The sequence below is a fragment of the Salvelinus fontinalis genome, chromosome 18 (genome assembly GCF_029448725.1).
Source record: "Salvelinus fontinalis isolate EN_2023a chromosome 18, ASM2944872v1, whole genome shotgun sequence".
Lineage (NCBI taxonomy): Eukaryota > Metazoa > Chordata > Actinopteri > Salmoniformes > Salmonidae > Salvelinus > Salvelinus fontinalis.
Window position 1 is genome coordinate 42842617 of NC_074682.1, and position 144179 is coordinate 42986795.

The following is a 144179-nucleotide window of genomic DNA, read 5'->3' on the forward strand; positions in this document are numbered from 1 at the left end:
TCAGTCCGGAGCTGCCCCTCAGTCCGGAGCTGCCCCTCCGTCCAGTGGCGCCCTCTGGGATGGTATTCAGTCCGGGACTCGCCGTTCCAGAGGCGCCACCAAAGCGGTTAGTGACTATGGTGGAGGGGGGTCCACGTCCCGCACCCGAGCCGCCACCATAGGAAGGCCCACCCGGACCCTCCCCTTCTGTGTCAGGTTTTGCAGCCGGAGTCCGCACCTTTGGGGGGGGGGGTGTACTGTCACACCCTGGCCTTAGTATTCTTTGTTTCTGTAATATTTTGGTTAGGTGAGGGTGTGACAGGGGGGATGTTTTGTATGTATTTGTCTGGTCTTGGGTGGTTGTATTGTATAGGGGGTTTTGTTGAGTGTATGGGGTTGGGTTTAGTATAGTTGTCTAGGCAAGTCTATGGTTGCCTGAATGGTTCTCAATCAGAGACAGCTGTCATTCATTGTCTCTGATTGGGAGCCATATTTAAGGCAGCCATAGACAGTAGGCTTTCGTGGGTAATTGTCTATGTTGAACGTTAGTAGCTTGTGTGTGCACTTTCATTTATAGCTTCACGGTCGTTTATTGTTTTGTTAGTTTTGTAAGAGTGTTTCGTTTCGTGTTACGTCTTCGTCTAATAAAAGGAAGATGTATTTCTCTCACGCTGCACCTTGGTCCACTCATTATCCTCAAGACAATCGTGACACACGAGGCTAGTAGTAAGCATCTCTCTCCATCGAACGCAGGTGGTTGACGTCAACAACTCACATCAAATATTTGAAAATGTATTACAATAATTAGAGTTAGCCTATCCACCAATCCAAAGAGAGAAATAGGTAGGAGCTTGACAGCCCACCGTGCTGCTTTGTGGACAACGGCTCCCATTGTTAGGGCGGAGAGACAAGTATCTTGTCAGTATACCCATGATCTTTGAGGGGGTGTGGCAAATTTTAAAACTCTTCCCCGAAAGACCAGTTAACTGTGGAGGAGGATGAAACCAAGATTTGGAGGTGGCGGAGGACGGACTTTTGTCTAAATTGAGAAAATGCCCTAGTTCCCGGCGTATTGCTCTCACCTATCCAGTCTTTTCAGATCTGTGAAGGGAAGTGAACAAGAGTCATTCCAGTTACAAAAAACCCGTACATCTTTAAAGGCCCAGTGCAGTCAAAAACGTGATTTCCTATAGTTTATATATATTTCCACTATGAGGTTGGTATAATAGTGTGAAATTGTGAAAATGATGATAATGGAGCATCTATTAGCAACATGGTGACATTCAACCATACATGTCTCAACCAGAATATAGCGAAGAGGATTCAAAACAAAGTGATTTAGCTAACATTAGAAGCTCATCTACAGCTGATGTCAGCACCAAGAGGGCAGATGACAAATATGTCATGACTGGCGTTGGGTAGTTAGTTAGCCTGGCACCTGCTAACTTGTTCGCAAACATGTGTAACATCAGCAACTGTAACAAATTTGACTAGCTAGCTATTCAACATAATTGACGAGGGTTGACATTGATAATGACCGTGGATGAATTTCAATCTCACAGAATTATAGGCATGACGCAAGATAGGATTCCCAACAGATGTAAATAACAAGTATGGCATACCTTTTTTTTGCCGTAAAGTAATCCAACAATATGTGCACCGCCATCGTGTCTATTTCAAGTCTTCTCACTCATTGATTGAGACAGGTCTCTGTCATCATGACATGCAACACTTTGGGGTGGACACCCACCTGTCTCGATCAATGAGAGAAGACTTGAAATAGACAAGATGTCAGCAAAAATCTTTGGGTAAATCAAATGATCTGGTGTAACAATCAGTAGCTACAGTTCTCTGCACTTGTGTGTCTCTACACCTGAGACACAATCGAACACACTGAACTACACTTTTCATATTACACTAAACAAAAATATAAACTAAACATGTAAAGTGTTGGTTCCATGTTTCATGAGCTGAAATTAAAGAACTCAGAAATATTCAAAAAGCTAATTTCTCTCAAATTATGTGCACAAGTTGGTTTACATTACTGTTAGTGAACATTAGTGAACAACACGAGATCCTGAGACCCATTGTGAGGCCCATTTTGTAAAGATATCTGTGACCAACAGATACGTATCTGTATACTCGGTCATGTGTCACGCTCTTAACCTTAGATATCTCTGTTTTTCTATATATTTTGGTTAGGTCAGGGTGTGACTAGGGTGGGTATGCTAGTCTTGTATGTCTAGGGTTTTTGTATGTCTAGGGTTTTTGTATGTCTATGTTGGCCTGATATGGTTCCCAATCAGAGACAGCTGTTTATCGTTGTCTCTGATTGGGGATCATATTTAGGTAGCCATTTTCCTTGTTTGTGTTGTGGGATCTTGTCTACATTGAGTTACGCACACCTGTAGCTTCATGTTTCGTTTGGTTGTTTTGTTAGGTGAGTTTCAGTTGATAAAAATTATGTGGAACTCTACTCACCTTGGTCTCATCTTTATGACAATCGTGACAGAAAATCCCACCAAAAATGGACCAAGCAGCGTGTACAGGAGGAGTGGACTTGGGAGGAGATCCTGGAGGGAAAAGGACCCTGGACGCAGGCCGGGGAGTATCGCCAACCTAAGGAGGAGATAGAAGCAGCGAAAGCGGAACGGCGACGATAGGAGGAGATTGCTCAACGGAGCAAGCACGAGAGGCAACCCCAAGAAAAAAAATTGGGGGGGGCACATGGAGCAGTCGGAGGAGCGAGCCAGTCAGGGAGTCGGATGAGGAGCTCGACGCAAGATTCCCGGAGAGAGGTGCTACCATTGAGAGCGCTGCAGAGCGGGCGTGCTGAGGTGCGTGTCATCAGCCCGGTGCCACCTGTACCGGTCCCACACATCAGGTCTCCAGTGCGCCTCCACAGTCCAGTACGTCCTGGGCCTCCTCTCCGCACTCGCCCTGACGTGCGTGTCATCAGCCCGGTGTCACCTGTACCGGTCCCACGCATCAGGTCTCCAGTACGTCCTGTGCCTCTTCCCCGCACTCGCCCTGAGGTGAGTGTTATCAGCCCGGTGCCACCGGTACCGGTTCCACGCATCAGGCCTCCAGTGCGCCTCCACAGTCTGGAGCCTCTGGCGACGGTCCCCAGTCCGGAGCCTCCGGTGACGGTCCCCAGTCCGGTGCCTCCAGCGACAAAGCCTCCAGCGACGGTCGGCAGACTAGAGCCTCCAGCAACGGTCGGCGGTCCAGAGCCTTCAGCAGGGGTACCCAGTCCGGAGCCTCCGGCGATGACCCGCGGTCTGGGGCTTCCGGAGACAACCTGCGGTCCGGAGCTTCCGGCGAAGATCCGCGGTCCGGGGCCTCAAGAGATGACCCACGGTCCGGAGCTTCCAGAGCTGCGTCCAGAACCAGAGCTGCCACCAAGGGTAGATGCCCACCCGGACCCTCCGCACCTTTGGGGGGGGGGGGGGGGGGGTGCTGTCACGCTCTGACCTTAGATATCTCTGTTTTTCTATATATTTGGTTAGGTCAGGGTGTGACTAGGGTGGGTAAGCTAGTTTTGAATGTCTAGGGTTTTTGTATGTCTAGGGGTTTTGCATGTCTAGGGGTTTTGTATGTCTATTTTGTCCTGATATGGTTTCCAATCAGAGACAGCTGTTTATCTTTGTCTCTGATTGGGGATCATATTTAGGTAGCCATTTTCCTCGTTTGTGTTATGGGATCTTGTCTACATTGAGTTGCCTGTAGCGTCGCGGTTGAGTGCACACCTGTAGCGTCGCGGTTCGTTTGGTTGTTTTGTTAGGTGAGTTTCAGTTGATTAAAATTATGTGGAACTCTACTCACGCTGCGCCTTGGTCTCATCTTTACGACGATCGTGACATCATGTGAAATCCATAGATTAGGGCCTAATTGACTGACGTCCTCATATGAACTGCAACTCAGTAAAATCTTTAAAATTGTTGCATGTTGCATTTATATTTTTGTTCAGTATACCTTTTTTGCATCTTACTTTTACCATATAACATTCATGTTGAATAGCCAGTTCTCTTGAGTTAGCATTAAATAATGTACACTTCCCTGTATTTTAGAATTTGATAAACAAACATTCCTTGGATATCAGAATGTCTAGCATCTGTTTGATGCTACAGAACCCTGTACAGCTAATATAAATATATTCTGTGAATAGTGCAGACACATTTTTAAGATTGACATAAGAGATCCATATTTATTTTATGGTGGTTCTAAATCATGTCTCTCCAATCCTGTTCCTGGAGAGCTATAGTCCTGTAGGTTTTCACTCCAACCCTAAGGTAGCACACCAGATTCTAATAATTAGCAAGTTAGTTACAACTGTCATTGGAGTGAAAACCCACAAGAGGGTAGCTCTCCGGGAACAGGATTGGAGAGCCCTGTTCTACAACAGGAGGTTGGTGTCACCTTAATTGGGGAGGACGGGCTCATGGTAATGGCTGGAGTGGAATTGTATCAAATACATCAAAAACATTGTTTCCATGTGTTTGATTCCATTCCATTCGCTCCAGACCTTATTATGAGCCGTTCTCCAGTTAGCAGCCTCTGTGTGTTCTACATGGTCTTATACTAAGCCATACTGGCTGCGTTTACACAGGCAGCCCAATTCTGATATTTTTTCTACTAATTGGTCTTAATAGTCAAATCAAATTTTCTTAGTCACATGCGCCGAATACAACAGGTGTAGTAGACCTTACAGTGAAATGCTTACTTACGAGCCTCTAACCAATTGCAGTTTCAAAAAATATGGATAAGAATAAGAGGTAACAAGAAACAGTAATTAAAGAGCAGCAGTAAAAAATAATATATACAGGGGGCTGCCGGTACAGAGTCAATGTGCGGGGGCACCGGTTAGTTGAGGTAGTAGGTCGACTTAGTAAAGTGACTATGCATAGATGACAACAGCGTGGCAGTGGTGTGGAGAGGAGGGGGGGGGGGGGATGCAAATAGTCTGGGTAGCCATTTGACTAGATGTTCAAGAGTCTTATGGCTTGGGGGTAGAAGCTGTTTAGAAGCATCTTGGATCTAGACTTGGTGCTCCGGTACAGCTTGCCGTGCGGTAGCAGAGAGAACAGTCTAAGACTAGGGTGGCTGGAGTCTTTGACACTTTTTAGGGCCTTCCTCTGACACCGCCTGGTATAGAGGTCCTGGATGGCAGGAAGCTTGGCTACCGTGATGTACTGGGCCGTATGCACTACCCTCTGTAGTGCCTTGCGGTCGGAGGCCGAGCAGTTGCCATACCAGGCAGTGATGCAACCAGTCAGGATGCTCTCGATGGTGCAGCTGTAAAACCTTTTGAGGATCTGAGGACCCATGCCAAATATTTTCAGTCTCCTGAGGGGGGGATAGCTTTTGTCGTGCACGCTTCACTACTGTCTTGGTGTGCTTGGACCATGTTAGTTTGTTGGTGATGTGGACACCAAGGAATCTGAAGCTCTCAACCTGCTCCACTGCAGCCCCGTTGATGAGAATGGAGGCGTGCTCGGGCCTCTTTTTCCTTTAGTCCACAATCATCTCCTTTGTCTTGATCACGTTGAGGGAGAGGTTGTTGTCCTGGCACCACACGGCCAGGTCTCTGACCTCCTCCCTATAGGCTGTCTCGTTGTTGTCGGTGATTAGGCCTACCATTGTTGTGTCAACGGCAAATTGAATGTTGGTGCTGGAGTCGTGTCTGGCTGTGTAGTCATGAGTGAGCAGGGAGTACAGGAGGCGGCTGAGCACGCACCCCTGAGGGGCCCATGTTGAAGATCAGCGTGGCGGATGTTTTGTTACCTACCCTTACCACCTGGGGGTGCCACGTCAGGAAGTCCCGGATCCAGTTGCAGATGGAGGTGTTTAGTCCCAGGGTCCTTAGCTTATTGATGAGCTTTGAGGGCACTATGGTGTTGAACGCTGAGCTCTAGTCAATTAATAGCATTCTCACATTGGTTTTTCCTTTTGTCCAGGTGGGAAATGGCAGTATGGAGTGCAATAGAGACTGCATCATCTATGGATCTGTTGGGACGGTATGCAACTTGGAGTGGGTCTAGGGTTTCTGGGATGATGGTGTTGATGTGAGCCATGACCAGCCTTTCAAGCACTTCATGGCTACAGACGTGAGTGCTATGGGTCGGTAGTCATTTAGGCAGGTTACCTTAGTGTTCTTGGGCACAGGCACTATGGTGGTCTGCTTAAAACATGTTGGTATTACAGACTCGGACAGGGAGAGGTTGAAAATGTCAGTGAAGTCATTTGCTAGATGATCAGCACATGCTCGCAGTACACGTCCTGGTAATCCGCCTGGTCCTGCGGCCTTGTGAATGTTGACCTGTCTAAAGGTCTTACTCACATCGGCTACGGAGAGCGTGATCACACAGTCTTCCAGTACAGCTGGTGCTCTCATGCATGTTTCAGTGTTATTTGCCTCGGAGCGAGCATAGAAGTAGTTTAGCTTGTCTGGTAGGCTCGTGTCACTGGGCAGCTCTCGGCTGTGCTTCCCTTTGTAGTCTGTAATGGTTTGCAAGCCCTGCCACATCCGACGAGCGTCGAGGACATTTACAGTATTAAGCAATCAGTATTATTATTAGGCAATACTGCCTTCTCCCCTTGTGCACCAGAGGCATGGAATAGTCTCCAATCTATGCTCCATCTAGATATTTTAATACCCACTGAATGAATTAAACATTTTGATGGGAGTCTGTTACAGAGGAGTGTAAATGTTTTTTTTTTATGTTGTTGTATTGTATTTGTTGTGTATTGATATTCTAGTTTTGTCCCTTTAGCGCACCTGTAATCCCCCCCCCCCCCTTGCTTACCTACGTTTAAATGCTTGGAATGTTCTTCCTGTGAAACGCATTAAACAATGCCCACGTTCATTTCTACTCCCATCTCATGTCCTGCCCTTATATTAGTTGTATAAGTAATACAGTGTGCTATACAACAGTATTGTATGCTTTAATTCTGATCACTTCCAAACAGTCTTAGCTAAATTCTTGCTTGAGAAAAGGCTCTCTCCTAAGAAGCTATTTGTTTCGTTTTTACCATCTGAATTAATAATATTCACAGTTTGGTACCTCCATAATTCTTACCCAGAAATGATTTGATATTGAGATAAAAATGGCTGCATGGACCTTTAAGTGAAGCATACCACCCTGCGTCCCACAGCTAGCTTGCCTCTGAATCTAAGTATGTTTGGTCCTGGATGGGAGACCAGATGCTGCTGGAAGTGGTGTTGGAGGGCCCTCTCTGTCTAAAAAAAATTGTCCCAATTCCCCCACCCTACCCATTGCCCTGGGTAGGGTGCCATCTTTCGGATGGTGCGTTAAAACTTCTTTGGGATAGGGGGCAGCATTTTCACTTTTGGATGAGTTGGTGCCCATAGTGAACTCCATCCTACTCTGTCCCAGATGATAATATATGCATATTATTATTACTATTGGATAGAAAACCCTCTGAAGTTTCTAAAACTGTTTGAATTATGTCTGTGAGTATAACAGAACTCATATGGCAGGCAAACTTCCAAATAGGAAGTGAGAATTCTGAAAAGGGTCGATGTGAATCGCCTACTCAATTCCCTGTAATATATGGATCTGTTTGCACTTCCTACACCTTCCACTAGATGTCAACAATCAGTAGAACGTGGAATGAAGCCTCTAGTGTGATGTGGGGCCGGATGGGAGGTGTTTCAGTCACTGGTCTGGCAGATTGCCAGTTCCTGGTCATGCGCGCTAGTCATGGAATGGCAATGTGTGCCATTACTTATACAGACATGAAGGAATGCTCTGGTTGGAACGTTATTGGATATATATGATAACAACATCCTGAAGATTGATTCTCTACTAAGTTTGACCAGTTTATTCGACTTGTATTATAACTTTTTGAAGTTTTCGTCCGACGTTTGCCTGCATCTGCGCCAGTGTTTGGACACGTGTACTAAACATGCTAGCTAAAGTTGCTAATTTGACATAAGTAATGGACATTATCGAACAAAAAAAATGATTTATTGTGGAAATCGGATTCCTGGCATTGCATTCTGATGAAGATAATCAAAGGTAAGGGAATATTTATGATGTAATTTCCTATTTCTGGTGACTCCAACATGGCGGAGAAATGTTGTTAAATCTGAGCGCCGTCTCAGATTATTGCATGGTGTGCTTTTTACTAAAGTTTTTTAAAAATCTGACACAGCGGTTGCATTAAGAACCAGTGTATCTTTAATTATATGTAAAACATGTATCTTTCATCAAAATTTATGATGAGTATTTCTGTTATTTGACGTGGCTCTCTGTAATTACTCCGGATATTTTGGAGGCATTTCTGAACATGGCGCCAATGTAAACCGAGATTTGTGGATATAAATATGCACATTATCGAACAAAACATAAATGTATTGTGTAACATGATGTCCTATGAGTGTCATCTGATGAAGATTATCAAAGGTTAGTGATTAATTTTATCTCTATTTCTGCTTTTGTGTGACTATCTTTGGCTGGGAAAAATGGCTGTGTGTTTTTTGGATTTGGTGGTGATCTAACATAAATATATGTTGTGTTTTCGCTGTAAAACATTTCAAAAATCAGACACGATGGGTAGATTAACAAGATGTTTATCTTTCATTTGCTGTATTGGACTTGTTAATGTGTGAAACTTAAATATTTCTAAAAAATATTATTGAATTTCGCGCGCTGCCTTTTCAGCGGAATGTCGGGGAGGGTTCCGCTAGCGGAACGTGTGTCCTAGAAAGGTTAAATGGGTACTCTGATTCTCTGTGGTCACTAAAGAGCCCATGGCACTTATCATAAGAGTTTGGGTGTCCTGGCTAAATTCCCAATCTGGCCTTCATAACATTATGGACACTTAATAATCCTCAGCTTCCAATGGATCATTCCTCTCCCCTGTAACTATTCCCCAGGTCGTTGCAGTAAATGTGTTCTCAGTCAATTTACCTGGTAAAATAAATAAAGAATAAATAATAAGATATTTTAAAATGTTCTGTTCCTGATGAGGAAGGGTAATGAAAGTTCACAGAATTAACAAGTAAAGGTAGACCTAGCGATCAGTTACAGTGTTTTCACTGATATCAATTTGGTTCATGGATTATTAAGTGATTCAAACTTGTAATGCTGTTTCCAAATCTAATCTACACTATACAGTATATACAAAAGTATGTGGACACGTCTTCAAATTAGTGGATTCAGTTATTTCAGCCACGCCCGTTGCTGACAGGTGTATAAAATCGAGCACACGGCCATGCAATCTCCATAGACAAACATTTGCTGTAAAATGGCCTTACTGAAGAGCTCTGTGACTTTCAACGTGGCACCATCATAGGATTCCACCTTTCCAACAAGTTTGTTTGTCAAATTTCTGCCCTGCTAGAGCTGTCCCGGTCAACTGTAACTGCTGTTATTGTAAAGTGGAAACGTCTAGGAGCAACAACGGCTCAGCTGTGAAGTGGTAGGCCACACAAGCTCACCGAACAGGACCTCCGAGTGCTGAAGTGCGTGTCCTCGGTTGCAACACTCACTACCGAGTTCCAAACTGCCTCTGGAAGCAATGTCAGCACAATCACTGTTCGTCAGGAGCTTCATGAAATGGTTTTCAATGGCTGAAGAGCCGCACACAAGCATAAGATCACCATGCACAATGCCAAGCCTCGACTGGAGTGGTGTGAAGCTCGCCGCCATTGGACTCTGGAGCAGTGGAAACGCATTCCCTGTAGTGATGAATCATGCTTCACGGTCTGGCAGTTCGCCGGCCGAATCTGGGTTTGGCGGATGCCAGGGAACGCCACCTGCCACAATGCATACTGCCAACTGTAAAGTTTGGTGGAGGGTGAATAATGGTCTGGGACTGTTTTTCATGGTTCGGGCTAGGCCCCTTAGTTCCAGTGAAGGGAAATCTTAACGCTAAAGCATACAATGACGTTCTAGACGATTATGTGCTTCCAACATTGTGGCAACAGTTTAGGGAAAGCTCTTTCCTGTTTCAGCATGATAATGCCCCCATGCACAAAGCGAGGTCCATACAGAAATGGTTTGGGATTAATTGGAACCGACTACTAGCAAGGCCTAATCACCCAACATCAGTGCCCAACCTCACTAATGCTCTTGTGGCTGAATGGAAGCAAGTCCCAGCCGCAATGTTTCAACATCTAGTGGATAGACTTCCCAGAAGAGTGGGGGCTGTTATAGCAGCAAAGGGGGGACCAACTCCATATTATTGGTCAGGTTCAGACTGGCCTTGATTTGGCCCTAACATAGATGTCCGGAACCAAATCTGAACCAATCATAGACATCTATGTTTCACAAGTTTGGACAGCACAGTACAGTAGAGGATAGTTAATTCAGAGCAAATCTATAACCAACCTTTTGGAAAACGTCACATGGTTGGATAAAAAACTAAGGGAGATTTTACTGTAATTCTGATACCAAACTTTGCATCTGCACAGTTACCGGTATTCAAGTATATGCGTTTTTGTTAAAATAATATATATTTGAAATTGTTGTAAGCATAATTCCTTTCCATGGAATTGCCCTGTAGTTCTAGAATAAAGATTCACAATTATTGGACCTGTGGCTGTAGGTCAGGGTGTTGCACACATTCCATTGAGAGTCATAGATGACATCGGAACAACTAGAAGTGGCTTACTCTCCTTGTCTCTTCTTTTTCTGCATACGATAGATTAAAAGCAACATGGTGGACTCTGATTGGTTAGGGACGATCCAATCGCTGATTACTTTGTTTTGTACAACACCCCTCATTTTGACATTCCCTCAAACGACTTCAAAAGATGGCAGTCTCAGAGTGAAGTATGTAATGATTGATACAGTGGCTTGAGAAAGTATTCACCCCCTTGGCATTTTTCCTACTTTGTTGCCTTACAACCTGGAATTAAAATGTATTTTTTGGTGGTTTGTATCATTTGATTTACATAACATGCCTACCACTTTGAAGATGCAAAATATTTTTTATTGTGAAACAAATAAGACAAAAAAACAGAAAACTTGAGCGTGCATAGCTATTCACCGCCTCAATGTCAATACTTTGTAGAACCACCTTTTGCAGCAATTACAGCTGCAAGTCTCTTGAGGAAATGTCTCTATAAGCTTGGCACATCTAGCCACTGGAATTTTTGCCCATTCTTCAATGCAAAACTGCTCCAGCTCCTTCAAGTGGGATTGGTTCCGCTGGTGTAAAGCAATCTTTAAGTCATACCACAGATTTTCGATTGGATTGCGGCCTGGGCTTTGACTAGGCCATTCCAAGACATTTAAATGTTTCCCCTTAAACCACTCAAGTGTTGCTTTAGCAGTATGCTTAGGGCCATTGTCCTGCTGGAAGGTGAACCTCCATCCCAGTCCCAAATCTCTGGAAAACAAACAGGTTTCCCTCAAGAATTTCCCTGTATTTAGCACCATCCATCATTCCTTCAAGTCTGACCAGTTTCCCAGTCCCTACTGATGAAAAACATCCCCACAACATGATGCTGCCGCCACCATGCTTCACTGTGAGGATGGTGTTCTCTGGGTGATGAGGTGTTGGGTTTGTGCCAGACATAGCGCTTTCCTTGATAGACAAAAAGCTCAATTTTAGTCTCATCTGACCAGAGTACCTTCTTCCATATGTTTGGGGAGTCTCCCACATGCCTTTTTGTCGACACCAAACGTGTTTGCTTATTTCTTTCTTTAAGCAATGGCTTTTTTCTTGCCACTCTTCCCGTAAAGCCCAGCTCTGTGGAGTGTATGGCTTAGGGTGGTCCTATGGACAGATACTCCAATCTCCACTGTGGAGCTTTGCAACTCCTTCAGGGTTATCTTTGGTCTCTTTGTTGCTTCTCTGATTAATGCCCTCCTTGCCTGGTCAGATACTCCAATCTCCACTGATACTGATACAGATACTCCAATCTCCACTGTGGAGCTTTGCAACTCCTTCAGGGTTATCTTTGGTCTCTTTGTTGCTTCTCTGATTAATGCCCTCCTTGCCTGGTCCGTGAGTTTTGGTGGGCAGCCCTGTCTTGGCAGGTTTGTTGTGGTGCCATATTTCCATTTTTTAATAATGGATTTAATGGTGCTCCGTGGGATGTTCAAAGTTTCAGATAATGTTTTATAACCCAACACTTCTCCACAACTTTGTCCCTGACCTGTTTGGAGAGCTCCTTGGTCTTCATAGTGCCGCTTGCTTAGTGGTGCCACTTGCTTAGTGGTGTTGCAGACTCTGGGGCCTTTCAGAGCAGGTGTATATATACTGAGATCATGTGACAGATCATGTTGCACTTAGATTGCACACAGGTGGACTTTATTTATCTAATTATGTGACTTCTGAAGGTAATTATTATTTAAGGGCTTCATAGCAAAGGGGTTGAATACAAATGCACACACCACTTTTACATTAAAAAAAATATATATATTATTATTTGAAACAAGCAATTTTTTTAATTTCACTTCACCAATTTGGACTATTTTGTGTATGTCCATTACATGAAATCCAAATAAAAATCAATTTAAATGACAGGTTGTAATGCAACAAAATAGGAAAAACTCCAAGGGGGATGAATACTTTTGCAAGGCACTGTAGAGCAGCGGGCAAAATAATTCAGTTTAAGTCATCAGGCAAGCTGAATGAATGTAGTTTATGGTATCTTTTCATTTATGTTGTGGTGGTGTTCTTCAGATTGTCCTGAATTTCACATGAAGTTTGCAATGGAGAAGGGTTACTACCAGATGCTGGTCTATGAATGGTAAAATACAGTATATGTATATACAAAATATCAGGTTAGTGTTTCCCCTTGTAATGGTTGAGGTTTAGATTGGGGAGGGAGGGTAGCCCAACTGATCCTAGATCTGTGCTTAACAGCTATTTCTACTCTGTGTGAGTTCTAGATCCATCTTAGTAAAAATATACAGTCCATCTATAGCTCTCCACAACCCTCTCAGAATTTGAAAAGTTGAATAATTTGTCCACAAATTTGATATACTCCAGTGATTCAATGTTTTGACCAATCTTAGCATTTGTTCACTCTAGTCTGTGTGTTTTCTGTCCAGTGCCTGAACCAGTGTCATGTGTGTAGCCTGCATTTTATCTTTCATTGAAAACCTCTCTACTCTCCTAGTGCCCTCAATATGGTGACCTGTACTGGTAAAACACACTCACAGACATACACTAACCATAACATGACTACAGTATCACATTACTTACACAGGTTGGTATTACATTACTACTAGCCTGTGTGTCTCATACAAGTTTCCTTTATTTACATTATGCTTGGTGTGAGCTGACGATATACTTTGTTTGGGGCTTAGATCATTGTAATCATGAAAAATATCCACTGTATGGAAATAGCTGAATTTCAGTTCACCACTGCCACTGAAGCATCTGGTCAATAGAGGTATGACACTCCAATACCACACACCAGATGCCTCCACTGTACAGAAAAGGCTGTTCTTTCACAAGGATAAGGAGATCCATAGGTTTCTGAGCATGATCTATAGAGGCAACCTACAATCCATCTCGACAGTAGACACTGGTTACTCTGTCTCTGGACCTGCTTTGCCCTTTGAAAACCCTATCAAACAAATGTAAATGTTGTGCAAGGCTGCTACAGAGTGGTCAGATGGGGTATTTGTTGAGCAGGTTGGCCCGATTTTATTTTGACCCATCTCTGCTCTGAACAGTAGTGTCAAAAGCAGAATGTGACATAACGCATATTTACACCTGGGAAAAAAACATATTGGCAGACAACACATTCTAGAAGCACTAAATATGTTTCCAGTTGTTTTAGAATAGCCGTCAGCGGTGGGTGGTTGCCGCAACATTTCTCACTCCACGTCTCCTACGCACCAATGCTTCATGCGAGACGAGATTCAGAAGCATGACAATAGCGAGTTGCTTATTTCTTAGCAAACCTGCCTTTTAAATTGTAACTTGCGAAATTACATTACAGGCCTACACAATATGATTGTGGGTCGACAGCGAACTTATTTTAGCTTGCAGCATTGTTTAATATATATAATTTTTGTCAAGACAGGAAGACAAATGTAACTAGCTGAAAGTAAAATTGGTTGGCGCGACGACACTTCAAACCACAGTAGCAGTCGGCGGTGACAAAAAACAATTCGTTTATGGAACGCAAACAAAAAAAGGAAGTGATCACAGCATGGTTTTAATTTCCTGTTCTTAAATATTTGCACTGTATTTTTATCGCCATAAACGTATACGGCAATTTATAGTTTTTACTGAAATGACGTAGTTACCCATTTACTGCTCGGCTTGCTGAACATAGCAAGCTCATTTTCTGTCATGTTTTGGGACTTTTATCGACACTTCTGGACGGCTCATATTTTAAGCGAGTTATACTAGCAAGGTAAGCTACCAACGTACCGTAACTAACGCTTGCGTAGTTCGCTAGTTACAATACTGTAAACCAGCTAGCTTGGTGACAAAGGGTATGACAATAAATGCTAGCTAGCTAATTGCAAAATGGGTAAATGCATTGTTACATCCAATCTCAGCGTTAGGCTAACTGACAAGTGGTGGTTTTCGTGCAGCTAGCTAAATTAGCGTTGGTTAACTACTAACGTTAGCGAAATGGCCATGTTGTAGCCAACAGCTAGCTGTCTGAATTTCAAGATAGTTAATTTAGTAACTAACAAAAGCAATGTCAACTATCACATTAACACCGTATTTTAGTGATTTGTTATACGGTATTATATTGTTTTGGTGGACAAACTAAAACACCACTAACATATTGCAAGTGACATCTCACTCTTCTCTGTGGGTCCTAGCTGTGTTGTGAGTGCTGTGTCGTTACATAGTCGGATAAACTCTAATCATATATATATTTATATATAAATAATCTTGTCTCTTGGCGGCCTCACTGAGAGCCAGTTGGTCCCGTTTTGACCCCTTTTACACGGTCAGATTGTGAGTAGGGGATGTGTCCCAGCTGGCCTGGATGAGTCAAGGCAGATTTACTTATCTAAGCCTCTTAGACGCACAAGCATTAGGTAGGCAGTGTTCAGTACACAACCCTATCAGGCCTTCTTGCCCCATAAACCTATGCAGAGAGCAAGCAGTCAGATGTACCACATCAAACCGAGGTACAATTCGTTTTCTATTAGATACTCGGTAGATATTCCGATTTCTAATCATCAATAACTTATGCAAAGAATGCCATTATGATAATGATAGTGCATTCGGAAAGTATTCAGACCCCATGACTTATTCCACATTGTTACGTTATCCTTATTCTAAAATTGATTCCACTCAATCTACACACAATAGCCCATAATGACAAAGCAAACACAGGTTGACATTTTTGCAAAACTATTTAAAATAAACTGAAATCACATTTATATAAGTATTCAGAACCTTTACTCAGTACTTTATTGAAGCACCTTTGGCAGTGATTACAGCCTTGAGTATGATGCTACAAGCTTGGCACACCTGTCTTTGGGGAGTTTTTGCCCATTCTTCTCTCCAGCTCCTCAAGCTCTGTCAAGTTGGATGGGGAGTGTCAGTGCACAGCTATTTTCAGGTCTCTCCAGAGATGTTCTATCCAGCCTCTAGCTGGGCCACTGAAGGACTTTGAGACTCGTCCTGCATTGTGTTGGCTATATGCTTAGGGTTGTCATCTTGTTGGAAGGTGAACCTTCGACCCAGTCTGAGGTCCTGAGCGCTCTGGAGCAGGTTTTCATCAGTACTCTGTTAATCTTTCACTTGATCCTGACTAGTCTCCCAGTCACTGCTGCTGAAAAACATCCCAATAGCATGTTGCTGCCACCACGCTTCACCGTAGGGATGGTGTCATATTTCCTCCAGACTTGACGCTTGGCATTCAGGCCAAATAGTTCAATCCTGGTTTCATCAGACCAGAGAACCATGTTTCTCATGCTCAGAGTCCTTTAAGTGCCTTTTGGTAAATTCGAAGCTGGCTGTCGTGCCTTTTACTGAGGAGTGGCTTCCATCTGGCCACTACCATAATTGGTGGAGTGTGGCAGAGGTTGTTGTCCTTCTGGAAGGTTCTCCCATCGCCACAGAGTAACTCTGTCAGAGTGACCATCGGGTTATTGGTCCCCTTCCTTCTTCCCTGAATGCTCAGTTTGGTTGAGCGGGCAGCTCTAGGAAGTCTTGGTGGTTCCAAAATTCATCAATTTAAGAACGATGGGGGCATTGTGTTCTTGGGGGACCTTCAATGCTGCAGACATTTTTGGGGTACCCTTCCCCAGATCTGTCTCGACACAATCCTGTCTCAGAGCTCTATGGACAATTCCTTCGACCTCATGGCTTGTTTTTTTCTTTGACAGATACTGTCAACTGTGGGACCTTATATAGACAGGTGTGTGTGCCTTTCCAAAGCATGTCCAATCAATAGAATTTAACACAGGTGGACTCCAAGTTGTAGAAACATGTTAAAGATGATCAATGGAAACAGGATGCACCTGAGCTCAATTTCAAGTCTCATAGCAAAGGGTCTGAATAGTTATGTAAATAAGGTATTTTTGTTCTTTTTATTTTTATTTTTAATACATTTGCAAACATTTCTAGAAACCTTTTTTCACCTTGTCGTTAGGGGGTATTGTTTGTAGATTGATGGAAACATGTATATATTTAATACATTTTAGAATAAGGCTGTAACGTAACAAAATGTGGGAAAAGGGATGGGGTCCAAATGCACTGTATATTCTGAATCGGGGAAGGATGGACAAAAATACACAGCTTTTTGTATTTTATTAGAATTGTATTAGTATGTTTTCAGCTTTCAATCTTCAATAGCTCTTATACATTGTGGAATGACTATGAACATTTTCTGACTCGGGGAAGGATGGTCAAATATGCACAGTTATTTTTTTTTTTGGATTAATTTTCTTTTAGGATTTGTTTGAAAGCCCCCAATCTTCAGTAACTCTTAGACAAAGCGTGCCATGACCATTAAAGTTCTCAATCGAGGAGGATGGACAAATATAATTATTTTTGTGTTTGTTTATTTTTAGGATTTGGGTGCTTTCAATCTTCAATAGCTTTTTTTAAATTTATTTTTTTTCTCCCCTTTTCTCCCCAATTTTCGTGGTATCCAATCGCTAGTAAATACTATCTTGTCTCATCGCTACAACTCCCGTACGGGCTCGGGAGAGACGAAGGTCGAAAGCCATGCGTCCTCCGAAGCACAACCCAACCAAGCCGCACTGCTTCTTAACACAGCGCGCCTCCAACCCGGAAGCCAGCCGCACCAATGTGTCGGAGGAAACACCGTGCACCTGGCCCCCTTGGTTAGCGCGCACTGCGCCCGGCCCGCCACAGGAGTCGCTGGAGCGCGATGAGACAAGGATATCCCTACCGGCCAAACCCTCCCTAACCCGGACGACGCTAGCCCAATTGTGCGTAGCCCCACGGACCTCCCGGTCGCGGCCGGCTGCGACAGAGCCTGGGCGCGAACCCAGAGACTCTGGTGGCGCAGTTAGCACTGCGATGCAGTGCCCTAGACCACTGCGCCACCCGGGAGGCCTTTCTTCAATAGCTTTTACACAAAGCGTGCCATGACTACAGAATGAGCCCCAAAACATGCTTTATTTATTGATTTTGATTATATAACTGACATTTTTATAATACATTTGTCATGCCTACTAAATTGAATTCAAGCAATTGAACCTACGTCGGTCAATTAGTTGTTTAATAATCGAGGGCTAAAAAAAAAACTTCTGTGTAATCGCTCAGCTCTAACAGCAGCTCATCTCTGTAATGCACCACCCATATTACACTCTCCTTTCATGCAAAATTTCAGCAGGTGTAGTTCACTCCACCCAAAAATGATCTATAACAATAAACCATAAAGGCTACTTTCATGTTAAGGTAAGAAATTATCTTACCCAAGGTTGTCCTCATAGGCCAGTTGTGACACCTCCCATTGTCAGCTTGGAGAGATGCGTGTGCAGGTTGTTTTACGGACGTGACGTCACGCATTGATACTGACCCAAATATATTTGATTTCAGTATGGAGTGTGTTTTAGATATCCATTTAGAATGAATTACGTTTTTAAAAATGGTGTTATTTAAATTATATAAACTATTGAAGATTAAGAGCCACAAAAAAACTAGTGGATTTTGTCCATCCTCGCCTGATTCAGAATATATAATTTTCATAGTCATGGCATGCTTTGTATAAGAGCTATTGAAGATTGAATGCCAGAAAATACAAAAATCTAAGGCAGGCAAACATATTTCAATTGAGATTTTAAAATGGTGTCCGGCTGTCACGATCGTCTTCGTGAGAGAGAGAGGACCAAGGCGCAGCGTGTGCAAAATACATCTCTTTATTTTGGAAGAGAGAAAAACACGAAAACTAACACTATACACAAACTAACAAAACAACAAACGACCGTGAAGCTAAATAACGTAAGTGCACAGACAAGCAACAAACGTTCAACATAGACAACACCCCACAAAAGCCTACTGCCTATGACTGCCTTAAATATGGCTCCCAATCAGAGACAATGAATGACAGCTGTCTCTGATTGAGAACCAATCTAGGCAGCCATAGACATAACTAGACAACACTACTCTAACTCTGCCCCATACACATACAACACTCCTAGACATACAAAACACATACCTTCCCCATGTCACACCCTGACCTAACTAAAAAACATAAAGAAAACAAAGAATACTAAGGCCAGGGCGTGACACAGGCCCAATCTCAGTATAATATTGTTTAGGGGAAGGAGCACATATGTAGTGCTTAATAGCTTTGATGTGTATGTTGTTTATGATACATTTAGTGTAACTGTCTTGTTTAGCATTCATAATCAACCAACCAAGATCAGTTTTTAGCTTTACTAGCCTATTCACTTTTTTGTATTTTTAAAAACGAATGCTGTTCCTCAGTTTGAAAACAACCCAAGTCCTGTTTATGGTCCTATCCTTGTTGTATTTAAATATCTGAAGGGACAGGATAGGTGTGGGCTCCACCTAGCCATTTAATGGGCCTGGACTGGGGAGTAGAATCCGCCTTATTTCCTCCATACGCCAGGCTCATACAGTAGAGCTCTCCTCTGAGCCCCTCTGTGTGTGTTCTCTCACTGCCGAGTTCACAGCTGAGTTATACAGCACGAAGCTCCCTGCTCCTTTGTTGTTGTCCATGAAGTGGTGCGTGATGGAGTTATTCAGAGTTGTATGAAAGGCTGCTTTCCCGCTGCACCCCCTCTAGTTCCCCTTTAGAGAAGTCCAAACAACACCGATGTCCCCTGCAGCTTTACAATTCAGAAATATAATGTTTCTGTCTCAAAGCCTTATGAATGAATGTACAGCATTTCTAGAGAACAGGTGAAAAGGTGTTTAAAACATGTTTTCTTCATGACTGATTCAATTTAAAAACACTGTTTTTAAGGACATTCAAGATGATATGCCTGACCAAGGAGCTGGGCTGTGCAGAATCACTGATCATCAAATCACCTTGAATTCCAAACAGTAACTCGTTATTAGGTGATCAAGATTAGCAAATGCTGCAAATGACATTAACATCTGATAGCCTTGGTGCCAGACTTTTTGTTGTTGTTGCTTTTGCGTTGTTGAGTGCAGAAAAGGGCAGATACTCTAGGCTTGTTGACTGAGGCTGTAGATTCTGAATGAGGGACTATACAAGGCCATGAGTAGGAGCAGTTAACCAGTTTGATAAGGGTGATTCAAGTGTTATGGACATAACAATTGCATGCAAAATCACAACTTTAATGTCTCACAGAATGAACAAACAAAATATAGGCAAATATAGGATGTTTCATGACATAAACACACTTTTTGGGGAGATTGAACATATAAGTAAAAGTCTGAGGTGTACAGTGCATTCGGAAAATATTCAGACCCCTAGACTTTTTTCACATTTTACATTTTGTCTTCTAAAATGTATTAAATCGTGTCCCCCCCTCATCAATCTACACACAATACCCTATAATGACAAAGCAAACACTGTTTTTTAGAAATGTTGTAAATATTACATTTACAGAAATATTCAGACCCTTTACAAAGTACCTTGTGAAGCACCTTTGGCAGCGATTACAGCCTTGATTCTTCTTGGGTATGACGCTACAAGCTTTTGGAAAAACCAAATTAATATCAATTTTAGAATAAGGCTGTAACGTAACAAAATGTGGAAAAAGGGAAGGGGTCTAAATACTTTCCAAATGCACTGTATTAGAGGTCGACCGATTTAGATTTTTCAACGCCGATACCGATTAATCGGCCGTTATTTTTATTTTTTTATAAATGTATTTGTAATAATGACAATTACAACTACTGAATGAACACTTATTTTAACTTAATACATCAATAAAATCAATTTAAATAATGCAAAAACAAAGTGTTGGAGAAGAAAGTAAAAGTGCAATATGTGCCATGTAAGAAAGCTAACGTTTAAGTTCCTTGCTCAGAACATGAGAACATATGAAAGCTGGTGGTTCCTTTTAAAATTAGTCTTCAATATTCCCAGGTAAGAAATTTTAGGTTGTAGTTATTATAGGACTATTTCTGTCTATACTATTTGTATTTCATATACCTTTGACTATTGGATGTTCTTATAGGCACTTTAGTATTGCCAGTGTAACAGTATAGCTTCCATCCCTCTCCTCGCCGCTACCTGGGCTCGAGCCAGGGACAACAGCCACCCTCGAAGCAGCGTTACCCATGCAGAGCAAGGGGAACAACTACTCCAACTCTCAGAGCGAGTGACATTTGAAACGCTATTAGCGCGCACCCCGCTAACTAGCTAGCCATTTCACATCGGTTACACCAGCCTAATCTCGGGAGTTGATAGGCTTGAATTCATAAACAGCAGAGCTGTTGGCAAAACGCACGAAAGTGCTCTTTGAATGAATGCTTACGAGCCTGCTGGTGCCCACCATCGCTCGGTCAGACTGCTCTATCAAATCATAGACTTAATTATAACATAATAACACACAGAAATACGAGCCTTAGGTCATTAATATGGTCGAATACGGAAACTATCATCTCAAAAACAAAACATTTATTCTTTCAGTGAAATATGGAACCGTTTCGTATTTTATCTAACGGGTGGCATCCATCAGTCTAAATATTCCTGTTACATTGCACAACCTTCAATGTTATGTCATAATTACGTAAAATTCTGGCAAATTAGTTTGCAATGAGCCAGGCGGCCAAAACTGTTGCATATACCCTGACTGCGTGCAATGAACGCAAGAGAAGTGACATTTCACCTGGTTAATATTGCCTGCTAACCTGGATTTCTTTTAGCTAAATATGCAGGTTTAAAAATATATACTTCTGTGTATTGATTTTAAGAAAGGCATTGATGTTTATGGTTAGGTACACGTTGGCGCAACGACAGTCCTTTTTCGCGAATGCGCACTGCATCGATTATATGCAACGCAGGACACGCTACATAAACTAGTATTATCATCAACCATGTGTAGTTATAACTAGTGATTATGATTGATTGGTTGTTTTTTATAAGATACGTTTAATGCTAGCTAGCAACTTACCTTGGCTTCTTACTGCATTTGCGTAACAGGCGGGCTCCTCGTGAGGCAGGTGGTTAGAGCGTTGGACTAGTAACCGAAAAGTTGCTAGATTGAATCCCCGAGCTGACAAGGTAAAAATGGGTCGTTCTGGCCCTGAACAAGGCAGCTAACCCACTGTTCCTAGGCCGTCATTGTAAATAAGAATTTGTTCTTAACTGACTTGCCTAGTTAAATAAAGGTTACATAAAAAAGTGTATACAAGACCAGGTACCACACCCTAAAATGTATTTTTCTCCCTCACTATTCATAAATATCAGCCCCTACCAGTTGAATGTAGACACAAAAATATCATATTTTGGGGTAATTACAATTTTTCTGAAACATTGTAACAAAATATGCAAGTGAGACCATATGCATGTGCCTATGCTGCCAATCTACTTTTCTGGACACTGGATGAAGTCAGTATATTTTGGAGGGCTTTCATTTGAAACTATTCACATATTATCTAAAAACCAGTACTGCCATATATGAGAAATGCATTTCAGCATATATTTTCCAAGATATTCTTAGCTTGAACCCAATTTTCAAGATATCAACAATTGCTTCAGTAAAAGTCTACGGGATACATCTCGGAACAAGCATATAAAATCTGGTGAATGTACAAGTCTGTGAAGCTACGATTTGATAAATCAATATCCATCACATTCACAACTTATCAATGTTATGGATTTCATCATGCTGAAAAAGGGTATTGACAATGAAAAGAAAGGACCCATTTGTTGACCATATAAAATCTTAATGAAAGTTAGCTTTACAGAGAAAGTTTAAATAATCTGATGTAAGGTGTATGTTTTACAAAACTGTCCCAGTCACTCCCCCTATATTTACAAGACTGTAGAACATGCAAACAAAACTCTAGACACTCAATTTGCTCTGTATTGCTTCATTAACATCTCATCTTCCTCATTAACACTGGGGGACAGGTGTGAGTGGAAAAACAAGCTCTGTGAGCCCTTTCTAATTGCAATGAAATATGAATGACTAAAAGCCTTATTTGAGAGTTGACCTCCTACACTGTAATATAAAGAAATCATGCAATTCCTGCTTTAATTGGTCAAATAAAGCCTGAACTCCAACATATAAACATGAATGATAATTTGGAATGTGGTTTCATTTGGAAATGTAACTTTATTTTTACATGCTCAGGTTGACTTTACCATGGAATCACCAATAACTGCCTTTTGGTGACACTGCATGTCTGGTCTGTCATCTTCATCCCCTTTCTCTCTCTCTGTAGCGGGTAGCATGGACAGCTCCGTGACCCTGTGGCAGTTCCTTCTCCAGCTCCTATTGGACCCCACCAATGATCAGCTGATCTGCTGGACCAATGAGGAGGGCGAGTTCAAGCTGCTGCAGGCAGAGGAGGTGGCCAAGCTGTGGGGCACCCGGAAGAACAAACCCAGTATGAACTACGACAAGCTCAGCAGAGCCCTAAGATACTACTACGACAAGGTACACACACACACGCACGCATGCATAGACCCCTATAAGATCTATACTTTTTTTTTTCTAATTCCATTTAGTTTTTTCACAAATTCTGTTTTCTCCTTTTTTGTTTTTCAAGGTTTCTGATTTGTCCAACATGTTTTCAGGTTTTTGCTCTCAAGATCACAGTTTTTAGTAGAAACATTTCAATTGGATGTTCTAAGTCCACAACAATGCTTTAACCACATCAGCAGACCACTTTTGAGGTCTGGGAAAAATCTAAGATTCAAGTGCACACCAGCAAGTGCACACAGTGTCCTTGGCTCACTTGGTAGAGCATGGTGCTTGCAACGCCAGGGTTGTGAGTTTGATTCCCATGGAGGACCAGTATGAAAATGTATGAACCCACTACTGTAAGTTGCTCTGGATAAGTGTCTGCTAAATGACAAAAAATGTAAGAGCCTTGTTTGGTTAGCACTGTTTTATGTAGTGCAAATTTATGTGATTGCATTGCATTTGCTAAACAAATACCCTCTGGAATGATGAAAATAATCCTGATATCATTCTACCAGGTAGGCATAGGCTACTTTGTAGTTAACATTTAATTGCGAAGGTTTTTTGAAAAGTCTTCCCATCTACCAGAATACACAAACGAGCACACAGATGGGATTCACACATTGTTGCCTCTTCAGAAAGTTGAAGGAAAATAAGAATCACTGATGCATTTTGTTCATGTCCTATGATAATCTTGGGCAAGTTAATACATTTTCAAATAAGTACATTTTTTATCTTGTTGAATCCTGTTTTAATGTCTAGATTACGTGATCTCGTCCGCGTTCTCCACATCACAGATTTTAGAGGGCCCCCCCCCCCCACACACACAGACACACAGCATGAATTACAACAAACTCAGCAGAATACTGAGATACTATGACAAGGTACATACACTCGAACTTACACTCCCACACAATGCATTAACTTTGACAAGGGGCCCTTTGATGAGACCTGTTGAAAATGAGTGCAGGGTTTAGTTTAATGCTGGGCTGGGTAGAGCTATGGGCAGGGAAGTTTCTGTTTTGCCATCCTGTGATGTCACCACACCACCCAGAGTACTGCTGGGTTCATATGTCGCTGTGTGTCTCGTCCACTCTGCCTTGTGTTTGGCCTAAAGACAGCCTGCCTGTCAGTGGGTGGGGTGGTGAGCTGTATTTAGCTTGGTACAGACAGGAAGAATGGAACAGTCCCACACAGTGGTTACTCTGTCGGTTGTTTTTGGAAGAGAGAGAGGGGGAGGGGAGGAAAGGGAGTGTAGAGTGTCTGTCTTCTGTGCCTATTTTTCCACATAGCGTAACATTTCTCGCTCTCCCCTACTCTCTCTTCTAGAACATCATTAAGAAGGTGAACGGGCAGAAGTTTGTGTACCGTTTCGTCTCCTACCCAGACATCCTAAAAGGGGATGCCTCTGCTAGGCCGGAAGGGGAGGGGGGTGCAGGGGGTAGCCTGCCCCTGTCCGAGAGGGGCGACAACAACTCCCGAGATGGTGAAGGTGGGGACAGGGGTGGAGGAATGACAGCGACACAGGGGTCCAGTACTAAGCCATCCAACCGTAATGACTACATCCACTCTGGCCTGTACACCTCCTTCACCCTCACCTCGCTGCAAAATGGACGCCAGCTCTTCAAGTCCATTAAGATGGAGAACCCTGCAGACAAGATGGCCGACAGGAAGTCCAATACCCAGGCTCAAGACCCGCCCTCTCAGAAGCCAATGCTGTCGCCGTCAGTTATCAAGTTCGGGACCACCCCTCCCAAGAGAAGCCCTCCGATTACAATAGAAACACCTAATCCGCCATTGTGCCCTCCCGTGGGCGATGTCGTGATGACACACTCTGTCCTCCTGCCTCAGGCTGTGTGTGCTATTGAGCAAGCCAAGCCCATGGAATCCTCGAGTCTTCGAATCCTGAATAGTTTCAGCCTATCAGAGTTTCCCATTCGGAGCCCCTCCCCCATCACGGTGCCTGACTCCACCCAGGAGCTGGTGATTGACAGCGACATCGAGTCCATCTCCTCCCAGCCCACAGAGACGCAGATACAGGGGGTAAGGAAAACACACATGCACACAAAACCTACTGCGACATGGAGACCATCTCCGTCCAGTCCACAGAGTCGCAGATTACTAAACATGAAGATGGATTTAGCATTCATGTTTTTGCTTTCTGTGATTCAACTGCTTCCCCCCCGCCCCCATCTCTCAGGTGCAGAGTTTTGGCCAAGTGTCAGGTGGTGAGGTGTGTGTAGAGAACAGGGACAAGGGGGGGAATAGGGAGATGAGTATATCTCCGTTGTGTGTGAGTGGCCATATCACAGGGGGCAAGGCCCGCAAGCCTCCTAAAGTCCTGGAGCTGTCCACTCCTACACTGGTGGTCACCACCTCTGACCTCTCACCTATGAACCTCTACAGCCCCTCCCTTCCCACCGCCTCTCTCACACCTGCATTGCTACAGGTGAGACACACGCACACACATTCATTTTTACGCAATCTTATACACTCCACACTCACTCAGAATTATTGTTTGAGATGTGTTCTTGATTAGGAGAAGACATATTACAATTAGGGACAAGGCTAAGTGAAATGTCAACACATTTCATTGCTAGTTTTCCCCCAGCAGATGGCAGCAATTTTGTAGTTTTATCTTCTACCAGTCTGAACAGAGGTACCATGACAATGAGATGTTGACCGTTTGACCACATGACAATGTGTTCCTGTTGTGATCATAAGATTAGATCAGCAGGACCTGACAATGGTCTCATTATTCTCTCAGATTCTACCTCTATGGTTTAACGTATATGTTAATGTGGTCATGAGACAGCGCTGTTTGAACCAGCCCCAGGCCAGCTTCTCCTCTGGGTTGACTTTTCCTTGGGCTGCTGGGAAACCCTCAAAGCCTCCATTATGATACAGAAGAGCACATCTTTTCTCTTCTGGTCTTTATCAAGTCTGCACGACTACTTGCACTTAAAGCTGGAATTCTAGTTTTGAGAACAATTTTGTGCCATCATTTGAGATATTCCCAAATGACTACTTATGTGTCCAAATCTATTGCTGACTAGCACCTTGTGTGTTTTGTGTGTGTGTATTTACAGACACCCACTCTGTTGCTGACCCCCAGTCCCCTTTTGTCTAACATCCACTTCTGGAGCACGCTCAGCCCGGTGGCTCCCCTCAGCCCTGCCACCCGGCGCCAGCAGGGCGCACACACCCTGTTCCAGGTCAGAACACACCCCCACTCTCATTACTCTATCCTCACTCATCCCTCTCTCAGGGAACCCTCCAATCTCCACTGTACTTCAGTCTTTCTCTTATCCCTCTTTCTGTCCTTGTCCTCTCTGTCAGTTCGATATGCATACTAGTGTGCTTTGAGCATGGAACGGTAATCAGAGTCCAAATCAAAGTATATTAAATGGAACATGGATGGTTGTTCGCAGATGCATACTTCGTTTGTACAAATTTCTCAGTATTAATCGATTCAAGCTTCAATTGAAATATTCCCAGGATTGTTGGTGTAATATGACGAGCCAAGTAAAAAAACGACTCAATATTTCTTGAAAACAATGGCTGCTGGTTTTGAGCTGAAGTGAGAAAATTACCTCAGACTGGAATGAAAAGTTGCCCAATCACATCTCGTGTTGCCTTGATATGTTAAAAATAAATACGTACTGTGTTAATTATGAAATGTTTAACTGCCTAGAATAGCCACTGTAGTGTGCGTAGACCGCAGGCTAACTGATAAAGAATTGGTAGCTAACGTTGGCCATCTACATTACATTAGTTTTAGGTTGTTTTTTTACATGTAAAACTAGCTGACTGGCTAGATTTAATACTTTCCACATATAGGTGGCTGATAATTATGAAGTTACATGCTTGCATTTACTTTGTAGTTGCTTTGTCTGTATTGGTCAAAGGTAATGCAGTAGCAGGGGAGGGCTTCTCAAAATGTAATTTTTTATGCATTCTCCACACTCTAGCGTCCTCGGAGAACGAACTCTGAGCATGAGTGTGGAGCACGGTAGTATGCATATTGAGAAACACCCTGTGTTTCTACTTCTTACTGTGTCGTCTGTTTCTGTCCTCTATTCTATGGACCCAAATTCTGCTCTTTATGACCGATTTGAAGCAGTTCTGTGTTCTCATGTGTTCTCTTATGTGTTCTCTTCCAGTTCCCCTCGGTGCTCACCCCTCATTTCCATATCCCCACACACAGCCTGGATGGGACCAACACCCCTGGACCCCTCACCCCAGACCCTCATAAGACATAAGAGACCTTATCCTTGGAACCTGTGGAGCACCCAGACACTGAGGCCCTACTTCAGCTCCCCCACACACCCCAAACAGACACAAGACACGGTGGTTCACAACTCCCCTAAAGAGGGCTTAGCCAGACTTTTTAGGAATTGCCATAGTAACAGGTGCTGCAAAGTTCACGGATTGGATGCTGAGCAGTCACAAATGTGCATCTGTACCTGGAACAGGCAATTGTGTCTCCGTTCTTGAGACCAATGGTATTACAGAATTTTTTTTTTTTATGTGAACCTTATTCTGTTTGATACTGTGTTGTCAATTCCAACTTAGTTTTTAGATGTTTTCATGGGTAATGTTCCTGCTATTTGTTGTATGTTTTAAACCAGGGGTCTCCAACAGGTCAATCACGAGATACCAGTAACTCTCAGACCACCTATGAGTAGCTCGCCAAACAATTCTGAAAGTACATGCAATTTTCACGTGTTTCACTGCAAACTGTCATCAACAAATCTCACAAGTATTGGACACTGCAAGCTCCCAGCTACTATCTAACCAACGCAACATTGACATTATCCCACCCCTGGTTGGCCACTATTGGCTTAAAAAGCCAAACCTAACACAATATCTGCCAATGAATTTCCAGCAATATTGCCCCTTTCTGTCTGTGTAGTGCGGGCGTTTGTCTTGCTCTGTGTGTAGCCACTAGTGACGGGTCATTCGCGCACCCATCACTTCATTTGGCTCCCTGATTTGGATACTTTTACTATTGCTTTTGAGTTCCAGACATCGATTATCTGAAGATAAATTATAAAAACATTCTATGAAGATGGTAATTCCTCAGTGCAGGAACAATATAAGTGCGGAGAGAGCGTCATTAAGGCCATCTAATAATTTTGTCACAATCTGACATAATGATAGGCAACGTTTTAGGATTTAAATTAGAGATTGACTTTTCTTTCATGGTTTTAAGTCAATTTCTAAGCATTACAGAGCAAAGAGCCGTTTGGGAGCCAAATTAACGGCTATTTCAGGGGAACGGCGCCAAATGATCTGGCTCACAGAAAAGACTCGGAATGACTAGTAGGCAGTTCATGTGATAACCGTCTTGTGGGTTGACAGAAATACTTTCCCCAAAACCTTCTCAATTAAATGCTAACTGCAAAATGGGCTTACCTGGCAGGAGTATATCATAAATAAGTAAGTAATTTGTATCGATTATTTATTATTTGCAAACTGCGTGAAACGAGCAGCAGCACTACAGAACCATCGCTAGACCGGTACATTAGACGGCACACTAGATGCGCAATTAAATATAAAAAAATAGGAATTTCACTCAAATCTAAATGTTTGTTCTTTTTAAGCATTGACATTGATTCAGAACATCCAGTTTGGTTGTTTCTCTGTGAACAATAGTAATTTTTGAGAGTGACAAATTAAAAAATCTAAAACCAGGAAAAATAAAACGGAGAAAACAGAATTTGGGAAAATATTAAACCAATTAATTTTTTTATTTTTATAGGGCCCTCCTTAGTTTTTATTAACCATTATTTTACCAGGTATATTGACAGAAAACAGTGCACTACTTTCTCTTGTACACTAAGGATCTGTAGAGGAGAGAAGAATAATGTATATATTTGAAAGCTAGAAAATAATTTGTAGCTCGTGACATGTTTCATTTGTTAAACGTTGGAGACCACCTCAGATGGGAAATGCTTCAACTGGCTTCTCTGCTTGCCAACACCAACTCTACCCTGACCATAACCCTCATCTGAAACTTTACCCTCACATCAATCCCAAACCTCAATCCCCTCTTCTACATGCTATTATATATGAAGCAGTGTGAGGTCTGTCAGAAACATGCCCCTGCTCTCGGAAGTGTGTAACTGTTGCCATAACAGATGAAGTCCTTACTGTAACGCCCTCACTTAGACTAGTAGGGAGGCCACATCAGAACAAAACCAAAACACCTCGCACCCACCATTTATACCAGAGACAAATGGGCATATGTGTTGGTAATGCTTGAATTTGTGTGAAAAAGCCCCTATACCTCGGTACATTTATGAGAAGCCATAACCATTACCTTTGTCCCAACCTTAAACCTAGCCTTAACCATATTCCTAACCTACAAAGGAAATCTAAACCAACCTGTGGCCTCAGGTAGTACAATGGACCATTATTATCACTTCCTTTGACAAATAGCCACTAACCTTGTGGAGATTGAGCAAATAATGATCCTCACCCTAAACTAACCCTAAGGCTATGCACTTCTGTTAATATAAAGCCATAAGAAAAACATTAAATGTGTGAAGCAAAATCACATCTTGATTCCGAATATAGAATTGATAAGTGAGGAGTACTTTCGCTGGCGCTAGTGTTGGATGGCATATTGTCACTCTAACCTGCAGCATTGCTCCATAAGACTTAGCCATTCTAATGTGGTGCCTTAACCCCCAAGCCCAAGCCAGACATGAAGAGGAGGAACAACCATCCCTCCTCTCCACCCTATCCTACTCCCTCTGCCCTGGTCTTCGGTGCCTATACGCTCTCCCTGGGAGCAAACCTCAGCTTCTACAGAGCACTAACAGTATTTGGTTTATAACGTGAATTGATAAAGTAATAGACTACATAATGTAAGTATTATAGATTTCTACCGGTCCTTTACTCGTCTGTAAAGTCGGCTCTCCTATGTGTTTCCTCTCCCAGGTGTGGGTAAAATGACCCTTGTGTGTAAAACGACCCTTGCCATGACATGGCCAGTGAATAGCCTGGGTGGTGCCAGTCTGTTTCTGTGTTGCGAACATGTCACCCTGTCAAGACTGTTTAGAAAGGGCAATTATGTGGCACGGATGAAGGCAGAAGCAGTCTACTGTCAGACACGGGGTGTTCACAAAGCCTGTCACAATAGCGTTTTTTTTTCACGTATTCTCATGATGTTGTAATGTGACATAACATTTACATTTTGGTTTGTATGATCCATGTTTTAGAACAGGTTTGCATAGGTATTATGATTTGAATGACAGTCATTTTAAGTATGGAATATCGTCACCCACATTTGCAAGTCCTGTGAATGAGGAACATGAGCTTTTAATGTACCACAAATCATTTCTAGGGAGATTCTGCTAAACTCGATTTTGCACGAGTTAAAACATGTACAGTACACATGTATATGATTTATCAGTACACCTTCAAACCTGTCTTAATCCCTCTCTTCTTTCCCTCTCTTTGTGTCTGTTATCTGCTTATGAGGTGTCAGATACAATCATATGACAGAGAAAATAGTGATGTGAACTTCAGCTGACATGTATTTTCAATGAATTCCGTTTACCCCTCCCCTATCACCCTAACAATCTGAATTGTAATCTGTGGTTTTGTTACATGACCAGATGCGAGGCTCCATGCTGTTCTATAGTCTGTTTTTTAATGGTGATGTCTTTGGTTTTTACACGGTTTTCTATACTCATTGTTGGACTAATGGCATTGACTATTTGAGCATCGAAGCCTTAAGGAGTGAAACTTAAATCCATGTCTTTGTTAAGTATTTTGATATTGTTAATATTGTCTGTGTAGGTGTGTGTCTTAATGTTGGCATTTAGAACAATGGGGTGCCTGTATGAGATTTTACAGCATCGCTTTTCTGTTTCAAATTAGACTTTTTCCCCAGTGTTCTTTCAAAAAGCTATATTGATCTAATTATAGCTCTAAATGAATATTGTGTACATTTCTATTTCCCAATCAACAGCACAACTATGCACAAAGTACTTTATAATGCAAATCTAAGGATTAAATCTTAAATGTTTATATTCTAAGGAAGTGTGTCTAAGAGGCATGACTTTAAATGAAGCAGAGTCCCTATGTTTAGTTTGGCCTTATAACAGATGTGTATTTCCTCTAAACTAAAGAGTTAGATTTATTAACTTGATACAGTAGTCAGAAACAGAGTTCTATATACATAACTATAGTTCTGATAAAGACAACCTCTGAATACGTAGCCATATTAAGGATTTTGATTCATGTTTCATTCATTAGACCCTGTTGCACAAAACATTACACCTAGTGCATATTTCAGAAAAAGTAGTATTTTACATTAAACCCCCTAGAGTCGTTTGATGCACCTGTTCATCAATCTAAGTTACATGACAAAAAAATCCCCATCAAAATCTGTCAAGCTAGAGAGAGATGTTTTTTGTTGTTGCATTGGACACGTCTCAATCCACCGCATCCGCCAGTGTGACACATCCACATCTGAGGTGAAAGGTGGCAGAGCTAGACTGGTTTTTGTCAGACGATGAGACATCCTGAAAATCGGTCTTCTCACATAAACGTCTAGTGTCTGAAGGGTTTGACCTACACTGTGGAAAGGGAAGATTCTCACGAACATGATGGTGTTCTCCGTTTTGCTCTAGGACCCCCACAAGTGTCACGGGACTCGTCTGAAGGTAACCCGTACCTGTAAAAAAATAAATAATGTATGAAGGTAGTTTTGTGCCTACCCCAAAAAAGGGGGTAAAAAAGAAAACATTTATTTCCTGAGTAATAAAAATATTTCCTAGATTTAAGACGGGACACTTCAAAGCCTTGTTTCTTATAATGTATTTTTTCACTGTCCCTTTTACCATTTATGAATGTGTTATTCAATGCGTTTCTATGGGCTTTTGTAGTAATGGCCGAAATCAATATTTTATCATAATTTTAAAAATATTTTTTTGATACCTTAAGGTGTCCTGAAATTAAAAATCTAATAGGAAAATGATCCATAGTATGACCATTTTAAAACAATGCCATATGTCAGCTTAGCACCCCCCTCCAACGCCTTTGACTCTAAGAATTAAACCAAGTTTTAACTTGAATCACAATTCAATTATAAAACCGGTGCTTTTGCAGTTTAAAATCATTGTCTATTGGCTCACCCATAACATATTTTAAAAAATCCTCATCAAAATCTGTCAGTTTAAGCTAAAGATATATTTTTTTGTTGCATGGGCTGCGTCTCAATCCACCTCCTCCGCCTATGTCGGGCTCCCACATCTGCGGTGGAAGGTGTTTGTCAGACGAAAACGTATGTTGTGTCTGAACAGTTTGGCCTACACACTGTTGACAACTCTATGGAAAGGGGAGACTCACGAATACGATTGTGTTCTGCTCTAGGACCCCCAAGAGTGTCATGAGAATCTAGAATCTGAAGGCAACCCATACAAACAAATGGAAGTATGGAGGTATTGTGCCAACAAAGTAAGGGGTTAAATGTGTGTAAAAATATATATATTTCCTGACCTTTCTTATATCTCCTAGATTTAGGACAGACACGTCAAAACCTTATGACTTATGATCCCAAAAAATGTTTAGTCTTTTTTTGTCATTGCGTATGGGAAATGAAAAAAATTAGAGGGAGAGAAAAAGTAGTAGAGAAATATGTTCTAACCAATACTGCGCTCATTACGTATGCACACACACACAGCATCCTCCCCGATCCTAAAGGAGAAGCACCTGCAGGGATACAGACAGGAAACAGTATTATTGTCCCCCATGATGAAATCGGGGAAGGGACTGTGGATTGGTCTCCGTCTGTCCATCCGTACCGCCTTGGGGGGTGACATGTTTAATGTTGCCTTGTCAAATACAAAAATTAGGCTATCAACCAAATGTACCATTTTCTTGTGCTTGTGGGTTGACTGAATTAAAATGCATAACTGTACAGGAAGAATCATCAAGGGGTGAAAAAACCCTAACCTACATATTACATAACTCCCACACTGCTGCCCACAAACAGGTTGGGGAGGTTTACTTAAGTTGGGTTTTACACTGAATCGTTTGAGTCAAAAAGACCAGTGGTTATACTTCCCAGACAGGTTTAATGGCCTCTGCAACAAAAACTATTAAAACCAGTTAGTCTAATTCTTTTGGTGGGAGGTAACAGAGCTAGCTATGGGAGCCCTGCCCCAGAAACAATAGTGATTGGGGCAGGGAGGGCAACTACCCAGCAGCAGGACCGCTACCTCCGCCTTTGTGCAAGGAGGAGCACTGCCAGAGCCCTGCAAAATGACCTCCAGCAGGCCACAAATGTGCATGTGTCTGCTCAAACGGTCAGAAACAGACTCCATGAGGGTGGTATGAGGGCCCGACGTCCACAGGTGGGGGTTGTGCTTACAGCCCAACACCGTGCAGGACGTTTGGCATTTGCCAGAGAACACCAAGATTGGCAAATCACTGGCGCCCTGTGCTCTTCACAGATGAAAGCAGGTTCACACTGAGCACATGTGACAGACGTGACAGAGTCTGGAGACGCCATGGAGAACGTTCTGCTGCTTGCAACATCCTCCAGCATGACCGGTTTGGCGGTGGGTCAGTCGTGGGGTGGGGTGGCATTTCTTTGTGGGGCCGCACAGCCCTCCATATGTTCGCCAGAGGTAGCCTGACTGACATTAGGTACCGAGATGAGATCCTCAGAGCCCTTGTGAGACCATATGCTGACACATGCACATTTGTGGAATGCTGGAGGTCATTTTGGAGGGCTCTGGCAGTGCTCCTCCTTGCACAAAGGCGGAGGTAGCGGTCCTGCTGCTGGGTTGTTACCCTCCTACGGCCTCCTCCACGTCTCCTGATGTACTGGCCTGTCTCCTGGTAGCGCCTCTATGCTCTGGACACTACGCTGACAGACACAGCAAACCTTGCCACAGCTCGCATTGATGTGCCATCCAGGATGAGCTGCACTACCTGAGCCACTTGTGTGGGTTGTAGACTCCGTCTCATGCTACCACTAGAGTGAGAGCACCGCTAGCATTCAAAAGTGACCAAAACATCAGCCAGGAAGCATAGGAACTGAGAAGTGGTCTGTGGTCACCACCTGCGGAATCACTCCTTTATTGGGGGTGTCTTGCTAATTGCCTATAATTTCCACCTTTTGTCTATTCCATTTGCACATCAGCATGTGAAATTTATTGTCAATCAGTGTTGCTTCCTAAGTGGACAGTTTGATTTCACAGAAGTGTGATTGACTTGGAGTTACATTGTGTTGTTTAAGTGTTCCCTTTATTTTTTTGAGCAGTGTATATACTGAACAAAAATATAAACTCAACATGCAACAATTTCAACGATTTTACTGAGTTACAGTTCATATAAAGAAATCAGTCAATTTAATCAAATTAATTAGTCCCTAATCTAAGGATTTCACGTGACTGGGCAGGGGCGCAGCCATGGGTGGGCCTTGGAAGGGCATAGGCCACAACAGAGCTTTAATACAGACAGAAATACTCCTCAGGTACATTGGCTGTCCATGTGGCTGGTCTCAGACAGGCAGGCGCGAGGTCAAGGGCAGGCAGAGTGGTCAGGCAGGCGGACTCAGTCAGGACAGGCAAGAGTCAAAACCAGAAGGATGAGAAAAAGACTGGGAAAAACAGGAGCTGAGAGAACTGCTGGTTGACTTGGCAACATGATGCAGCCACCACAATGCTTGAAAATAGGAAGAGTGGTACTCAGTAATGTGTTGTATTGGATTTGCCCTTTGCATTCAAGACAAAGTGAAATGCTTTGGCACGTTTTTTGCAGTATTACTTTAGTGTCTTGTAGCAAACAGGATGCATGTTTTGGAATATTTTTATTCTGCACAGGCTTCCTTCTTTTCACTCCGTCAAATAGGCTAGTATTGTGGAGTAACTACAATGTTGTTGATCCTTCCTCAGTTTTCTCCTATCACAGCCATTAAACTCGGTGACTGGTTTAAAGTCACCATTGGCCCCATGGTGAAATCCCTTAGCTGTTTCCTTTCTCTCCGGCAACTGAGTTAGTATTTTATTTTTTATTTAACCTTTATTTAACTAGGCAAGTCAGTTAAGAACAAATTCTTATTTACAATGATGGTCTACCGGGGAACAGGGGGTTAACTGCCTTGTTCAAGGGCAGAACGACAAATTTTTACCTTGTCAGCCCAACGCTCTAACCCCAAGGCTACCTGCCGCCCCATAGGCTACCTGCCGCACCCTAGTAAGGACACCTGTATCTTTGTAGTGACTGGGTGTATTGATACACCATCCAAGGTATAATTTATAACTTCACCATGCTCAAAGGGTTATTCAATGTCTGCATTTTTTCCCATCTACCAATAGGTGCCCTTCTTTGCGAAGCACTGGAAAACCCCCCTGGTCTTTGTGGTTGAATCTGTGTTTGAAATTCACTGCTTGACTGAGGGACCTTACAGATAATTGTAAGTGTGAGGTAAAGAGATGAGGTAGTCATTCAAAAGTCATGTTAAACACTATTATTGCACACAGAGTGAGTCCATGCAACTTATAGAGTATCACAGTATGAGTCATAACCATAACCTAGTGGTCAAACAGGAAAATGGTTCCAATCGTTTTTCCTTAGCTGTTTCCTTTCTCTCCGGCAACTGAGTTAGTATTTTATTTTTTATTTAACCTTTATTTAACTAGGCAAGTCAGTTAAGAACAAATTCTTATTTACAATGATGGTCTACCGGGGAACAGGGGGTTAACTGCCTTGTTCAAGGGCAGAACGACAAATTTTTACCTTGTCAGCCCAACGCTCTAACCCCAAGGCTACCTGCCGCCCCATAGGCTACCTGCCGCCCCCTAGTAAGGACACCTGTATCTTTGTAGTGACTGGGTGTATTGATACACCATCCAAGGTATAATTTATAACTTCACCATGCTCAAAGGGTTATTCAATGTCTGCATTTTTTCCCATCTACCAATAGGTGCCCTTCTTTGCGAAGCACTGGAAAACCCCCCTGGTCTTTGTGGTTGAATCTGTGTTGGAAATTCACTGCTTGACTGAGGGACCTTACAGATAATTGTAAGTGTGAGGTAAAGGGATGAGGTAGTCATTCAAAAGTCATGTTAAACACTATTATTGCACACAGAGTGAGTCCATGCAACTTATAGAGTATCACAGTATGAGTCGTAACCATAACCTAGCGGTCAAACAGGAAAATGGTTCCAATCGTTTTTCCACCTTAAATTTTTCTCATAGGGCATTTTAGAAACACTTAAAGGGCTGTGTTTCATGTTTCGTGGCGTGACATTTGGACTACCATGTAAATCTCTCTAGGACAAGGTGGCTTTTATTAATATATTTGCCTGTATTTACACCCCCCCCCCCCAAAAAAAATGAAATGCTAATTAGCTGCTAATGTGGCTATCATAAAGAACTAAATGCCATGATGATCTGGATGAGACTGCCGAATCGGGGAAAAGGTAAGAATCTCTGGATCTAATCTATCTAATGTTAGTTAAATGTAGTAATTAATACATTGCATACATTTCTTTAAATGAACAATTCTGTGAACTGTCTTGTGCAAGTTTTAAATTGACACAATACCTGTTAGCAAAGATGTCAACTAGAGATGACATGTAGGAGCTTGCAGGGACATACAGCCTTATTCTAAAATTGATTGAATTGTTGTTTTTAGTCATCTACAAACAATACCCAACAACGACAAAGTAAAAACAGGTTTTAAGAAATGTTTGCAAGTTTATTAAAATAAAAACAGAAATGTCACATTTACATAACTATTCACACCCTTTACTCAGTCCTTAGTTGAAGCACCTTTGGCAGCAATTACATCCTGGAGTCGTCTTGCGTATGACGCTACAAGCTTGGCACACCTGTATCCTGTATTTGGGGAGTTTCTCACATTATTCTCTGCAGATCCTCTCAAGCTTTGTCAGGTTGGATGGGGAGCGTTGCTGCACAGCTATATTCAGGTTTCTCCAAAGCTGTTAGATAGGGTTCAAGTCTGGGCTCTGGCTGGGCCACTCAAGAACATTCAGCCACTCCTGCTTTGTCTTGGCTGTGTGCTGTGTGCTTAGGTTTGTTGTCCTGTTGGAAAGTGAACCGTCGCCCCAATCAGAGGTCCTGAGCACTCTGGAGCAGGTTTTCATCAAGGATCTCTTTGCTCTGTTCATCTTTGCCTCGATCCTGACTAGTCTCCCAGTCCCTGCCTCAGCATGATGCTGCCATCACCATAGTTTACCGTAGGGATGGTGCCAGGTTTCCTCCAGACATGACACTTGGCATTCAGGCCAAAGAGTTCAATCTTGGTTTCATCAGACAAGAGAATCTTGTTTCACACGGTCTGAGAATCTTTAGGTGCCTTTTGGCTAAATCCAAGCTAGTTGTCATGTGCCTTTTACTGACGAATATCTACCGTCTGGCCACTCTACCATAAAGGCCTGATTGGTGGAGTGCTACAGAGATGCTTGTCCTTCTGAAAAGTTCTCCCATCTCTACAGAGGAAATCTAGAGCTCTGTCAGAGTGACCATTGGGTTCTTGGTCACCTCCCTGACCAAGGCCCTTCTCCCCCGATTGCTCAGTTTGGCCGGGCGGCCAGCTCTAGGAAGAGTTTTGGTAGTTCCAAACTTCTTCCATTTAAGAATGATGGAGGCCACTGTGTTCTTGGGGACCTTCAATGCTGCAGACATTTTTTGGTACCCTCACCCAGATCTGTGCCTCGACACAATCCTGTCTCGGAGCTCTACAGACAATTCCTTCGACCTCATGGCTTGGTTTTTACTCTGACATGCACTGTCAACTGTAGGACCTTATATAGACAGGTGTGTGCCTTTCCAAATCATGTCCAATCAATTGAATTTACCACAGGTGGACTCCAATCAAGTTGTAGAAGCATCTCAAGGATGAGCAATGGAAACAGGATGCACCTGACTTATGTAAATAAGGTATTTCTGTTCTTTATTTTTTATAAATTTGCAAACATTTCAAATTTTTTTTCTCGCTTTTTCATTATGGGGTATTGTGTGTAAATTGCAGAGTTTTTAAAATTGTATTTAATCCATTTTAAAATAAGGCTGTATTGTAACAAAATGTGGAAAAGGTCATTGGGTCTGAATACTTTCCAAAGGCACTTTATATGGATATCAAAACGTCATGCCAGAGTAAGCCTATGTAGCAGTGTGATGTTGTTCCCCTAGATTACGCACCAAATTGCACACAAGGACCAATTCAAATAGGCCAGGTCAAGAGGGGATGTTAATAATTTGATAATAATAATTCTGTGTATTTTTTTAAATTTAATTACAACTGCATAGCTAATGTTTTTATTTGGTATACAAACACATTTTCATATCAATATTGTACATACATGTGATTGTAAAAGTTTTGTAAATTTTGGTTTGGCCCATCGCGGGTTATCTGTATTTCTGTACCCCCTTATTGTTCTCTTTTGCCTGACCTTCGGCTAGCAAGGTATGTTGTCCCTGGCTCCGAAATTGTTTAATATAAAACCGTCATAATGTTACACAATGTACTGTTATGCAACCATAAGTTTGTTACAATGTGGATAATAAAAAGATTTATGTTAACAAGTTTCACAAAGCTCGCTAACTAGGGTATCTATTGTAACTTGTGAGTACTTGGGACAGTGTTTGAGTGAGTGTCCATGTGCTCGCGCAGGTGCCTGAGAGCTAGGACTGCACCAAGGGTTAACATAATGTGTGTTGTCTCTTCGTGTGCAGGTATGTCTTTTATTTTGTCCGAATTATGTTCTGTATAATTTTACTGGTATTGTATGGTGTGTTGTTGTGCATCGAATGTGTGCACGCAACACCTGTTATTTCCTTTTGGTTCTCTTTTGCCTGACCTTCGGCTAGCAAGGTGCCTGAGAGCTGTGACTGCGCCAAGGGTTAACATAATGTGTGTTGTCTCTAAGTGTGCAGGGCAAATAAAAATAATTCAACTAGCAGACCGTCAGTTGTGGCAGCGTCCTAATTAAAAGTACACAAAGCAGAACGAACCACGCTACACCTACATGAAACACAGTCTGTGTTTCTAAAATCCCCTATGGGAAAAAATATGTTTGAAAAACGGTTGGAACCATTTCCCTGTTTGACCGCTAGGTTTTATGGCTATTATGACACCTCTACTGTGTGGCTCTATTATGTGACTTGTTAAGCAAATCTTTACTCATGAACTTATTGCCATAACAAGGGGGTTGAATACTTATTTCAGCTTTTCAGTTTTAATTCATTTGTAAATAGTTTGAAAAACTGTGTGTAGGCCAGTGACAATAAATCTCAATTTAATCACTTTTAAATCAAATCAAATCAAATCAAATCAAATTTTATTAGTCACATACACATGGTTAGCAGATGTTAATGCGAGTGTAGCGAAATGCTTGTGCTTCTAGTTCCGACAATGCAGTAATAACCAACAAGTAATCTAACCTAACAATTCCACAACTACTACCTTATACACACACAAGTGTAAAGGGATAAAGAATATGTACATAAAGATATGTGAATGAGTGGTGGTACAGAACGGCATAGGCAAGATGCAGTAGATGGTATAGAGTACGGTATATACATATGAGATGAGTACTGTAGGGTATGCAAACATAAAGTGGCATAGTTTAAAGTGGCTAGTGGTACATGTATTACATAAAGATGGCAAGATGCAGTAGATGATATAGAGTACAGTATATACATATGAGATGGGTAATGTAGGGTATGTAAACATTATATTAAGTGGCATTGTTTAAAGTGGCTAGTGGTACATTTTTACATAATTTCCATCAATTCCCATTTTTTTAAGTGGCTGGAGTTGAGTCAGTATGTTGGCAGCGGCCGCTAAATGTTAGTGGTGGCTGTTTAACAGTCTGATGGCCTTGAGATAGAAGCTGTTTTTCAGTCTCTCGGTCCCTGCTTGATGCACCTGTACTGACCTCGCCTTCTGGATGGTAGCGGGGTGAACAGGTAGTGGCTTGGGTGGTTGTTGTCCTTGATGATCTTTATGGCTTTCCTGTGACATCGGATGGTGTAGGTGTCCTGTATGGCAGGTAGTTTGCCCCCGGTGATGCGTTCTGCAGACCTCACTACCCTCTGGAGAGCCTTACGGTTGTGGGCGGAGCAGTTGCCGTACCAGGCGGTGATACAGCCCGACAGGATGCTCTCGATTGTGCATCTGTAGAAGTTTGTGAGTGCTTTTGGTGACAAGCCGAATTTCTTCAGCCTCCTGAGGTTGAAGAGGCGCTGCTGCGCCTTCTTCACGACGCTGTCTGTGTGGGTGGACCAATTCAGTTTGTCCGTGATGTGTACACCGAGGAACTTAAAACTTTCCACCTTCTCCACTACTGACCCGTCGATGTGGATAGGGGGGTGCTCCCTCTGCTGTTTCCTGAAGTCCACAATCATCTCCTTTGTTTTGTTGACGTTGAGTGTGAGGTTATTTTCCTGACACCACACTCCGAGGGCCCTCACCTCCTCCTTGTAGGCCGTCTCGTCGTTGTTGGTAATCAAGCCTACCACTGTAGTGTCATCCGCAAACTTGATGATTGAGTTGGAGGCGTGCATGGCCACGCAGTCGTGGGTGAACAGGGAGTACAGGAGAGGGCTCAGAACGCACCCTTGTGGGGCCCCAGTGTTGAGGATCAGCGGGGTGGAGATGTTGTTACCTACCCTCACCACCTGGGGGCGGCCCGTCAGGAAGTCCAGGACCCAGTTGCACAGGGCAGGGTCGAGACCCAGGGTCTCGAGCTTGATGACGAGTTTGGAGGGTACTATGGTGTTAAATGCTGAGCTGTAATCGATGAACAGCATTCTCACATGGGTATTCCTCTTGTCCAGATGGGTTAGGGCAGTGTGCAGTGTGGTTGCGATTGCGTCGCCTGTGGACCTATTGGGTCGGTAAGCAAATTGGAGTGGGTCTAGGGTGTCCGGTAGGGTGGAGGTGATATGGTCCTTGACTAGTCTCTCAAAGCACTTCATGATGACGGAAGTGAGTGCTACGGGGCGGTAGTCGTTTAGCTCAGTTACCTTAGCTTTCTTGGGAACAGGAACAATGGTGGCCCTCTTGAAGCATGTGGGAACAGCAGACTGGGATAAGGATTGATTGAATATGTCCGTAAACACACCAGCCAGCTGGTCTGCGCATGCTCTGAGGACGCGGCTGGGAATGCCGTCTGGGCCTGCAGCCTTGCGAGGGTTAACACGTTTAAATGTTTTACTCACCTCGGCTGCAGTGAAGGAGAGCCCGCAGGTTTTGGTAGGGGGCCGTGTCAGTGGCACTGTATTGTCCTCAAAGCGGGCAAAAAAGTTGTTTAGCCTGTCTGGGAGCCAGACATCCTGGTCCGCGACGGGGCTGGTTTTCTTTTTGTAATCCGTGATTGACTGTAGACCCTACCACATACCTCTTGTGTCTGAGCTGTTGAATTGCGACTCGATTTTGTCTCTGTACTGGGACTTAGCCTGTTTGATTGCCTTGCGGAGAGAATAGCTACACTGTTTGTATACGGTCATGCTTCCGGTCACCTTGCCCTGGTTAAAAGCAGTGGTTCGCGCTTTCAGTTTCACGCGAATGCTGCCGTCAATCCACGGTTTCTGGTTTGGGAATGTTTTAATCGTTGCTGTGGGTACGACATCGTCAATGCACTTCCTAATGAACTCGCTCACCGAATCAGCATATTCGTCAATATTGTTGTTGGACGCAATGCGGAACATATTCCAATCCGCGTGATCGAAGCAGTCTTGAAGCGTGGAATCAGATTGGTCGGACCAGCGTTGAACAGACCTGAGCGCGGGAGCTTGTTGTTTTAGTTTCTGTTTGTAGGCTGGAATCAACAAAATGGAGTCGCGGTCAGCTTTTCCGAAAGGGGGGCGGGGGAGGGCCTTATATGCGTCGCGGAAATTAGTATAACAATGATCTAGGGTATTTCCAGCCCTGGTAGCACAATCGATGTGCTGATAGAATTTAGGGAGTTTTGTTTTTAGATTAGCCTTGTTAAAATCCCCAGCTACGATGAATGCAGCCTCAGGGTGTGTGGTTTCCAGTTTACAAAGAGTCAGATAAAGTTCGTTCAGGGCCATCGATGTGTCTGCTTGGGGGGGAATATATACGGCTGTGATTATGATCGAAGAGAATTCCCTTGGTAGATAATGCGGTCGACATTTGATTGTGAGGAGTTCTAGATCAGGTGAACAGAATGACTTGAGTTCCTGTGTGTTGTTATGATGATCACACCACGTCTCGTTAATCATAAGGCATACCCTCCCGCCCCTCTTCTTACCAGAAAGATGTTTGTTCCTGTCGGCGCGATGCATGAAGAAACCAGCTGGCTGCACCGACTCCGTTAGCGTCTCTTGAGTTAGCCATGTTTCCGTGAAGCAGAGCACGTTGCAATCCCTGATGTCTCTCTGGAATGCTACCCGTGCTCGGATTTCATCAACCTTATTGTCAAGAGACTGGACATTGGCGAGTAGTATGCTAGGGAGTGGAGCGCGATGTGCCCGTCTCCGAAGCCTGACCAAGAGACCGCTACGTTTGCCCCTTTTACGGCGTCGCATAGGGTCCCCGGCTGGGATCAGATCCATTGTATTGGGTGGAAGGCAAAACACTGGATCCGTTTCGGGAAAGTCATATTCCTGGTTATAACGATGGTGAGTTGACGTTAATCGTATATTCAGTAGTTCCTCCCGACTGTATGTAATGAAACCTAAGATTACCTGGGGTACCGATGTAAGAAATAACACATAAAAAAACAAAATACTGCATATTTTCCAAGGAACGCGAAGCGAGGCGGCCATCTCGGTCGGCGCCATCTTGATCTCAGGCTGTAACACAACATAATGTGGGAGAAGGGTGACATGTCTAAGCTGGGTTATCACTAGACCAGGGGCTCTGCATGACTTGCATTAATTATTATTAAGGGTATGTTTTGGAACTAGCTGGCCGACTGGCCGGACCTATTTTGCCGGCCGGACCTACCTGGACAGTCAGTTAGTAGGTCAGGCTGGCAAGATAGGTCCAGCCAGTTGGCCAGCTAGTTCCGGCCAGGTAGGTCTGCCAGATAAGTCCGGCCAGGTAGGTCCAGCTGGCCACCCAGCGAGCTAGGTAGGTTAGATAGGTTGGTCGGCCAGGTAGGTCTGGCTGGCTAGATAGGAAGGTCATGCCGGCCGGGCGGCCAGGTAGGTAGGTTCCAAGTGGTTGGGCCTATGCCCACCCATGGCTGCACCAAGCCACGTGAAATCCATAGAATAGGTCCTAATGAATTAATTTCAATTGACTGATTTCCTTCTATGAACTGTAACTCAGTAAAATCTTTGCAATTGTTGCATGTTGCATTTATATTTTTGTTCACTATCTAAGAATATATACTTTAACAATTATCCGGCCATGTAAAGTCCTAATTCAGCCTACACTGATATTGCACATTTAACTAAAAAACAGACATGCTTGAGAGTAGCACAATCACCAGATGGTGTCGCAAAGTATTGGAAAAGTAGTATGGGTTGCACCTCCATCACTCGGCCAAGTCATTGCCATTGTTATCAACACAGCCACATTGATGTCCAAAAGTAGAAAGGGAGCTGATAACTGTTTCGCTCAGTAATGTAGTCGAGTCACTAAACCTTGAGTCCGAAATCGAGTTCCAAGTCCCCTGTGTCCAGTCCAAGTAAGAGTCAACAATTATTGAGTCACATGTCCCTATGGCTGAAGTCCCCGTGCAAGTACCCGTGCAAGAAGTCCTGGTCCAAGTACTGAAGTCTGAGTCATTGGGTCCACATTAACTCAAAATACAGATATAGGGTAGTGGCAAGAGGGATTTAGTTTATAAATTGTTTGATATCCTTTCTTTCTGTGCCACAAAATATTTGCATAATATAAGCTACTGGCAATGTTACCAGAGCCACATTCAGATGCAAAACGTTCTTGAATGTTGCCGATAGAAATTCATGAATAGAGCCAACTTTATTCCTTATTCAACATGTCTATGTTCCACATAGAATATTTCAATCTGAACGTTCCAAAACATTGTGTCCTGCTGAATGCACCCCAGGTTGTTAGCTGTAGCTAGCTAATGAGGTAACATGACTGAACAAGGTGGTTAACGGTGCTGTCTGCAAGTAGCCTGGTTATGCTTTGTGAATGTAAAATGCGACCCACCAATGCACGATAGAAAGAAAAAAAATAGCGCCGGTATTATGGGTCATATCTTTTGATCGGTAATGGCTAAAATCACACCGTTTCCTCAGAGGAAAAGAGGGAGACTTGACTAGTTCGTTGGTTACAGAACCTGGCTATGACAAGCAGTGGGGAAAGTGCAAGGGTTGATAGAGACTACACATTTTTTTACGTTTCTACACTCAAGGGACAGAAATATAGCTAGACTGTTGTTTTACTCTTAAACTTAATGCTGCTATTGTTTTACATTTCGTAAAACAGCTTGCGTTTCTTAACCAGGCTGCTGGTGACTGGTTAGCTACAGGTGAAGCAAGAGAGTCGCCTAAGTGATGTGTATAATAGGAGGCGGAGCCTGTCTGCTCACACTCATCGCTTGCTCCCCAAGCCCAATTATTTTGAACAGCACAGATGCGCAACACAGTTCCGTTCAGCAGTGTGAAGGACGCGCCACACCCGACATACAGCCTAGCCTATATCAGCTTGTGAATTGATGCTTGTGAATCCATCAATTCACAAGCTGAATCCATCAATTCACAAGCTGATATAGGCTAGGCTGTATGTCGGGTGTGGCGCGTCCTTCACACTGCTAAACGGAACTGTGTTGCGCATCTGTGCTGTACAAAATAATTGTGCTTATCACTGGAAAGCTCTCAATCTCTCCAAAAACTATTGTCCTGTCCACTCAATAGTCAGATTTTAGTCACAGATAATTTAGTCTCCTCCTGTTTAAGTCAAATTAATGGTTTTTCTAGGTTTATTTAGTCAGTTATAGTCTCCTCAATTGCTGCTGAAAAATAGGTGTTTGACAAATATTTTGTCACTATTATGTTTACAAAATGAATACTGCCCATAGACCTGGGCATAGTCATATGACACGCCATCATCCTAGGCATGGGGCTGCCACACATCACTGTGAGAAAGAAGGGGGAAAAAACATTTGTTACAAACAAAGGTACATAACGCATTTATGGATTAACACTGGACATTTTACATGTGCAGCACAGCTGGAAAACTGCAGCTCGCAGTTACCGCTTATTTTGCTCTGGGATAGACACAAGAGGTGGGGGAGAGGTAGAGGGTAGGAGAAATGAGAGAGAGAGGTTGAAGGTGGAGTGGGAGCGAGTAGGGTGTGGGAGAGGAGAAAGACGGGACGAACTTGGAGTAAGGGAGCAGTAGAGGGTAGGATGGGGAGAGAGTGGTTTAGACGGTGGAGTGGTGATGGGATTGGACGTACCTACTAAATGTATCAACTCATACTACATAGCTGAAATGCAAGAGAGAGAGACTAACGGACAGACAGAGAGAGATATGGATACTGAGGGAGAGAAAGAGAAAATACAAGGTTTTGAGTGAAACACATGGACCATGACTAAAGAATATCAATCAAATTTATTTATAAAGCCCTTTTTACATCAGCCGATGTCACAAAGTGCTATACAGAAACCCAGCCTAAAACACCAAACAGCAATCAATGCATATGTAAAAGCACGGTGGCTGTGAAAAACTCCCTAGAAAGGCAGGAACCTAGGAAGAAACCTAGAGAGGAACCAGGCTCTAAGGGGTGGCCAGTCCTTTTCTGTCTGTGCCATGTGGAAATTATAACAGTACATGGCCAAGATGTTCAAATGTTCATAGATGACCAGCAGGGTCAAATAATAATAATCACAGTGGTTGTAGAGGGTGCAAAAGGTCAGCACCTCAGGAGTAAATGTCAGTTGGCTTTTCATAGCCGATCATTCAGAGTTAGAGACAGCAGGTGCGGTAGAGAGTCAGGGTCAGGGTTCCATAGTCGCAGGCAGAACAGTTGAAACTGGAGAGCAGCACGACCAGGTGGACTGGGGACAGCAAGGAGTCATCAGGCCAGGTAGTCCTGAGGCATGGTCCTAGGGCTAAGATCCTCCGAGATAAGGGAAAGAGAGAGAAAGAGAGAATTAGAGGGAGCATACTTAAATTCACACAGGACACCGGATAAGACAGGAGAAATACTCCAGATATAACAGACTGACCCTAGCCCCCGACACATAAACTATTGCAGCATAATTACTGGAGGCTGAGACAGGAGGGGTCGGGAGACACTGGCACTGTCCGACTATAACCCCGGACAGGGCCAACCAGGCAGGATATAACCCCACCCACTTTGCCAAAGCACAGCCCTCACACCACTAGAGGGATATCTTCAACCACCAACTTACTACCCTGAGACAAGGCCGAGTATAGCCCAATGAGTTCTCCCCCACAGCACGAACCCGAGGGGGGGGGGGGGCATCCGGACAGGAAGATCACTTCAGAGAATCAACCCACTCAAATGACGCACCCTTCCTCGGGATGGAATGGAAGAGCAACAGTAAGCCAGTGATTCAGCCCCCGTAATAGGGTTAGAGGCAGAGAATCCCAGTGGAGAGGTGAACCAGCCAGGCAGAGACAGCAAGGGTGGTTCGTCGCTCCAGTGCCTTTCTGTTCACCTTCAACCCCTAGACTACACACCCCTAGACTAAAGACTACACTCAATCATAGGACCTACTGAAGATATGAGTCTTCAATAAAGACTTAAAAAGGTCGAGACAGAGTCTGCATCTTTCACATGGATAGGCAAACCATTCCATAAAAATGGAGCTCTATAGGAGAAAGCCCTGCCTCCAGCTGTTTGCTTAGAAATTCTAGGGACAATAAGGAAGCCTGCGTCTTGTGACCGTAGCGTATGTGTAGGTATGTACGGCAGGACCAAATTGGAAAGATAGATAGGGGCAAGCCCATGTAATGTTTTGTAGGTTAGCAGTAAAACCTTGAAATCAACCCTAGCCTTAACAGGAAGCTAGCACTGGAGAAATATGATCACATTTTTTGGTTCTAGTCAAGATTCTAGCAGCCATGTTTAGCACTAACTGAAGTTTATTTTGGGCTTTATCCGGGTAGTCAGAATGTAGAGCATTACAGTAGTCTAATCTAGAAGTGACAAAAGCATGGATACATTTTTCTGCATCATTGTTAGACAGAAAGTTACAGATTTTTGCAATGTTACGTAGATGAAAAAAAGCTGTCCTTGAAACAGTCTTGACATGTTCGTCAAAAGAGAGATCAGGGTCCAGAGTAACGCCAAGGTCCTTTACAGTTTTATTTGAGTCGACTGTACAACCATCAAGATTAATTGTCAGATCCAGATCCAACCGGTGGTTGTCTTGCAAATAGGTTAGGCCTTAACAGTGTACTTTGGGGCACTCTTTTTAGAACATTGACATGCTGTATGTTTAACAATATTAACACTGGATGGCGCTGGAGGGGATAGCTGTCATTTTACAGGCTCCTGACTAAGTGTGGTATTTTGTATGTTTCTGCCATTGTTGCTAATGACCAAAAATATCTTCTAGACATCAGAACAGCAAGTACTCACCTCGATCTGGACAAGGATTTTTTCTTCAATGAGTCGGATGCGAAGGACATACTGCTCTACCCAGACCAGGCCCAAATCCCCATCATTAGTAAGATGAGGCCGGTGAGCAGGTTACCTGACGAGTGGATAATCTGCCTTTCTCTAATATTAGGGAAGTCTCAAGGTTTTGCTCACCTGAGCTAGAGTACCTCATTAAAGGCAGTAGACAACACTATTTCCCAAGAGAGTTTATCTATATTTTTCATAACTGTCTATTTACCAACACAAACCGATGCTGGCACTAAGACTGCACACAACGAGCTGTATAGGGCCATAAGCATATAATAAAAGGGATTTTAATGCAGGAAAACTGAAATCTGCTTGACCTAATTTCTATCAGTGTGCAACTAGAGGGAAAAAAACTCTAAATCCACTTTACACAGAGACGCATTTGTAGAATAATAGTGAAGACATCAAAACTATGAAAAAACACATATGGAATCATGTAGTAACCCAAAAAGTGGTAAGCAAATAAAAATATTTTATATTTAGGATTCTTCAAAGTAGCCATGCTTTGCCTTGATGACAGCTTTGCACACTCTTGGCATTCTCCAAACCAGCTTCATGAGGTAGTCACCTGGAATGCTTTTCCAACAGTCTTGAAGGATTTCCCACATATGCTGAGCACTTGTTGGCTGCTTTTCTTTCACTCTACGGTCCAACTCATCCAAAACCATCTCAATTGGGTTGAGGTCGGGTGATTGTGGACGCCGGGTCATCTGATGCAGCACTCCATCACTCTCCTTCTTGGTCAAATAGCCCTTACACAGCCTGGAGGTGTGTTTTGGGTCATTGTCCCTCCCCTTCCTTTTATAGGTTAAATGACAAACTGACCGTTTGCTTCTACACTTTTGTTCACTTCTGTAAATTGTTTTAGTTCAGCATGCTTTTTACAGGTTTACATGCTACTTGTCTTGGAGTGGTGCAGCCGTGTGTGTATGTTTGAGAAGTAGGAAGCGTTTATAACGTGAGACTATAAAAATAAAACAAAAAATCTAGTCGCCTTGTCTGTGTTTCCTTAGCCCTGGAAGACTAAGCTTCTCACAAGTCAACAAGAGATTTGGAAGGCTGGCCCCGTGACACAAGTGTTTGAGGTAACAGGGCCGGCCCAAACTTTTGGGGGATTTGGTTGGCTAATTGAGTGACTGACATAAGAGAAACTTATGCACAACCAAATTTCAAAATTGCACCTTGTGTATTCATTCTACTAATCTAACTCAACAGTAAATTGAGACCCTGACGGAGTTCCGCCAAAAAATGCACACTTTTTTATCTAACGATGGCCCCGTGAGTTAACCCCCACACCTTGCTCACACAGCAACACCATCTGTCCTCATGTCATTGCTCCACCTGAGTCACACGGGTCATTGTCTACATTAAAGCTCTTTATAAGACACTGGGATTAGTCAAGGATCCAGCAGGATACCAGCTGACATGAGTATATAGAAGCAGCATGTCAATGGAGGAGGCTTTGGTCTCAGCATGTTCATGGCTTTACACTGTGTCATGGTCAGACAGTATTTAGAAAGACAAAGACATGAACAAGCACTGCTTTATTAACACACAAACAAGAAAAGTTAACATCTACTCTCCAACTCCTAGTTTATGAATGCCACAGTCATTCAGACAGCTAATGCATAACATTTCCCAGTTCTAACATACAAAATAAATCTTAAATTCATAATTCCAAACAGCTGATTTCTGGGTGGATTGACTTTTGTAAGTATGTAAAGCCAGCTAAATCTGAATCAACCGTCTGAGTTTGTGTTTGCTCTGAGGGTGGATACTGGGTAAGAAGGGATTGTCTTTGGGTTGAACTTGACTGTCTCTGGGTGTTGACGAGAGCTGGAAGAGAGGAGGAGAAAGTCTGGATCAATTCCAGTGGTTGCTGCCGGTCCTCCAGGCATTTTAAACATTTGGGTCGTCGCTTTGTTCCCCTTTACTGTGTCTTTTAAAAAGAAAATGATCATACAGTCTTCATCTCTGTCCCTTGTTTCATCCTCACGGCCTCCATCACTAGCTTGAAGGCTTCTCTGTCATGGCGATTTCCTTACTAGCACCTTTGGCTGTAGAGAGAAATAAATAAGACCGTTTTAGTTTACTCATAAACTGTATGTGTGTACCTGCTTGGGAGCTCCTGTGTAGGTGTTGAATGTAGAGTAGGCCAAGGAACACAGTGAATCCGATGTAGGATGAGATCAGACTAACCAACAGGAAACTATGACTGCCTTTACTGTGGATCAACTGAAGAGAGAAACACATTACAACACAATGTACACCAGGGTTCCCCAACTAGTGGCCCACGGGCCAAATTTGGCCTGCGTGTGGTTGTATTTGGCCCCCAAGAGTTCAATCATTATTGAACATAAAAAAGACTAAAACCAACAGGAAATCAGCTCTGAATGATTTTAATTTTGGAAACCTGTTCCTAACTATTCCCAGCATTATAGAGAAACAAGTGATTGTATTCAAAATATAAGAAAACGTTTGAAATGATTGTTTTAGTAAAATATTATATCTGTTTGGGCTTCTTGCGGTCAATTTGCAATCTACAAATGATTTGTCATTATGTTCTGGCCCCCCCAACTATCTGCTCAATAAAGAATCGTCCCGGGGCGGAATCTAGTGGATGATCCCTGGTATACACAGTCTATTCATAAAAAGCAGTCACACACACACACACCTGTGTTCCTTACCTGTCCTGTGAGAAGCTGCAGAACCATCTCTCCTGTACCAGCACTGGTCACCAGGACTGTAGTGACAACCTGAGGCAGGGAGAGGAGACTATCTATATAAATCTCAAATACAAGCATTCCTACTGTGTGTGTACCTTTATAGTTTACCATATCGTCTGTGAGGGCCACCATGCAGGGGAACAAACTGCTGATGAAGAGGACTAACACACATGCCCCCGTGAAGATGAACACATGGCTGGAGTACAGGATCAATAGCAGACACTGCAACACTATCACCCCCACTTGAAATAGAAGGAAGGGCAGGAGAGCAGGAAAGAGGTACAGATATTTATTTTGGTTATCATATGTTCATGCCTTCTCTCTAAATACAGTTGTAAGGAGGACATCAGAATATTTACCATGCGTAATCTACCTCTAAATGTTTGTTTTTGCTGTAGCATACCTGGACTTAGAATAACATTCTACTGCATATATTTATGACTTTATTTGAATTCAAACTGGGTTTTGTGCTCTTCACATTGTATGTGTGTGTGTTGTACGAGTGTGCAATAAAGACCTCTATGTAACCACCTGACTGTTTTAAAATATACACCAATCTCAAATATCTGATCATCTCTCCAATAATGTCTTTCTCAGACACGTCATATAAAGCCGTTTCACTTCTCACTTCAACACTCACACACTCACAGTTTACAAAAACAGAAGTGTGTCTGTAGCAGGCTGACATTGATTAGTCATTGTTGTGTGTATCTGTATGACAGATATATAGATGCCAGTCTGCCCGCGGTGACAGATGCCCAGAACTCACTGGTCAAATAGCCAGCCATCTTATGTGGCAGAGAGAGGGGTGGAGACACTGCGTAGGTTAATCCTGTGTAGGAACCCTGGGTTGAACAAACAGGAATTGTAGGTTGACAGTGAGCAGTCGTGTGTGTGTGTGGAAAAGTTCAGTCTCACAATGATGCCGTCGGTGATGAAGAGCACGGCTCCACCCAGAATGTAGAAGAGGAAGTAAGAGGCGGGGCGATCCTTCATATCACCATAGTTACAGCAGCCAAGCAAACCCCCGTGACCTGGATTTACAGTACAGAATGACATGTTTAGTTCAGGGTTCTTCAACCCCAGGCCTGGACAGCTACAGTGTTCAGGCTTTTATTCCAGCCCAGCACTAGCCATGTTTTAGTTGGTGAGACGTTTGGAGTTGGGGCTGTAGTGTCTATGGGGTTCTACCCTGGCAGCTGTTGTGGATATTTAAGGGGGGGGGGGGGGTCTTACATTGGGTTGGGTGAATGTGTGAGGTGTCTTACCCTGTGGTGGTGTGAGGGGAGTATTGTTAGACTTACCCCTGGGTTGGGTGAGATGTGTCTTACCCTGGATGTTATGGTCCTGTTCGTTCTTCTCTGAGTTTTTTTCCTTGTCCAGCAGGCGAGGGCTTTGGTTGGAGCAGGGAAACAGCCGCTCATGGTACATCAACAAATACACTGCTACAGGTACAGGCAGCTAGAGAAAGAACATACACAATTGAAAATATTAAATTAAAAAAGCTGTGACTCGCTGGTTATTGTCTATTTAAAAGAGCCATCTATCTCAGTGATCTACAGGAAGCTTGCCCCGCGGTACAATCTCCCTTTGTTTTGTTATTCAAATCAACCAGCCACTACTGCTAACCTGCAGCTACTGTATCAAACACAGCTACAACACAACATTCTAAAAGCTAACAAAGTGCTTATACACTTACATTAATAAAAAGACATGATCCAGAATGTGTAGGAGATGTTGGTGGTGATGATGATGCCCTCTGTGTGGAGGTGGTAGTGGTGGGATACATTGTGGAGTGGGGTTGTCCCTTTGCCTGCCAGGGAGCTGCGAAGGTGATGGAGGTCAGTGGAGGAGTTGGCTGTCATGTCTCCCCCCAGAACACAACTCCCCTCAGACAGGACAGGGTCTGCTACCAGGGGACTCACCGCACCCAGCCCTATGAAGAAATGCAGGACCTGAGGAGATAGGAGGGGAGAATCATTATGGTGCAATTTGTGATAAAAATAACCCTGACCCCTCACTTTCTCCTCCCCTCCATCCCCCCTCCCCGACCTGTAGGAACACTGCTGAATCTTTCTGGTAGTTTCACCAGCTGCTGGTTGGCAATGGTGTCAGTCACCCCCCATCGCCATGTCAGATATTGCCATGGCAACGGCAAGCATCAGCACATGGTGGCAAAGTGGGATTATGGCAAAAACCACAGAGATTTTTATTTTTTATTTCACCTTTATTTAACCAGGTAGGCTAGTTGAGAACAAGTTCTCATTTGCAACTGTGACCTGGCCAAGATAAAGCATAGCAATTTGACACATACAACAACAGAGAGTTACACATGGAATAAACAAAACATACAGTTAATAATACAGTAGAAAAATAAGTCTATATACAATGTGAGCAAATCAGGTGAGATAAGGGAGGTAAAGGCAAAAAAAGGCCATGGTGGCGAGGTAAATACAATATAGCAAGTATATTAAATTAATGGTAGATTTGGTAGATGGTAGATTTGCAGTGGAAGAATGTGCAAAGTCGAAATAATAGGGTGCAAAGGAGCAAAATAAATAAATAAATAAATACAGTAGGGGAAGAGGTAGTTGTTTGGGCTAAATTATAGATGGGCTATGTACAGGTGCAGTAATCTGTGAGCTGCTCTGACAGCTGGTGCTTAAAGCTAGTGAGGGAGATAAGTGTTTCCAGCTTCAGAGATTTTTGCATTGGCAGCAGAGAACTGGAAGGAAAGACGACCAAAGGAGGAATTGGCTTTGGGGGTGACCAGTGAGATATACCTGCTGGTGCGCGTGCTACGAGTGGGTGCTGCTATGGTGACCAGTGAGCTGAGATAAGGCGGGGCTTTACCTAGCAGAGACTTGTAGATAACCTGTAGCCAGTGGGTTTGGCGAGGAGTATGAAGTGAGGGCCAACCAACGAGAGCATACAGGTCGCAACGGTGGGTAGTGTATGGGGCATTGGTGACAAAACGGATGGCACTGTGATAGACTGCATCCAGTTTGTTGAGTAGAGTGTTGGAGGCTATTTTATAGATGACTTCACCGAAGTCGAGGATCGGTAGGATGGTCAGTTTTACGAGGGTATGTTTGGCAGCATGAGTGAAGGATGCTTTGTTGCGATATAGGAAGCCGATTCTAGATTTAATTTTGGATTGGAGATGCTTAATGTGAGTCTGGAAGGAGAGTTTACAGTCTAACCAGACACCTAGGTATTTGTAGTTGTCCACGTATTCTAAGTCAGAGCCGTCCAGATAAGGTCAGATTGAGTTCGAATAACAGACTGGAAGCTTCAAAAGGAGGGTGGTCCTTGGAGTCCTTGTTCTTCCTCTGTCAACCATGGTTACCTGCAAGGAAACACGTGCCATCATCAGTGCTTTGCACAAAAAGGGCTTCACAGGCAAGGATATTGCTGCCAGTAAGATTGCACCTAAATCAACCATTTATCAGATCATCAAGAACTTCAAGGAGAGCAATTCAATTGTTGTGAAGAAATCTTCAGGGCGCCCAAGAAAGTCCAGCAAGCACCAGGACAGTCTCCTAAAGTTGATTCAGCTGCGGGATCGATGCACCACCAGTACAGAGCTTGCTAAGGAATGGCAGCAGGCAGGTGTGAGTGCACCTGCACGCACAGTGAGGCGAAGACTTTTGGAGGATGGCCTGGTGTCAAGAAGGGCAGCAAAGAAACGACTACTCTCCAGGGAAAACATCGGGGACAGACTGATATTCTGCAAACGGTATAGGGATTGGACTGCTGAGGAATGGGGTAAAGTAATTTTCTCTGATGAATCCCCTTTCTGATTGTTTGGGGCATCCGGAAAAAAAGCTTGTCCGGAGAAGACAAGGTGAGCGCTACCATCAGTCCTGTGTCATGCCAACAGTAAAGCATCTTGAGACCATTCATGTGTGGGGTTGCTTCTCAGCCAAGGCAGTGGGCTCACTCACAATTTTGCCTAAGAACACAGCCATGAATAAGGAATGGTACCAACACATCCTCCACATCCAACTTCTCCCAACCATCCAGGAACAGTTTGGTGACGAACAATGCCTTTTACAGCATGACGGAGCACCTTGCCATAAGGCAAAAGTGATAACTAAGTGGCTCGGGGAACAAAACATCGATATTTTGGGTTCATGGCCAGGAAACTCCTTAGACCTTAATCCCATTGAGAACTTGTGGTCAATCATCAAGAGGCAGGTGGACAAACAAAAACCCACAAATTCTGACAAACTCCAAGCATTGATTATGCAAGAATGGGCTGCCATCAGTCAGGATGTGGCCCAGAAGTTAATTGACAGCATGCCAGGGTGGATTGCAGAGGTCTTTAAAAAGAAGGGTCAACACTGCAAATATTGACTCTTTGCATCAACTTCATGTAATTGTCAATAAAAGCCTTTGACACTTATGAAATGCTTGTAATTATACTTCAGTATTCCATAGTAACATCTGACAAAAATATCTAGACAATGAAGCAGCTAACTTTGTGAAGATTAATATTTGTCATTCTCAAAACTTTTGGCCACGACTGTACATGATAGACACTATGTTGGTGTCATTATACTCCTTATAGTGTTCTCTGAAATATGGAGTATGTCTAGATTCTGAAAAATACATGTTCACAGTCATTTATTCAACATAAAACAATTCAACATATTTATATGCACATTTTTCCACCAGTGGTGCGTTTCCACCAAACGGACTTGTTGCGGTAAAAATCAGTGTGTGATGACATAGTGGACACAAAATGTACATTGTCGCGTAAGTTGTATTTCCATCGCATTTTCAACTCTACCGATAGTTGTCACAAATAAATAGCAACATTTGCCTTCTCTGGTCTTGGAAAGTGCGCTCTAGCCAACAGCTTGCAGATACAGTGCGGGTAGGCTGAGCGGGTAGACTAGTCTACAAGATGATTATTGTGGATAAGAGCCAGAATATTTGTATTCGTCAAACAGCAGTCAGGCATCGACAATCATGTCACCAGAATAAGACCCTTGATATTTATTGGAAAGGATCATCAAGACCACCATCCTGTTTACTAGTGGAGGGGCTGCTGTTAATTGCTGTTGCTGAAAAACAAATCCCAGGTTATAGTTTCAAAATCACTTGAAACTAAATTTCCCCCAACCCTGGCTGATACACATTGGCCACACCAGTAGCCAGACATCTGACACTCACGTCTTCTTGAAGAGTCCTCCCAGGGCGCTCTCCAGCATGAGGGAGAGCTGTTGGGCGAAGAAGACCCAGGTGATCTCCTGCAGAGTGGACTGGGTCTGACACCTCAGGTCCAGGATGGTTGGCCCCAGGAACGCAACACACAGCCCGAAACTAAAGAACACGCTCCAGTAGGTCAGGGTGTGCTGCCAGTGGTGCTTGAACAAAGCCCAGACCAGATCATCTACTAACATCTCGTTGTTGCCGTGACGAGCACTGGAGCTGAATTGAGACGAAGGTTATAAGGAGACCTTGGCGTGCGCCGACAACAAACCCCCTGAAGTTATTTAAATTTGGCTGGCTAAGTTGGGATGCCTGCACATCATTAGTAAATTGAGTTAATAAACTGTTGTTGTTTTTTTCCAGTTACGTCACACTTCTAGACCTGTCAAACTCGCAGTGCACCCCCCCCCCCCTGGCGACTGATGTCCATCACTGAACTCAACTGTGCTGCTCGGTAGGAGAGAAGGGCATATTCCACGCTAGATTTGACTGTTTAGCAATAATCTATGTTATGTGAAGTGCCATTGTCGTTATTTTCCGTGTAATGCTTTTTTATGGAATAGTTTTACGCTTGCTGGGTCTGTCCATTGACTAGTGGTCTGTGTTGCGACTCCTGTCGGTCTTCCTCAATCACATTATGATCACGAGATTCATGATCTTAATAAATAGGTTATGGTCAATATCATAAAGTGGATCATGAGTGACAAAATATGGATGATTAGATGTCCAAGTTAGTATGAAAGGCAAGATTTGGAATTGTGACACCTATTGAACACTACATTTTCTTGCTTTCTATTTATTTTCCTTCATGATTGAAGACACTCAGTCATAGACTGTATTATGTATAAGTACTGAATCAGAGACGGTCATTGTGCTACAGAATGATATAATTTATTAATTTATCAGTTATTTATTATTTGATCACTTTTGGCTTCTTGGCAGTCACAATACATTCAGTTTCTGGTTTTAATAATTGTGCTGTAGATAAATCACGCAAAATATTGAATATCACATTTTATACAAAATCTAAATATACTTTATCTTTTATAAAACATTTAGACATCATCTACAGTCATTAGTAGTCATCACTTGTATCATGTGGCATAAAATTCACTGAGAAAGAAGAAAAACATCTCTTAAAGGTCCAATGCAGATGTTTTTATCAGACATCAAGTCATTTCTGGGTTACAATTAAGTACCTTACTGGGATTGCTGTCAATTAAAATTGTCAAAAAGAAACTAATATCTAAATAACCAGATAGCAAAATGAGAAATTGCTCTTTGCTAAGAAGCTAAGACTGTATGGGAGTGGTCTGATTGAGGGGAAAACTGAAAACTAGCTGATATTGCCAGAGAGGTTTGGAACTCTCTTTCTTATTTGACTATTAACTAATTTACCGCCTGGCAGTAAACAGGTGGTGTTTTCAAACAGCTCTTACACTAAAAGGGCATTATCATAATTTTCACAGTATTACTCAAACCTCAGTGTGGAAATATGCATAAAACACAGGATTATCACATTTTTGACTGCATTGGGCCTTTAAGGTACATATATATATTATTTATTTTCATTACAGTACAGTATTTAAAATATCTTAATTTACCACAGCAAAACATATACAGTAGGCTAATACTTTTGCCCCAGAGGTTGCTAAAATAAACAGAGGGGAAGTTTTAAAGTGTAATACACAGATCGCCATCTCTCCCAGTGTGTCCCAATGCTTTTGGCTTCCCTTCCTTACCTTATTTCCTTCATGACCACTGATAGGACTGGATAAGTGTCCACCATATTGCTTTTACCTGTCAGTTTTTTCAGTTAGGTGGTGAGGAAGTAAAGGAGACAAGGAAAGTGTGGGGTAGAGAGAACTGCATCTGAGTAGTCTATAGTGGCTCCCTCTCCTTGTTCCCTTTCTTTCATCAGATGTAAATGTGCTGGACACACAGAGGTGTAAACAGATTGAATCCTAGTAGGCTTACCCCAAATTGCTTTTCAGTGACCCTGTCATTTTATAACAGTTTAGATGAATGAGAGGAGAAGAGGAACCCCCTCAAGACTAGATGCACCCTAAGTTAGGAGAGAGGTAGGTGAGAGGAGGTTAGGCGAGAGGTAGGGGGAGACTGTTAGAAGAGAGGTTTGGTCCAAGCATGAGATGGAGACAGATTAGACAGTGATGTCCAGATTATTCAGGAAGTATCCTATATCTGCTCTGGGAGCCAATTGGAATTCCCAAGCCCATTTCACAGGGGGAGGAAACAACTGCATACTTCAGAGAGAAGTGGGGGAGATCAGAATTTGTGCTCCAGTGAATGGAAGTGAATAAACCAATTGGAATAGTCGGTTTCCATTTGCAATTCCGGGTTCATTATGTAATAGTCTTTGTCTAATCCTTCTTCATCTTACTCTAGAGCCAGTCCAGGAACACTCTTCAGAGGTGATTTCAGGTTTGTGCAAATAGGAAACTCAGTGATTCGAACACTAAACGTGTGTTATTCACTAATGCAAAGCAAATGCCCATTGGTTTCTTTATATCATATTTTGAAGAAAGAAATCTCAAGCACATTTTACTAAGGCCATTTCAAAAACTGTAATACTGATTTGAATGAAATCCCAACTAGGTGAAATCAAGGGGTGTTTATGTAGAGGCAGGTTTGCCGTAAATGGACTCTTCCCCAACCACTCAGATTTAGTTTGGATTTCGAGTTTTGGTCTCAGATGATGGTTGTGTTGCAAGGTGCTAACTCTGTGTTCTTTTATTACAAGGGGACATGAACAGCAGGAGAGGAGGAAGGGAAAGGGAGAAGTGGAGATCATTGAAACATGCAGAGTGATTGGTTAGCTTGGGTGTCTGCAGGGGGCTGAGTAGGAAGGGGATTGGGTAGGAGAATGGGAGATACTTCTTGGTCAGTCCCAGAATCATGACAGTAGAATGCTCATAGAGGGACCTCAGATTCAAGACGTTTGAGGTGCAGTGCTAGTTTATTCTCAGAAACCCTGTCTGTATCCATCCTCTGTTGTGGGGAGGGAGAGGGTTAGATGTGTGTGTTTGTGTAAATTTAACTTGAACCTTTATTTAACCAGGAAAGACCTTTGAGGTTAGACTGATGTGACCTGGATGTTTGTGTTTGCATTTGTATTTCTGTTTGTATGAGGGATTGGAGTGTGTTTGTCTTCAAAGCCGATTCCTCCTTGAGGGTTTCTCTCGCCCTGTCTGCACTCCATCGGCTGGTCGTCCTTTAGAATATGCTCTGCCTTCTGTTCTTCCCCCGACCTGGGTTTGGTAAAGAGAACAGGAGGATCACATGAATGAACTGAACATGTTTCATGGTTTATTTGCAGTAGTTGTTATTCGTGTTATTGTGATGGTTTATGGGAGTAGTACTGTATTTGTTGTACTGTATTGTACCTGGAGGCTGGAACACTGAGCTGCGGTGGCCTGGGTCTTTCTGCAGTTTAATTTCTCTGAGAGAAAACACAGAGGAGGCTAGAGAGGGGTGTGAGAGAGAGCGCGAGAGAGAGAGAGAAAGTGAGAGGGAGTGAGAGAGAACAATGAGAGAGAGAACAATGAGAGGGGGAGTGAGAGAGAATGAAGAGAGCATGAAGCACAAAACATAAATTGCTACTTAATACATAATTCTCACCACATGATTGAAGTCAAATGCATTTAATGTGTGTGGCTTACTGTCTGCAAGACTGTGGATGTTCTCTCCCAGGCTGAGGAAGTAGGGGTGTCTAAGAGATGCTTCAGCTGTGACTCTGGTCCTAGTGTCATACTGAAATAACACAGGGAAATACACACAACACCAGAATAAAGGTTTGGTATTGAACACTAGTGGTTACAGGTTGGTGTAAGTGTTTTACTTACCAGGAGTAAAGCAGTTAGCATGTCAATCCCCTCAGTATCCAGCCTGGAGAGGACAGTAGATTCTGGTTATGTTACTGGGTTGTGGTTTGTGTTACCTGAGCTAGTGGTTGGTGAGTGGTCTTATTGCAGTAATGCTGTGGTTGTGTTACCTAGGCACGTGGTTGATGAGTGGCTGAGGTCTGTACTCGGGGAACATGTAGGATCTGAACTCATCATTATTGGAGATACCTGGCCAGCTGTCCTCTTTTGGGGTACCTGAGAGAGAGCGAGAGAGAGAGAAAGGTTAATGTAAATGCTTCATATTCTATGTCTGTATGGGGGGTTGTCTGTATGTCTTTGAATCTAGTTACCAGCACGATTGCCCAGTGGTATAAATGAAAGAGTAGAATTACCAATGATTCTGAAGACTAAGTGCAGCTCCTCTTTCACTGAGGAGCCGGGGAACATGGGACGACCTGTCGCCATCTCAAATAGAATACAGCCCACGCCCCTTTAACACATACACAGGAAGCACAGACACAGAGGATTGAAATGGAAAGTAAAGGGGGCGTTCGACATAGCAGATTATTTGTAGATCAGTCAGTCATTCACAATTGACCCATGATACATCACAGTTTTGATGTTCTGGAACATGTCCAAAGTGTTCTTTGGAGACTAATGCCTGAAGGGAGGTGGTAATGCTTCACAGTGTGTACGGAAATAACAAACCCCTGGAGCCGCACACACACTCACACTGATGGACTCACATCACATGGTCCAGACCACCATGTACACACACACACACAGACACATAAGTAAACATTTCACTGTTTGTCTACACCTGTTGTTTACAAAGTATGTGACAAATAAAACTTGATTTGACATAGAGCGGGAGATTCGTCAGTAGAACAGAGACACACACACAAATCTAAGAGCAGGCCTGTGTACAAGCCAAGGTGTAATAGAGTACAATGATGTCCTCTGCTCTGATGGAGACCCATCCACTCATGAAAATAATGTGTTGCAAATTAGTTCAAAGTTGCTGTATTGTGTTGCTGGATAACAGCATTTGGCTTTTCAAGGTAAATTCATGTGATGCAGAAATGATCACCATGGTGATTGCTCATATCAGGAGTGATGGCTTACATGTGAGTTAAGTGAAGGAACAGCTTAGCTATGTTGCTGTGATTATGTATAGTGTGGACAAGACATTGATCAAAACATGGTTTCTCTCATTTAGGTTTCCATTGTTGTTAATGAAGGTTAATCAATGTGACAGACATGTAGAGGTTTTCTGAAATGATTCTGTCTCTGGTCAGAATGGAGGTCTGTGTGTGCGCGCGTGTGCATTTGTGTGTATATGTGTAGTGTACTACTCACCACATGTCGATGGGTGTAGAGTACTCTGTGGTACCCAGAAGTACTTCAGGGGGGCGGTACCATAGAGTCACCACCTCGTTGGAGTAGGTCTTAGTGGGGACAGACTTGGCCCGTGCCAGACCTGACCAATCAAACAAACAGTCATGAGCTGGATCTCCGAGAGGGAACGTTATCTACTGATCTGGTCATCTACATGCCGAATGGGTGTTGAAAAGGTTGCTAAGTTACCAATGTCTGTGTATCTATCTGTATGGGGGGACTATCTGTATGTGTGTGCGTGTGTGCATGTCATACCAAAGTCAGCTAGTTTGAGCTCTCCCTTGTCGTTGATGAGCAGGTTCTGAGGTTTGAGGTCTCTGTGAAGGATCTTCCTCTTATGGCAGTAGGACAGACCACGTAACAACTGGAACATAAAGATCTACAGAGAGAGAGAATAAGAGAAGATGAACTGTTTTCAGTAGGGGTGACAAGAGCCATATATTTAGAATTAGGACATTGAGGTTTCTGCTTTATGATGCATTTACATGATACAGTACAATCAAATAATTCCATACGGCAGCCATGTTAGCTCCCCATGAGAAGTATTGACCAAAAGCAATTCATGGAATATTTCTTAATTTTAAACAATGCTACAGAATGTTACAGAACTTCTAAAATTAGAATCCAAATTCTTGTCATGAATGTATAAATGGAATGCTCAATGGCAACTACATGGTGTCTGTTCTAAAAGGTGGCCGAACTCTAACCTTGACGTTGTTCATGCTCATCAGGTTTCCACAGTTGTCCAGGTACTGTTTCAGATCACTGTCCTGAGAGACACACACACACTATTTAAGAACTTTAATATGAACATGAAGCTATGTACAAAAAAAGATACTGATTATTAAACTGCTCAAAGTATTTGAAAGATGTTTGAACTACTCACCAGGTACTCAAAGACAAGAGTGAGGGAGCGTTCTGTGTGTATGATGTCATGCAGTGTGACAATGTTGGCGTGTTTTAGGTTCTTCAGTAAAGACACTGCAGAGAGACAGAGAAAATGGTTGGATGTAGCTCTGGCTGCATGGATGATATGGTAATTACATTTTAGCTCCACTGGGTGGCGTCACATCCATTTCTATGGGCACAAGCACTGTTCATGACAAACTGTTCACACTGTTCTTGTTGGCAGAGAGAAAATGTTGCATGTTTAAAGCATATTTTCTGCAATTCTACACATTTTTGTCATGGGGTGCAGAGAAAATGTTGGGTTTTTAAAGCACATTTCCTGCATTTCTACATATTTTGCCATGTCTTATGTGTGTTCATGTGATATTTGAGTGACTCAAACGATATAAAACAATATATGGGCTAAAAAACGTTAGCTGACATGGGCTAGTTGAGCTGGACATTTCTGACAAGTTATAAATAGATGTATAATCATGTCACTCAGTATGCAATGACTGACATGATGATGCACTATCCAATAACAAAATTGCAACTTGTGCATTCTACTATTCCACATTTCTAGAGTAAATTGAAAGCCGAACTGAGTTTCTTCCATTTACATTTATTTATTGGGGGGAGGGGGGGGACGGGACACCACTGAGCTACTGTAGTAAATCTCAGCCCTGTTGAAACACTTTGTGGGTATGTGTGGTGTGATGAGCGGTGAACAGAGGTTAGGAGAGAGGTTTGATGGTTGTATAGGGTGCTGTGTGTTACCTTCTCTGATAGCTGTACAGGGCGCTCCCTCCTCGTGCTCTAGCCTAATCTCTTTCAGCGCCACCAGGTTCTCTGTCAGTTTGCTCCGCCCCTTAAAAACGGTGGCATACGTCCCCTACACGGGAACAGGAAATAGGAAACAGGAAAGAATAGTCAATGCCAAATGTCTAACCCTGACCCTTTTAACTACTGAGTCTAACCCTACCCCATAACCTTACCCCTAACCATAACCTATTAAGAAATAAGGTTAATTTTGCTACCAGGTAGCTTTATGTCATTGCTGTCTCTCTCTTGAAACACTGACTTGTTTCATGGCAGGATGAAGGTATTTAAAGAGGACCACAGTGTTATGTGGAGGAGCAGTCATGGTTGACCATTCATTGGTTCTGTTAGTTTACTGTAAACACATGTCTTAACTCCCCCCTCTGGCTTGAGATGACCTAGACTGCAATACATTCCAGAACACTGCTCCCACCCTGATGCTGCCCATGTTCACTCCCCTTCACAGATCTGGCAGGACTGAATAGGTGTAAGACATATGAAGAAAACTAAGTATGGGGATTGCTTACACCTATCCAGCTATTGTAGATTGGTGAAACCCAGTAGGTTCCCAGAGACTGTGTTGACACACTTGTTTCCTGTTAGACTTTCTTAAGATGACGTAAAAGGGAAGGTGAATACCCACACACTGATAATACCCACACACTGATAATACCCACACGCCTTTACTTTCAAGTTTCTCCTTTATTTTCACATGTTATTCTCTGTATCCTGCACCTATTCCATCAGCTGGATGTGTGCCTTGAACTGCAGCTGAAAAAGCGTGACCATAGCGACACACACTCACCTCTCCCAGTTTGCCCAGTTTCACGTACGTCTCCAGCTTTCCAAAGCCAATGTCAGACTGCATGGAAAAACACATAAGGTAGCCTACTATGGTTAGGGCAATAGGGTATTATTACAGTATTGGGATATTGGTTAGTTATGTGTAGGGTAACTGTGCTGTAGGGTTATGGCTGGTAAAGGGATATATTTATGGTTATGACCATATGATTTAGGGATCATGGTATTGGGATACTGTGATATTGGGTATAGGAGGTAGCCTACTAGGTATAGCCTAATGGGTAAATTAGGCTATTGGGGTATAGGGGGGTACAGGGTACTGACCAGTGATGCCCGTCAGAACATGCGTCTGAGTGGTTTGATTTAGTGTATTGGGGTATGGGTGTATGATGGTATATAGTGGTACAGGTATGTGATACTGAACAGTGAAGCCCGTAGGGACATGCGTTTGAGGGGTTTGATTTAGGGTATGGGTGTATTAGGGTATAGGGGTATGAGGTATACAGTAGGGGTACGAGGTATGGGGTACTAACCAGTGAAGCCCGTCGAGACATGCGGCTGAGGGGTTTGCAGGGAGGAGAGTTGTTCTCACTCTCCATCTCTCTCTCCATCTGCAGCTTCTTGAGGAACTCCGGAGGAAGGCGGATGTCCATGGGCAGAGACATACGCTTACTCACGTCCTGCAGAGAATCAATAATCCGTCATCAATATGCAACACTCACACATAATCAATCATTATTCATCAATATACATACCATCATAAATGGGCAATATTCTCACATGATCAATGACACATTTCACCAGAAGGATCATCGCCAGACATAGGTTATCACAGGTGAGGAGGGATTGTGGCCATTTAAAGCTAGGGATGATTAGACAACTATTGATTTGAGAATGTCATTCTCTCTGTGAGTCTATTCTGTATGAATGGAGATCTGTTTGAATATAGGCCGAGATTAATCAAACCTCTGTTCAATTAATCTTTTCTCCCAGTCTCTCACCCTCTGACACAGTTTCTGCTGTGAGTGACTATCTATCTCACACTTCCCCATGTAATACACATCTGCAACTGTCTAAAATAAAAATGTTGTGTGTATGTGAATTTCCCCAGGGTGTGTGTGTGTGCTTGTTTGTGCGTGCGTGCAAAAACATATGCGTTCGTGACTGAGTCGCTCTTTGCAGTTATTTTTGTTAAAGTAAGACGGCTGAATTCTCTCACTAAAGGTATCTGTCACGGCTGGGTTTAGTGGAAGCAAAGAAGAAGAAATAAAGTGAGAGACGGTAAAGAAAGAAAATTCAGATGATGGCTTGTAATTCCCTGTGGGCTGTGTAGCAGCTACTGCTGTTCTGAGGCTGAGAGGAAGTTATGGCCACTCATCCTGGAGTGGAACCCAGTCAGTAGCTCTTATGATATCATAATGGTGTTATGACTGGTTTCATAACGGTTTTATGAATGCCTTATGTGTACCCCCTTCAAGTAATGTGTTACCTAATTTGTACAGGAGGCTATATTTACTTAGTGTCTCTCTCAGTATAGCAGTTCCTGTCAGATTGGTGTTTTGAGCTACACTATACTAATTGGTCTGTCAATATTAACTTTATCACATCTAAACTCTCTGTATTTTATATAAATATTTTCTTCTTCCCAACTCTCCCTCCCTGTCTCACTTCCATTGAGAAGCGTCGGTGTGGTGCTTTGCTGCGGTACTGGAGCTGGGAGGGGGACTGTGCTCCGGGTGTGGCTGGCTCAGGGCTCACTGGACTGGGACTGGCCTCAGGGTGCAGTGACGGTAGGGTCAGGCTGTCTGGAGTCAGTGCTGCAGGTCAGACAGAGAGGGAGACAACATACACTTTAATGTTATAGAAAACGTAACACACAGATACTGATAAATATATATTGTAGCCTCTCTCTCACACACACACACACACACACACACACACACACACACACACACACACACACACACACACACACACACACACACACACACACACACACACACACACACACACACACACACACACACACACACACACACACACTTGCTTTAACAATTTATCCTCTTCAGTGTTGTACACAACAGATTGAGTGGACAATTACTCTTTATGAAACAACAACACAGCACTCTTTCAGTCTGGACACTACACAAGGCTGTATCAGCGTTACTGTGTGGAAGTATGTGCATGTGTAACTGTGTCAGGCCGTTGAACAGCTCAAGGTGGAGTGTTTCAGCCTTGGTTTGACCCTGTATGTGAATGGATTGTTGGTCTCACTGCTTTTGGATGTGTTTGGAGTGGATATGTGTCTCTTCCATCACACCGACTGACACATCTATGTATGTGTGTCTGCGCATGTGTATGTGTGCCTATGTGTGTATAGTGATTTGATGTGTGTGTGCGTGTGCGTGTGCGTGTGCGTGTGCGTGTGCGTGTGTGTGTGTGTGTGTGTGTGTGTGCGTGTGCGTCCAGTAGCAACGCGCATAACCCACCCACTTGAGGATCTGTCGTTTTCAGCGATTTATTTTGATGGTTGTTAATTTTTTGTGAAATTGAAAAAAGTAATGATTTAATACAGTTGAAACGTTTACAAATTAGATGCACTGAAATGAAAGCAAGTTCCAAAAATGAACACTTGGATTATAGTGATATTATAGTATGTCTGATCTCGCAAACAATGTAAAGTTTGTATAGGTACAGTTGAAGTTGGAAGTTTACATACACCTTAGCCAAATACATTTAAACTCAGTTTGTCACAATTCCTGACATTTAATCCTTATAAAAATTCCCTGTCTTAGGTCAGTCAGGATCACCACTTTATTTTAAGAATGTGAAATGTCAGAATAATAGTAGAGAGAATTATTTATTTCAGCTTTTATTTCTTTTACCACATTCCCAGTGGGTCAGAAGTTTACATACACTCGATTAGTATTTGGTAGCATTGCCTTTAAATTCTTTAACTTGGGTCAAACGTTTCAGGTAGCCTTCCACAAGCTTCCCACAATAAGTTGGGTGAATATTGGCCCATTCCTCCTGACAGAGCTGGTGTAACTGAGTCAGGGTTGTAGGCCTCCTTGCTCGCACAAACTTTTTCAATTCTGCCCACAAAAGTTCTATAGGATCGAGGTCAGGGCTTTGTGATGGCCACTCCAGTACCTTGACTTTGTTGTCCTTAAGCCATTTGCCACAACTTTGGAAGTATGCTTGGGGTCATTGTCCATTTGAAAGACCCATTTGCGACCAAGCTTTATCTTCCTGACAGATGTCTTGAGATGTTGCTTCAATATATCCACATAATTTTCCTGCCTCATGATGCCATCTATTTTGTGAAGTGCACCAGTCCCTCCTGCAGCAAAGCACCCCCACAACATGATGCTGCCACCCCTGTGCTTCATGGTTGGGATGGTGTTCTTCGGCTTGCAAGCTTCCCCCTTTTTCCTCCAAAACATAACGATGGTCATTATGGCCAAACAGTTATTTTTTTGTTTCATCAGACCAGAGGACATTTCTCCAAAAAGTACGATCTTTGTCCCCTTGTGCAGTTGCAAACCGTAGTCTGGCATTTTTACGGCGGTTTTGGAGCAGTGGCTTCTTCCTTGCTGAGCGGCCTTTCAGGTTATGTCGATTTAGTACTCGTTTTACTGTGGATATAGATACTTTGTACCTGCTTCCTCCAGCATCTTCACAAGGTTCTTTGCTGTTGTTCTGGGATTGATTTGCACTTTTCGCACCAAAGTACGTTCATCTCTAGGAGACAGAACGCTTCTCCTTCCTGAGCAGTATGAAGGCTACGTGGTCCCATGGTGTTTATACTTGCATACTATTGTTTGTACAGATGAACGTGGTACCTTCAGGCATTTGGAAATTGCTCCCAAGGATGAACCAGACTTGTGGAGGTTTACAATTTTTTATCTGAGGTCTTGGCTGATTTCTTTTGATTTTCCCATGATGTCAAGCAAAGAGGCACAGAGTTTGAAGGTAGGCCTTGAAATACATCCACAGGTACAGCTCCAATTGACTCAAATTATGTCAATTAGCCTACCAGAAGATTCTAAAGCCATGGCATCATTTTCTGGAATTTTCCAATCTGTTTAAAGACACAGTCAAATAAGTCTATGTAAACTTCTGACCCACTGGAATTGTGAAACAGTGAATTATAAGTGAAATAATCTGTCTGTAAACAATCGTTGGAAAAGTTACTTGTGTCATGCACAAAGTAGATGTCATAACCAACTTGCCAAAACTACAGTTTGTTAACAAGAAATCTCTGGAGGGGTTGAAAAACTAGTTTTAATGACTTCAACCTAAGTGTATGTAAACTTCCGACTTCAACTGTATACTCCGCACACAAAGACGCATACAAAGTTCTCCCTCGCCCTCCATTTAGCAAATCTGAACATAATTCTATCCTTCTGATTCCTGCTTACAAGCAACAATTAAAGAGGGAAACACCAGTGATTAGATCAATAAAAAAAGTGATCAGATGAAGCAGATGCTAAGCTACAGAACTGTTTTGCTAGCACAGACTGGAATATGGAGTACACCACAACTGACAAAGGAGATGATTGTGGACTACAGGAAAAAGAGGACCGAGCACGCCTCCATTCTCATCGACGGGGCTGCAGTGGAGCAGGTTGGGAGCTTGAAGTTCCTTGGTGTCCACATCACCAAGAAACGAACATGGTTCAAGCACACCAAGACAGTCGTGAAGAGGGCACGACAAAACCTATTCCCCCTCAGGAGACTGAAAAGATATGGCATGGGTCCTCAGATCCTCAAAAGGTTCTACAGCTGCACCATCAAGATCATCCTGACTTGTTGCTTCACTGCCTGGTATGGCAACTGCTCAGCCTCCGACCGCAAGGTACTACAGAGGGTAGTGTGAATGGCCCAGTACATGGGCCAAATTTCCTGCCATCCAGGACCTCTACTCCTCTACTGCCATCCAGGACCTCTGTTGTCATCTAAGCATAGTCACTTTAATAACTCTACCTACATGTACATAATACCTCAACTAACCGATGGCCCCGCAAATTGACTCTGTACCGGTACCCCCCTGTATATAGTCTCGCTATTGTTGTTTTACTGCTGCTCTTTAATTACTTGTTACTTTTATCTCTTATTCTTGTCCGTATTTTTGGTTGGGGGCTCGTAAGTAAGCATTTCACAGTATTTGATAATAATAAAATATATATAGTACCAGTCAAAAGTTTGGACACACCTATTCGTTCAAGGGTTTTTCTTTTTTTAAACTTTTTTCTACATTGTAGAATAACAGCGAAGACATCAAAACTATGAAATAACACATATGGAATCATGTAGTAACCAAAAAATATGTATATTTTTACTATGTAGAAAAGAGTAAAAATAAAAGAAAAACGCTGGAATGAGTAGGTGTGTCCAAACCTTTGGACAGGTAATGTATGTATGTATATATACATACAGTTGAAGTCGGAAAAGTCATTAAAACTCATTTTTCAACCACTCCACAAATTTCTTGTTGACAAACTATAGTTTTGGCAAGTCGGTTAGGACGTCTACTTTGTGTATAACACAAGTCATTTTTTCAACAATTGTTTACAGACAGCTTATTTCACTGTATCACAATTCCAGTGGGTCTGAAGTTTACATACACTAAGTTGACTGTGCCTTTAAACAGCTTGGAAAATTCCAGAAAATGATAGCATGGCTTTAAAAGCTTCTGATAGGCTAATTGACATCATTTGAGTCAATTGGAGGTTTACCTGTGAATGTATTTCAAGGCCTACCTTCAAACTCTGCCTCTTTACTTGACATCATGGGAAAATCAAAAGAAAATTAGCCAAGACCTCAGATTTTTTTTTGTAGAAATCCACATGTCTGGTTCATCCTTGGGAGCAATTTCCAAACACCTGAAGGTACCACGTTCATCTGTACAAACAATAGTACACAAGTTTAAACAACACGGGACCAGCAGCCGTCATACCGTTCAGGAAGAAGACGCGTGCTGTCACCTAGATATGAACGTACTTTGATGCTAAAGGTGCAAATCAATCCCAGAACAACAGCAAAGGACCTTGTGGAGATGCTGGAGGAAACAGGTACAAAAGTATCTATATCCACAGTAACACAAGTCCTATATCGACATAACCTGAAAGGCTTCTCAGCAAGGAAGAAGCCACTGCTCCAAAACCGCCATAAAAAGCCAGACTACGGTTTGCAACTGCACAAGGGGACAAAGATCGTACTTTTTGGAGAAATGTCCTCTGGTCTGATGAAACAAAAATAGAACTGTTTGGCCATAATGGCCATAGTTATGTTTTGGAGGAAAAAGGGGGAGGCTTGCAAGCAAAATAACAACATCCCAACCGTGAAGCACGGGGGTGGCAGCATCATGTTGTGGGGTGCTTGGCTGCATGAGAGACTGGTGCACTTCACAAAATAGATGGCATCATGAGGCAGGAAAATTATGTGGATATATTGAAGCAACATCTCAAGACATCAGTCAGGAAGTTAAAGTTTGGTCGCAAATGGGTCTTCCAAATGGACAATGACCCCAAGCATACTTCCAAAGTTGTGACAAAATGGCTTAAGGACAACAAAGTCAAGGTATTGGAGCGGCCATCACAAAGCCCTGACCTCAATCCTATAGAAAATGTGTGGGCAGAACTGAAAAAGCATGTGCGAGCAAGAGGCCTACAAACCTGACTCAGTTACACCAACTCTGTCAGGAGGAATGGGCCAAAATTCACCCAACTTATTGTGGGAAGCTTGTGGAAGGCTACCTGAAATGTTTGACCCAAGTTAAAGAATTTAAAGGCAATGCTACCAAATACTAATTGAGTGTATGTAAACTTCTGACCCACTGGGAATGTAATGAAATAAATAAAAGCTGAAATAAATAATTATATTATTCTGACATTTCACATTCTTAAAATAAAGTGGTGATCCTGACTGACCTAAGACAGGGAATTTTTATTAGGATTAAATGTCAGGAATTGTGAAAAACTGAGTTTAAATGTATTTGGCTAAGGTGTAGGGAAACTTTCAACTTCAACTGTATATATACATCTCAACAAAAAAAAGAAACAACCCCTTTTCAGGAGCCTGTCTTTCAAAGATAATTCGTAAAAATTCAAATAACTTCACAGATCTTCATTGTAAAGGGTTTAAACACTGTTTCCTTTGCTTGTCCAATGAACCACAAATTAACATGCACCTGTGGAACGGTCGTTAAGACACTAACAGCTTACAGACGGTAGGCAATTAAGGTCACGGTTATGAAAACTTAGGACACTAAAGAGGCCTTTCTGCTGACTCTGAAAAATACGTGAACGTGCCTTAAGTATGCTGCAAGGAGGCATGAGGACTGCAGATGTGGCCAGGGCAATAAATTGCAATGTCCGTACAGTGAGACGCCTAAGACAGCGCTACAGGGAGACAGGACGGACAGCTGATCGCCCTCGCAGTGGCAGACCACGTGTAACACCTACACAGGATCGGTACATCCGAACATCACACCTGTTTTACAGGCACAAGATGGCAACAACAACTACCCGAGTTACACCAGGAACACACAATCCCTCCATCAGTGCTCAGGCTGTCCACAATAGGCTGAGAGAGGCTGGACTGAGGGCTTGTAGGCCTGTTGTAAGGCAGGTCCTCACCAGACATCACCGGCAACAACGTCGCCTATGGGCACAAACCCACCGTCGCTGGACCAGACAGGACTGGCAAAAATGCTCGTGAGGCATCTGTTTCTCAAAGTAGACATTCTAATGTACTTGTCCTCTTGCTCAGTTGTGCACCTGGGCCTCCCACTCCTCTTTCTATTCTGGTTAGAGGCAGTTTGCGCTGTTCTGTGAAGGGAGTACTACTCAGCGTTGTACAATATCTTTACTTTCTTGGCAATTTCTCGCATGGATTTCCCGCTACCAAAACCTGCGGACTCTCCTTCACTGCAGCCGACGTGAGTAAAACATTTAAACGTGTTAACCCTCGCAAGGCTGCAGGCCCAGACGGCATCCCCAGCCGCGTCCTCAGAGCATGCGCAGACCAGCTGGCTGGTGTGTTTACGGACATATTCAATCAATCCTTATCCCAGTCTGCTGTTCCCACATGCTTCAAGAGGGCCACCATTGTTCCTGTTCCCAAGAAAGCTAAGGTAACGGAGCTAAACGACTACCGCCCCGTAGCACTCACTTCCGTCATCATGAAGTGCTTTGAGAGACTAGTCAAGGACCATATCACCTCCACCCTACCTGACACCCTAGACCGACTCCAATTTGCTTACCGCCCCAATAGATCCACAGACGATGCAATCGCAACCACACTGCCCTAACCCATCTGGACAAGAGGAATACCTGTGTGAGAATGCTGTTCATCGACTACAGCTCAGCATTTAACACCATAGTACCCTCCAAACTCGTCATCAAGCTCGAGACCCTGGGTCTCGACCCCGCCCTGTGCAACTGGGTACTGGACTTCCTGACGGGCCGCCCCCAGGTGGTGAGGGTAGGTAACAACATCTCCACCCCGCTGATCCTCAACACTGGGGCCCCACAAGGGTGCGTTCTGAGCCCTCTCCTGTACTCCCTATTCACCCATGACTGCGTGGCCATGCACACCTCCAACTCAATCATCAAGTTTGCGGACGACACTACAGTGGTAGGCTTGATTACCAACAACGACGAGACGGCCTACAGGGAGGAGGTGAGGGCCCTCGGAGTGTGGTGTCAGGAAAATAACCTCACACTCAACGTCAACAAAACAAAGGAGATGATTGTGGACTTCAGGAAACAGCAGAGGGAGTATCCCCCTATCCACATCGACGGGACAGTAGTGGAGAGGGTAGTAAGTTTTAAGTTCCTCGGCGTACACATCACGGACAAACTGAATTGGCCCACCCACACAGACAGCGTTGTGAAGAAGGCGCAGTAGCGCCTCTTCAACCTCAGGAGGCTGAAGAAATTCGGCTTGTCACCAAAAGCACTCACAAACTACATCAAGGACAACAACCACCCGAGCCACTGCCTGTTCACCCCACTATCATCCAGAAGGCGAGGTCAGTAAAGGTGCATCAAAGCAGGGACCAAGAGACTGAAAAACAGCGTATATCTCAAGACCATCAGACTGTTAAACAGCCACCACTAACATCGAGTGGCTGCTGCCAACATACTGACTCAACTCCAGCTCACTTTAATAATGGAATTGATGGAAATTGATCAAAAAATGTATCACTAGCAACTTTAAACAATGCCACTTAATATAATGTATATGTATATACTGTACTCTATATCATCTACTGCATTTTGCCATTTTTATGTAATACATGTATCACTAGCCACTTTAAACTATGCACTTTTATGTTTACATACCCTACATTACTCATCTCATATGTATATACTGTACTCGATACCATCTACTGCATCTTACCTATGCCGTTCTGTACCATCACTCATTCATATATCTTTATGTACATATTCTTTATCCCTTTACACTTGTGTGTATAAGGTAGAAGTTGTGGAATTGTTATGTTAGATTACTCGTTGGTTATTACTGCATTGTCGGAACTAGAAGCACAAGTATTTCGCTACACTCGCATTAACATCTGCTAACCATGTGTATGTGACAAATAAAATTTGATTTGATCCATTGTCCAACTGTTGCATTTATTAAAATCGTTTTAAAAACTTTTTAACAATTTCAATGACCATTGCTAGTGTGTGTTTGTGCTTCTGCGCGTTCGTGTGTGTGTTCAGCCGATTGCCTCCTGGGGTGTTTGATGTAGTCTGCAGTGAGCTCTTTAACTCCTTGTTTCCATGGGGACACTGATTGCTAACAAAAGCGTGTGAGGATAGGGCTAAACAGAGGGAAATATTCTCTCTCTTCACCCCCCTCCCCCATCCCCCCCCCCCTCTTTCTCTGTTTCCTTCTCTTGTCTCCTCTCTCTCTGACAGATAGCTCATCCATTAATATTTATTCCTGCACCCACAGCCTTCCTTTTATTAGTAGATACACTTGTGTCTGCAAACACAGATACCATTTCTGGTGTACATGCACGCAAATGATGATGGAGATTTAGATGGCAGATTTTAGTTGAAATAAAAGTTAATTATTCATAGGCAGAAGGCAAGTATCTAACCAGCTCACTTAAGTGTTAGAAAAATAAGATGAAAAATATTGATTGGGCAAAAGAGCGATAGAGAAATGGAATAGAGATAGAGAGATCAACGAAGGCGAGAGAGAGGGAATTGGATGGAATGAAGTGGTGATAGATTAATGGTGGGAAAGATAGCTATGATGACATCTTAGTTTGATTAATACTTCTGCTATGAGTGGGCACAGAAGGAGAGAGCGAGAGGAGAAGAAATAAAGGGAGCAGGCTGATCATTTGAATATCACAGTTACAGCAACCCTTTGATCTGTCTGCTTGTAATTGGGGTCAGTGCAGGTGAGACACGTGCACACACACACACACAAAGGTATAAGACAGCTTGTTTGGAAAAGGACAATCCAATAAGTGGACCACAAGATGTCAATACCGGTCATTATGTAAGGCCATGTCCACAAAGAAGGAGAGTTAGTGAGTGTGAGTTAGTTTGTAGTTGTGTTTTTGTTGGTGTGAGGGTACAGGAGGAAGAAAACAGTGTTCACAATAATATTGTTCTTTATGATGAGAGGGTACAGAGACTTCAGCCTATGTGTATATTTAAAAGACTGTGTGTTATAGTCCTATCCTATCTAAATTGGGAGATAATATAGGACATCTGATGAAGTGAATAATGTATTAAAGGGCAGACTGAAAGGCTCTCACATGGTCAGGTAGGAAACTCAAACTCAAGACAGGAGCTGTCTGCTAACTGTTGGTTCCTCTCAGAGTTGCATTTCTAATGAAGCTTATTGTTGTAGGCTACTACGATGTTTTCTACCGATGGGGCATCCATTCTTCTCTAGCTGGCTCTGGTAAAATGTTGTATGACAGTGTTTGATGTGATGACCTGAACTAATTCAATTATTTCATTATGTTTATCTTTCCATCAGCATATAAAATTATTATTTAATATAGTGAAACTATACCCCTTGACTTTTTTGTTATAGCCTTATTCTAAAATTGACAAAAAAACAAAAAAATCCTCAGATATCTACACACAATACCTCATAATGCCAAAGCTAAAACAGGTTTTTAGAAATGTTTGCAAATGTATATATAAAAACAACAACTGAAATACCTTATTTACATAATTATTCAGACCCTTTGGTATGAGATTCGAAATTGTGCTCAGGTGCATCCTGTTTCCATTGATCATCCTTGAGATGTTTCTACAACTTGACTGGAGTCCACCTGTGGTAAATTCAATTGATTGGACATGATTTGGAAAGGCACACAACTGTCTATATAAGGTACCACAGTTTACAGTGCATGTCAAAGCAAAGACCAAGCCATGAGGTCGAAGGAATTGTCCGTAGAGCTCCGAGACAGGATTGTGTCGAAACACAGATCTGGAGAAGAGTACCAAAAAATGTCTGCAACGTTGAAGGTCCCCAAGAACACAGTGCCCTCCATCATTCTTAAATGGAACAAGTTTGGAACCACCAAGACTCTTCCTAGAACTGGCCAAACTGAGAAATCGGGGGAGAAGGGCCATGTTCAGGGAGGTGACCAAGAACCCGATGATCACTCTGACAGTGCTCTAGAGTTCCCCTGTGGAGATTGGAGAACCTTCTAGAAGGACAAACATCTCTGCAGCTCTCAGTCAGGCCTTTATGGTAGAGTGGCCAGACGGAAGCTTCTCCTCAGCTTGCTTGGAGTTTGCCAAAAGGCACCTAAAGACTCTCAGAACATGAGAAACAAGTTTCTCTGGTCTGATGAAAGCAACAATGAACTCTTTGGCCTGAATGCCAAGAATCATGTCTGGAGGAAACCTGGCACCATCCCTAGGGTGAAGCATGGTGGTGGCAGCATCATGCTGTGGGGGTATTTTTCAGTGGCCTGGAGTGGGAGACTAGTCAGGATCGAGGCAAAGAAGAACGGAGCAAAGGACAGAGAGATCCTTGAGGAAAACCTGCTCCCGAGCGCTCAGGACCTCAAAGTGGGGCGAAGGTTCACCTTCCAACAGGACAACGACCCTAAGCACACAGGCAAGACACAGCAGGAGTGGCTTTGGGACAAATCTCTAAGTATCATTGAGTGGCCCAGTCAGAGCCCAGACCGGAACCCGATCAAACATCTCTGGAGACCTGAAAATAGCTGTGCAGCAACGCTCCCTATCCAACCTGACAGAGCTTCAGAGGATCTGCAGAGAAGAATATAAGAAACTCCCCAAATACAGGTTTGCCAAGCTTGTAGCATCAGACGCAAGACTCAAGGCTGTAATTGCTGCCAAAGGTGCTTCAACAAAGTACCGAGTAAAGGGTCTGAATACTTATGGAAATGTGATATCATTTAAAAAAAATCTACATAACAGTTTTTGCTTTGTCATTATGGGGTGTGTAGATTGATGAGGGAAAAAAACTATTTCATACATTTTAGAATAAGGCTGTAACATAACAAAATTTGGAAAAAGTCAAGGGGTCTGAATACTTCCCGAAGGCACTGTACACTAGGTTGCTGTATTAGATTGACTTAAAGATTAGACTGGCAGGCGGACGGGAGGCCTCCCTGGTACACACACGTTAGCCTGTAAGGTATGCTAATGAATTAATCTCTCTCAGACGTGACTAATTGACTTTTTACCTTACCTACTGAGACAGGTGACTGAAGGAGATATTATGTTGATAAAACTGCCTTAAGGATATACACCTATATATAGTCATTCTGATCTGCGAGCTGATTGTGTTTCTCTTTTTGTTTGCAATAAAGATTGATTATAAACAATAAATACATGACCACTGTAAAGACAGCTGCTCTGATGCATGTGACAAGCTTTTTGTGTGTTCTGGTATTTCAGTGTCAGGGAATATGATTGAACTGTATCTTGATGTGAAAAAACATTCTTTGAGAGTCTAGGAAAGGTTGTGTTGCTGATGTTGTATCCCAACCTCATTAGGAGTTGAAAGGAATGTTAAGTTATGTGGTTAATCCTGGGAAAAATGTCAGCCAAGTCCCTCACTCCAAACATGGACAGAAAGTTGGACAACGTCGCCCTGATTCACTGTTGCAGAAATCAAAGATTATTTAATGAAATATTTGTTCAGTTATTGTCTGAAAGAGTCCGTGGTGGAATAAGGGGTTGCGAAGGGTAGAATGTCTGGATTGACAGAGAGCCTAAAGAACACGATGAACACCAGAACAGAATGGTTAAAAGGTTCTCCTTCACTGCTGCAGGGCAGACTAGTGCCAGATGAGAGGATAGTTGTTGCTCTGACCCAGTGGCCTACAACAAGGGAGATTGGCTTGTATAAATGTGTCTTGAACACTGCTAATCCCCATCAGCCTCAGCTCCCAGCACCCCGTCTCACTCTTCCACCCCTCTGTCTTTCTCTCTCTCTCTCTGTCTTTCTCTCTCCTGTCCTCTTCTACACCTCTCTTTCTGCTTCTCCTCTCTTCTATCTCTCCACTCGAAGCTTTGTGTGTGTCCTAACCTCATCAAACTGCAGCCTTCCCTTAGCTGGAAATCAGTGATATACAGGCTGTGGGGACAGAGTGGGGCTGGTACAGAGATGACTGGGCTGGTGGTTTGATTACAAACGGATCAGAATGGCCTGATCCATTAATAAAAGAATGAATAAATTAATGCAGGGAGGGATGGAGGAGAAAGTAGTGTAAGATCTGGGATCATGACTTTGAGCTTCCCGTTTCTAAATATAGTCCCAATACGCTGTCATTCATTAGCAACGCTCATAACAGCAAGATCCACCGGATACAAGGAGGACAGAGGAGATGATTTGCTGGGCGTCATTGGACAGTGTTGGACAGGCAGTATTGGGCAGTGCAAGGTAGTGTTAGAGGTCTTACCCTGAGTGTGTTGGATGTTGAGCTGGTTGATTTGCTCAGTGAACTCGTTTTCCTCGATGGTCTCGGTGCGAGGGACGGACAGAGAGAAACGTCGCTTAAAGTTCTTCATCTTGTTCATGGCGCTGAGAGAGAGAGAGAGAGAGAGAGAGAGAGAGAGAGAGAGAGAGAGAGAGAGAGAGAGAGAGAGAGAGAGAGAGAGAGAGAGAGAGAGAGAGAGAGAGAGAGAGAGAGAGAGAGAGAGAGAGAGAGAGAGAGAGAGAGAGAGAGAGAGAGAGAGAGAGAGAGAGAGAGAACAAGGCATACATGTATGTAAATGACTGGGTGTCGAACCCTGTTTTTTTGCTGTGTATCACTCCAGACCATGTAAGCCCACTGAGGTAAAAGTCATCCCAGCTTACAATTGGCTCATTCATCCCCCCTCCTCTCCCCTGTAACTATTCCCCAGATCGTTACTGTAAATGAGAATGGGTTCTCAGTCAAATTACCTGGTAAAATAAGGGTAAAATAAATAACACAAGTTTTCAGATCCAAGGCAAAGTTACTCAAACAACACCATGTCCTTAACACTTTACAGGCTACGACCACGTTATACGATTTTAACCACTAACCATAATCCCGGGGGTGAAAGAGCATAACGATCAGACTATCTGGACAGAGGAAAGTGAATATGTAACTACGCTCTGCTGAACCAATGGTCTCTAATCTAACTGCATGGCACACCAAACAGAACAGCTCCCATGGCACACCAAACAGAACAGCTCCCGTTAGTGATTGGGTTGTGGTCTTTGGTTGAAGTCAGAAACAGAGAGACAGAGAGGCAGTCTCTGTGTGTGGTGCTCCCTGACTGTTAAAAATGCTAACATCGGATTACTGATTGATGGAATAATGAGGCAGCGAAATAGCAGGAGAGCATTTAATCAATACAGTCACCTCTCTGTCATGGCCCAGACACTGCTTTGTCAATACATCACATAACCATATAACCCTCTCCCCCCACTCATTATATCGTTCTCTCACTTTCTGAGCAGCAGTGCAGGTTGGTTGCTATGGTCTCCTACTTTCTAATTAGTTTCCTTTCAGACTGTGTGTGTGATGTCATTATTTTAAGACATGAGAGTAGGCAGAACTATGTTCCTCAGTTGTACACGTGTTCATGCATGCTTGTGCGTGCGTGTGTAAAGGATATCACGCTGCTTGCTTAGAGTACCACGTCCTCCTAATTTGGCTCACGCCAAGGCTTGAATCCAGGACCTCTGCATTTCTAGCACACGTGACCACCCTCCTGAAGCATCTTACCAGTCGGTGCCACTAAAAAATGTAAAATTCGTCTGTGTCATTTCTTATTCCATTTTTCAATCATTTGAACTTGAAGATGCACACTTCCCTTTAAAGTGACAATCAGCAGTAGAAACAATATCAGCTCCTGTTTAGGTAAAAAGCTGAGGGATGGGCCTGGAGAAATGTAACCACCATCCATGATACCAACATCATAGTTCTGACCATGTTTTGAGGCTATATAGTGTTTGTTTACATTTACTTCATTTACAAACATTGGAGCTTATATTTTGCTTATATTTCGGGTTCTGATGGGGTACAACAGTTGAACTAAGCTCATGAGAATAAGAATTCTGTTCATTGACTACAGCTCAGCATTCAACACCATAGTACCCTCCAAGCTCATCATCAAGCTGGAGGCCCTGGGTCTTAACCCCACCCTGTGCAACTGGGTCCAGGACTTTCTGACCGGCCACCCCAGGTGGTGAAGGTAGGAAACATCATCTCCACTTCGCTGACCCTCAACACTGGGGCCCCACAAGGGTGTGTGCTAAGTCCTCTCCTATACTCCCTGTTCACCCACGACTGCGTGGCCATGCACACCTCCAACTCAATCATCAGGTTTGCAGATGACACAACATTAGTGGGCTTGATCACCAATAATGATGAGACAGAGTACAGGAAGGAGGTGAGGGCACTTGGAGTGTGGTGTCAGAAAAACAACCTCTCACTCTACGTCAACAAAGCAAAGGAGATTATTGTGGACTTCAGGAAACAGCAGAGGGAGCACTCCCCTATCCACATCAAAGGGACAGCAGTGTACGATGGAAAGTTTTAAGTTCCTGGGCGTACACATCACAGACAAAACTGAAATGGTCCACCCACACAGACAGTGTGGTGAAGAAGGCAAAACAGTGCCTCTTCAACCTCAGAAGGCTGAATAAATTTGGGTTGTTACCCAAAACCCTGACAAACTTTTACTGATGCACAATCGAGATCATCCTGTCGGGCTGTATCACAGCCTGGTACGGCAACTGCACCACCCTCAACCGCAAGGCTCTCCAGAGGATGGTGCGGTCTGCACAACGCATCACCGGGGGCAAACTACCAGGACACCTACAGCACCCGATGTCACAGGAAGGCCAAAAAGATCATCAAGGACAACAACCACCCTAGCGACTGTCTGTTCACACCGCTATCATCCAGAAGGAGAGGCCAGTACAGGTGCATCAAAGCTGGGACCGAGAGATTGAAAAACAGGATCTATCTCAAGGCCATCAGACTGTTAAACAGCAATCACTAACACAGAGAGGCTGCAGCCTACATTGAGACCCAATTATTATTATTTTTTTTAATTTATTTCACCTTTATTTAACCAGGTAGGCAAGTTGAGAACAAGTTCTCATTTACAACTGCGACCTGGCCAAGATAAAGCAAAGCAGTTCGACACATACAGCAACACAGAGTTACACATGGAATAAACAAACATACAGTCAATAATACAGTAGAAAAAGTCTATATACAGTGTGTGCAAATGAGGTAAGATAAGGGAGGTAAGGCAATAAATAGGCCATGGTGGAGAAATAATTACAATATACCAATTAAACACTGGAGTGATAGATGTGCAGAAGATGAATGTGCAAGTAGAGGTACGGGGGTGCAAAGGACCAAGATAAATAAATAAATAAATACAGTATGGGGATGAGGTAGTTGGATGGGCTATTTACAGATGGGCTATGTACAGGTGCAGTGATCTGTGAACTGCTCTGACAGCTTGTGCTTAAAGCTAGTGAGGGAGATATGAGTCTCCAGCTTCAGCGATTTTTGCAGTTCGTTCCAGTCATTGGCAGCAGAGAACTGGAAGGAGAGGAGGCCAAAGAAGGAATTGGCTTTGTGGTTGACCAGTGAGATATACCTGCTGGAGGGCGTGCTACGGGTGGGTGGTGATCAGTGAGCTATGGTGATCAGTGAGCTGAGATAAGGCGGAGCTTTACCTAACAAAGGCTTGTAGATGACCTGGAGCCAGTGGGTTTGGCAACGAATATGAAGCGAGGGCCAGCCAACGAGAGCATACAGGTCGCAGTGGTGGGTAGTATGTGGGGCTTTGGTGACAAAACAGATGGCACTGTGATAGACTGCCTTCAATTTGTTGAGTAGAGTGTTGGAGGTTATTTTGTAAATGACACTCCCGAAGTCGAGGATCGGTAGGATGGTCAGTTTTACAAGGGTATGTTTGGCAGCATGAGTGAAGAATGCTTTGTTGCGAAATAGGAAGCCAATTCTAGATTTAATTTTGGATTGGAGATGCTTAATGTGAGTCTGGAAGGAGAGTTTACAGTCTAGCCAGACACCTAGGTATTTGTAGTTGTCCACATATTCTAAGTCAGAACCGTCCAGAGTAGTGATGCTGGAAGGGCGGGCAGCAATCGATTGAAGAGCATGCATTTCATTTTATTTGCATTTAAGAGCAGTTGGAGGCCACGGAAGGAGAGTTGTATGTCATTGAAGCTCGTCTGGAGGTTAGTTAACACAGTGTCCAAAAGGCCAGAAGTATACAGAGTGGTGTCGTCTGCGTAGAGGTGGATCAAAGAATCACCAGCAGCAAGAGCGACATCATCGATGTATACAGAGAAAGGGTCGGCCCGAGAATTGAACCCTCTGGCACCCCCATAGAGACTGCCAGAGGTCCGGACAACAGGCCCTCCGATTTGGCACACTGAACTGTCGGAGAAGTAGTTCGTGAACCAGGCGAGGCAGTCATTTGAGAAACCAAGGCTGTCGAGTCTGCCAATAAGAATGTGGTGATTGACAGAGTCGAAAGCCTTGGCCAGGTCGATGAATACGGCTGCAGAGTAATGTCTCTTATCGATGGCGGTTATGATATTGTTTACGACCTTGAGCGTGGCTGAGGTGCACCCATGACCAGCTCTAAATTTTTGTTCTGCGGAAATAGAGATGAATGTACTTTGTTGCGAAAAGTGCAAATCAATCCCAGAACGGCAGCAAAGGACCTTGTGAAGATTCACCTGGTTAATATTGCCTGCTAACCTGGATTTCTTGTAGCTAAATATGCAGGTTTAAAAATATATACTTCTGTGTATTGATTTTAAGAAAGGCATTGATGTTCATGGTTAGGTACACATTGGAGCAACGATACGCACCGCATCGATTATATGCAACGCAGGACACGCCAGATAAACTAGTAATATCAACAACCATGTGTAGTTATAACTAGTGATTATGATTGATTGATTGTTTTTTATAAGATAAGTTTAATGCTAGCAAGCAACTTTCCTTGGCTTACTGCACTCGCATAACAGGCGGGCTCCTCGTGGAGTGCAATGAGAGGCAGGTGGTTAGAGCGTTGGACTAGTTAACTGTAAGGTTGCAAGATTGAATCCCCCGAGCTGACAAGGTACAAATCTGTCGTTCTGCCCCTGAACGAGGCAGTTAACCCACCATTCCTAGGCCGTCAACATGCTTGATTTCCACATTAGTCATTACACGATTTAGTTGAGGTTTAGGGTTTAGTGAATGATATGTCCCAAATACAATGCTTTTAGTTTTTGAAATATTTAGGACTATCTTATTTCTTGCCACACATTCTAAAACTGACTCTAGCTCTTTGTTAAGTGTTGCAGTAATTTTATTTGCTGTAGTAGCTGACGTATGTAGTGTTGAGTCATCAGCATACAAAGTGTTCCTGAGCACAGAGTAAGTTGTGTGTTGTCAGGGAAGTGTTACCAATGGTGGTGTTCTCCATGTATCTTGTTTACAGACAACATATCCCTCTGTTTGGAGCAGGGTGCATTCTGGGAGCTCTATGCTCTGAGCCAAAAGGATGGCTTTAACACTGTCAAAGAACATGGCGTCAGGCTCAGTAAATGTACAGTATGACTGTATGTGTGTGTGTGTGTGCGTGTGTGCGTGTGTGTGTGTGTGTGTGTGGGGGGGGGGGGGGTGTGGTCAATGCAGGATAGACAACTACAGAAGACCAGAAGATACAGAGAGCAGAGAAGATTGAGAAAAATAAGTTATGAGTGTTCCATGTTCAACACATGAAGGCTCAGTGGGGTTTGGTGTATTTGATTGGGAACACGACCCCCCCCCCCCCCCCCCCCCCCCCCCCCCACCACCACACAGAGAGATAATGAGACGATTAACACACACACAATCAGAGGGCATCTGGTTATGTAGGGGTGCCAGCAAGGCTCAGTCCCGCCATTCATTCCCTCTGATCAGTCTTGGACACAGATAGCCTTAATGGTGCATCTTTCTCCTGAGTGAGAGAGAGAGAACTAATGGTCTCTCTGCTCCACTCCAGCAATACTCTCTCCTGTAAAGTTTAGAAGGCATTAGAAGAGTTATAAAGGGAAAGTTGAGTCTATTAGCTGCTTGTTGTGTTTATCACTTCTGTCTTAATTGAATGAATCTATTTGAACTATTGTTCAAATAGTATTTCTAGCAAAAAGGACTTCCATAATAACTCCTGTCATAGACTGTAAATCCACAACCCAAATGTCTGTAGAAATCAACCATTGTCCTGGATTAAACTTCTCTCGAGAATACAGCCTACTGAGGTAGATTGTGTTGCTTGTTCACTTTGGCTTCATGGGTTTATGCAGGTCAGTGCACATCAGGAACATGACACACACACACAAACTCTCCAGCCCACAGAAATATCCCAAAACCACATGAAATAGGCTGAAGTGTGTGTCTGGGCTCAATGGTAGGAAAATCCATTACAGTAGGAAGCAGTCTAATCTGACCAGTGTGATTTTCCAATCAGACCTCTGGACCTGGCAGGTCACCAGAGACGAGACAGCAGTCACAAACACACAGATATTTCAATGGAAAAAGAAAGGATGAGAACATTGAAAAAAACATTCAAAGTACCATGGCAAATATGCATCACAATCCTGAATATCAATACCTTGCCCTGGACATGGTTTGATGGATTTTAAAAAGGAAGTTGTGGAAAGCAGATGAGCATGCAGTAAGAACGGCACATGATGTGAGGAGAGGTGGATGTGAGAGGAAGAGAAAGAAAGATTGAGCTGGTGTTTATTTTGTATAAATGGATTTAAGGAAGAACAATGAATGAGTGTGCCTTTGTACTGTGCAGACTTTGTTACTGCTCAGTAGTGAGGCCAACTCTGGGCCTGTGGTCATATTACCTCTCGCCCCAACAGTTCACACGCACCGAAAGACTGCTCATTCAAGCGCTGCCTGTGTAACCGGCGGTAGCTCTCCAAAACACACACAAACATATACACACACACACACACAAACATATACACACACACACACACACACACACACACACACACACACACACACACACACACACATTGCACATGCGCGCCCTTTCATCCACACAAACTCGTTGTCTACGAATACACACAGTCTCTACACACATCCGACAACATTCTCCTAGAGAGAATGTCCCGACAGGACTGCAGACAGAAGGCACACACAGGAACATTGAACATCTGTCCCCCACATACCGGAGTACAGTAGCACATATGCACCATTGCACACAAGCAGGTACACGCACAAGCAAACTCACATTCAAACACAGCCGTTGACCGATCCAGTGCAAAGTTTGTTATTTCCAGGTGCAAGAGAACAAAAGACAAGCTACTCTCAAGATAGGAAACAATCCATTATACACAAAGAAAACAGAATTGGAAGCACATATGTTCTTCAGTGAAATGTTAGGGCTGTAAAGGGCTGTTGTGGTAATTGTGTGTGAGTGACTGCAGATAATATAAGTACAGTACAGTGGTGAAGGACTGTTGTTTTTCCTCCGGTCATGTACCAAAAGGACTGTTGTCGTGTTCAACATTACAATCACACGTCTCATGGACTCAGACACGCCATGCATGGTGGGAGTTTTCCCCTGCTCTCTCCCTCCTCCATCTATCCCTCTCTCCTCATCTGTGGTGAGACAATAATAAAGATAACCTTTTGTATTTTTCCTCACCAGCAGCAGAGAGATGATTGGTAAGACAACAAATGCTCCTTTCTTTGGGCTCTCTCTTGTCTCCCCTCTTGGTCTCTCCCTCTTCGGTGTGTGTGTGTGTGTGTGTGTGTGTGTGTGTGTGTGTGTGTGTGTGTGTGTGTGTGTGTGTGTGTGTGTGTGTGTGTGTCTGGTGTGTGCATCTCTCTCGCTCTCTCTCTGAACAGAAGGCCAACTGTACATCATGGGCCTAAGTGAAAAACAAATATCTCACTCCGCTGGGTCAACATTAGAGTGCTCCATTGTGTTCCAGGCTTGGCCATGCAGCTTTATGTAATAGGACATTTATGTTACGCATTCTTATCTTGTTTGGTCATTTTATTTTTGGTTATAGTCATAATATGACATTGTGCTTGCAATTACAAAGTCTTTGTGTGCACTCAGTGTTTGCAAGTGTATATTGTAAAAAAAGAGTGTGTGTGTGTGTATGCTTGTTAATGTGCTTATGCAGGTGCATGTGATGTGATTGTACCTGGAACATCAGATGTCGACCTTGGCTGTGTTGAACTAAGTGTGCTGGAGAGTGTATGACTGCAGAGTGTCAATTACTATGTACTGTACTCACTCACACAGGTGTTTTTGGCATATATACAGAAAACAGAGCAGGCTGGACACTTTCCTCTGTCTGTACTTACAGTAAACACCCCTGCACTGTTATTGAATGATAATGTCTGTTTTGTCTCTACACATAACCTTTGGAAGGTATCTCAGTGAGCTAGATATCTAAAGGAAGAGTGGAGAATCAGGACATATTTAATCTGCTGCTGAGGTCAAGTTATGGTTAAGATAAATGTTATTTACATCATGTACAATCATAGCTGCAGGAAGTAGGGGGGAAAAAATCATTAAAGTAGTGCACTGGGTCTTTAATAGTCCTGTATAAACGGAACCATACGCCGACAAAACACACACGCACTACCCTCTGTAGTACCTTGCAGTCAGAGGCAGAGCAGTTGCCATACCAGGCCATACCATACAACCAGTCAGGATGCTCTCGATGGTGCAGCTGTAGAACTTTTTGAGGACCCATGCCAAATCTTTGTAGTCTCCTGAGGGGGAATAGGCATTGTCGTGCCCTCTTTACAGCTGTCTTGGTGTGTTTGGACCATGATAGTTTGTTGGTGATGTGGACACCAAGGAACTTGAAGCTCTCAACATGCTCCACTACAGCCCCGTCGATGAGAATGGGGGTGTGCTCGGTCCTCCTTTTCCTGTAGTCCACAATCATCTCCTTTGTCTTGATCACGTTGAGGGAAGAGGTTGTTATCTTGGCACCACACGGCGGAGTCTCTGACCTCCTCCCTATAGGCTGTCTTATCGTTGTCCGTGATCAGGCCTTCCACTGTTGCGTCATCGGCAAACTTTATGATGTTGGAGTCGTGCCTGGCCGTGCAGTTATGAATGAACATGGAGTACAGGAGGGCACTGAGCAAGCACCCCTGGGGGGCCTCCGTGTTGAGGATCAGCGTGGCGGATGTGTTGTTACCTACCCTTACCACCTGGGGACGTCCCGTCACGAAGTCCAGGATCCACTTGTAGAGGGAAGTGCTCAGTCACTGGGTCCTTAGCTTAGTGATGAGATTTGAGGGCACTATGGTGTTGAACGCTGAGCTGTAGTCAATGAATAGCATTCTCATATAGGTGTTCCTTCTGTCCACGTGGGAAAGGGCAGTGTGGAGTGCAATAGAGATTGCCTCATCTGTGGATCTGTTGGGGCGGTATGCAAATTGGAGTGGGTCTAGGGTTTCTGGGATAAGGGTGTTGATGAGAGACATGAGAGACCAGCCTTTCAAAGCACTTCATGGCTACAGACGTGAGTGCTATGGGTCGGTAGTCATTTAGGCACGTTACCTTAGTGTTCTTGGGCACAGGGACTATGGTGGTCTGCTTGAAACATGTTGGTATTACAGACTCAGTCAGGGGCAGGTTGAAAATGTCTGTGAAGACACTTGTCAGTTGGTAAGCGCATGCTCGGAGTACATGTCCTGGTAATCCGTGGCCCTGCGGCCTTGTGAATGTTGACCTGTTTAAAGGTCTTCCCTTTGTAGTCTGTAATAGTTTGCAAGGCCTGCCACATCTGACGAGAGTCTGAGCCGGTGGAGTACGATTCAATCTTAGTCATGTATTGATGCTTTGCTTGATTGATGGTTCGTCGGAGGGCACAGCGGAATTTCTTATAAGCTTCAGGGTTAGAGTCCCGCTCATTGAAAGCTGCAGCCTGTAATCAATGGCTTCTGGTTGGGGTATGAACGTACAGTCACTGTGGGGACGACATCATCTTATGCATTTGTTGATGGAGCCAGTGACTGATGCCATCGGAAGAATCCCGGAACATATTCCTGGCAAAAGAGTCCTTTAGCTTCTGCTTCATCTGACGACTTTTTTATTGAACGAGTCACTGGTGCTTCCTGCTTTAGTTTTTGCTTGTAAGTAGGAATCAGGAGGATAGAATTATGGTCAGATTTGCCAAATGGAGGGTGAAGGAGAGCTTTGTACGCGTCTCTGTGTGTGGAGTAAAGGTGGTCTAGAGTTTTTCCCCTCTGGTTTCACATTTAACATGCTGGTAGAAATGAGGTAAAACGGATTTAAGCTTCCCTGCATTAAAGTCCCCGGCCACTAGGAGCGTTGCTCTGGATGAGCGTTTTCCTGTTTGCTTATGGCCATCTACAGCTCATTGAGCGTGGTCTTAGTGCCAGCATCGGTTTGTGGTGGTAAATAGACAGCTACGAACAATATAGATGAAAACTCTCTTGGTAAATAGTGTGGTCTACAGCTTATCATGAAATACTCTACCTCAGGTGAGCAAAACCTTCATTAGATTTTGTGCACCAGCTGTTGTTAACAAATATACAGACCGCCACCCCTTGTCTTACCAGAGGCGGCTGTTCTATCCTGCCGATAGAGTAAAACCCACCAGCTGTATGTTATTCATGTCGTCCTTCAGCCACGACTCGGTGAAACACAAGATATTCGTTTGTTATGTCCCGTTGGTAGGATTATACGTGATCATAGTTTGTCTATTTTATTATCCAGTGATTGTACGTTGGCTAATAGGACCAATGGTAAAGGCAGATTACCCACTCGCCGTCAGATCCTTACAAGGCACCCCGACCTACGTCCCCGATATCTCCGTCTCGTTCTCCTGCGAATGACGGAGATGAGGGCCTTTTCGGGTGTGTGAAAAAAATACTTTGTGTCCGACTCGTAAAATAAAAAAATCTTCTCCCAGTACGAGGTGAGTAAATCGCTGTCCTGATATCTAGAAGCTCTTTTCGGCCATAAGAGACGGTGGCAGAAACATCATGCACAAAATCAGTTACAAATAATGTGAAAAAACACACACACAATAGCACAATTGGTTAGGGGACCGTAAAACGGCAGCCATCTCCTCCGGCGCCATTAATACTAGTCCCGTGCGAATCGACATCCCTGTGTTTTGAGAAAAATGTCTGAGATTGACAGGTGTTGGTCACAGTTTGAGCAAGAAAACAATATCTGATTCGATAAATTGAACGTTCTGAGCATAGCCTATATATTGTTGTATGTCCTACGTAGAGTTGATCAGCCGTCTCCTGTTGCTTTACCACAGTTGTTGGCTAACGGTAGCTAACTACTGTACTGTAGTTCGATCAATGATCCTGGACCCCTGTCAACTACTCGTTGTCTGGAGGCGTGGAAAGAAGGCCACAACAATATTCACTCTTTGGGCGTTTTATTACCAACTTGTAAATAATATAATGCACTAGACCAACTAGCTCCAACACAAGAACTAGCTTGGTTCCATGCTGGGGAAATACATCTAGACACTTAAACCAGTGTGCAACAAATATAGCTGAATAACTCTCACATGATTGGCTGGTAAGCCATCACTCATACAATAACTATGTAGGCAGGATCTTCACTTACAACACCAGCCCCTCCAGCAGTGCCGAGTCCCTTGGGCACCCATAATAATTAACAATTTCCCCCACTATGAACAAACATACTGGTAAAAGTTAAATGCAAAGTTAAATGCATTTCAAACATTTGAGTGTCATCAGTAGTAACAGCTAACAAGGTAAGTATCTCTTTTCTCTCTTTTTTTACTGAACAAGTGACTACCTTGTTCAGTAAACTAAAGGTGAGTGTTAATGTCCTTTTCACAACTTCACTTTTCAGGATGACAGTAACAGTTCGATTTCACTGAAAAACATCAGTAACTAGAGTCAATATTTGCTTGTTTGCTTGTTTTTTTTTCAATGTGTCAGTCCTGATAATGAGCTGGCAAGTGCACTACTCACTCTCTGTGTTTTATTCTTGGCTGGTGGTGTTTGTGTTTTCTTCAGGATGCGGCGACACCCTCCTCACAGTCATTTTCACTCTGTTCCACAGCTGTGGTAATTGGGTCTTGGTTGTCAGGGGTGTCTAGGCTTTGTGTGGGTTCAGTTGAGGTACTCCGGTGTTGTATGGTGACCTGATGTCAGAGTCGTTTCATCCACCCTGGAATCACCTCCCCAGTGTATGGAGACAGGCGGTCATGTTGGAGGACCTTCTTTCCTCGCAGACCACTGATTTCGTACAGGACTGGTCCAAAACATGCACTGATGACAAAGGGGCCTTTCCTATGGTGCTTTTAGCTTAGGGCTTAGTCCTTTCTTTTTGGTGCTGTCCCGCATGTACACCAAGTCTCCCAGTTGGTAGGTTCTCTCCTTAGCACGTAGGTCATATGCTTTCTTCTGCCGGACCTGTGCTGCGCGAAGATGCTGCCGGGCATCTTCATGGGTCTCCTTCAGCTGTGTTTGAAGGTCATCCACAAAGGTAGGTATGTCTCTGTTTGTTTTGCAGTTCTGCTGTGCGAAGCCAGATGTCCTGCGGTTGATTTAGCTCTGCCCAGCATCATTCTGTTAGGTGGGAACCCTGTTGTGGAGTGTGGGACGCTGCAGTAGGCAGTACTGAGTAGGGGTAAGTGCTGGTCCCAGTTCTTTTTATTCTCATCAACATAGAGGTGGTTCATCTGCAAGAGCGTGCGATTAAAGCGCTCTACCATTTGAGGATGGATGGTAAGGTGTGGTCCTTGTTTTTGTTATCTGTAGTAGGCGGCACACTTCCTGGACCAGAAAGCTTTGGAAGTTTATTCCTTGATCTGTGTGGAGTTCGAGGGGACTACCGAAACGAGCAATGAACTCCATGACCAGGGCATTTGCTGTGCTCTCTCTACCTTGGTCTGGGTAGGCCTCAACCCAGCGTGTAAATTGATCAACCTAATTTACTTAGACTGGGATCTGAAGGCTTGGGACTCGGCTAGTAGCTCGCCCTATACTCGGGACTTGTTCATGGTGGTGAGATCTAGAGTTGGGTGTCTGCCTGGAGTTCTGGATGGGGTTGGGCTAGGAGACCTTGAGCATTGTCTTCCGAAATGCCCCTCCCCACACTGGAAGCCGGTGGCTTTGGCACCTTTGTTTGGGCTTGGGGACTGGAATGTGACTCTGCCTTGGCCGGACCTCCTTCTCCCCCGCTCAGTAGACAGCTCTAGGTAGCTGTTGGGTCCGGACATGACAAACTTAGGGGGTGGAGGGGGTTGTTCGAGGCTTCTCAGCTCCACCCGTAATGGTTTAATTTCTTCCAGTAGAGACTCAAACTTATGTGGGCCCTTGAACCACGTATGGTCACTGATTGTTCGTCTGAGTCACACCACGATAGGAGTCGAGCCCTGTGCCTTGATTTGCTGTCACGGCCAACAGTTGCCTTTAAGTTGTGCTCATGCACCTCAACGAGTTGCTGCGCTTGAGCCAGGGTCACAGTTTATCACCTCGTATGCCACCTTTTGTTTTTTGAGTCCTTTAACTTCTTATGGATGGGGGGCAGTATTGAGTAGCTTGGATATGCTTGGATATGCAGATATGCATATTATTAGTAGATTTGGATAGAAAACACTCTGAAGTTTCTAAAACTGTTTGAATGATGTCTGTGAGTATAACAGAACTCATATGGCAGGCAAAAACCTGAGAAAATAATCCAACCAGGAAGTGGGAAATCTGAGGTTTGTAGGTTTTCAAGTCTTTGCCTATTCAATATAGTGGAAGTTTGGTCCAATTGCACTTCCTAAGGCTTCCACTAGATGTCAACAGTCTTTAGAACCTTGTTTCAGGCTTCTACTGTGAAGGGGAAGCGAATAAGAGCTGTTTGAGTCAGGGGTCTGGCAGAATGCCATGAGCTAAGTCATGCGCGCGGCCGTGAGAACTATCTGCGTGCTTTTTCATTTCTAAAGACAAAGGAATTGTCCGGTTGGAATATTATTGAAGATTTATGTTAAAAACATCCTAAAGATTGATTCTATACATCATTTGACATGTTTCTACGAACTGTAATATAACTTTTTGGACTTTTCATCTGGACTAAGTGTGCCTGCGCCTTATGAATTTGGATTTGTGAACTAAACGCGCAAACAAAAAGGAGGTATTTGGACATAAATGATGGACTTTATCGAACAAAACAAACATTTATTGTGGAACTGGGATTCCTGGGAGTGCATTCTGATGAAGATCAAAGGTAAGTGAATATTTATAATGCTATTTCTGACTTCTGTTGACTCCACAACATGGCGGGTATCTGTATGGCTTGTTTTGGTGTCTGATCGCTGTACTACTGCTTTTTCCGTAAAGCTTTTTTGAAATCTGACAGCGGTTGCATTAAGGAGAAGTATATCTTTAAGGAAAGCTTCAGTGGTAAGCTGATCCTGAAGCACCAAGCTAACCCCAGGATAGGCAAGACAAACCAGGCAATTTACCTCTTCTGCAAACTCAGCAGATGTTTCCCTCCCCTGCCTAATCTCACCCTGCTTCCTTCTCACAGTCGTGGGTGGTTCCTTCTGACCAAACCTGGTCTGCAGGTGCGCGACCAGCTGGTCGTTGTCCTCCCTAACGTACTGTGGGAGGGAGCACACAAAACAGATGGAATGACCACTCAGGCACTCGTGCAGCCTGTCAAGTTTCTCTGAGTTCCAGTAGTATTTCCGTGCTAGACATGCAAAAGGAATTATGAATGACCCCCAATCCTCCTTTCCCTCAAAACATAGCCAACTTGGTCTTCGGACCATCACCTTCATAGAAGCGGCCCTCCCTATTAAAGTCAGTACTCATGGGGGTGCTGTGCATGGGCCTGTGCCTCTCCTCTGTGTTTCCTTCCCCTACCGGATGACTGATTTGTCAATTAGCTGCTGCTGGCCCTCGCTTAGCTGCCGCTACGTTGGAGAACAGCACATGCCTTTATAATTACACTGTGATTATGAAAGATACTGTATATACTGAGCTAGAAAAGGAAAAGCTATGTCTCAATCTGTATCCTGATGCACTGGCTCCATGCACTGACAGCGTCCTGCCACAGTGTTGAGTTGATTTGATTTTTACAGGGACAGTGCACATTAATCAACGTTTCAGTAAAAGTGCCGGTTTTAGCCAGCTGGCTAATTTTCAACCGCAGTCCCTGGGCAGGTTATTAAAAACAATTACAATATAGACAATCATTGAGCAGTAAGGACACGCAGAGCAACATAGGACAAGCAAGACATAGTATACAGACAGAGCAACATAGGACAAAAAGCAGCAAGACAAAATTCATAAAAGCAACAAAGTGTTTTCACACCTCACAAGCTACAGACAGACAACATGGAATGCGGCAATACACAGCTAGGGATTATGTTCACAAATCTGATTGAACTTTAGCCATGTCTTCATGCATTTTGTGAAAGTGTGATATGTGGTGCAGTTATGTGTGTCTGATGGCAGTGTATTCCAGACATGGGAAGCTCTCACAGAGAAAGTGGATTTACTAAAGGTGCTTTTCCTTAAGGGAACTATACAGTCACCTCTCATGGCAGACGTTGTGGATCTGCTGCCATATGTTTGGGTTTTCTGTTTAACAAAAATACTGAGTGGAGGGGAAGCCAGGCCATTTAGGATCTTGAATACAAGACATGCGTCGGTGTCTTGCACAAGATTTTCCCAACTCAGGAGCTCATGCTTTCTGAGGATGTAACAGTGATGATGGCTATTGGCCTTCCTATCAAGCACTTTGAGAGCCTGTTTGTAGACAGACTGAATAGGTTTTAATGCAAGCTTGGGCCCAACTAGTCAAGCAGTATGTTAAGTGGGGGAGTATCATAGATTTGAAGTACAGTTTTGCTACCTCTGTAGTCAAACAATTTTGTATAAATCGGAAATTAGCTAGGTTGAATTTGGTTATTTGAATTACCTTTTTCACATGCTTTTTAAAAGAGAGGTTGGAATCAAGTATGATGCCAAGGTACTTAAAATCAGATACCACCTGGAGCTTCTCCCCTGACACATAGACATCTGTCTCAGTAGCATCTGTTGCCATCTTTGTGAAGAACATGCAAACAGTTTTTTTCACATTGAGATGCAAACACGAGTCACTGAGCCACTTTGTAACCTGGACCATTACAGTAGTGATTCTTGTGCAGCTTGTTGTTTGCTCTTTGCATGTACATATATCATCTGCATACATTTGAACTTCAGACCCAGTACAGACAGAAGGCAGATCATTAATGTACAGGCTGAACAGGAGGGGCCCCAGTATTGACCCTTGGGGCACGCCCACATCATAGCTAAGAGTGGGCGACAGCTCATTGCTCACTCTGACACACTGAGTTCTGCCTTCAAGGTATGATTTTATCCATCTCAAGGCATCGGGGGAAAAGTTGAACTTGGACAATTTTGTGATGAGAATCTCATGGTTAACAGTATCAAAAGTCTTCCTTAGGTTCAGAAACACAGCCCCAACAACACCCCCTTTGTCCATCTTGAACTTCACATTTTCCAGAAGAAAGCAGTTGGCCGTTTCTGTGGAGAGTTTCGCTCTGAAGCCAAACTGCATGGAGTGTAATGTGAAGGGGCTGTTGAGGTGGGCAATCAGTTGTTCTGCTACACACTTTTCAACAACCTTTGACACCATAGGTAGTATACTAATGGGCCTGTAGTTACCTCAGCAGGGTCGCCCGATTTAAAGATGGCCGTTATTATGGCCGACTTCCATGCCCTTGGAAACACCCCGAGACCAATAATGTGTTGGTGACCTTAGTAATGGGGCCAATGAGTGACTCTTTGTAGTTTTTAAGAAAGGTAGAGTCCAGCCCAAACACATCTTTGGCTTTAGAGTTCTTTAGTGAGCTAATCACCTTGTTCACCTTTGACTCAGAAACCTCCTTTATGATGAAGACATGTTGAGTGTCATTTACTAGCACTGAGCCCAAGAAACCAGTGGAGGGGTTCTGTGTCAGTACCCTGACAGAGTCAATAAAGTAGGAATTGAAGGCTATTGTTATTTCGACTTAGATTGTTATTCACCATGATTTCTAGTCTTTTTGCAGTGTTACTATGGTCTTTCCCTGTTAACTTTTTTTAGATTCTCCCAGATTAATTTAGAATTTCCCTTTGCTTCACCAATTATGTTAATAAAAAAAAGTTTGCCTTGGCCTGTCTGATTTCTTTCATCACCTTATTTCTCAACATGGTAAACCTACGTCTGTCATGCTCTAATTTGGATCTTAGGGCTATTTTTAGAGCATAATATCATTCTTTCATCAATTTCCAGACTTCTCCATTTAGCCAAGGAAGAGTGCTCTTTTGGCAAGGTTGGGATTTGATTTTCTTTAGGAAACCATTTATTGTAGTCTGGATTGTGGATAGAAAAACCTGACTATCAGCTTCCACGTCTGTATAGGACAAGAGATCATTCCAGTTAATTCCCTTAATTGCGTTTTCAAAATAGTTTAATTCACTCTTAGTTGATCTGGCTTTCTAACAGTAGAGAGGTTAAACCTGCTCTTAGACAGCTTTCTGGCTATAAGTGTCAGATTATGATCAGATAGCCCAGTAACCATATTTAATGATTTTGTCACTCTCTCTGGTTCATTACTGAACACCAAATCAATCTGTGTTTTAGAGCAACAAGTCACCCTGGTTGGCCCTTAAACTAGCTGTGTAAAGTCAAAGGTATTAGTGATCTGTTTGAGGGTTTTCCTACAAGACTTGTTTTCATAATAAATATTAAAATCTCCCATTAAGACAACCTCTTTCCCAAAATCACATTCCCTAAGCATGTTATTAAACTGATCCAAAAACACTTTTGGTGGAAGGTGGCCTATACATTCCAATAAGGGTAAAAGACATTTGAGGAGACAGTGTAACGTTCAGGCCAATACATTCTAATTCATTATCACATGACCAATCAATTTGTTTACATCGGATATATTCTTTAATGTAAATCATCACACACCCTCCTCTTCCTTCAATCCCGTCTCTCCTGAAAACATTGTAGCCAGGCACAATCAAAGCAGCATATGGAGAGTTTTTATGGAGCCATGTCTCTGAGAGGCAGAGGAAGTCAAGGTTGGAGTCTGTGAGTAGATGTTGAATTTGATCACTTTTTGGAATAACACTACAAATGTTCAAGTGCCCCCCTAGTAGTCCCTTGGGCTTAGCTCGTGGGTCCCAGATGTTAGGCCCAGGATTGAGTTGCACATCCCCGGAGAGTAGGAGGGTAGTGAACAGGTAGTTTAAAAGTTTCCGATAAATGTTGGACTTGTTTGTTACGCCTAAGCGGTTCAGTGGAATAGGGAGCGAGGTAGACTTGGCCATTATTCAGAACATTATGGTATGCTGTGTACTGTCCGCTCCCGTGGAACGGTGAACCAATGTGTTTGGTGTTGATAATCTCCGGTAGTAGACTGATTGTGTCATCCCAGCAAGGACGCTGGGATCAATTTCCAAAGTTGAAATGGTCCTCATCTAGATGCAACATCTTATCAGGTATGAAGGTAAGACCCAGATGCAGACCACATCGAATAAACAGTAGTTTAATATTCCAACAGGGGCAATAGACAGGTCAAGGCAGGTTGAAAACCTGGTTGAAAACTGTTTTCTGCCCCTCCCAAAAGATAGAATTTGTAGATAATTGGCCCTCTTTCTGGGACTCACCCACAAACAGGACCAAGCCTGACCTGCTAAGGAGTGACGGACTCCATCCTACCTGGAGGGGTGCTCTCATCTTATCTACCAACATAGATAGGGCTCTAACTCCTTTAGCCCCACAATGAAATAGGGTGCAGGCCAGGCAGCAGGCTGTTAGCCAACCTGCCAGCTTAGTGTAGTCTGCCAATAGCACAGTCAGTGTAGTCAGCTCAGCCATACCCATTGAGACTGTGTCTGTGCCTCGACCTAGGTTGGGCAAAACTAAACATGGCGGTGTTCGCCTTAGCAATCTTATTAGGATAAAGACCTCCTCCATTCCTGCCATTATTGAAAGAGATCGTGATACCTCACATCTCAAAATAGGGTTACTTAATGTTAGATCCCTCACTTCAAAGGCAGTCATAGTCAATGAACTAATCACTGATCATAATCTTGATGTGATTGGCCTGACTGAAACATGGCTTAAGCCTGATGAATTTACTGTGTTAAATGAGGCCTCACCTCCTGGTTACACTAGTGACCATATCCCCCGTGCATCCCGCAAAGGCGGAGGTGTTGCTAACATCTACGATAGCAAATTTCAATTTACAAAAAAAAAAAATGGCGTTTTCGTCTTTTGAGCTTCTAGTCATGAAATCTATGCAGCCTACTCAATCACTTTTTATAGCTACTGTTTACAGGCCTCCTGGGCCATATACAGCGTTCCTCTCTGAGTTTCCTGAATTCCTATCAGACCTTGTAGTCATAGCAGATCATATTCTAATTTTTGGTGATTTTAAAATTCACATGGAGAAGTCCACAGACCCACTCCAAAAGTCTTTCGGAGCCATCATCGACTCAGTGGGTTTTGTCCAACATGTCTCTGGACCTACTCACTGCCACAGTCATACTCTGGACCTAGTTTTGTCCCATGGAATAAATGTTGTAGATCTTAATGTTTTTCCACATAATCCTGGACTATCGGACCACCATTTTATTACGTTTGCAATCGCAACAAATAATCTGCTCAGACCCCAACCAAGGAGCATCAAAAGTCGTGCTATAAATTCTCAGACAACACAAAAATTCCTTGATGCCCTTCCAGACTCCTTCTGCCTACCCAAGGACGTCAGAGGACAAAAATCAGTTAACCACTTAACTGAGGAACTCAATTTAACCTTGCGCAATACCCTAGATGCAGTTGCACCCCTAAAAACGAAAAACATTTGTCATAAGAAACTAGCTCCCTGGTATACAGAAAATACCCGAGCTTTGAAGCAAGCTTCCAGGAAATTGGAACGGAAATGGCGCCACACAAAACTGGAAGTCTTCCGACTAGCTTGGAAAGACAGTACCGTGCAGTACCGAAGAGCCCTCACTGCTGCTCGATCATCCTACTTTTCCAACTTAATCGAGGAAAATAAGAACAATCCAAAATTTCTTTTTGATACTGTTGCAAAGCTAACTGAAAAGCAGCATTCCCCAAGAGAGGATGGCTTTCACTTCAGCAGTAATAAATTCATGAACTTCTTTGAGGAAAAGATCATGACCATTAGAAAGCAAATTACGGACTCCTCTTTGAATCTGCGTATTCCTCCAGGGCTTAGCTGTCCTGGATCTGCACAGCTCTGCGAGGGCCTGGGATCAGGAGAGACACTTAAGTGTTTTAGTACTATATCTCTTGACACAATGATGAAAATAATCATGGCCTCTAAACCTTCAAGCTGCATACTGGATCCTATTCCTACTAAACTGCTGAAGGAGCTGCTTCCTGTGCTTGGCCCTCCTATGTTGAACATAATAAACAGCTCTCTATCCACCGGATGTGTACCAAACTCACTAAAAGTGGCAGTGATAAAGCCTCTCTTGAAAAAGCCAAACCTTGACCCGGAAAATATAAAAAACTATCGGCCTATATCGAATCCTCATGCTACTAGACCTTAGTGCTGCCTTTGACACCATCGATCACCACATTCTTTTGGAGAGACTAGAAACCCAAATTGGTCTACACGGACAAGTTCTGGCCTGGTTTAGATCTTATCTGTCGGAAAGATATCAGTTTGTCTCTGTGAATGGTCTGTCCTCTGACAAATCAACTGTACATTTCGGTGTTCCTCAAGGTTCCGTTTTAGGACCACTATTGTTTTCACTATATATTTTACCTCTTGGGGATGTTATTCGAAAACATAATGTTAACTTTCACTGCTATGCGGATGACACACAGCTGTACATTTCAATGAAACATGGTGAAGCCCCAAAATTGCCCTCGCTAGAAGCCTGTGTTTCAGACATAAGGAAGTGGATGGCTGAAAACTTTCTACTTTTAAACTCGGACAAAACAGAGATGCTTGTTCTAGGTCCCAAGAAACAAAGAGATCTTCTGTTAAATCTGACAATTCATCTTGATGGTTGTAAAGTCGTCTCAAATAAAACTGTGAAGGACCTCGGCGTTACTCTTGACCCTGATCTCTCTTTTGACGAACATATCAAGACTGTTTCAAGGACAGCTTTTTTCCATCTACGTAACATTGCAAAAATCAGAAATTTTCTGTCCAAAAATGATGCAGAAAAATTAATCCATGCATTTGTTACTTCTAGGTTAGACTACTGCAATGCTCTACTTTCCGGCTACCCGGATAAAGCACTAAATAAACTTCAGTTAGTGCTAAATACGGCTGCTAGAATCCTGACTAGAACCAAGAAATTTGATCATATTACTCCAGTGCTAGCTTCCCTACACTGGCTTCCTGTTAAGGCAAGGGCTGATTTCAAGGTTTTACTGTTAACCTATAAAGCGTTACATGGGCTTGCTCCTACCTATCTTTCCGAGTTGGTCCTGCCGTACATACCTACACGTACGCTACGGTCACAAGACGCAGGCCTCCTAATTGTCCCTAAAATTTCTAAGCAAACAGCTGGAGGCAGGGCTTTCTCCTATAGATCTCCATTTTTATGGAACAGTCTGCCTACCCATGTGAGAGACGCAGACTCGGTCTCAACCTTTAAGTCTTTACTGAAGACTTATCTCTTCAGTAGGTCATATGATTGAGTGTAGTCTGGCCCAGGAGTGTGAAGGTGAACGGAAAGGCTCTGGAGCAACGAACCGCCCTTGCTGTCTCTCCGGGGCCGGTTCCCCTCTCTCCACTGGGATTCTCTGCCTCTAACCCTGTTACTGGGGCTGAGTCACTGGCTTGCTGGTGCTCTTTCATGCCGTCCCTAGGAGGGGTGCGTCACTTGAGTGGGTTGAGTTACTGACGTGAACTTCCTGTCTGGGTTGGCGCCCCCCCTTGGTTGTGCTGTGGTGGAGACCTTTGTGGGCTATACTCGGCCTTGTCTCAGGATTGTAAGTTGGTGGTTGAGGATATCCCTCTAGTGGTGTGGGGGCTGTGCTTTGGCAGAGTGGGTGGGGTTATATCCTTCCTGTTTGGCCCTGTCCGGGGGTTTCTTCGGATGGGGCCACAGTGTCTCCTGACCGCTCCTGTCTCAGCCTCCAGTATTTATGCTGCAGTAGTTTATGTGTCGGGGGGCTAGGGTCAGTTGGTTATACCTGGAGTACTTCTCCTGTCTTATCCAGTGTCCTGTGTGAATTTAAGTATGCTCTCTCTAATTCTCTCGTTCTCTCTTTCTCTCTGAGAACCTGAGCCCTAGGACCATACGTCAGGACTACCGGGCATGCTGACACCTTGCTGTCCCCAGTCCGCCCGGCCTTGCTGCTATTCCAGTTTCAACTGTTTCTGCCTGCGGTTACGAAACCCCTACCTGTCCCAGACCTGCTGTTTTCAACTCTTAATGATCGGCTATGAAAAGCCAACTGAGATTTATTCCTGATTATTATTTGACCATGCTTGTCATTTATGAACATTTTGAAAATCTTGGCTCTCTCTAATTTTCTCCTTCTCTCTTTCTTTCTCTCGGAGGACCTGGGCCCTAGGACCATGCGTCGGGACTGCCGCCCGTGGTGACTCCTTGCTGTCCCCAGTCCGCCTGGCCTTGCTGCTTCAACAAATATAACTGAATAACTCTCATGTGACTGGCTGGTAAGCCATCACTCATACAATAACTATATAGGTGGGATCTCCACTTACAACAATATGAAGGGCCACAGTGAATGCTTTTGTTTATATGTTATGTGCGATTGAATTACACATAGGCAAATGCATCATAAAAAAACATTTATTTATTGAGCCCTTGCTGTTAATAGATCGCAAAGCAGCATAAAATTTTGCTAAAAGTTTGGAAATAACAACTTCACTTTCTCATTCATAGCTTAAAAATGCATATCAAGTGCACTGTTTAGCTCACATCTGAAGGCTGGAGGGCTTTTAGGACGTCTTCTACTGCAGATTGCTAAAATATCCTAATGATTATGATCCCGCTTCCTCAATTCAAATATTATGGCGACACTTTACCAAAGATGGTTTGGTATGGTTTAGAAACTTGGGAACCAAGCTCGAGTTATCAGTGTAGCCTGTTACCGCCTAGACTAGTTGAAATATCTTCACCCCTAGAAAAACAACTCCAGGCTTCCGTTATAACTAGGGCTCCCGAGTGGCGTAGCGGTCTAAGTCACTACAGTCAATTAACTGTCAATTTATTGGATTTTTTACATTTATTTACTGGGGGCAGTTTGTAAAAAAAAAAATTCCGTATGAATGGTCCTCTTGGCAATAATGATCCCTCGGCTACACAGCTGATGCCTGCTGGACTGTTCATTAACACATTTTGTTTATCTGTCGGCAACAGCCTCGAACTCAGGCCCTGTGTGTAGCTAACTGACCCGCTCTGCCCATTCATCGCCATTTACCCGATGTTGTTGTCTTAGCTGTTTACCCGTTGTTGTCTTAGCTCTATCAATCAACACCTGTGATTGCTTTATGCCCCTCTCTATCTAATGTCAATATGCTTTGTATACTGTTGTTTAGGGCAGCTCTCATTGTTGTATTTTACTGCGGAGCCCCTAGTCCCGCTCAACATGCCTAAGATGGCCCCTTTGTCCCGCCCCCACACATGCGGAGACCGCACCTAGCTTAACTGGCGCCTCCAGAGATGCAACTAATCTCATCGTCACTCAATGCCTAGGTTTACCTCCACTGTACTCACACCCTACCATACCCTTGTCTGTACACTTTGCCCTGAATCTATCCTACCACGCACAGAAACCTGCTCCTTTTATTCTCTGTTCCCAAAGCATTAGACGACCAGTTCTTTTAGCCTTTAGCCATCCTATCCTCCTCTGTTCCTCTGGTGATGTGTCCCCAGGCGCTCTCATTTGTTGACTTCTGCAACCGTAAAAGCCTTGGATTCATGCATGTTAACATCAGAAGCCTCCTCCCTAAATTTTCTTTATTCACTGCTTTAGCACACTCCACCAACCCTGATGTCTTAGCTATGTATGAACCCTGGCTTAGGAAGGCCACCAAAAATTCGGAAATTTCTATCCCCAATTACAACATTTTCCGTCAAGATAGAACTGCTAAAGGGGGCGGAATTGCAATCTACTGTAGAGATAGCCTGCAGAGTTCTGTAATACTATCCAAGTTCATCAAGGAACCTAACAGGTATAACCCCAAATCCGTAAACATGGGCACCCTCCAAATACACCTCTGCTGTTTACAACCAGGATCTCAGCGATCACTGCCTCATTGCATGAGTCTGTTATGGGTCCGCGGTCAAACGACCACCCCTCATCACTGTAAAACACTCCCTAAAACACTTCTGCGAGCAGGCCTTTCTAAATCGACCTGGCCCAGGTATCCTGGAAGGATATTGACCTCACCCCGTCATTCGAGGATGCCTGGTTATTCTTTAAAAGTGCATTCCTCAACATCTTAAATAAGCATGCCTCATTCAAAAAATGTAGAACTAAGAACAGATATAGCCCTTGGTTCACTCCAGACTTGACTGCCCTTGACCAGCACAAAAACCTCCTGTGGCATACTGCACTAGCATCGAATAGTCCCCGCGATATGCAACTTTTCAGGGAAGTCAGGAACCAACATACACAGTCAGTTAGGAAAGCAAAGGCTAGTTTTTTCAAACAGAAATTTGCATCCTGCAGCACTAATTCTAAAAGGTTTTGGGACACTAAAGTCCATGGAGAATAAGAGCACCTCCTCCCAGCTGCCCACTGCACTGAGACTAGGAAACACTGTCACCACCGATAAATCCACGATAATCGAGAATTTCAATAAGCATTTCTCTATGGCTTTCCACCTGGCTCTGCACCCCCCGCAGCAACTGGACCGAGCCCACCCCCCGCTTCTCCTTCACCCAAATCCAGACAGCTGATGTTCTGAAAGAGCTCCAAAATCTGGATCCCTACAAATCAGCTAGGCTAGACAATTTGAACCCGCTCTTGCTAAAATTATCCGCTGCCATTGTTGCCATCCCTATTACTAGTCTGTTCAACCTCTCTTTCGTATCGTCTGAGATTCCCAAAGATTGGAAAGTGGCCGCGTTCATCCCCCTCTTCAAAAGGGGAAGACACTCTAGACCCAAACTGTTACAGACCTATACCCATCCTGCCCTGCCTTTCTAAAGCCAAGTTAACAAACAGATCACTGACCATTTCGAATCCCAACCATTTCGAAACCCTTCTCCGCTATGCAATCCGGTTTCCAAGCTGGTCAACGGGTGCACCTCAGCCATGCTCAAGGTCCTAAACAATATCATAACCGCCATCGATAAAAGACAGTAATGTGCAGCCGTCTTCATCGACCTGGCCAAGGCTTTCGACTCTGTCAATCACCGTATTCCTATCGACAGACTCAACAGCCTTGGTTTCTCTAATGACTGCCTCGCCTGGTTCACCAACTACTTCTCAGATAGAGTTCAGTGTGTCAAATCGGAGGGCCTGTTGTCCGGACCTCTGGCAGTCTCTATGGGGGTGCAACAGGGTTCAATTCTCGGGCTGACTCTTCTCTCTGTATACTTCAATGATGTCGCTCTTGCTGTGGGTGACTCTTTGATCCACCTCTACGCAAATGACACCATTCTGTATACATCTGGCCTTTCTTTGGACACTGTGCTAACAAACCTCCAGACGAGCTTCAACTCCATACTACACTCCTTCCGTAGACTCTAACTGCTCTTAAATGCATGGTCTTCAACCGATCGCTGTCCCCACCCGCCCGACTAGCATCACTACTCTGGACGGTTCTGACTTAGGTATTTATAGTTGTCCACATATTCTAGGTGTCTGGCTAGACTGTAAACTCTCCTTCCAGACTCATATTAAGCATCTCCAATCCAATATTAAATCTAGAATCGGCTTCCTATTTCGCAACAAAGCCTCCTTCACTCATGCTGCCAAACATACCCTCGTAAAACTGGCTATCCTACCGATCCTTGACGATGTCATTTACAAAATAGCCTCCAACACTATACTCAGCAAATTGGATGCAGTCTATCACAGTGCCATCCGTTTTGTCACCAAAGCCCCATATACTACCCAGCCCCGCGACCTGTATGCTCTTGTTGGCTGGTCCTCACTACATATTCGTCGCCAAACCCACGGGCTCCAGGTAATCTATAAGTCTTTGCTAAGCAAAGCTCCGCCTCATCTCAACTCACTGGTCACCATAGCAACACCCACCGGCAGCACATGCTCCAGTAGGTATATTTCACTGGTCAAAGCCAACACCTCTTTTGGCCGCCTTTCCTTCCAGTTCTCTGCTCCCATAATGACTGGAACGAATTGCAAAAATCACTGAAGTTGGAGACTTATATCTTCCTCACTAACTTCAAGTTTCAGCTGTCAGAGCAGCTTACCGATCGCTGCAGCTGTACACAGTCCATCTGTAAATAGCCCATCCAACCAACTACCTACCTCATCCCTTATATTTGTTTTTCTGCTCTTTTGCACACCAGTATTTCTGCTTGCACATCCTCATCTGCACATATCACTCCAGTGTAAATTGCTAAAGTGTAATTACATCGCCACTATGGCCTATTTTTTGCCTTACCTCCTTACTTCATTTGCACACAATGTATACAGATTTTTCTATTGTGTTATTGACTGTACGTTTATTTATCCCATGTGTAACTCGGTGTTGTTGTTTTTGTCGCACTGCTTTACTTTATCTTGGCCAGGTCGCAGTTGTAAATGAGAACTTGTCCTCAACTGGCCTACCTGGTTAAATAAAAGTTTTTTTTTTTTTTTAATAATAAATGACCAAAATTCTTTAGTAATACTAGTCCTGTGCGAATAGGGCTTAAATTAGCAATGTGCAGTGATGTCACTTACTGTACCTTCCTGAGGCAGGAATTATTGTCTCCCCCCTGGACTAGTAAAATACGTGGCTTTGATGGGTCAATGGTATTGAAGGGGACTTCAGAGAAGGGAACTCCTCACAGGGTGTCTAGGGGTGGGAGCTAGGTGTTGGTTTGGAATTTGGGACATTTCATGGTGAGCTTATCTGGTCCTGTGTGATTCTTAGCTCCTGTTTCTCCTATACACTGTGTGTACAAAACATTAAGACCATCTGCTCTTTACATGACACAGCTTTTACCTGGGTTCACCAGATCAGTCTATGATCCCTTATTGATTTCACTTGTTAAATCCACATTAAATCAATGTAGATGAAGGGGAGAAGACAGATTAAAGAAGGATTTTTAAGCCTTAAGACAATTTGAGACAAATAGTGTATGTGTGCCATTGAGGGTGAATGGGCAAGACAAAACATTTAAGTGCCTTTGGACGGGCTATGGTAGTAGGAGCCAGGCACACCGGTTTGTGTCAAGAACTGCAACGCTGCTGGTTTTTTTTACGCTCAAATGTTTCCCGTTTGTATCAAGAATGGTCCACCACCCAAAGGACATCCAGCCAACTTGACACAACTGTGGGAAGCATTGGAGTCAACATTGGCCAGGATCCCTGTGGAATGCTTTCGACAACTTGTAGAGTCCATGCCCTGACGAATTAAGGCTGGCAAAAGGGGGGGATGCAACTCAATATTAGAAAGGTGTTCTTAATGTTTTGTACACTCAGTGTACTGTTTAAAAATTACACTTAACCCTACAGCCCTGGCATCATACACACTAACGCACTACACTAACTCACTAACATGGAGTAAGTACACACACTAATGCAATAACAGGATAACACAGGTAAATCCAATCACTCAACACATGATCGCATTAACTAACTACATGCTATTCTACACATTTTGCTATGAGGCTGAGAGAAAGGATTGCAGTCAGTTTCCTCCTAGGTCTGAGGTCTCCATCATATTCCACATAATATCAGTTCTCTTCGTTGTCCTGAACTGCACAAAACTGGGTTCTACACATCACCAAGTTCCCCCATTCAATACAAATCACTATTAGTTCAAGTGAAAGAAGCTTCACAATCGAGACTAGTTGCTTAGCCAGTCAAATACAGAAAGTCTTAATTCTAGGCAGGATTTAAATTATAAAAAGTCAGGACAACCCATAAACCTTGTAAATGGGTAATTCTTGAAATGTGGAGGAAAAAAGTTGCACATAGTCATGTGAAAAAGTAAGTACACCCTATGGAAAGTGGTCTTTTTTTCGACATATTTGGACACATGGATATTTGAGCAAAATTCCAACCACATTTATTGATAAAGGTGACACAATTTAGCAAATCACACACAAAAATGTTTACTTTGAAAATGTTATGCAATTAAAATAAACAAAAATGCAATTTCCTTATGCATAAAAAATTTGTACAACCCCTACCATCACCTAAAATGTCTAAAATTAGGATCATGTGCAAATTATTAGGAAATCATTAGAGAGTACCTTGGGATGGTCCAGCCTTCCACAAAGATGAGAAACTTGGTCTGATTTGATCTTAACCATAATGGGTGTGTGGTAACACATCATGCCAATATCAGAAGACCTACCTGTGGCCCTCAGAAGAAAGATTAGATGCCTGTGAGTCTGGGAGGGGTTACTGATCCATTTCCAAGCAATTTGAAGTACATTGCTCCACTCTCTGACGGATCATCTATAAATGGAGAAAATTCCAGACCACTGGCAATCTACCTAGGACAGGTCATCCCACCAAATTCAGCCCAAGAGCTGACCAAAAGATGCTCATAGAAGTCTCTAAGAACCCCAGGGTAACATCAAGGGATCTACAGGCCTCTCTTGCCACAATCAATAATGAAGTGCATGAGTCAACTGTCAGAATCAGCAAACCTGGCCTACATGGAAGGTCAGGAAGGAAGAAGCCTCTGCTCTCAAAAAGAAATATCAAGACAAGACTGATGTTTGCCAGACAACACCTGGGTGAAGACCAAAACTACTGGAACAACATGCTCTGGACAGATGAGTCAAAGGTGGAGTTGTTTGGCAGCAATGCCAAATGCCATCTTTGGCGAAAACGAAACACTGCCTTTGAACAGAAGAATCTCATACCAACCGCTCATACCAACCGTAAAGCATGGAGGCGGTGGCATTATTGTTTGGGACTACTTTGCTGCCTCAGGGCCAAATTGCAATCATTTAGTCAACCATGAATTCCATATTGTACCAGAGAATTCTTGAGGAGAATGTGAGGCCATCTGTCAAAAAGCTGAAGCTGAACCAAACATGGATCTTGCAACAGGAAAACGATCCAAAACACACAGGCAAAGCTACAACAGAATGGTTAAAAAATAAGAAATGGAGGGTTATGGAATGGCCGAGTCAAAGCCAAGCTCTCAATCCTGTTGAAATGCTGTGGGGGCACTTGAAGCGGGCCGTGCATGCAAGAAAGCCCTCGAACATGACACAGTTGAAGCAGTACTCTAAAGAAGAGTGGGGGAAAATTACTCCCAGTCGATATAAGAGACTGATAGACGGTTACAAGAATTGGCTTCATTAAGTTACTTCAGCCAAAGGAGGCAACACCAGCTATTGAAGCTAGGGGTGTACTTATTTTTTTCCGCACTATGGAATGTGCATTTCTGTAGATTTTTGATGAATAAATTATTGCAAAGTATAAGTACCTTTATCCGTCAATAGTGTTGAAGTGAAGGTTACATATCCATCTGTCCAAATATTTACAAAGAAATACTACTTTCCAGGGGGTATACTTTATTTTATTTATTTATTTTTATTTTACCGTTATTTTACCAGGTAAGTTGACTGAGAACACGTTCTCATTTGCAGCAACGACCTGGGGAATAGTTACAGGGGAGAGGAGGGGGATGAATGAGCCAATTGTAAACTGGGGATTATTAGGTGACCATGATGGTTTGAGGGCCAGATTGGGAATTTAGCCAGGACACCGGGGTTAACACCCCTACTCTTACGATAAGTGCCATGGGATCTTTAATGACCTCAGAGAGTCAGGACACCCGTTTAACGTCCAATCCGAAAGACGGCACCCTACACAGGGCAGTGTCCCCAATCACTGCCCTGGGGCATTGGGATATTTTTTAGACCAGAGGAAAGAGTGGCTCCTACTGGCCCTCCAACACCACTTCCAGCAGCATCTGGTCTCCCATCCAGGGACTGACCAGGACGAACCCTGCTTAGCTTCAGAAGCAAGCCAGCAGTGGTATGCAGGGTGGTATGCTGCTGGCAATACTTACTTTTTCACGTGACTGTAATACATATTTGGTTTATATTGAACTGATTATCAATGATCAAACATAATGCAAGTCATGTATACCACAAAACTGTATGTCTATGCATTGTTTAAAGTAATTAGGTCAAGCAAATTGTCTTGACCCAGGAGTGATTAGTTGTTGTGACATGTTTTTGCAATTTAGAGATATATTATTTTTAATGCAAGAAAGTAAACAAAAGTATGTAATACATTATATAGATCAATTTAAACAAAGATCACTGTTAAAATACCTTGTTTTAATAAAAATGCACTCATTTAGAAATGTTCTGTTTGAACCCTATCCCAAAACTTAAACACATGCTCTGGAAATTTTAGTGAATAGAAAAGTAATTTTTAAACCTCCCGCTTTGGGCTGGATGTGTCAATGTGTAGTTCATACATGCAGAATCTACATGATCAGAATTACTATTTTACCTCAATTAGCGATGAAATCGCTTGTTTGAAACTATCAGTTTTTTTATTTTTTTGCCATTTTCCCCCATGTGGGCCTGCTCCCTAGCAATTTGATTTCTAACCAAGAGCTTCAGACCCCCGCCATTTGAGTGATAGCTAGCAAGATGCACACACAGCAGAGCGAGAGAGAGAACAATGACGGGATGCACATATGTGCATAATATGACATATTATGCGATTTTCGGGGACCACGTTTGGCTCGTAAGTGCTACTTTCAGAACTACTGGCTAAAAAGTATACAACAGTACCAGAGGATTTCCTTAACTAGTCTGAATGCCTAAACTTAAACTTCAGTTTTGACGTTCCTCAATTACCTTAAATGTGTAATTGGTGTTACTACTTCTACTGGTGGCACAATGTTATCATAATGGTAAAAATTATTTAAAGTCATTAAGCTGCCATATTAGTTGATTTACAATTACAAATATATATATTTTTTAATCAAGAAAAATGACCCATGCCAAAATGCCACCGCAATTCAAGAAGAACCAAAATATAACAATATTAGTCCTCCTGTGTATCATAGTTTTTGGCCATCCTCACTAACGGCATCTTTTTGCCTATTCCCTGCCTGTACTTTTGCCTATCAGATTTCCTGTCATCAACCTCTTGCCTGATCTCCCGGACTACGTTATTAGCCTTTTCCCTGCCTGTGCTGTTACCTTTTTGGAGTCCCTGTGTATGACCTTCTGCCTGCCCCTGGACCCAGCTACCTGCTTTCTGTGGTCTTCTACTAATAAACACCTGCTGCGCCCTGCGCTTGAAACCAGCACTCTGTCTCCCATCGTACTCATTACATTAAGCAAGCTGAACTATTCTCTTTCATAAAGTATTCATGAGCCAGGCCATCTAAATATTACTGATGATGTCATTGATGATGTCATCATCCCGGACATCTGAGTGGTGATCTATTGGCTCTATTGACGGCTTCATCAAACCCTGATTTCAGAGTACTCTCAAATTACTCATTGCTGTTTGTCCCCCAGTTCTCTCACAATCCATACCCCCCACACAGTGTGTGTGTGTGTGTGTGTGTGTGTGTGTGTGTGTGTGTGTGTATATATATATAGAGGCCAGAGAAGGTTGATGCTGACTGCTGACCTTTTGCCCATACGTCCGTGCCTCAGAGAGCAGAAAATCACCACTACTCATATCATGGTTGAGGAGTGACCGCCACTACAGGTCTCAGGGCTAAGGCTAAGACGACTAAGCGTAAGCTGGCAGAAACAAGCAGACCCCTTCTACATGAGGTACAGAGGAATGTGTCTTATCATCTTTGTGAGGCAGTGTATCTTTACCAAGGAACAAGGGCTTTTACATTGTGTCAACTAAAGACGCAAACAGAAGCTACTGTCAAACTAAGAGTATCAAAGTGTCCTCAGCCCAAAAAATATATATTTCTCAAGAACAGTTGCCTTCTCTCTTTCCCTTCCACAGTGTTGTATTTCTCTCCTATGCAATGAAAAACGACTACTGAAATACTAGACAAAACATATTTCGTGCAGTAGTGGCTTTGTAGAGACTTGTAGGGATTGTGTAGTTTAGATACACAAGTAGAGTTTTGTGTTCAGTAGGAAAACATTAGTGTTTCCAGTAGTACTCAGGTAGAGATGTTAACTACTTGATGTTGGTTGTAAATAAATAGTAAAAACACTACAGCTTTACTACACACAAGCTTGTCAATAGTAATCAGGTAGTGATTTTACTAGTTGATGTTGGTAGTAAATAAGCAGTCACTACAGCAGAAGAAAAAACAGGAAGTAGATAGTTGTTGTTAGCTATCTAGTAAGTATGTGTTTTTGTATCCAAATGTACAGTATGTTCATATTTGTATACTTACCCATCCTACTTAGCACTTTTGACCTGTTGCCAAGGAAGCCCTCGACATAAGACTAGAGGCTATTGTTGGTAAGAATAACATGGTTTATCAAATGTTTTTCTGTGTATGTGACCTCTGTTAGCAGATGATTGATAATGGCTTATAAATGGTTGTCTCTTATGCTTGTCTTTGTTTTCTAAAAAGTTATGTGGTGGAGAAATGGGGCTGCATCAAAAAAGAGGATCTGAATATATATTGAACAAAAATATAAACTTAACATGTAAAGTGTTGGTCCCATGTTTCATGAGCTGAAATAAAAGATCCCAAGGGTGCTGAGGAATATTTGTCTGTAATAAAGCCCTTTTTGAGGAAGAACTCATTCTGATTGGCTGGGCCTGGCTCCCCAGTGGGTGGGCCTGTGCCCTCCAAGGCCCACACATGGCTGCACCCCTGCCCGGTCATGTGAAATCCATAGATTTGGGCCTAATTAATTTAAATTGACTGATTTCCTTAGAACTGCAACTAAGTCATATCTTTGAAATTGTTGCATGTTGCGTTTAGATTTTTATATAGTATAGTTAAATCAAAGCTGAATGAAGACATAAGGGATAAAAAAAAAAAGTATAAATGTAATTTATTTTATAATTAATTTCATTTTAAAAATACAATTACGTTTGTATAATCATACTAGTTCTTGTTTGATGATATAACTACAGTTAGAAACTTAAGGAAATGATATGTGAACTTCTCTAGTCCCTCAGTCTTCATGGCAGTGTACACATTTTTATTTATTTAACCTTTATTTTAATTATGGTAATGTAACGACATAATACAAACATAGTGCTGATAAAGGCTGTTCGAGTTATTAATAGTTGTCTGTCTGTTTACCTCAGTCTGTCTCCCTCTGCCCTGCTGACAGTCTGCTGCCACAGAGCATCCACACAACACACTGATGAATGTAAATAATAATAAAAATTTAAAAAAGGGAGGTTCTATGCTAATTAGGTGATGCATAATTGCAATAATCTCAGTCGGTATTAGATAGAACGTCGCGGCCCCACCCACCTGTGGGGAAAACAACCTGTTGTTACTTAAATTACCCCATTGGCTCACAGCAAATACTTTACGTTTTTCAAAAGCAATTTTGTTGTTGTCTGATTGTTTTAGTCAAATACAAAACTACATTTAAGAAAAGTACAATATGTCTAATCCTTAAGAGTCTATTAATGCACATGTGTGTCAATCTAAGGGTGTATTTGTAAATTTACTCTGGCTATCTACTCCGATTTCAGAGCACTCTAGTCTGAGTGTGCCAGAGGGCAGAATAACTGGCAACACTTTCCATGACAGACTGACCAGGTGAATTCAGGTGAATCCAGATAAAAGCTGTGATCCCTTATTTAGGTCACTTGTTAAATCCACTTCAAATCAGTGTACATGAAGGGAAGGAGACAGGTTAAAGAAGGATTTTTACACCTTGAGACAATTGAGACATGGATTGTGTATGTGTGCCATTCAGAGGGTGAATGGGCAAGACAAAAGATTTTAGTGCCTTTGAATAGGGTAGGATAGTAGGTACAACTCAATATTAGGAAGTGTTCTGCAACAGGGTGATTAAATTAAGATCCTACATCTGTAAACACACCTTTACGCTCCCTGTTTCTTTCTCAGTGATTCCATCTTCACTCTCATTGTGAGACAGTGTTTTTAACTAGCTCTTAAACAGCTAGCTTTAGCCTAGTGTCTCTGGAGAACCAAGCTGGCAATTATAAAAAATAAAATAAATACATTTTTTTTTTTAAATCACCTTATCAGACTGCCTCAGAACAGCCAGCCAGATCAGAATACAGAGTCTACCAGACCAGCAGGCAGAGGTCTCACACGTTCACTTCACACCAGAACAAGACAGAGACAATTAACGGAAATAAATCCTTATTTTCAAACATTGTGATTGTGCAAGAGTGCCAGAGATTAATATGTGTCACTGCAAAGGACACAGGGCAAGGCCTTACTGAGCCAGGGTTGGCAGATCTGTAGAAACTTCAAGCTAAAACTTTTAATTTAACTCTAGCATTTTGGATTTGAGATCAAATGTAGTGACACTAGAGAATGTCACCTTTTATTTGAAGGTATTCTCATATTTGATCATATCCCTAAGACATGCTACGTTAATGTGTGTGTTACCATGATTACTTGTTAGATATTGCTGCACTGTGGGAACTAGAAGAATAAGCATTTCGCTACACCTGCAATAACATCTGCTAAACACGTGTATGTGACCAATACAATTTGATTTGATTATGGATAATCATGAATGAATCGTGAATATTGATGAGTGAGAAAAGAACACCGGCACAAAGATCACCCCCCCTCAAAAAAATGCTAAACTCCGCTGTTATTGGTAATGGTGAGAGGTTAGCATTTTTTTAGGGGGGGAATATGACACACAGAGAGAGAGAGATACAGACACACAAAGATTAGCAGGCATACTTTTTGAGGGGGGGGGGGGGTATGATCTTTCTGCCTGTGTCATTTTCTCACTCATCAATTTTCACGATTTATTCGTGATTATCCATAATCATGGAGGCATTTCCACATTAACATAGGTGTTCAGAAACATTATTTTCTTATTAACAATTTACCATTCACTTCTATTGGACACAACAATCTGAAACACAACCAAAACAAACTGAAAATGCATCCAACAGGTTTGTAGATTCACAAGCTTGATGTAGTCATTGCGTGCTAGGAATATGGGAACAAATAAAACATTTGCTTACTTTAATACACTGTCCAAATACCTACGACACCTTCAATTGGGGGGACTAGATACATAAAGTGCCTCCATTTGCAAATGGTAAAACAGATATGTATGAAAGATAGAAAGAGATACAGACAACGTGAGAAGTACAGACATCGATGGAGAGAGAGCAGCTGCAGTGGTACTTACAGGGGAGAAGAGGTCGCCCGCGAAGGGAAACAGAAGACTCTCTCCTTCTGTTTACGGTATCCAGAGATTTCCCAGGTGTTTGTGTAAAAGTGTAATTATGTGTTTTAGGCAGATAATCCAGAGCTGCAGGAATGTTATTATGATGGTAGCAGGCAGAACACATTCAAGAGAGAGAAATAGAGAGCAAGTAGTAGCGAGAGACAACCACTCCAGTCTTCCCCTCTGACAGCGCAGGACTCAGCCACTCCGTCCGCCTGCATGCAATGACCTGCTGCCTGAAAAAGAATAAATAGAAAAAAAGCAGAAACTAACTCGAGATTATGAGAAGAGAGGGAACGCTACAGAAGAGTGTTATAATCAACCTCTCTCTCCGCCCCCCTACCGCCTTCACCCCGCCCTCATTGTTATAGCAACGGCCAATCACAGCTCAGCATCGCACAAGCGTTCCACAGCCTGCCCTGCAGTGTTGACATGATTCTCACTTTAACCAGCTAATGCAGGACAGCCATTTTTTGGAAACAGGTTGTAGCAACTGAACAAATCAAATCATATCCAATTTTATTTGTCACATGCGCCGAATAAAACAGGTGTAGACCGTACAGTGAAATGCTTACTTACAAGCCCTTAACCAACAATGCAGTTTTAAGAAAATACAAAATATAAGAGATTAGTATAACAAATAATTAAAGAGCAGCAGTAAATAACAATAGCGGGGCTATATACAGGGGGTACCCGTACAGAGTCAGTGTGTCAATGTGCAGGGGCACCGGCGTCGAGGTAATTTATGTAATTATGTAGGTCGAGTTATTAAAGTGGCTATGCATAGATAATAACAGAGAGTAGCAGCAGTGTATGGGGGGGTGCAATGCAAAAGTCTGGGTAGCCGTTTGATTAGCTGTTCAGGAGTCTTATGGCTTGAGGGTAGAAGCTGTTTTGAAGCCTCTGTGACCTAGACTTGGCGCTCCGGTACCGCTTGCCGTGCAGTAGCAGAGAGAACAGCTAATGACTAGGGTGACTGGGGTCTTTGACAATTTTTAGGGCCTTCCTCTGACACCGCCTGGTATAGAGGTCCTGGATGGCAGGAAGCTTGGCCCCGGTGATGTACTGGGTACTGATGTACACTACCCTCTGTAGTGCCTTGCGGTTGGAGGCCGAGCAGTTTCCATACCAGGCAGTGATGCAACCCGTCAGGATGCTCTCGACAATCATCTCCTTTACAGCAGTTATGAGAACAACACATGCACCTTTTAGTCTCGTAAACCCGACCCAAGGCAAAAGCAGTGACTACCCAGCAAACCGGGAACATTCACAGAACATTAGCTAAGATTCCCATTAAGTTCTAGTTAGGGTTTTATCTTGAGAAAAGGTTTTTGACAAAATCTATTTGTTTATCAAAATTGTTTGAGATTAAATATCCTTGGAATGTTCTCCTAACGTTCACTAAAATGTTGTCCACAACATCTGTAACAACCACCAAAGAACATTCCCTAAAAGTTTGTATGTTTGCATAAAACATGTGCCTGATGTTGCAAGAACGTTCCTGTAACACATTTAATCTGTTATTTTAAGTCCACGGAATGTTTCATTAGGTTGTGGGAACAGTCTGGTGGGAACATTGTGGGGACATCACAAAAGATATGTTCCCTTAACACAAAAACTGTCCAGTTGTGCAGAAGATTCTACAAGGTTTCTTTTAGAGTGCAAAAAACATTAATCTGATGTTACAAAAATATCTCCATAACACATTTTGTCTGTTCTTTAAAGGTTCCCAGAAGGTTTCATTAGCTTGTGGGAACATAGGGTTAACATGACAGGAAATACGTTCCAAAACGCTAAAACTGTCCAGTTGTGCTGACATTCAGAAAATGTTTGCATCAAGGTGCACATAAGTAAGGCTTTCACGGTAAGGTTGTTGTATTCAGTGCATGTGACAAATAAAATTTGATTGGATTCCTTTGATGTTGCAAGAATGTTAACATAACAGCCTTTATCAGTTCTTTAAAGGTTCCCAGAACATGTAATTACAGTGCATTCGGAAAGCATTCAGACCCCTTGACTTGTTCAAATTTTTGTTACGTTACAGCCTTAATCTAAAATGTATTCAAAAAATAAATAAACCTCCTCAATCCACACACAATACCCCATAATGACAAAGTAAAAACTGGATTTTAGAAATGTGTGCAAATGTATATTAAAAAAACAACCACAGAAATATCACATTTACGTAAGTATACAGATCGTTTACTCAGAACTTTGTTGAAGAACCTTTGGCAGCGATTACAGTCTTGAGTCTTCTTGGGTATGACACTACAAGCTTGGCAAACCTGTATTTGGAGAGTTTCTTCCATTCTTCTCTGCAGATCCTCTCAAGCTCTGTCAGGTCGGATGGGGAGTGTCGCTGCACAGCTATTTTCAGGTCTTTTCAGAGATGTTAGATCGGGTTGAAGTCCAGGTTCTGTATAGGCCACTCAATGACATTCAGAGACTTGTCTCGAATGCCACTCCTGCATTGACTTGGCTGTGTGTTTACTGTAGGGTCGTTGTCCTGTTGGAAGGTGAAACTTTACCCCAGTCTGAGGTCCTGAACGCTCTGGAGCAGGTTCTCATCAATGATCTTTGTACTTTGCTCCGTTCATCTTTCCCTCGATCCTGACTAGTCTCCCAGTCCCTGCCGATGAAAAACAATCCAGCAGCATGAACCTGCCACATGAAGCTTGACATTCAGGCCAAAGAGTTCAATCTTGGTTTCATCAGACCAGAGAATCTTGGTGGTTTCAAATTTCTTCCATTTAAGCATGGTGGAGGGCACTGCGTTCTTGGGGACCTTCAATGCTGTAGCTTTCCCCAGATCTGTGCTTCGACACAATCCTGTCTCGGAGCTCTACAGACAATTCCTTCGACCTCATGGCTTGGTTTTTGCTCTGACATGCACTGTCAACTGTGGGACCTTTAATAGACAGGTGTGTGCCTTTCCAAATCATGTCCAATCAATTGAATTTACCACAGGTGGACTCCAATCAAGTTGTAGAAACATCTCAAGGATGATCAATTTTATTTGTCACATGAGCTTAATTTCGAGTTTCATAGGAAAGGGTCTGAATACTTATGTAAATAAGATATTTCTTTTTATTGTTTTTAATACATTTCTAAAAATCTGTTTTCGCTTTGTCTTTATTGTATGTAGATTGATGAGGAAAAATGTAATTTCATCCATTTTATAACAAGGCTGTAACATAACAAAATGTGTAAAAAGTCAAGGGGTCTGAATACTTTCTGAATGCACTGTAGGTTGTGGGAACATTGCAAGAGGTAGGCTACCAAAATCACAAAATATGCTTAGTTGTGATACAATTCATAAGTTCATGTTTAAGTTATGTTGCACAGAACATTCACCTTAATAGCATATTTGTTTTAGGTTTAAAATAATATTCCATTGATGTTCATGCAATATACATTTTACCTTGTCTTGGAGGTCCTCCAAACATTTAGAAAATGTTATATTTAAGTTTGACCTAATATCACCATAACATACCACAGCATGCAAATTAAAGCATATTGGAATACATCCCCATTATGTTTCTCTCTAGATGTAATGTCAATATGCATTTGAGGACTGTAATGTAGGTGATATAGCATTTTCATTTCATTCATAGGACATTTGAACAGCATTTAATTATGCAAACACACCCATATTTTTGTACACTTCATACAGTATATTGACAATCTGCACATGTGGGGTTTGAACCTGCAGTGTTTGGATCCTCTTGGAAGCTCTCTTTCATTGTCTTTTTTTCAGTATATAGACATTGCAGTATGGTCAATTGGGAATTCCATGCTTCTTTTTTAGCCTTCTTAGACATAACTAATCCAGGAAAATGATTTTAACTGGGTTATTCACCATCACTTCACCCATCTTCTTTATATGCTGCGTACTACTAGGTCCATATTTACAAGATATCCAAGATCCAAGAGTGCTGATCTAGGATCACTTTTGCTTTTCAGATTATGAAAAATAATTGGGGGACCATATCAAGCGTCTCGAAGTAGGAATTATATTGGGTGCTTTAAAAAAAAAGTTTAGCAGTCAATTTTTACAAAATGTAAAAATATTTTCACAGTTAGTCTAAATTCTGCATTTCTGGCTGAATATACTAATATGAAATAAATAAAGACATCCTCTCTTTTAGTACAGTATATTAGAGCCTAAATTTCATGGTTACAGAATATGTGGGATTGAATTTGCAGGACATAACACAAGTAACACTTTTAGTTTTTTTCTTAATCACTCAGTAATCAATAGATCTAGACACACCATATTTCAAGACAAACAACTTACCAGTCGAAAGTTTGGACACACCTACTCATTCAAGGGTTTTTCTTTATTTTTTACTATTTTCTACATTGTAGAATAATAGTCAAAACATCATAACTATGAAATAATACATATGGATTCATGTAGTAACCAAAAAAGTGTTAAACAAATCAAAATATATTTTATATTTGACATTCTTCAAAGTAGCCACCCTTTGCCTTGATGACAGCTTTGCACACTCTTGGCATTCTTTCAACCAGCTTCATGAGGTAGTCACCTGGAATGTATTTCAATTAACAGGTCTGGCTTGTTAAAAGTTAATTTGTGGAATTTCTTTCCTTCTTAATGCGTTTGAGCCAATCAATTGTGATGTGACAAGGTATCGGTGGTATACAGAAGATAGCCCTATTTGGTAAAATACCAAGTCCATATTATGGCAAGAACAGCTCAAATAAGCAAAGAGAAACGACAGTCCATCATTACTTTAAGACATGAAGGTCAGTCAATATGGAAAAATCCAAGTACTTTTAAAGTTTCTTCAAGTGTATTCGCAAAAACCACCAAGCGCTATGATGAAACTGGCTCTCATGAGGACAGCCACAGGAAAGGAAGACCCAGAGTAACCTCTGCTGCAGAGGATGAGTTAATTAGAGTTAACTGCACTTCAGATTGCAGCCCAAATAAATGCTTCACGGAGTTCAAGTAACAGACACATCTCAACATTAACTGTTCATAGGAGACTGCGTGAATCAGGCCTTCATGGTCGAATTGCATGAAAGCAACCACTATTAAAGGACACCAATAATAAGAAGAGACTTGCTTTGGCCAAGAAACACGAGCAATGGACATTAGATCGGTGGAATTCTGTCCTTTAGTCTGATTCTGTCCTTTGGTCCAAATTTGCGATTTTTGTTTAAAAACGGTTGGTCTTTGTGAGACGCAGAGTAGGTGAACTGATGATCCCACTGTGAAGCATGGAGGAGGAGGTGTGATGGTGTGGTGGTGCTTTGCTGGTGACACTTGTGATTTATTTAGAATTCAAGGCACACTTAACCAGCATGGCTACCACAGCATTCTGCAGCGATACGCAATCCCATCTGGTTTGCGCCTAGTGGGACTATCATTTGTTTTTCAACAGGATAATGACCAAAAATACACCTCCAGGCTGTGTAAGGGCTATTTGACCAAGAAGGAGAGTGATGGTGCTGCGTCAGATGACCTGGCCTCCACAATCACCCAACCTCAACCCACTTGAGATGGTTTGGAATGCGTTTGACTGCAGAGTGAAGGAAAAGCAGCCAACGAGTGCTCAGCATATGCGAGAACTCCTTCAAGACTGTTGGAAAAGCATTCCTCATGAAGCTGGTTGAAAGAATGCCAGAGTGTGCAAAGCTGTCGTCAAGGCAAAGGGTGGCTACTTTGAAGAAACTGCTTGCAGGGAGGGAGTAACACAGCGTTGGGACGGAAGTAGCATATGGCAAGAAGTGCACAATATCTGTCTTATCCCCGTGTTTCAGGTTTGTAATGCTTGTTACTTTAAAAAAAATTACTATCAGCCATAATTTCATGTTGGTGTCGATTTGAATAATTAATACTATAGATTAGAAATTTATGAAAATAAACCTACCATCAACATCGCAATGTTGCCCAACCACAGTATTTTGCCTTACAATATTAATGCGACATAACTGGATGACGTAATAGCTATTTTAACCATCATTTTCTCATCTCACTTAAATGGGATTGTAGTAGGAGATGTTTTTCACCATTTTCAATGGTTATTTATGTTTAGTCCTACCAATCAGGTGCGCTCCAGCTGTCCTTGTCGTGCGCACTCCTCGTGCCTTAATAGTGTAAATGTTTTGATTCTCTTCACAAATGGCAAACTCATCATGCTTATCACATTTCTGTGGCTTGACACAAGGTAATTGACCCCCAGAATCATAAAATATATATTTTTAAACACTAACATGTCGATATACATTTATGTGAGACAGCTGATCCATCAAGTCAATTAATTAATACATAAGTCGTTCTAGGGATGTCATATCATTTTCAAACATTCAGTCACTTGTTGATATTTTGCTAACATTATGAAATTAATCTGAACTAGAGGAGACAATGGCCTGTGCTTTAAAAAAAAATTGTGTTACCTTCATCCAGCCTGTCTCTCCTATAACTTCTCCCAGGCTATAACACCCAAGACTAGGTAACATGATACTTGAAACCTATGCTGTCATTTAGTCAGTAGATGGATTATGAAAATGACATGTTTGGAACCTTAAACAACTAAACACAACTCTACAACCGTCCGGGTCCATTTTATTTACTTATAGTATCTTCAGAGTATTCGCACCCCTTTACTTTTTCCATTGTTGTGTTACAGAGTGTGTAGGCGTGTCACTGGCCTACACACAACACCCCATAATGTCAAAGTGGAATTATGTTTTTCAAAATGTTTACAAATTATATTTAAAAAAAGCTGAAATGTCCTGAGTCAATAAGAATTCAACCCCTTTGTCTTGGCAAGCCTGAATAAGTTCAGGAAGAAAGATGTGCTTGACAAGTCACATAATAATGTAAGTTGTATGAATTCACTCGGTGTGCAATAATAGTGTTTAACATATTTTTTTTATGACTACCTCATCTCTGTAACCCACATATACAATTACTGTATATGTAAGGTCCCTCAGTTGAGCAATGAATTTCAAACACAGATACAACCACAAAGACAAGGGAGCTTTCCAAAGCCTCGCAAGGAAGGGCACCTATTGGTAGATGGGTAAAGTAAAATAAAAACAGACATTGAATATCCCTTTGAGCATGGTGAAGTTATTAATTACACTTTGGATGGTGTATACACCCAGTCACTAGGCATCAGTTCAGTTGGTTAATGTGGTCTTGAGTTGTGCAGGCAAGTTTGAATGGTCACATATGACAGCAGAAGCCAGATAGCTTCTATCACAGTTAGTTAGGACAGTAAAGCTGTATCATGGTCACGAGTTAACTGAAAGGAGTCATATAATCATTCACAATGTCTGTAGAGAAGTGAGGGCTGACCAAACCTGGTCCTAAATGGAGAGATAGGGCAAATAAAGTGCTGACTGTTATCTGTAGAGCTTATATGGCTTAACGCTTAACATAGAAGTGGAAATTCCTCAGACAGACACAAACTTCTCAGCATCTGATAGGGTTCAGGCCCTTTTGCATTCCATTGACATGGCAATGCCCACACCAACACAGACGTTTGATGCCAACACAGGACTACTCTACTCGTCTGGGCCTGCTTCTGTCTATATTTGCCTGGTACAGTCTTTTGGACAACCAACCAACAACAATAATAGACGGTTAGATCTTAAGGTATTAAAGGACTCTGTGGCCGGTTGAACCTCTCTAATGGAGGAGTAGCGGTGTGAGCAGTGGTCTTTACAGCACATACGTTTGTTTTGTAACTGATGGCAATGGTGCTAAGGGGTCAGAGGTCAGGATCAGATCGCTGGTGGGCCCAGAATCAGGCCAGGAAACAGGAAGTAGGGTACCAAAGGCTTGCTGATGATTAGATTATTATTTGGATGAATTGGCTTGCAGTGGAATTTACACAAAACCCTCCTACTGTATTTGGCCTCAGTCCCACTAGGCAGGGCTGGAAAAAAAGGAGAGAGAGGGGGACATCATCTTTCCTCTACTATCTACTACTGTTTACATCAGTATGTACAGTATGTGTGGCTGTGTCTGTTTTGTTTTCATATTCTGCATAACTGATCTGCATTGGTGCTTTGCTGCTCCGCCTCAGCTGGTGAATTATCAACACAACCATCTCTCAATTATCTCACCTTCCACTTCATCCTCCACAGCCACCTGAACTCATTTTACCCTCCACAGCCACATCACCTTCCTCAACTACGTGAACTCATTTTAGCCCCCTCACCTTCCTCAACTACCTGAACTCATTTTACCCCCCACAGCCCCCTCACCTTCCTCAACTACCTGAACTCGTTTTACCCTCCACAGCCACATCACCTGCCTCAACTACGTGAACTCATTTTACCCTCCACAGCCACAGCACCTTCCTCAACTACCTGGACTCATTTTACCCTCCACAGCCCCCTCACCTTCCTCAACTACCTGAACTCATTTTACCCTCCACAGCCCCCTCACCTTCCTCAACTACCTGAACTCATTTTACCCTCCACAGCCACATCACCTTCCTCAACTACGTGAACTCATTTTACCCCCCACAGCCCCTCACCTTCCTCAACTACCTGAACTCATTTGACCCTCCACAGCCCCCTCACCTTCCACACAATTTCTGTTCACCCAGGGTCTATCTGACCCTCTCTATGGGAGGTGTCCTCTTCAACATCCCTCACATCACAGGTAAATCTGCAATGAAAACCTATAAGGAGACGACTTCCCTTGCGGAATAAGTGCCGTTTGACTTGAGAGACAGCCAAAGTAAATGCACAGGTATGATCTTGCATGAAATATGATGTTTGCTAAATTTGTTGTCAGAGCAGAGAGGTTAAGCTCATGAAATATTTATTAAGGCCGATAGGGTGGCCCTCAAAGCGTCTCTCTCTCCCAGAATAGTCCAATATATTCTCTATTTGACCACTGTTTGACCATGTAAATAACATAATAGCATTAGGATCAATAACTTGGTCTTATACTGTTTATTGAACAGAAAACTCCAATGAAACACAAATTCACAAATTCACAAACACACACGAAGAGTACTGAGCAGCATGGAACAGAAGCCAGAAGCTCGGCCTGGAACATTCTTCAGACTGATTAGATTGGTCGTGTCCTTCAGTACAGGGTGCACACTCACTCACACACACTCAAACACACATTAACACACATTAACACACATTAACACACACACACACACACACACACACACACACACACACACACACACACACACACACACACACACACACACACACACACACACACACACACACACACACACACACACACACACACACACACACACACACACACACACACACACACACACACACACACACACACACACACAGGGGCAATGGGTGAGGAGAAGAACATAACAGAAAATGTAAATCCTTTCCAGGGAGATGCTGGCACCAAAGTAGTGGTTTAATATTTAATGAACAAACAGAGATCAGGACATGGAGCCGGGTCTCTCTTTCTCTCTCTCTCTCTCTCTCTCTCTCTCTCGACTATTATTCTGACATTTCACATTCTTAAAATTAAAGTGGTGGTCCAAACTGACCTTTTTAATAGGATTAAATGTAAGGAATTGTGAAAACCTGAGTTTAAATATATGTGGCTGAGGTGTATGTAAACCTCCGACTTCAACTGTATATATATCTCACTCTTCCTTTCTCTCTCTCTTTCTCTCTCTCTCCCTTTCTCTGTCTCTGAATCACTTACTCTCTATCTATCACTCTCCCTCCCTCCATCCCTCCCACTTAATCCCCCTCTTTCTGTATTGACCTCTGTTTGCTCACATATTATAATGGTGTGTGTGGAAGAGAGGAGACAATCGGTGTGTTTTTGGTTCAGAGAAGTTTTCATATTCTGTTAATCAATGTGCCCAATGCAGGAGCTGAATCCAACACTTTGAACCAACCATGTCAGATCTTCATTGTAAATGGTTTAAACACTGTTTCCCATGCTTGTTCAATGAACCATAAACTATTTTTATTTTTTATTTTTTATTTAACCAGGTAGGCTAGTCGAGAACAATTTCTCATTTGCAACTGCGACCTGGCCAAGATAAAGCAAAGCAGTTCGACACATACAACAACACAGAGTTACACATGGAATATAAAAACATACAATCAATAATACAGTAGAAAAATCTATATACAGCATGTGAAAATGAGGTAGGATAAGAGAGGAAAGGTAATAAATAGGCCATGGTGGCAAAGTAACTACAATATAGCAATTAAGCACTGGAATGATAGGATGTGGAGAAGATGAATGTGCAAGTTGAGATACTGGGGTGCAGAGGAGCAGGATAAATAAATACATTAATACAGTACGGGGATGAGGTAGATTGGATGAGTTATTTACAGATGGGTTATGTACAGGTGCAGTGATCTGTGAGCTGCTCTGACAGGTGGCGCTTAAAGCTAGTGAGGGAGATATGAGTCTCCAGCTTCAGAGATTTTTGCAGTTCGTTCCAGTCATTGGCAGCAGAGAACTGGAAGGAGAGGCGGCCAAAGGAAGAATTGGCTTCGGGGGTGACCAGTGAGATATACCTGCTGGAGCGGGTGCTACGGGTGTGTGCTGTTTTGGTGACCAATGAGCTGAGATAAGGCGAGGCTTTACCTAGCAGAGACTTGTAGATGACCTGGAGCCAGTGGATTTGGCGACGAGTATGAAGCGAGGGCCAGCCAACGAGAGCATACAGGTCGCAGTAGTGGGTAGTATATGGGGCTTTGGTGACAAAACGGATGGCACTGTGATAGACTGCATCCAATTCGTTGAGTAGAGTGTTGGAGGCTATTTTGTAAATGACATCGCCGAAGTCAAGGATCGGGAGGATGGTCAGTTTTACGAGGATATGTTTGGCAGCATGAGTGAAGGATGCTTTGTTGCGAAATAGGAAGCCGATTCTAGATTTAATTTTGGATTGGAGATGTTTAATGTGAGTCTGGAAGGAGAGTTTACAGTCTATCGAGACACCTAGGTATTTGTAGTTGTCCACATATTCTAAGTCAGAGCCGTCCAGAGTATTGATGCTGGACGGGCAGGTGCGGGCAGCGATCGGTTGAAGAGCATGCATTTAGTTTTACTTCCATTTAAGAGCCGTTGGAGGCCACGGAAGGAGAGTTGTATGGCATTGAAGCTCATCTGGAGTTGAGTTGACACAGTGTCCAACGAAGGGCCAGATGTATACAGAATGGTGTCGTTTGCGTAGAGGTGGATCAGAGAATCACCAGCAACGAGAGCGACATCATTGATGTATACAGAGAAGAGAGTCGGCCCGAGAATTGAACCCTGTGGCACCCCCATAGAGACTGCCAGAGGTCCGGACAACAGGCCCTCCGATTTGACACCCTGAACTCTATCGGATAAGTAGTTGGTGAACCAAGCGAGGCAATCATTTGAGAAACCAAGGCTGTTGACTGTGCCAATAAGAATGTTGTGATTGACAGAGTCGAAAGCCTTAGCCAGGTCGATGAATACGGCTGCACAGTAATGTCTCTTATCGATGGCGGTTATGATATTGTTTAGTACCTTGAGCGTGGCTGAGGTGCACCCATGACCAGCTCTGAAACCAGATTGCATAGCGGAGAAGGTACGGTGAGATTCGAAATGGTTGGTGATCTGTTTGTTAACTTGGCTTTCGAAGACCTTAGAAAGGCAGGGTAGAATAGATATACCGTAGGTCTGTAGCAGTTTGGGTCTAGAGTGTCTCCCCCTTTGAAGAGGGGGATGACCGCGGCAGTTTTCCAATCTATGGGAATCTCAGACGATACGAAAGAGAGGTTGAACAGGCTAGTAATAGGGGTTGCAATAATTTCGGTAGATCATTTTAGAAAGAGAGGGTCCAGATTGTCTAGCCCGGCTGATTTGTAGGGATCCAGATTTTGCCGCTCTTTCAGAACATCAGCTATCTGGATTTGGGTGAAGGAGAAGTGGAGGAGGTTAGGGCGAGTTGCTGTGGGGAGCGCAGGGCTGTTGACCGGGGTAGGGGTAGTCAGGTGGAAAGCATGGCCAGCCGTAGAAAAATGTTTATTTAAATTCTCAATTATTGTGGATTTATCGGTAGTGACAGTGTTATCTAGCCTCAGTGCAGTGGGCAGCTGGGAGGAGGTGCTCTTATTCTCCATGGACTTTACAGTGTCCCAGAATGCAAATTTCTGTTTGAAAAAGCTAGCCTTAGCTTTCCTAACTGTTCCTAACTTCCCTGAAAAGTTGCATATCACGGGGGCTATTCGATGCTAATGCAGAACGCCACAGGATGTTTTTGTGCTGGTCAAAGGCAGACAGGTCTGGAGTGAACCAAGGGCTATATCTATTCCTAGTTCTACATTTTCTGAATAGGGCATGCTTATTTAAGATGGTGAGGAAGGCACTTTTAAAGATTAACCAGGCATCCTCTACTGACGGGATGAGGTCAATGTCATCAATTCACATATGGTGTCCAGGGCACAGCTGAGGGCAGAGGGTGGTCTATGGCAAGCGGCAACGGTAAGAGACTTGTTTCTGGAAAGGTGCATTTTTAGAAGTAAAAGCTCGTTGTTTTGGTATAGACCTGGATAGTAAGACAGAACTCTGTAGGCTATCTCTGCAGTAGATTGCAACACCACCCCCTTTGGCAGTTCTATTTTGGCAGAAAATGTTAGGGATGGAAATTTCAGGGTTTTTGGTGGTTTTCCTAAGCCAGGATTCAGACAGGGCTAAGACTTCCGGGTTGGCAGAATGTGCTAAAGCAGTGAATAAAGCAAACTTAGGGAGTAGGCTTCTAATGTTAACATGCATGAAACCAAGGCTTTTATGGTTACAGAAGGTAACAAATGAGAGCACCTGGGGAGTAGGAGTGGAGCTAGGCACTACAGGTCCTGGATTAACCTCTACTTCACCAGAGGAACAGAGGAGAAGTAGGATAAGGGTACGGCTAACGGCTATAAGAACTGGCCGTCTAGCACGTTCAGAACAGAGAGTAAAAGGAGCAGGTTTCTGGGCACGATAGCATAGATTCAAGATATAATGTACAGACAAAGGTATGGTAGGAAGAGAGTACATTGGAGGTAAACTTAGGCATTGAGTAATGAAGAGAGAAATTTAGTCTCTAGATGTTTAAACCAGGTGATGTCATCGCATATGTGGGAGGTGGAACAACTTGCTTGGTTAAGGCATATTGAGCAGGGCTAGAGGCTCTACAGTGAAATAAGACAGTAATCACTAACCAGGACAGTAATGGACAAGGCATATTGATATTAGGGAGAGGCATGCGTAGCCAAGTGATTGTAGGAGGATGTCTTCCCCTTTCTAGGGAGTTTTTCCTAGCCACCGTGCTTCTACACCTGCATTCTAGCTGTTTGGGGTTTTAGGCTGAGTTTCTGTACAGCACTTCGAGATATTATCTGATGTACGAAGGGCTATATAAAATAAAATTGATTGATTGATTGATTGTATGGGTCCAGTGAGTGGTTGGGCTGGCTGGGGACACGGCAATTCAGACAGTTAGCAGGCCGGGGCTAGCAAGCGAGCATAAGGGCCTTAGAGGGACGTCGCGATGGGGGAAAAGTCTGTTTTGCCTCCTCGTGCGGTGACATCGATAGACCAGTCGTGGAATTAGTAGGGTTCCAAGTAGCAGAGGGGTCCAAGTCCAATTGGCAAAATGGGTATAGTGGTCCAAGAAACAGTCCAATATGCTATAGATAGCTAGCTGGCCGCGGTTAGCAGAATGGGCCTTCAGGGGACGTCGCGCCTGAGGGGCCTGTTGGGATCCTCGGGCAGATTATGTCGGTATTCCAGTCGTGAAGGATTGGCGGAGTTCCGTGCCCTGTACTGGCAGTAGAAGGGGTCCGGATATTGTTGCCGATTAATTAATTAATGAACATGCACCTGTGGAACGGTCGTTAAGACACTAACAGCTTACAGACAGTAGGCAATTAAGGTCACAGTTATGAATACTTAGGACACTAAAGAGGCCTTTCTGCTGACTCTGAAAAACACCAAAAGAAAGATGCCCAGGGTCCCTGCGTGAACGTGCCTTAGGCATGCTGCAAGGAGGCATGAGGACTGCAGATGTGGCCAGGGCAATAGATTGCAATGTCCGTACTGTGAGACGCCTAATACAGAGCTACAGGGAGACAGGATGGACAGCTGATCGTCCTCGCAGTGGCAGACCACCTGCACAGGATTGGTACATCTGAACATCACACCTGCAGGACAGGTACAGGATGGCAGGACAGGACAACAACTGCCTGAGTTACATCAGGAACACACAATCCCTCAATCAGTGCTCAGATTGTCCACAATAGGCTGAGAGAGGCTGGACTGAGGGCTTGTAGGCCTGTTGTAAGGCAGGTCCTCACCAGACATCACCGGCAACAACATCGCCTCTTGGCACAAACCCACCGTCGCTGGACCAGACAGGACTTGCAAAAAGTGCTCTTTACTGACGAGTCGCGGTTTTGTTTCACCGGGGTGATGGTCGGATTCGGGTTTATCGTTGAAGGAATGAGTGTTACACCGAGGCCTGTACTCTGGAGTGGGATTGTTTTGGAGGTGGAGGGTCCGTCATGGTCTGGGGCGGTGTGTCACAGCATCATCGGACTGAGCTTGTTGTCATTGCAGGCAAACTCAACGGTGTGCGTTACAGGGAAGACATCCTCCTCCCTCATGTGATACCCTTCCTGCAGGCTCATCCTGACATGACCCTCCAGCATGACAATGCCATCAGCCGTACTGCTCATTCTGTGCTTGATTTCCTGCAAGACAGGAATGTCAGTGTTCTGCCATGGCCAGCGAAGTGCCCGGATCTCAATCCCATTGAGCACATCTGGGACCTGTTGGATCGGAAGGTGAGGGCTAGGGCTAGGGCCATTCCCCCCAGAAATGTGCGGGAACTTGCAGGTGTCTTGGTTGAAGAGTTGGGTAACATCTCACAGCTGGCAAACCTGGTGCAGTCCATGAGGAGGAGATGCACTGCAGTACTTAATGCAGCTGGTGGCCACACCAGATACTGTTACTTTTGATTTTGACACCCCCTGTGTCACATGTCTGTGGAACTTGTTCAGTTTATGTCTCAATCGTTGCAGCTTGTTATGTTCATACAAATATTTACACATGTTAAGTTTGCTGAAAGTAAACGCAGTTGACAGTGAGAGGACGTTTCTTTTTTTGTTGAGTTTATGTATTGACAGATACTTAGTCATGTATTCACTGTATGCTTAAAATATGTTCTATTTATACAATAGTGTAACTCTCTGACAGCCACATGCTGGAGAACTTCACTGTACTTTTCTTGTCCATTTGTTGACCCCAAACACTAACACATCAAATCTAATTGTATTTGTCACATGCACCGAATACAACAGTTGTAGGTAGACCTTACAGTGAAAGGCTTACTCACAAGCCCTTATTAACCAACAATGCAGTTCTAAGAAAAAAAACTGTTTAGAAAGTATTTACTAAAATAAACTAAAAATATTAAAAATAGAAAAGTAACTAATGAATCCTCTGCTCTGTGTATGTGTGTGTCATCCAGTCTGCCCCATTTATACAAGTTACATTCTCACTGATTAAACAGCTCTTTGAATTATGCAATCCAGAGAGTTAGGCTTTAGAAAACAGAGAAATGAAAGGAGGAAGAGGAGAGTGAAAGGAACGTTCCTCAGAGGAGGGTGTAAAGAGAAGATAGAGAGAGAGACGAGAACCCCTGACAGACAGACAGACAGACACACACAGACAAACAGACAGACAGAGGGTTGGTACAGTACGGTTGCCAGGCAGTTTTGGCGGTTTGTTGGCATAGCGTATCTGGCATCTCTAATAACAATGCTATGCATGGTAGTTGATTATAGCAACTCTCTCAGACTTTTACCACTGCCGTGTCGTTGAGCGTCTGCCATCTACACATATAAATACAGCCGTGCTGACGCCTCTGATCAGAACCACAGTCGGACAGTACAGTGTGAGACTCACATATGATATGAAGTTTAATATTCTATTGTATTATGTGATGTCATGTAATATGACATGTTATACAACAGGTGAGTCTAATCCTGAATGCTGATTGGTTAAAACCGCATTCCAGCCGGTGTCTTTTCAACAAGTTACCACCGGCTAAATCTACGATGTTAAAATGCCTATTTACTCTGTTACATCTGACCCCGCAACCCACTGTCTCATCAGTCCAACCAGGCAATTTATAAACTTGATCTCCACTATAAAAAGCATCTAGACATTTTCTGACATATCTTTTAGACAGACATTTAGTTTTCTACAGCGGGGATTTGTATAAACCTTGCTGTCTGTCTTTCCGTCATTTACAACATTGTTTCAATTTTCAAATTTGATCTCCAGCTGTCCCATAGTAATGAACATGCTAGTATGAGACAGACAGTTAGGCAGATTTTCTCAGCCAGTTGAAATCAGGAATCAGCTGACTTCATTTTTATGGATATATACAAAGAAATGTCAATTGAAAAAAAGGTCAAATGAAACGAAGTGCAGCTAGTTTGCGATTCTGCCATATTAGCATTGTTATGGATGTATCCAAATAAATGTCACTAGAAAACAGTTGCAGCTACTTTCCTGTTATTCTGGCTGTACTTTTTGACATGACTGTAAGTTAGCCGTAGTTGGCTAGCTAGCAGACAATGGATAAGAACGTTGTCAGTCAGTACGGCAATGGAACATTTAGAACGAACGACTGGGTCGCATCCATAGATACAGAACAAAAAGACAACGACTGGGTCGCATGTCTGGCAACCGAACCGATAGAACGAAAGACCAGCCCGGATTGGGTAGAAACTCTAGATTTGTGTCGGGACTATATCTTGTGGAAGGGTGAAATCGTGTGAATAAATAAATCAAAATAACACTTTTAATGAAAATATGTCAATCATTATTTGAATATGTTGGTAACCCATTGTATAAAAGTGATAATGCCCTCAAAGCCGGGCCTACTAACACCCGTGCCAATATATCCTCCAAACAACGGCTTCTCGGGCATTATCACTTAAATATGACAATGTAATAGAATATGACATAATGGAATCACATCACATTCTATAAGAACAGCAGGGAGATTGTATTCCCTTGCAGTACTCAGGCAACTCCTCTCCATATGTTTCACTTTAGCTTAAACCTATCCTATGCATTATATAATGTTTGTGTTTGATGATACATAATGTAATAGTACATGTCAATATGGAACTATAGAACAGGTTAACATTTCATCAATTGTAGAGGATCTTGTAGGTACACACTGAATCCATGTTGAAATCATGTAAATCATTATTTGATAGGTAAGTTAACATCTCTCTCTGTCTGCTGCGGTGAGGCTCAGGCTGTCAAAACAGGTGACTGTTCTTTCGTCTGCCTGCTAAATGTACTCCCAGAGAGGTGACATTAATTAGACAAACTGACAATTGGATATGCTGGAGGCTCAGGATATTACCATTAATTATCATAATTGACTGTAGAAGACGTGTTTTCTCTGGTTTTCTGGCTGTGTTTGGACCGCTCTGTCCATGCCAGCTGCAGAATAGAGGTAGAGAGCTGAAGGGAAAGGGGGGAAATTAATGCTCCAGAGAGGAGCAGGTAGATATATGGGCCATTCTAGCACAAAATGGCTGCCATGCCGTGCATCATCCAGGTAAAGTACTTGGAAAACCATGTTAGAAGCACTATGTAAATGTTATGTAATCCATTATTATATGGAGAAAGCATATGAATACCTTAAAAGATGTAAGGAAATACTCTGATTCAAACGATTTTCTCTTGTTCTTGTTCTTACCCCTTTGTTACCATTTAAAACTGAAAGCCAAACATCCCCCAGTCGTACTCATGTTATTTCACACTTCCGAGAGCTAACACTCGTAGCACTAACTAGTGTCTAATTCATTATACGCGCTATATCATGTTCTGTACAGAATGGCTGTATGGAACATAGGCCTTCACCCTGGGCTGCATCGCGAGCTGTTGTGTATTGTGTGTTACACGCCGGTTGTTTTAAATACACCTCATTAACGTGGTGTGTTGCATATGTAAGTTACATTGTCTTTTATCAACACAGCGCTCTCCTTCGCGGCTCAGTGGGCTTAAGCTTCCCTGTATCCGCCATTCCACCTCCTTCCCCTTCCTCCCCCTCTCCGCTCTGCCTCCTTCTTCGTCCCACCTCCCTTCTTTTTTCTCCTTTTTTTCTGCTCTTCCAGCCAAAGACTGCTGGCCACAAGCCAAGCAGATAAGACTGACTGAAAGAAAGAAAGAAAGAAAGAAAGAAAGAAAGAAAGAAAGAAAGAAAGAAAGAAAGAAAGAAAGAAAGAAAGAAAGAAAGAAAGAAAGAAAGAAAGAAAGGGGAGAGGGGCCACAAATGGTACAAGAAGCCTCAAAAGTTCAAGTTGATATACTATTAAGGATTTAGCTCAAAAGTGTAAAAAATACTTAAATTCAGAAAATAATAAATTGATCAGCATTGCAATAAATGATGGGGTCTTCTTGCCACACTCCACAATTAATTTTGGCCAAATGTAATTGTCACGTTAAGCCTCAGTCAAAGTAGTTCAGAATGGGGACGTCACACTATGTACTTCCCCAACACACCAGTAGGTGACAATGTTCACCCATTCTTATAGCTCAAGAAATACTATTTATTCACAATAATCTTGTGTAAAAGAACAAGCTTTTATTGACCAGTTAAGATTAATCTCCTAAAATCAGGTCTTGTGTTTAGCTCTTGATGGAGAGAAGGCAGACATCTTCCAGATACAATACTGTATGGGCTTGCCACTATATGTAAGACCAGAGGCAAATCTCTGCCAGAGCTATAAGCCACATTCACAGAGAACAGGAACACTCCTCTGCTCTGCCACACAGTACATAATTCCTAGTATCAAATCTCAACAGAAAGGGGTTTACAGCAAAATCGTTTAGGTAAAAAAAGGATTTAAACAATACCAAATACATTTGTTTGACAGTTTTGTGTATTGACTACAGAAGTGTATGTTTAACATTTTCATAAAGAGTATCACAGATATGTAATGATGATATAATCCTATTCCCTTTCAGATATACCAGGGTATCCAAACACTTTGTATTGCTCCTTTTATCTCCTTTGCACCTGCAGATCCGCATTATAAGGTGTGCATTCTTATTTTGTGTCCTGTGTTGTAGTACAGTACATTGTCATGCTAAGAGCCTCCCCTAATTTGACTGGTTAAACCTTCATCTTGTGGCTATGAACAAAAAAAACAACTTTGCCCAGTATCTATCATCTCTCATGACTACATTCTTTCAAGTATTAAGATGTCTTCCTCAAAGAGATTGTATATGTGCATATTGTGATTTGAACAAAAATACAAATGAAATATTTCAGTGTCCTTTAATTCACACTTTATTTGTATTTATACATTATTGCATTGAAGAAAACAAAGTGAAACATAAACAAAGTTACTTTTTTTAGATAAAACTACACTAAATATATTCACGTCACCAAATATTTGATTAAAATACACTGTTTTGCAATGAAGGGCTACAGTAGCCTCAGCAACACTCTGTAGGGTAGCACCATAGTGTAGCCGGATGACTACTAGCTTATGTCCTCCTCTGGGTACATTGACTTCAAAACAAAACCAAGGAGGCTCATGGTTCTCACCCTATTCCATCGACTTACACAGCAATTATGACAACTTCCGGAGGATGTCCTCCAACCTATCAGAGCTCATGTTGTCAGAGGACATGTTATCAGAGGACATGTTGTCCACCCAATCAAAGGATCAGAGAATTAATTTAGTACTGAAAGCATAAGCTACAGCTAGCTAGCACTGCAGTGCATAAAATGTGGTGAGTAGTTGACTCAAAGAGAGAGAAAGACAACAGTTGAACCTTTTTGAACAAATTAATTTCTTCCAAAATTAAGGAGAAGCAAGAGAGAGCGAGAGACATCGAGAGAGAAAGAGAGAGCGAGCTATGTTTATTAGTAGCTACATATTTTTTACTTTCATTTACTAAGCTAGCATGGAATGCAGCTAGCTAGTTTAGCCTACTCAAATACCCGGCTCAAACGGAGAGGGATGATATGTTAGCCAGGTGAGTACGGCTATCCAACACTAGAACTCTTCCAAGTCAAGGTAAGCCTTTGGTTTTATTCATTTTTTGCAACCGGGTCCCACTTTTGTAACTGCTAAACTGCTTGCTTCTGACTGTACACTGTACTGCATGATTGTAGCAGGTTTAGTAACGCGTTAGTTCTAGTAGCTATGTTGACTATGACGTGACAATGATGTAGGCTGTGTGCGGTTAGTGGTCATGATATGAAGGTTTGGCTTGGAAAGGTTTTTCGCCTGGTCACAGACAGCTGATGTGTTGTGCACTGAAGTTCACAAGCGAAGGGAAAAGATGAGAGGAGGAGAGCACGTAGATGTGAAAAGGAATTATATATACAATGAGCTGTTTGTATCTGGCTGCTATGAAAGTGAACTGTGTTTGCGTCTGATCAGGGGTGTATTCATTGCGCCGATCCTGTTGAAAAACGTTTCTTAAACGGAAGCAAATGGAACGAAACTGGGATAAATGGAACGAAACTGGGATAAACATACCTTAATTTTTCCAATAGAAACTCTCGTTTGCAATTGTTGGACTAATGATTACACCCTAGATCAGCTAAATGCTAGCAAGGCGGTATTCAATGTGTTACTGTCTATCATTTTGATTACTCAAAATTCTCTCAAACTGTGCGCCGACGTTGTAAACTTTCATTCATAGGCTAGGTTGTAGCAACCTCATGATGGGTACAGGGAAAATTAGAGCATCATGTAGTAGCCTAAACCTATTGATGTTACATTGAGCTGGGTGAATGGAAAATGAATGACAGTCATCCAACATGCTGTAATAGAAATAAGGCCATGTTCTTAAAAAATAAAAATCCTCTTCCCTCATCTTAAACGGCACTGCCCTCCACTGCTGGAGACATAAACAACATATTTTTTAATATGATACGAAGTTCGTAGCCTACTCTACTGACATTGGACAAAAAGATCAGTTAAAAGGACCTTGTCTTGAATGTATCCATCTAATCTAGGCCTACAAAAAAGGGGAGACACAAATTGTACAATATGACATCCATCTAGCCTGGAGGATTACAATTATTGTCCCCAGTGGTAGGCATACAGATCCCATGATAAAGACAGTGATTTTGAGGGGACATGGCCGATGCTCTCAGTTGATGCCAATAAGATAGGCTACTGCTTGCTCAATTGGGTGTTGAGAATTTTGATAACTAGAGACAGCATTTCTTTGCCTTCTCTTTTAGGCCTAGGCCATTTGTTTTCTAAACTATGTTTTTCCTATGATTGTATTGTGAAATATTGACCTAGGCCTATTTAACTGCTCTTCACTGAATGCCGCAACTAAACAATCAGCTATTTGATTGGCTATATGTTGGCACATTGCCAAAATTGCATGATTAAAACAATACACAGTTAATTTTTTAAAGAAGCTAATGATCCTCTGTGACCAAATCATGCTCTCTGGTGTAGTATTTTTAATTATTTTATTTATTTATGTATAGGCACAAGTAATTCTATAGCTAATTTGGCAAATGTCATTAAATTTACTTTAGGGGAAGCTTATCTTCCCCTAGCCTATTAGACTTGCTGTCTATGCCAACATCAATGTGACTGTAAGGGGGGACTAAGCTAACATTTGGAATTGTTTTAAGATGGTCATACCATGGATCATTTAGCTATTTGATTTTGAATTTTAGGAACCATTAAGGTATCCCAAAACAAATATAAAAACATTATTTGATAAAATATTGGATTTGGTCTTTACTACTATAGCCCATAGAAACGCATTGCATAACACATTCATAAATAGCAAATTGAACCCCTTATTTTTGTTGGCACAAAACTACCTCCATACGTCCATTCATTTGTATGGGTTACCTTCAGAAGATTCCCGTGACACTTATGGGGGTCATAGAGAAAAACGGACAACAACATCGCCACTACAAATGTTTTCGTTAGAGGAACAATTTTTGTGATGTCTCATAGCCTGATTAACACCACTGTATCTTGGCCACCTTCCACCGCAGATGTAGAAGGCCGACATCTCTAGCTTAAATTTATGGATTTTATTGGGGATTTTTTTAAATATTACTTAGACTCTGATCCGCCCCTTTTTTTCAATTTTCGCCTAAAATGACATACCCAAATATAACTCCCTGTAGCTCAGGAACTGAAGCAAGGATATGCATATTCTTGATACCATTTGAAAAGAAACACTTCAAAGTTTGTGTATTTGTGAAATTAATGTAGGAGAATATAACACATTAGATCTGGTATAAGATAATACAAATACATCTTTGAAACGCAAGAGAAAGGCCATAATGTATTATTCCAGCCCAGGCTCAATTTAGACTTTGACCACTAGATGGCAGCAGTGTATGTGCAACGTTTTAGACTGATCCACTGAACCATTGTATATCTGTTCAAAATGTTGTATCAACTTCCAAAATGTGCCAAATTTGTTTATTCATACATTTTCAAGTTCATAACTGTGCACTCTCCTCAAACAATAGCATGGTATTATTTCACTGTAATAGCTACTGTACATTTGACAGTGGAGTTAGATTAACAAGAATTTAAGCTTTCTGCGTATATCAGATACAGTGCCTTGCAAAAGTATTCATCCCCCTTGGCGTTTTTCCTAAGTTTTTGCATTACAACCTGTAATTTAAATTGATTTTTATTTGGATTTCATGTAATGGACATACACAAAATCGTCCAAATTGGTGAAGTGTAATGAAAAAAAATAACTTGTTTCAAAAGATTCTAAAAAATAAAAAACGGAAAGTGGTGTGTGCATATGTATTCACGCCCTTTGCTATGAAGCCCCTAAATAAGATCTGGTGCAAACAATTACCTTCAGAAGTCACATAATTTGTTAAATAAAGTCCACCTGTGTGCAATCAAAAGTGTCACATGATCTGTCACATGACCTCAGTATACAGTTGAAGTCGGAAGTCATTAAAACTTGTTTTCAACCACTCCACAAATTTTTGTTAACAAACTCTAGTTTTGGCAAGTCGGTTAGGACATCTACTTTGTGCAAGACACAAGTCATTTTTCCAACAATTGTTTACCGACAAATTATTTCACTTATCATTCACTGTATCACAATTCCAGTGGGTCAGAAGTTTACATACACTAAGTTGACTGTGCCTTTAAACAGATTGGAAAATTCCAGAAAATGATGTCATGGCTTTAGAAGCTTCTGATAGGCTAATTGACAACATTTGAGTCACTTGGAGGTGTACTTGTGGATGTATTTCAAGACCTACCTTCAAACTCAGTGCTTTACTTGACATCATGGGAAAATCAAAAGAAATCAGCCAAGACCTCAGGAAAAAAATTGTAGACCTCCACAAGTCTGGTTCATCATTGGGAGCAGTTTCCAAATGCCTGAAGGTACCACATTCATCTGTACAAACAATAGTATGCAAGTATAAACACCATGGGACCACGCAGCCGTCATACCGCTCAGGAAGTAGACGCGTTCTGTCTCCTAGAGATGAACGTACTTTGATGCGAAAAGTGCAAATCAATCCCAGAACAACAGCAAAGGACCTTGTGAAGATGCAGGAGGAAACAGGTACAAAAGTATCTATATCCACAGTAAAAAGAGTCCTATATCGACATTACCTGAAAGGCCGCTCAGCAAGGAATAAGCCACTACTCCAAAACCAACATAAAAAAAGCCAGACTACGGTTTGCAATTGCACATGGGGACAAAGATCGTACTTTTTGGAGAAATATCCTCTGGTCTGATGAAACAAAAACAGAACTGTTTGGCCATAATGATCATCGTTAAGTTTGAAATAAAAATCGGGAGGCTTGCAAGCCGAAGAACACCATCCCAACCATGAAGCTCGGGGGTGGCGGCATCATGTTGTGGGGGTGCTTTGCTGCAGGAGGGACTGGCGCACTTCACAAAATAGATGGCATCATGAGGAGGGAAGTTATGTGGATATATTAAAGCAACATATCAAGACATCCGTCAGGAAGTTAAAGCTTGGTCGCAAATGGGTCTTCCAAATGGACAATGACCCCAAGCAAACTTGCAAGCAGGGTTGTGGCAAAATGGCTAAAGGACAACAAAGTCAAGGTATTGGAGTGGCCATCAGAAAGCCATAACCTCAATCCTATAGAACATTTGTGGGTAGAACTGAAAAAGTGTGTGTAAGCAAGGATGTCTAGAAACCTGATTCAGTTACACCAGCTCTGTCAGAAAGAATTTGCCAAAATTCACCCAACTACCCGAAACGTTTGACCCAAGTTAAAGAATTTAAAGGCAATGTTACCAAATACTAATTGAGTGTACGTAAACTTCTGACCCACTGTGAATGTGATGAAATAATTAAAAGCTGAAAAAAATCATTCTCTCTACTATTATTCTGACATTTCACATTCTTAAAATAAAGTGGTGATCCTAACTGACCTAAGACAGGGAATTTTTAACAGGATTAAATATCAGGAATTGTGACAAACTGAGTTTAAATGTATTTGGCTAAGGTGTATGTAAACTTCCGACTTCAACTGTATATACACCTGTCTGAAAGGTCCCAGAGTTTGCAACACCACTGAGCAAGGGGCACCACCAAGCAAGCGGCACCATGAAGACCACAGAGCTCTCCAAACAGGTCAGGGACAAAGTTGTGTAGAAGTACAGATCAGTGTTGGGTTATAAAACAATATCTGAAACTTTGAACATCCCAAGGAGCACCATTAAATCCATTATTAAACAGTGGAAAGAATATGGCACCACAACAAACCTGCCAAGAGAGGGCCACCCACCAAAACTCACAGACCAGGCAAGGAGCACATTAATCAGAGAGGTAACAATGAGACCAAAGATGACCCTGAAGGAGCTGCAAAGCTCCACAGCGGAGATTGAAGTATCTGTCCATAGGACCACTTTAAGCCATACACTCCACAGAGCTGGGCTTTAAAGAAACAAAATAAGCAAACACGTTTGGTATTCACCTAAAGGCATGTGGGAGACTCCCAAAACATATGGAAGGTACTCTGGTCAGATGAGACTCAAATTTAGCTTTACGGCCATGAAGGAAAACGCTATGTCTGGCGCAAACCCAACACCTCTCATCACCCCGAGAACTCCATACCCACAGTGAAGCATGGTGGTGGCAGCATCATGCTGTGGGGACGTTTTTCATCGGCAGGGACAGGAAAGCTGCTCAGAATTGAAGGTATGCTGGATGCCGTTAAATACAGGGAAATTCTTGAGGGAAACATGTTTCAGTATTCAAGAGATTTGAAACTGGGATGGAGGTTCACCTTCCAGCAGGATAATGATCCTAGGCATACTGCTAAAGCAACACTCGAGTGGTTTAAGGGGAAAAATGTAAATGTCTTGGAATGGCCTAGTCAAAGCCCAGAACTCAATCCAATCGAGAATCTGTGGTATGACTTAAAGATTGCTGTACACCAGCAGAACCCATTCAACGTGAATGAGCTGGAGCAGTTTTGCCTTGAAGAATGGGCAAAAATCCCAGTGGCTAGATGGGACATACCCCAAGAGACTTGTAGCTGTAATTGCTGCAAAAGGTGGCTCTACAAAGTATTGGCTTTGGGGGGTGAATGGTTATGCACGCTCAAGTTTTCAGTTTTTTTATTTTATTTCTTGTTTGTTTCACAATAAAAAAATATTTTGCATCTTCAAAGTGGTAGGCATGTTGTGTAAATCAAATGATACAATCCCCCAAAAATCTATTTTAATTCCAGGTTGTATAGCAACAAAATAGGAAAAATGCCAAGGGGGGTGAATACTTTCGCAAGCCACTGTATGTCTATGTCCTGGAAATTTGGGGGTTTCTTACAACCTCATGCATATCACATTAGCCTACGTTGGCTCAACTGTCCCGCGGGCGGCACACCGATCCTGTAGAGGTTTTAACAAAGGGGCTAAATACTTATGCAATGACTATATTGTATTTTTTATTCTATTTTGTTATCTAATTATACTTTTTTTGTTTCTTCCACTTTGACATTTGGGTATATTGTTGACAAAAAATGACAATTTGTAACACAATAACATTTCCTGAAACAGTGAGTGGAGAAGACATGCCAAACAACAAACTAACATGGTCCAAGCACACCAAGACAGTCGTGAAGAGGGCACGACAAAACCTATTCCCCCTCAGGAGACTGAAAAGATTTGGCATGTGTCCTCAGATCCTCAAACGGTTCTACAGCTGCACCGTTGAGAGCATCCTGACTGGTTGCATCACTGCCTGATATGGCAACTGCTCAACCTCCGACCGCAAGGCACTACGGAGGGTAGTGCGTACGGCCCAGTACATCACTGGGGGCCAAGCTTCTTGCCATCCAGGACCTCTACTCCAGGCGGTGTCAGAGGAAGGCTCTGAAAAATTGTCAAAGACTCCAACCACAGCTTCTTTCCCGAAGCCATCAACCTCCTGAACATCTAATCAAATGGCTACCCAGACTATTTGCATCCCCCCCCCCCCCCCCTCGTTTACACCACTGCTACTCTCGGTTGTTATCATCTAAGCATAGTCACTTTAATAACTCCACCTACATGTACATATTACCTCAACTAACCGGTGCATTGACTCTGTACCGGTACCCTCCTGTGTATTGTCTCGCTATTGTTATTTTTCTGCTGCTCTTTAATTACTTGTTACTTTTATTTCTTATTCTTACTCGTATATATTTTTTAAACTGCATTGTTGGCTAGGGGCTCGTGAGTGGGCATTTCACTGTAAGGTCTACACCTGTTGTATTCGGCTCATGGCGCACATGGCGTAGCAGTGTAGGTGTGTTTTGTTCGTCCTCTCGTGTACTTTTGTATTTTTCATATTTTTTGTATATATTTTATTTTTTTATTTTAATCTCTTTTCGATTTTTAATTCGATTATACCTTCCGGTTACCTGCCTCACCCAATGTGATACGGAATCGCTATTATTTTTAACTTTGGAACACATTCAAGAACCTCCAGTAGCTAACCAGCTAATCAGCTACAAGCTATTTATTCATTTTTAGCCACTGCTAGCGGATTTTACCTTCTGCACAAACACCAGCCCTGTTTTTAGCCTGGATATTACTCGCCCATCTACCAGCATCGGACTGTCTCTCCACAACAACGCCGGATTCCTGCCGTAATCCCTGAGCCACTACTTCTGATCCTCACAGCTAGCTTGCAGCTAGCTAGCTCACAGCTAGCTTGCACCCTCCGTGGCACCCAGTACCGAAGCTATCCCTGAGGCCCACCCCCGGCCTACTCAGCTGTTTACCCGAACCCCACTCTTACACGGCTAGAGCCCAATACTCCACCGGATCCTTGCTGTAAACTCTGGACCTTGGCACCGGATCACCACTGCTACCGATTGGCTATAGTGGCTAACGCCACTGCCACGAAGCTAGCACCAGTTAGCAAACAAAATTCTACAATACCTCTTTCGCCATCTGGCTTGGATTCTCTGTCGACACGGCGTCCCGCCGCACCACCACGTCTGGTCTGCCGACGAATACTCCATCCGCTGTGCCCTCAATCGGCCTCCGTCTGAGCAGACCCCCTCTGTCTGACCAGACCACCCCCGGGCTACTAACTTTAAACGCTGCGTGCTAGCGTAGTGGCGGCTTCCCTGTTCAATCTACTGCTGCCCCCTGGACACTATGGTCACTTGGCTACATAGCTGATGCCTGCTGGACTGTCCATTAATCACGGTACTCCATTCTGTTTATTTGTGTTTTATCTGTCGGCCCCAGCCGCGAACTCAGGCTCTGTGTGTAGGTAATCCGACCCTCTCTGCCTAGTCATCGCCATTTTACCTGCTGTTGTTGTGTTAGCTGACTAGCTGCTGTTGTCTCACCTGTTGTTTTAGCTAGCTCTCCCAATCAAGACCTGCGATTACTTTATGCCTTACTGTATGTCTCTCTCAAATATCAATATGCCTTGTATACTGTTGTTCAGGTTAGTTATCATTGTTTTAGTTTACAATGGAGCCCGTAGTTCCACTCCTCAAACCTCTGATACCTCCTTTGTCCCACCTCCCACACATGCGGTGACCTCACCCTTTATTACCAGCATGTCCAGAGATACAACCTCTCTTATCATCACCCAGTGCCTGGGCTTACCTCCGCTGTACCCGCACCCCACCATACCCCTGTCTGCACATTATGCCCTGAATCTATTCTACCACGCCCTGAAATCTGCTCCTTTTATTCCTTGTCCCCAACGCTTTAGGCGACCAGTTTTGATAGCCTTTAGTCGCACCCTCATCCTACTACTCCTCTGTTCCTCGGGTGATGTGGAGGTAAACCCAGGCCCTGCATGTACCCAGGCACCCTCATTTATTGACTTCTGTGATCGAAAAAGCCTTGGTTTCATGCATGTCAACATCAGAAGCATCCTCCCTATGTTTGTTTTACTCACTGCTTTAGCACACTCTGCCAACCCTGATGTCCTTGCCGTGTCTGAATCCTGGCTTAGGAAGGCCACCAAAAATTCGGAGATTTCCATTCCCAACTATAACACTTTCCATCAAGATAGAATTGCCAAAGGGGGAGGGGTTGCAATCTACTGCAGAGATAGCCTGCAAAGTTCTGTCATAATTTCCAGGTCTATGCCCAAACAGTTCGAACTTCTAATTTTAAAAATTAATCTCTCCAGAAATAAGTCTCTCACTGTTGCCGCCTGCTACCGACCCCCCTCAGCTCCCAGCTGTGCCCTGGACACCATCTGTGAATTGATCGCCCCCCATCTAGCTTCAGAGTTTGTTCTGTTAGGTGACCTAAACTGGGATATCCTGAACACCCCGGCAGTCCTACAATCTAAGCTAGATGCCCTCAATCTCACACAAATCATCAAGGAACCCACCAGGTACAACCCTAAATCTGTAAACATGGGCACCCTAATAGACATTATCCTGACCAACTTGCCCTCCAAATACACCTCTGCTGTCTTCAATCAGGATCTCAGCGATCACTGCCTCATTGCCTGTATCCGCTACGGGTCCGCGGTCAAACGACCACCACTCATCACTGTCAAACGCTCCCTAAAACACTTCTGCGAGCAGGCCTTTCTAATCGACCTGGCCCGGGTATCCTGGAAGGATATTGACCTCATCCCGTCAGTTGAGGATGCCTGGTCATTCTTTAAAAGTAACTTCCTCACCATCTTAGACAAGCATGCTCCGTTCAAAAAATGCAGAACTAAGAACAGATATAGCCCTTGGTTCACTCCAGACCTGACTGCCCTCGACCAGCACAAAAACATCCTGTGGCGAACTGCAATAGCCTCGAATAGTCCCCGCGATATGCAACTGTTCAGGGAAGTCAGGAACCAATACACGCAGTCAGTCAGGAAAGCAAAGGCCAGCTTTTTCAAGCAGACATTTGCATCCTGTAGCGCTAACTCCAAAAAGTTCTGGGACACTGTAAAGTCCATGGAGAACAAGAGCACCTCCTCCCAGCTGCCCACTGCACTGAGGCTAGGTAACACGGTCACCACCAATAAATCCGTGATAATCGAAAACTTCAACAAGCATTTCTCAACGGCTGGCCATGCCTTCCTCCTGGCTACTCCAACCTTGGCCAACAGCTCCGCCCCCCCACTGCTACTCTCCCAAGCCTTCCCAGCTTCTCCTTTACCCAAATCCAGATAGCAGATGTTCTGAAAGAGCTGCAAAACCTGGACCCATACAAATCAGCTGGGCTTGACAATCTGGACCATCTATTTCTGAAACTGTCCTCCGCCATTGTCGCACCCCCTATTACCAGCCTGTTCAACCTCTCCTTCGTATCATCTGAGATGCCCAAGGATTGGAAAGCTGCCGCGGTCATCCCCCTCATCAAAGGGGGAGACACCCTGAACACAAACTGTTACAGACCTACATCCATCCTGCCCTGCCTATCTAAGGTCTTCGAAAGCCAAGTCAACAAACAGATCACTGACCATCTCGAATCCCACCGTACCTTCTCCGCTGTGCAATCCGGTTTCCGAGCCGGTCACGGGTGCACCTCAGCCACGCTCAAGGTACTAAACGATATCATAACCGCCATCGATAAAAGACAGTACTGTGCAGCCGTCTTCATCGACCTGGCCAAGGCTTTCGACTCTGTCAATCACCATATTCTTATCGGCAGACTCAGTAGCCTCGGTTTTTCTAATGACTGCCTTGCCTGGTTCACCAACTACTTTGCAGACAGAGTTCAGTGTGTCAAATTGGAGGGCATGTTGTCCGGACCTCTGGCAGTCTCTATGGCGGTACCACAGGGTTCAATTCTCGGGCCGACTCTTTTCTCTGTATATATCAATGATGTTGCTCTTGCTGCGGGCAATTCCCTGATCCACCTCTACGCAGACGACACCATTCTGTATACTTCTGGCCCTTCCTTGGACACTGTGCTATCTAACCTCCAAACGAGCTTCAATGCCATACAACACTCCTTCCGTGGCCTCCAACTGCTCTTAAACGCTAGTAAAACCAAATGCATGCTTTTCAACCGTTCGCTGCCTGCACCCGCATGCCCGACTAGCATCACCACCCTGGATGGTTCCGACCTAGAATATGTGGACATCTATAAGTACCTAGGTGTCTGGCTAGACTGCAAACTGTCCTTCCAGACTCATATCAAACATATCCAATCCAAAATCAAATCTAGAGTCGGCTTTCTATTTCGCAACAAAGCCTCCTTCACTCACACCGCCAAACTTACCATAGTAAAACTGACTATCCTACCGATCCTCGACTTCGGCGATGTCATCTACAAAATAGCTTCCAATACTCTACTCAGCAAACTGGATGCAGTTTATCACAGTGCCATCCGTTTTGTTACTAAAGCACCTTATACCACCCACCACTGCGACCTGCATGCTCTAGTCGGCTGGCCCTCGCTACATGTTCGTCGTCAGACCCATTGGCTCCAGGTCATCTACAAGGCTATGCTAGGTAAAGCGCCGCCTTATCTCAGTTCACTGGTCACGATGGCAACACCCACCCGTAGCACGCGCTCCAGCAGGTGTATCTCACTGATCATCCCTAAAGCCAAAACCTCATTTGGCCACCTTTCCTTCCAGTTCTCTGCTGCCTGCGACTGGAACGAATTGCAAAAATCTCTGAAGTTGGAGACTTTTATCTCCCTCAACAACTTTAAACATCTGCTATCTGAGCAGCTAACCGATCGCTGCAGCTGTACATAGTCCATCGGTATATAGCCCGCCCAATTTACCTACCTCATCCCCATACTGTTTTTATTTATTTACTTTTCTGCTCTTTTGCACACCAGTATCTCTACTTGCACATGATCATCTGATGATTTATCACTCCAGTTTTAATCTGCTAAATTGTAATTATTATGGCCTATTTACTGCTTACCTCCTCATGCCTTTTGCACACATTGTATATAGATTCTCTTTTTTTCTTTTTTTTCTACTATGTTATTGACTTGTTTATTGTTTACTCCATGTGTAACTCTGTGTTGTTGTCTGTTCACACTGCTATGCTTTATCTTGGCCAGGTCGCAGTTGCAAATGAGAACTTGTTCTCAACTAGCCTACCTGGTTAAATAAAGGTGAAATAAATAAAATAAAATGTGACAAATAACATTTACATTTACGTCATTTAGCAGACGCTCTTATCCAGAGCGACTTACAAGTACATACATTCATACTTTTTTTGTACTGGTCCCCCGTGGGAATCGAACCCACAACCCTGGCGTTGCAAGCGCCATGCTCTACCAACTGAGCCACACGGGACAATACATTGTATTTGATTTGATACCAAGTATTTCATATTTATTAGGATTTATTAGGATCCCCATTCATCTTCCCGGGGTCCAAACATGGTTA

At 43.0% G+C, this 144179-nt stretch overlaps 2 protein-coding genes and 1 pseudogene across 5 annotated transcripts; 1 reads left to right on the top strand and 2 right to left on the bottom strand.

Annotated features, from left to right (window-relative positions):
* Positions 1-13780: 13780 nt before the first annotated feature.
* LOC129815586 (ETS domain-containing protein Elk-4-like) lies at positions 13781-31811 on the top strand. 2 transcript variants are annotated; one of them, XM_055869532.1, is made up of 6 exons: positions 13782-14332; positions 22753-22967; positions 24324-25037; positions 25195-25443; positions 26084-26209; positions 27158-31811. In XM_055869532.1, exons 2-6 carry the CDS (start codon positions 22761-22763, stop codon positions 27254-27256), a joined length of 1395 nt encoding a protein of 464 aa, XP_055725507.1. In that variant the 5' UTR covers positions 13782-14332; positions 22753-22760; the 3' UTR covers positions 27257-31811. The 2 variants fall into 2 exon arrangements, with proteins under 2 accessions (XP_055725508.1, XP_055725507.1); XM_055869533.1 differs by lacking the exon at positions 25195-25443 and having other exon boundaries at positions 13781-14332.
* Positions 31812-49606: 17795 nt separating this feature from the next.
* LOC129816041 (major facilitator superfamily domain-containing protein 4A-like) lies at positions 49607-55763 on the bottom strand (annotated as a pseudogene).
* A 651-nt stretch (positions 55764-56414) lies between these two features.
* cdk18 (cyclin dependent kinase 18) lies at positions 56415-112674 on the bottom strand. 3 transcript variants are annotated; one of them, XM_055869538.1, is made up of 17 exons: positions 112297-112674; positions 91358-91448; positions 77248-77369; positions 64983-65131; positions 63848-63994; positions 63319-63375; positions 62472-62586; positions 61693-61787; positions 61514-61576; positions 61062-61185; positions 60768-60888; positions 59801-59898; positions 59558-59663; positions 59409-59451; positions 59226-59316; positions 58950-59027; positions 56415-58814 (listed from the first exon to the last, which is right to left on the bottom strand). In XM_055869538.1, the coding sequence occupies exons 3-17, from the start codon at positions 77363-77365 to the stop codon at positions 58780-58782; spliced, it is 1440 nt and encodes a 479-aa protein (XP_055725513.1). In that variant the 5' UTR covers positions 77366-77369; positions 91358-91448; positions 112297-112674; the 3' UTR covers positions 56415-58779. The 3 variants fall into 3 exon arrangements, with proteins under 3 accessions (XP_055725513.1, XP_055725512.1, XP_055725511.1); XM_055869537.1 differs by having other exon boundaries at positions 91311-91448; XM_055869536.1 differs by lacking the exon at positions 91358-91448.
* Positions 112675-144179: the final 31505 nt, after the last annotated feature.

What these genes read in the sequence shown, in the direction of transcription:
- LOC129815586 (XM_055869532.1), top strand. Translation starts at nt 22,761, where the DNA reads ATGGACAGCTCCGTGACCCTGTGGCAGTTCCTTCTCCAGCTCCTATTG. An exon ending in TAAGATACTACTACGACAAG is followed by an intron (nt 22,968 to 24,323) that starts GTACACACACAC and finishes TCTCTCTTCTAG; the next exon opens with AACATCATTAAGAAGGTGAA. An exon ending in GCGCACACACCCTGTTCCAG is followed by an intron (nt 26,210 to 27,157) that starts GTCAGAACACAC and finishes GTTCTCTTCCAG; the next exon opens with TTCCCCTCGGTGCTCACCCC.
- cdk18 (XM_055869536.1), bottom strand. Translation starts at nt 77,365, where the DNA reads ATGAACAAGATGAAGAACTTTAAGCGACGTTTCTCTCTGTCCGTCCCT. An exon ending in CAACATCCAACACACTCAGG is followed by an intron (nt 65,132 to 77,247) that starts GTAAGACCTCTA and finishes TCTGACCTGCAG; the next exon opens with CACTGACTCCAGACAGCCTG. An exon ending in CTGTACAGCTATCAGAGAAG is followed by an intron (nt 61,788 to 62,471) that starts GTAACACACAGC and finishes GTCTCTCTGCAG; the next exon opens with TGTCTTTACTGAAGAACCTA.